General features: G+C 37.9%; 2 protein-coding genes across 4 annotated transcripts; both read left to right on the forward strand.

Moving 5' to 3' along the window:
- The first annotated feature begins 10,385 nt into the window (after positions 1 to 10,385).
- Positions 10,386 to 91,499, forward strand: LOC131873637 (uncharacterized). Of its 3 annotated transcripts, none has more exons than XM_059216641.1 (2): positions 10,386 to 11,102; positions 91,159 to 91,499. In XM_059216641.1, the coding sequence occupies exons 1-2, from the start codon at positions 10,577 to 10,579 to the stop codon at positions 91,482 to 91,484; spliced, it is 852 nt and encodes a 283-aa protein (XP_059072624.1). In that variant the 5' UTR covers positions 10,386 to 10,576; the 3' UTR covers positions 91,485 to 91,499. The 3 variants fall into 3 exon arrangements, with proteins under 3 accessions (XP_059072624.1, XP_059072625.1, XP_059072626.1); XM_059216642.1 differs by lacking the exon at positions 91,159 to 91,499 and adding an exon at positions 44,339 to 44,430 and having other exon boundaries at positions 10,398 to 11,102; XM_059216643.1 differs by lacking the exon at positions 91,159 to 91,499 and adding an exon at positions 36,962 to 37,782 and having other exon boundaries at positions 10,400 to 11,102.
- A 27,430-nt stretch (positions 91,500 to 118,929) lies between these two features.
- LOC131033870 (protein FATTY ACID EXPORT 2, chloroplastic) lies at positions 118,930 to 119,752 on the forward strand. Its single transcript, XM_057965165.2, has 2 exons — positions 118,930 to 119,085; positions 119,348 to 119,752. Exons 1-2 carry the CDS (start codon positions 118,962 to 118,964, stop codon positions 119,488 to 119,490), a joined length of 267 nt encoding a protein of 88 aa, XP_057821148.1. The 5' UTR covers positions 118,930 to 118,961; the 3' UTR covers positions 119,491 to 119,752.
- The last annotated feature ends 24,427 nt before the right edge of the window (positions 119,753 to 144,179 follow it).

The raw sequence follows: 144,179 nt of genomic DNA on the forward strand, positions 1-144,179 counted from the left end.
CCCAAATAGGGAAAAACCACAGTGAGCACCTGACCACAAAAATATATCCACTATGTATATCAGATTACAAAAAGAGCTCACTGCTCTGAACTTGCAAACCAAGGCTAACTGCTCATGGAGCAAGATAGAAAAGAGGACTTGCAAACCTGAAGCTAACTGCGATAGGGCAAGATACAAAAATGATATGAAAAGAAGGATCTCCTGATCATGAAGTTTTCCTTCAACTCTGCATCAAGTGATCAACATCAACACACACAACTTAGACCTCAACTGCCAACACTTTGTCGCAAATCTCTATCATAGTCTTAGCACAACTTGCATATTATTTGAACACAACTCTTCTTCATTTCTCTTCACCAAACCTCATTGACTATCTTCACATTGAATACATCTACACTCCACACCTCATCACACATTCCCACTCATGACTTAATCACATCGACATCCTTATATACAAGATAGATCATCAAAGCTTGAACCAGGTCGACATGAACCAAAATATAATTCCCAAACCAAAAACACACACACTAATCCACTCCAGTAGAAAGAGGGGACCAAAACACATCTTCCAAAGATCAATTCACTGATCTGCAATCAACAGAACATAACCAACATCGTATCCACACACTACACATCCATTTAAGTAATTAACGATCAAAACATACTCTCCAATGCAAAATAACTTAAATCTTGATCTCCACACACTACGGTGAGACCCATAACACATCAAACAATCTCCTACAAATCATCTCTAGACCTAAGGTTAGGTCTAACATAGAATATCATGACCAACAACGAACAATGCCACAACACCTGGAGAACACAAAGATATTTCCGAACCATAGAACTATCATATCCATGATACCAAAACTATATCCAACAAAGATAACCATAATAAACATCATCATCAACACTTTCTAGACCCGAACACTTCCAAAACAACCAATAGAACAACTGCAACATACACATATCAAGATAACTCTACAATATAGATATCCCAAACCAATACGGAACAACAAGTTTGACATCAGTGACAACCACAACAACACATACTTCCAACAAAGACTTCCTTTGATTTTGGTTTTGTAAGACTAAGGGTGGTTCCCCTAAGGTGTTGAATTGTACAAGAATTGAACAATTACATTGCTACAAACCATATCCACTACATAATGCATCCCTATACCAATGTTACAATTATATCTCTACATTGGTTTGAACATACAAGGTTATACATCTTTTTATGGCAAAAAAGAGCTCACTAGGTATATTTTTTTTTGAAATAGATATAATAACACATATTGTTGTTATGCACTTACATTTAAAAGTAGGGATAACTCATACACCACAATTGAAAGAAAGTGATTGTCATTGATTATTTTAAATGTGTTGGGTTGGTGAGAAATGGAGTTCATAGAAAATTAGTGTCATTCCAATAGGGCAACATAGTGATGAATCCATTCAAAAAATGCAAAGATTAAAACCTTAGTATGACACCTTAATGAAAATTTCATTGAAGAATATATCCCTTAGAATACATAAGCAAACACAGTTGTACACATACATTTAAAGAATTAACTAAATTTATAGAATGTTAGATGATTCTAGATAGTAATACATAGACATACATGCATATTTCCTTTATTGTTTTGTGAAAAGACACTATGAAAAAGATTTGTAGGGTTTTTATAGTCATTTGACTAACCAATTGATCACATATACATCAAAAAATGAATGCGACACCAATAAAGACACTCAATCAAGGTTCATTCAACACTTTAAACTTGTCCTTTGAGATTACAATATGTTCATTACATATTTGGGATAAATTCTGGTCATTAAAACATAATTATTTAGCTTTACCTTTATTGGAATTTAACTAAGTAGTTATCTAAAAGTATTTATTGGATAATATATTGGATTCTCTGTTTGGTGGATATATCCCGAGAAAGGAAAAGGTCTGGAGGCCATGGGAAGTCGTGAGGAAAATCAAAGGACAAGAGATCCCAATCCAGAGGACCGAAAGATTGTTGGTACTATGGTAAACCAGGTCATCTGAAGAAATTGTTGGTCTCGGAAGAATAAAGAAGGAGAAAAACAAGAAGGTAATAAGGAAGCAAATGTGGTAAGTAATAAATATGAAGAAGATGCTTTGATTCTTTCCCTAGATAATGTTGATGATTCATAGGTTTTAGATTCAGGGGCTTCATTTCATGCTACACCCCATAGAAGTTATTTTCTTGATTATGTCCAAGGGGATTTTGGGCTAGTTTATTTGGGAGATAATGAACCCTATTAGATTTTTGGAAAGGGAAGATTAAGATTAAGTTGCAGATTAGAAATCATTAGCTGCTATAAGAGGTAAGGCACATTCCAAGGCTAAGTAGGAATTTAATTTCAACAGGGCAACTAGGTGATGAAGGTTGCATAGTTACTTTTAATGATAAAAATTAGAAGGTTTCAAAGGGTTCCTTGATAGTAGAAAAAGGTGTGAAATTAGGCACCTTATATCTTTGTATTGGTCATATTGTTTCTTCTACTTTAGTTGTTGTAGAGAAAACCCAAACACATTCAGGAACAGTTGCTGTAGGTTCACAGGAAGAAACTAAAATAGTTGTTGTAGGTTTGAGACAACACTAGCACAATAGACGAGCATATGAGTGAAGAAGGTACGAAGGTATCTCATTCTAAAAAGGTTTTACCAGGTCCGAAATGCATTAATATGGATTTTTGTGAAAGTTGTGTGTATGTCAATCAAAAGAGAGTTAGTTTTCTTAAGGATGGGAAGTAAAAGAATGATAAAAAGTTGGAGCTTGTACATAAATATGTATGGGGACCAGCTCAGGTATCTTCTCTCAGTGGATCTCGGTATTATGTTACATTCATAGATGATGCAACTAGGAAGGTTTGGATTTAATTCCTTATGCAAAAATCTAATGTATTTGAAACATTTAAGAAATGGAGAATTTGGGTTGAAAATGAGACAGGTAAAAGATTAAAATGTCTCAGATCTGATAACGATGGTGAGTATTGCAACAAATAATTTGAGGATTATTGTTTCATTAATGAAATTCATAGGCAGAAAAAGGTTCCAAGAACTCCACAAGAAAATGGAGTGGCTGAGCGCATGAATAGGATAATAATGGAGCGTGAAAGGAGCATGAGATTGCATGTTGGGCTTCCTTTAAACATGTGGGAAGAGGCTGTCAATAATGTTGTATATTTAATTAATAGAGGTCCTTCAACTCCTTTGAGCTTTGGTATTCCAGAGGAAGCATAAACAAGTAAGAAGGTGAGTTATTCTTTTCTCAAAACCTTCAGATGTGAAGCATTTTCACATGTAGATCTGAAAATAGAACAAAACTGGATGCACAATCAAAAAAGTGTATTTTCATTGGATATGGCATTGATGAATTTGGTTATAGGCTTTGGGATGTTGAAAATTTGAAAATTGTGAGAAGCGGGGATGTTGTATTCAATGAGAAGGTGTTGTACATAGATCAATTGCAGCAACATGAGAATAAAGAAAAATATTTTTTTGTGTTGGATAATATTCCAGATAGTGATGTTCCAGTGGTTCCTCATGCTTCACAACAACAACTAGAAATACCACAAACTCCAGTGAATGTTAGACGATCAACAAGGCTAAGTAGACCTCCTGACAGGTTCTCTCCCTCTTTGTATTCTATTTTGTTAACAGATTCTGGTGGTGAACCAGAAGGATATGATGAAGCTATGTAGGTGGATACAAAGGTTCAGTGGGAGCTTGCCATGAAAGAAGAAATGGACTCCTTGCGTAAAAATAAGACTTGGGAATTATGTAAGTTGCTTGCAGCTAAAAAATCTTTATAAAACAAATGGGTTTATAGGTTGAAAGAGGAAGATGGAGGTAAGCACAAATTTAAAGCTAGGTTAGTTGTTAAAGGATTTACACACAAAAAAGGGCATTGATTTTGCTGAAATTTTTTCTTCAATTGTTAAGATTACTTCTATTCGTACTATTTTAAGTATTGTGGCTGCTGAAGATTTGCTTTTGGAATAGTTAAATGTGAAAATTGCCTTTCTCCATGGTGATTTGGAGGAGGAGATATATATGAAACAACCCCAAGGATTTGAGGTTAAAGGTAAGGAGAAATTGGTGTGCAAATTGCAAAAGAGTTTATATGGCTTGAAACAAGCACCTTGACATGGTACTTTAAATTTGATAGTTTTATGGCTGAGCAAGGCTACAAAGGGTGTAATTCTAACCATTGTGTTTATTTTAAGAGGTTGGATAATGAAAGCTACATTATTTTGTGGTTATATGTCAATGACATGCTTGTAGCGGGGTCTAACATGGATCACATTAGAGAGTTAAAATAACAACAAAATCATTTGCTATGAAGGATTTAGGGGCAACAAAACAAATCCTTGGTATGAAAATTTGCAGAGATAGGCAGAACAAAAAATTGACTCTATCTGAGGATGATTATGTTGAAAAGGTGTTGCAGAGATTCTATATGGAGAAAGCAAAAGCTGTCAGCACACCTTTGCCTAGTCATTTGTAATTACTAAGGAGATGTGTCCAAAGACACAAGAGGAGAAAGCCAAATTGTCCAAGGTACCATATGCTTCAGCTGTAGGAAGTCTAATGTACACTATGGTATGCACTAGACCATATATTGCACATGTTGTTGGAGTCGTAAGCAGGTATATGAGTAATCCCGGGATGGAGCATTGGAATGCAGTAAAATGGGTTCTCAGGTATTTGAGAGGTACATCCAATAAACATTTATGTTTTGGGGGCTTTAATACTGATTTAGCAAGTTATGTAGACTTAGATTTGGCAGGGGATATTGATACCAGGTAGAGTACTACAGGTTATGTCTTTATTGTCGATGGGACAACGGTGAGTTGGCTCTCCAGGTTGCAAAAAGTGGTTTCTTTATCCATCACAGAGGTAGAGTATGTAGCTACAACAGAGGCAAGCAACAAGATGATATGGCTGCAATATTTCATGGAAGAATTAGGCAAAAGATAGTCTAATAATTATTTGTTTACAGACAGCCAAAGTGCTATCCATCTTGCAAAGAATTATGCCTTGCATTCAAAGACAAAACACATACAGTTGAGGTATCACTTCATTCGGTCAATGTTGGATGATGGACAATTAAGGCTAGAAAAGATACATACAGATGAAAATCTAATGGATATGTTTACAAAGGTAGTGACAAGGGAGAAGCTTAGCTCCTCTTCAACTTTAGTTTATCTTAAATATCGAAAACAATAAAATAGAACAACAGAGTCTAGGGTGTTTCATTCCAGTGGGAGCTACAGGGCCACCGATGTTATGATCAGTCTCCAAGTGGGAGATTGTTGTTATATGGAGCCTAATCAGATTCAGAGGTTAAATTTTCCTTACTTCTATCAGTGCGATTTCCCCCCATATTTATCGACGGGGATTTGGGGGTGTGATGTTGAAAAAAGGTGAATGATGGAGATATCGAGAGGAAAGCTTTTCTTCCCTCTGAGGAGAAATAAAATTTTCACTTTGGATTTCTCTTCAAAACACATTTTCCACATTACATTGGAAGAGGGGAAAATAGACTAGATTCAACCTCTAGAAAATAGATTTAATTATGAGTGATTGTAAGTTAATCCCCTCTTCTGAGATTAAGATTTGAATTGAGTACTTATGATTAAACATAAAAGTGACAAAGATCTGATTATAACTTAAGATAGAAGCATAGGATGAAGCTGTGCACCTGGATCCGACAATAATTTATCGAAACAAAGTCGCCTTGCTAATTTGGGAAAAAGTTGCTCGCATCGTAGCGGGAATGTACATAGTCCTCCGAAAAATCCGCAAAACAAAAAGGGTTTTTCTACCTCTACAAATGGAGCCTGAATCTGAAAGTACAACTGCGCACCTACAACCTACATGTAGAAAAGACAGGGAAAGGTGTTGGGATTGGGGGTTTGCCTTCAGGTCAAACCCTCATTTTGGAATTAACTAAATGATGAAAGAAAGTACTTGCAAGTAAATATAAATGAAAGACTGAAATGTAAGTCACCTCAAGGGAGGTTGTAGATAGAATGTAGATATATTTTCTTGTGTGGAATTGAATGTTGGAATGAATCTCCTCTTGAATGGTTGACTCCTTGACTTGAATGCAACACCTAGCCTTGAACAAAAACTTGAGAATGCTCAATTCTGGAAAGGAATGCTTGAATGCTCTTTAATGTGTGATCTCATGTATCTGTGTTATGCCAAAATGGAAGGGAAAATGTGACTTATATACTTGTCAATTAGGGCTAATTGACTGATTTTCTGTCACAGGCCGACACTAGGGGAGTTTTCTCGCTCAATGTGCAACCTCCAAAGCACATTTGAAAAGGGTCCTACCCCAAAATGGGGTAGGAGACAAGGGCACCACACACTTTTCCTAGGAGGAGGACAGGGGCACCACACCCTTGTCCTAGGGGGGACAGGGGTGCCACGCCCCTAACCTGCCCTTTTTTGTAGGACATGATGTAATTCAGGCGGTGCAAAGGTCAAGCAAGATGCGGTTCTCTGGCATCAAGTAAGTCTTTGGTCTCCGATCAGGCTTAGGGATTCAAATCGCATGCGTGAGGACCCTAATGTGGTTGACAATTGCAAGGGTCGCAATTTCATGATACTATAGGGGGCAGCGTCCCTTGTGGGGTCTAGGGGAAGTGTAAGTCTTGATATAAAGGCACAAGTGTTATTTTTCTATTGGCTGACATGTTGTAACCCTAATTTTGTAATCGATAGAAGTCTTGATAAAAAGGCTAAGGGTTAGGGTTTTTTGTAGCATTTTGCAGCGGTATTGAGTTGCAAGGGGATAGTTGATTGTAATCAGTTTTGATTTACTGGATATATTGGACTCTCTATATGGTGGATGTTGCTCGAGATTGGGTGAACCACGTTAAATATTATCTCTTCGTTGTTATTATTTGTTTGTTTTTATTCCCGTGTTTAATATTTATTTGCATATAATTGATATTTTCTGCATGCAATTCCTAACACTTAGTTCCTCCCCAAATTGATTTTCCCATCTTTTGCAAAAATACAAAAAGAAGACCCGTATAATCCACTATAGGCTAGGTTGGAATGGGAGAACTGCATAGTTGCATAAAAATCCAAAATATCTATGGCCACAATAATTGCAATGGGTGTCCATACTTCCATGTTAGTTTTTTCATCATTTTGTACCTTAAATATACCTCAAATCACATCCTTATTTAGCTAGGTGAGCATTGGTGTGAAACCATGGTATTCCAGTGCCAATAGGTTTCAAATTTTGAGTTGAACTTGGAAACTAGAAACTGCAACATGTACTGTTGGGGGTCAAGTTCTGGAGGAACTTGGAGCTTTGGATACACCAAAAGATTTGTGAGTGTCAATGATTGACTAGGAACCTAAAACTTTGGTGGAGGATATGGTTCATAGTCCCTTAGAAAAATATGACATATTTATCTCTTCCTTATGTTTCCAATGTTAGAGGAATCATTAGCACTCGAAACAACTTCCCAAATGTCAGAGAGTTGTCACCCATCAAGAAATTTGTCAATAGGCTTCTTATAATTTTTTTTTCGATGTTTAGAACCATGTGGGGACATTAAAATATAGGAAATTTTACAAGTTTTAAAACCACCCTAAAGTTTTAACATTTAACATTTTCCTCCTTCTCTGCCTTTGTCTTTGTTTGCACATCATTGGTGAGGTGTCATGTTTCAAGAGGAATTTGGAACCACACTTGCATATAAGAGTCGATGTCAAGCCTCAAGAAGGTTTTGGTGGAAGATTGGGGAGGTGGGATAGAACAAGGAACTTGAATTGTAGAGTTCCAAATCCGAATCGTGGTGTGATGTCTACTAGGTGTTTTAGAGATTGGGAGTGGGAAGAGAACATGGAATGAGAATTGAAGGTTCCAAGTTCTAAGTGGATCTTTATGCCTGATTGTAATCATGGAGGTAGGAAGTAAGGAAGGAATAATTTGGAACTTTAGAATCCAGGTTGTAATTGAGACCCAACACTTGATAAGGTACCAAAGGTATGACCAAGTTAGAAAGTAGGAGATAAGATGAAAAATAGACTGGGGGCATGAAGTTCTACATCCCTGTTGGGACCTAAGGTGCTATAGGGAATAGATGTGAGAGGAGTTAGGGAGTGGAATGCAAGGTGTGGGGGAACTTTTGACTTAGAACCAAAGGTTCCAAGTTCTTGGTAGACTCCAAATTTTTGCAAGGGAATTGAAGAACATCAATTAAGGGTGAAGAGAAAGGAAGAAAGAGAACTTGGAGGAACCAAGAACTTAGTGATAATCTTGAAAATACCTAGTTGAAACCAAACTATGAAGCAATGACCATAAAGAACCCCTTTAACACAACTCACTAAGGAATACTATGCACATATATTGAAAAAATGTACTCTTATATAACATTTCAACACATGGGACCCAACGAGAGATTCTCATATTAGGTGTCAACCACTCAACATAGAGGTGTAATGAAGAAAAATGAGACACAACAAATTGGAGTGCCAACAGGTGGATCTACATCAAGCTTGTGATTGGTTCACCAAGGATCCCTTATTCTCCCTACAACATCCTAAATTGTACTCAACTAAATTTTTTATCCTCTCTTAGGCCTCACTTTGGCGTTCATCCTCTAAGGTCTGATTAAAGCACTGATTCTTCTCACACCAAGTATCAAACACAACTCTTCACTATCTTTTCTATCTCTCCAAGATCTTGGAGCCTTAATTTCTAGGACCATGGCACCCAACGCCATGGTCCTCTCAAAATGGCCCATTTTGGGGCATCATAACAATCACCTAATTTGGGCGGGCACCTAGATCTCATGTCGACATGTGTTAGAAATTCAATTTGTTTTTCGACCAACAAGTATAAGAGGAGGTCTACCCTTCTCATTTTAAACCTAACACTCATAATTCGAATTCATCATCAACTCAAGAGAGAAAAAATGAGATCCCATATTCAAGTTAGCAAGCAATCAATCTTCTATCAAGCATAGGAGCAAAAGTGAAGTCAAGATTAAAACATTGGAGATAACATTCATGTTCTATGTTTTATGAAGACTATCTACATGAAACCCTAATTCCTTGCGAAGACAAACAAAACTTCATTAAAGGTATACCATTAGCATTTCATTCATTTTCAACCTTTCCCTCAAAAGGAAAGTATTTCTTCATTTACATTTTCAATTCAATTTCATGGTTAATTCCAAAACATGGGTTTGACCTAAGGCAAACCCTTATCCCAACAATTTCCCCCTTTTCCTTGTGTGTAGGTATAGGTACAAAGTTGTTTTTCAAAGGATCGACAAGATTTGCAGAGTCAGACAGGTTCACCTTTTGACGGTAGAAAATTCAGAGGACCAAGGCGACCACCACCACGATCTCAAAAAATTAGGTCGAACTTTTGAGAATAGATCCGAACCATCCTCTTCTGCTCAAATCTAGGTTTATGGCTCTATATGGCAGTTGTAGCTTATTGTTTCTATCAAATTGCTTGAATAATTCACTATTTTACCCTGATCTTTACTAATTCAGAAATTCAATTCAATCTTAGGGAAGGAAGAGCCCCATTTAAGAGGCCTGGAATTTAATCAGAATCTTGATCTCTCAAGGTCAGATCTATCAAATTCCCATCCTCCCCTAATGTAATGGTAAATTAAGCAAAATTAGTGGTTTTATTACATTTCATGGTGAAACCCTAATTTTCACCCATTACACTCCCCATCCGTACTTCTCCCTTATCGAGGCCATACATCTTTACACTCAACTTGCATTGTCTTTGTGAGTGCAAGTCCCAAATTTTTCTACCACCTTCTTTGTCTCTAGAGGCACATGTATGGGGGAGGGTGTAATAGTTGAGATCATCAATAATTAAATATCGATGTACATGTTTTTATTATAATCATAGCTTATATATCTAGATTAATTTATAAATTGATTAAATATCACTCATCATTCTATGATAGTAGCACGTTGTGATATGAAGTGTACAAATCATTGTCTATTCCGATTAATAGTTAAAATCTTAAAAAAATCTATTTATCAAATAATAAAAGATCCAAATACATAAAGAAAAAGAGATTAGGTAGACACAATGTTACTTAAGAAAATCTAAAATACATAAAGAAAAAGAAATTAGAGAATGTTACCAAATAGTTAAAATTTAAAAATAATCTATTTATCAAATAATAAAAGATCCAAATACATAAAGAAAAAGAGATTAGGTAGGCACAATGTTGCTTAAGAAAATCCAAAATACATAGAGAGTATTACCAACTCCCATAAATTCGTTCGATACATCCATTCATTCAATCAAAATAATTTATCCCCAAAATAAAAATCTTCTTAATAACGAGTGCTTAAAAACCAGAATGCACCGTACATGTGGGCATAAGCAGATGCTGCGCTTTTCCGAAACTTGCCATGCAAAAGGGTAGCCCGACAAGTTGAGGTAAATAACAATTATATAAGCCCAGCTAAAGCCCTTTACTTACACAACCGGGCATATATGCGATACTGCAAGTTTTTTCTTTGACCATGGCGGCGCTCTCATTTGCTTCTACACTCTCTCACTCTTCCTATATCGATTCCCCGCAGCCTGCTTTTTCTGAGACCCATTCTTTTTCCAAACGGGTGCAAAATGCCACCAGATTCTCTCAATTTGCTCTCACTTGCTCGTCATGTGGTTTGGCATTAGTAAATAATCCGGGCTTGACGAGATCTTCAAGGGCTCAGAGCAACTGGACTCTCTGTAATCGATACCTCTTTTCATCTAATGATCGACAAGTTATCGCGTTCTCAACTCCAATAGCAGTAAGCGAGGGACAGGTAGAGGTAGCAGATACAGAGGATGCGGGGGCGAAATTAGATTTCACTGGAGGTGACGGTGAGGGAGGAGGAGGAGATAAATTTGGCGGCGGAGGAGGCGGAGGAGGAGGAGGAGGAGGAGGAGGAGGAGGAGGAGAGGGAGGAGAAGGAGAAGGAGGAGGAAAAGAAGAACGTAGACAGATGGCTTTGTCTATGTCTCAAAAACTTACTCTTGGCTATGCTTGCTTGGTTGGAGGTAAACATTTCTCCACCTCATTTTCAAAATTTAGATCTTCTTTCTTGAGCTAACGGACACATATTTAGTGAACAAGATGTTTGTGGATTTAGTTTGCATCAATGTTTTCAGTCTTGAACACACATGTAGGTAAGATTGATCTAAACTGCTCATAATGTAATTTAGGTTTGGTAAACGACCTATACATTGTTAATTACGCGGGTATCTTCAAAACAAAAATTATGTTGTTGTTTGCTTCTGATGTCCACTCAAATGGAATATTTACCTCGAGATCTTGGAAGCTCTGTAAATGGATTATTCTGGCTTGACTCGAGGTTCTCACATCAGAAGTTGAAACTCAAGGAGTACAAATTTTAAATCTTCATATAAGGTAAAGAAAAAGTTTCATATGCGGTCACCAGGCCGTGATCTAGAAAATGACCTTTACCTTTGCCTGCGCTGGTTAAGTTTGTCGATCTTTTTGTATGATGCCAGAAATTGTGACTGGTTCAAGTATGCAAAGTTTTAGGCATTCCCTTGGCACTCCTCATGACCTGTTCAGCGGTAAGTGTGAACAGAATTTCAGTAAAAAGCGAGTTACTAGATTGCGCAGGTACAGACCTAATTCTCTTGTTTGGTTGGATCAGCTGACTCAGTCGGAAAAATAAATCGAGCAGCAACCTAAGAACTTGCTCAGACAAATTGTATCACCACAAGTCTTGGAGATGCAGAGCTAGAACAACAAATTTGCCAGCGATGCATCAGAAATTAGTTGAGGCAAATTGTGGAAGTTATCATAGACTGCAATAATATGCACTCTCAATGCAAGAAAAGTAACTTCTAACAAGTCATCAAGTAGAATACTAAGAATCTTTTAGTTCGGTCCTCATAATAGACAAGGTAGCCAAGCCGTTTTTAAGGTCCCTTAAACCTTTTTGGTCTAGGAAGAGGTTGATAATTCCCTACTCATGTATTGAACTTGCAGAATTGTCCTCAATGCGCTGAAGAGGCAAGCCTATAATTCTTCATTGCAAAGATAAAACTGGGGGGCGTGAATAGTGTAGTTAGGTATTCTTTTCTCAATATTATTTAGAGAGGGGGATGATTTATCTTATAGAAGGCACAATTAAAGCTACAAAAGAAAAGAAAAGGTGCAAGAAGCTTAAGTGTGCTAGAAACTAGATCACCTTGTTTGATATCTGCAGTGATCGTAACCTTGTACAAATATGTATGTTCACCTGTAAAGAATTTGTAGCATTCATGCAAGTACATTTATTTTTGATAGGTGTCACTATAACTAAGAATGACACTCATTAAGTCTTCTAATAATGGAAGTGCTCAAATACTGGTTTTCATAGGTTTATTGGTTAGGATGGGACCATAAGACTCACCTTTACCAAAACTTTTTTTTATGTTAGTTTTTTTGGTATTGACTAAAAGTCTAGTCTTTTCATATGGACTCCTCTACATTGTAGGGACTTGCAAACCTATACAGGCATTCAAGGATCAATGGCATAACATTGTGCACATTGCTCTCTTTGTATGTATATCCACCATTTATGCATGTGTACTTATCATTCATATTTGACATCTTCAATTATATTCCATTCTGCAAACCTCTTAGATGCAAGGTGATGAGGTCACTCCATCATCAAGAACATCCTTTACCAAGGGTAACCTATGTTAAAGGATAGAATACAATCTAGCTAGCATTCTCATTTGTTATGATCTCCTAGGAAACGATGAAAAAATTATTCAATTAGTTAAAAAATGCAATCTTATGCCTCATTGCACTATCATGAGATGTAAAAGGATGGCATTTCTAGTATCTTGAAAGCTAGGCTGTCTATATTATATGATGAGGATCACTTGAAGCAAGATAAGCAACATTTAATGAAGATTTTCAAAAATTTTGGTTTCTTGATGAGAGAGTGCCCTAGCTTTCCAACAAGCAAAGAGGGATGCTTTTGCCCAATGGCAATCTAAAGAAATGAAACGTTGGCCTCTAGCAAGAATTTAGGGCACTAGGATATTGATATTGTTTTCCTTCTAGAAAACTTTGAAACATGCATGAATCCACAAAGAATGGTTTAGAGCCAAAGGCAAACATCGGGATCTACAACATTCCTTTTTTTGTGTGGGTAACATTGCATAGTGAAGATGGGGAGGTCAAACCAAATGAGGATTTAAAAAAAAAGCGTTGACAATCATTTTAAAAGGTGGAGAAATCAGCTTTAGTGGAACATTCAAAGCTCTTCCAACATGGCATGCATTAAAAAGGCTAGGATCATCGTGAAGGAAGTTATCGCTTAAAGCGTAGGTTTAGGAAGATCCAAGATATTGGAAATGACCCAAACAATTTAATTAGGGATGAAGAATTGAGCCTTAGTCACTATATACTATATCCAATTGAATCTATCTAGCAATATGGAATACAATATACTTCATTATTGTTGAATGGGGCTTCTAGCTTTGCTATGGCTTGATGATGCCTTTTGATTCACGTGGTAGCATGAATACTATGATTGACATCAACTTTAGATATGATATCTTAGTTGGTAACACCCTTCACCCTAGAAGATTTCCTTCTACCCTTTTTGGGAGGATGATAATGATTTAATTTTCTTGCCCATTATATTTTATATTGCAAGTGTAGGTCAAGCTATTATGCATTGGGGTTAAAAATTATATGTTTTGCTTCACCTTCTCCATATTTCTCATTGCTATCTATGCAGCTAGATACAAATCTCTTATGGTTGAGTATGACATGATAAAGTAGAGGGGCTTGTATATAATCATTTTCCCTTCTAGTTTAATGAGATTTTTTCATAGACGTCTCCTAGTTGAAGCTATCAATCAATGAGTTGGCATCATATCATTAGATAACTTGTTCATTCACGTGTTTAGTTAACCCACTCATATCCCTCGAGGTCAAAGATACAACTAACCTGCCTATAACCAATAGTGTTTGTCACATAAAATTGTTCATAATAAGTTGTGGCATAATATACTTGTAGAGAGGAGCTCTACATTTTGATTTGATGCACTTGAGGCATCAATAGAAACAATATATCCATTTCAACTTCAATGAGAAACACATATTTTACTTGGCTATTTGCTTGCTTTCTTTTTGGAATAGGATGGATGTGTGTCACTTTGACAGGTTTTCTTTGTATGGAGAATTGTTGGCAATCTTCTTTGCATTGCTCTTGGCTCTTAAAAACACATGGCATCATGGCGTGAGCACCACAAAAGTAAAAGAGGCGTGGTTACTTTTCTAAAAGTGTTGCATTATATGGGGCCACATGTCATTCAAGCGCAAAGTTTTGAATGTCCACAAGTGCGGGTACATCTAGAAGTTGCACCATTGGTTGAGGGCATAAAAGGTAGTTAGTAAGTGGGGTTAGGATGAAAGAGATAACAAAGAGCCATGTGTTAGCAACACGCTCCGAAGCGGAGGGATTTTTGACAACATAAAGAAGTTGCACCATTGGTCAAAAGTTTATTTTGTCTATAGTCTATTTCATGCCAACATCAAAGGGGAATAATTGCGAGTCACAACGGCGATTGATGCTACATGTTTGTGATTCCCATGCTAATATAGTAAATACCTCTAGTTAGCTTTTCATTTAGTCCAAGATCACTGCCATGATGGTCGATTGTCTTTCTCATAAATATGCTAGTAATGGATATAAAAGGGGTTAACATTTTCCTAAATGGTGGGTAATTTTTGATTCTAGCCAGCCTTAGTGGGTGCTTCTCGCGAAAGGATCTAAACATATGGCCTTATATATTTTGTTCTCCTTTATCAATGAAGAGTCCGTGGCATTCTATGTTCATGATTTCTGGAATCATTTGTTTTTGTCTGTTATAGATTCAGCTTGTGTAGTTCTTGACACTAATATATGAATCAAGACTTTTAAATCATACGATTTGCTCTTTTGGAAGTTTCTGATTACGTTATTGTTGCTTTTGATTATGCTATGCTTTCATAAAAGAGGGAATAACATTTTAAATCTTGGCGCATTGCCTTAGAGTTTAGCAATTGTTTATTTTTCCTTTTTTTAAAATCTCAAAAATAAAAGAAGAGCCGACTTCTATAAACCTTGAAGGTTATTATGTGACCTGCAATCCTAGGTTCATGAAATTTCCCATTGTCTTTGAATGTAAATTTGAATATCAATAAATTTTGGCATGCTTGGTGGGACCTAATTTTCTCCTTGGTTGGGAATTGGATTGTATGAACCAAGGGCTTGTTTTGAGATCATGCTCAACAAATAATCTGAATCTTTTGTTACCATCTTTGCTAATTGTTACCCAATAGAGAGCACCTGAACCTAGCAGAGTGCAAGCTCACATGGCCGCGCCAGACCCACCTAGAAATTTTGTAACATGGACTAGTGGCAGCCCACTTATTCCAACAGTGGCTCTATATATGTGGGATCTGAGCCCAACCAATCCATTGTAGGTACTCCCTAAATTTACTAGGGAGGATTTTAAAACTTTGGCTAAACATTTACAAGATGTAGCAAATGTTTGTACCGTTCATCATTTAACTGAACAAAATGTCACCCTATGCTTGCTTGCAACATCCCTTAAAGGCAAATCTCTTGATTGGTATCGGTCCATACGACTGATTTCTATTGCCACATGGGATCCATTAGGTGATGTCTTCTTCAATCGATTCCATGAGAAAGGAGATTGATCCTCACCCTTGCAACCACTGATTACGATCAAGAGAGCTTTGCAAGAAGCCATCACAAATTTCAACACAAGATTCCACAAGGCCTGGCAGAGGATTTCGACAATAGCTCAACCCCCCAGCAGGTATGGCGATTGTTTTCTATTTGAAAGCCTCTAATTCAAACATAGTTGTTATGATATAGTCGCTTGGCGGGCACATGTTTCCTGACGCATATGATTTGGCCATAAGGGCAGAGAATAATTTGAGACATTGGAAAGCATCCTCTAAGACCTCCTATTCTTGTTTTCCCTAAATTATCTATTCTGCCCTAGGAGGAAGCCCCCTAGCACTTCACAAGTTAGTGCCCCCATGTATGTCTACCTTGCTACTCAAGCAACAACTTCATCTTCATCATCTCTAGCCTCGGAGATGGATGACATGAAAAGTATCATGTAGATGTTTTCAAACGAAATTATCAACCTCAAAAGGCAACAAGCAATAGCTCCGAGACCCCCCATCAAGATTTTTGAGGATGCCTAATTATTAGCCCAATCACTATTAGGTGCCTCTAAGGCCGAATCATGCTCAACCATCCAACCCGATTGTTGTGGTTCCTACTGTGTTGGGATCCAAGAACACTGAGAGGGGGGGGTGAATCAGTGTTCTATTGGTAAGATAAGATTTTATGCTTTTATAACATACACATATAAACCGGTAAATGAAGAAACACATAACTTGAAGCAAATAAACCATCCACATGAATGAACACCATAACACATAGAATTTATACGTGGAAAACCTCAAAGAGGAAAAACCACGGTGGGATTTGTGACCCACAATATCAATTCATTGGCCATATGAAAGATATTACATAGAGAGGGGGCCTGCACATGCAGTAAGGCACACTGCCTAGAGCGCACTGCTCATCATAAAAGAGTCTCACTGACTACAAGCTTCTGCTGAAGTAAAACAATAATAATGAACTCACAAAATGCATCTGTAATGCCAAAAAGAGTTCCGGTTATAGCTCTAATCTGTACCGGTTCATAAACCCTGAACACTTCTACCCGTATCTCCTTTCCTCCAAGAATGCTTTACAAATCATCTACTGATCATTGCATGATTTAACATTCGCATACAAATGATCTACATACATATCCTTCGCATTACACAGTTCTATATTCTCCTATTCCATCCACATAATTTGTCATAATCCATAATCTATCATGTCATAATGACCTAACAAACTGACCTATATACCCTTTACAAACAATATGCCTTATGTCGGCTTACAATACAAAAGATATACAATGTCGGCCTTATACAATAATTACAAAATGATTTTACAAATAAAACTTCCTTGATGTCAGCTTCACTGAAGTGCTGGATGCCGGTGCCGATGCCGTTTGTAACCCTGGATACTCAATGCCGGTGACTGCCGGTGAATGCCTTCTAATGCCGATATATGACTTTTATGGAATCTTGTTGCCATCAATGACAACACATGAATCCAATGAGTGTCAATTGCCAACAATCTTCCCCTTTGGCATTGATGGCAACACTCATGTGAAAAATGGATTACCTGCCGGTTCAACTGAAATATGACACATGCTCCCCCTGAGCAATACACTCCTTTTGATATCCTTCGCATATTTTTCTGTCTGATATTTTTCACATATATACACTCCCCCTTTGGCATCAATGCCAAAGACCGGTGAAAGAATAGATTAGTTTACTGGAGCTTGACCAATTTCAAAATTTCTGGGTAAGCTTTGTCTAGCAACTGTAAGTATGTATCCCAGCTGGTTTTGAAAGTTTCAGATATGGATACTAGTCCACTCAGTAAGTGTGCAAGTGTTTCCTTGTCTGAGACTTCTGCCGGTGTGTGCTTAGCAAGCATATCCATACATTCTCTCTTATGTACACCAAGTGAATCCAATCTTGGACTCACCAATCCTCTGAGACTCCTTGCTCTCCGAATGATCTTTTCTCTTTCCTTTTCAAAAGCAAAACTTTGATTCTCCAAAGACAAAATTTGCCCATCAATGGATGTTGTAAGTGAGGTCAATCCATCAAAAGAATTAACAATGTTAGCAACCTTATCATGTAACTCCTTTAATCTGCTATCTACATTTGTTGTAAGAATTTCTATGTTACAACAGACTCTGTAGATATTAGTACATTGTTTCAAACAATTTTCAATAAGAATAAGTTTTTCTTCAATCTTCCTCTTCTTTGTTTCAATAATTTGGTCAAAAGCAACTCTCTTAGCCAAAGTAAATCTCTCAAATGCCTACCGGTCTGAAATCTGCTGCAATGATTGAAAATTGTTAGATATATGCTCAGTTAGTGTCTTAAGCTTGCCGGAAGGCCTTGCTTCATTCTCAATCATACAATTAGGAATTAGTTTGTGCAAAACTGTAATTGACTGTTCTATTATTCCTTTATCTGCAGATCCCTCCTTTAATAGCTTTTGAGCAGCTACCATCATTAATTCAGTGGGACTCATCATTAATTCAGTGGGACTCATCTCAGTTATTGATTTCTTCTCAACTTGAGAAGTGTCAATTGCCAGAATCTTTGCTGGGGAATCAACATCAACTGGCGGTATAGTCTCCTTTACCTTATCCTCCTTTGCACTAGTGGCTTCGCCACTTGGTGCAGTATCAATTACTGCCGGTGGAGTATTATCCACAATATGCTTTGAAATCCTTTCCCTCTGTCTCATGTTTTCTTGAAAAGTTTTGAAGTAGCCCTAAAGCTTTTCATCCCTGCCGGTACCAAGACCAGTGATTGCTTCCTTGATTTGCATACCTATCGGTATGTCATGAGCCCAACGCTTCTTCCCTAGACCAGGTAGCTCATTTATGAAGTATAGCATTAAACAAACAATGAGATTCCCAAACCTAAAAGTTCCTTTCTTAACACCCTTAATTTTGCCAAGATTCAACATAAGTTCACTTCTCAGCCATTCACACAAGTCATATTTTCCATCATTCCTTAGCATTTGGTGTGCAACATGGATGCAAGAACTGGCAACAGAGTTCAATCGACTAGATTGAGTTACCTTGTAACCGATTATCATGCTTGCAAACTTCACATCTGTGTCCTTGATGGTGCTGATCCTCATTGATCTTCCATCTTGGGTTTTGCTGGTGAGCTTCTCAACCTCGGTGTTGGAGATCTTCTTTCCAGGTTCTTGTTCGACTCTGGGTAAGCCGATGACTGCCTAAATAGCCTCCTTTGTGATCATGTAGGGCCGATCCAGCCAGATGAATTCGTTGTGAACCCTGCTCAGAACATATCTGATCACCTCATCTTTGAATTCCGGTATGTATAGGATACCGGTTAACCCTAGATCCTTGATGACTTTATATTCCGGTTTGATTGTTCCGGAGCTGCCCAATATCACAGATTGATACATGCCTTTGATCTCCTCTGTGCCTAGATCCTCCAAGGTGTAGTGAATATATGCCCTTACATCTTCTACATACATCACGCCATCGGGAACCCTAGAGAATGCTCCTGCAGAGTCTTCCTTCTTGGCTATCAGGGGAACTTCCTTGAAAACGGGTCTCAGTCTATCCTTGACTTCAACAATGGTGAGATTTGCAATGAAAGTAGGAGAAGATGATCCGGATGCCATTTCGAAGAAATACTTGAAAATGATCGCCAGTTGGAAGATTTGATTGCTTCTCAGATAATTGCTGGAAATCCTTTTAGAATGCCTTTGCTCGCTCTTAATCGCCTGAGATTCGCCTTTGCTTCGCTTTGGTTGCTTGAATGCTGGGTGAATGAAAATGAATCCACTTTCCCCTTTTATCAACGAGTAAACCCTAATCCTTCACTGTCATAAATGCTTAGCGATGTACCCTACCAGATGCCGGTTTCACAGTTCTATGTCGGGTAAACCTTCATCAATGATTAACACAACTCTCCAGATCTCTTCCAGATCTCTTTTAGATCTTCGGGGAATATGCAAGATTTGCAATGAATTTGCCAACCCCTAAGGCTTATGCCTCAGTTATCGGTTGAATTTCCTGCCGGTGGAGGAATGCTCTTTTCAACCGGTGGAGTTACCGGTGTAGTTGCATCTCCACTTGGTTCTTCAGATTTTCTAACCCATCTCTTGGTGTGATCTTGTTGTATATCATCTACCTTTTGCTTTCCTTTCTCATTTGCTTTGTCATTGCTAATCGGTTGAGTCTTGCTTCTGCAGTACTTAGCAATATGACCTATTTTGTTGCATGCATAACATGTAACATTGTTCTTTTGAATTGCTTTAACATATCCGGTGTCATTCGTTGACCTACATTGATTAGCCAAATGTCCAAACTTTCCACATGCATGACATTTAACATTCATTCTGCAGTCTTTTGACTTATGACCACATTTCTTGCAATTTGTGCATTGACCGAGAACATAATTATGGTTTTGATTTGCTCTATTTCTACATTGTTTAGCCATAGGCCCAAATTTATTACAAACAAAGCATCTACCATTGAATTTATAAGCATTAGATTGCCTTATCGGTTTCCTCTGTTCTGATGAGTTCTGCATACCAGTTGTCTGATCTTTATTTGCAGTATCGGAGCTTTCACCTTGTACAAATCCAAGTCCTCTGGAATCATCACTCTGCCTTTGTCTTTTCAATAAGTCATCCAATTGTGTAGCACTGATCCTAAACTTTTCTTTGTACTTACTTGCAGTAGTCAGATCATCTCTCAGAGTTTTTATTTGTCTTTCAAGTTCTTGTTCATTATTCCTGGATTGCACCAAACTAGTTTTCAACATATCATTCTCATGAGCCAATCTGTCACAGTCTTCAGAGATATAGCAATATTTTCTTCCTTCTTCTTTCTATCCTCAATATCTTTAGACATCCTCATAGTCAGGTCTTGCATTTCATTTTGCATGAGCATGTTTGCTTGACTAAGTTTCTGACAATGTTCCTTGAGTGTATTTTCATCATCCTGTTTTTGCAAAAGTTCTTTTCTCCTAGCTTGAGTTGATGATAACCTTTCCTGCAGGACAAGAATGAATTCATTTGCAGAGTTCAATTCATCTTGCAGTTTTAAGTTCTTCATCCTTTCAGCATCATAATCCTCGAGAGCCATCTCAAGTTGCTTTTCCATAGCCATGTTTAATGATTCCGGTTTCAGGATCTTCCTCAAGCTGTTAAACTTCTTCGGAGGTACCAGGCTCTGATACCAATTGGTGGGATCCAAGAACACTGAGAGGGGGGGGGTGGTGAATCAGTGTTCTGCTGGTAAGATAAGATTTTATGCTTTTATAACATACACATATAAACCGGTAAATGAAGAAACATATAACTTGAAGCAAATAAACCATCCACATGAATGAACAACATAACACACATAATTTATACGTGGAAAACCTCAAAGAGGAAAAACCATGGTGGGATTTGTGACCCAGAATATCAATTCACTGGCCATATGAAAGATATTACATAGAGAGGGGGTCTGCACATGCAGGAAGGCACATTGCCTAGAGCGCACTGCTTATCACAAAAGAGTCTCACTGACTACAAGCTTCTGCTGAAGTAAAACTGTAATAATGAACTCACAAAATGCATCTGTAATGCCAAAAAGAGTTCCAGTTATAGCTCTGCTCTGTACCGGTTCATAAACCCTGAACACTTCTACCGGTATCTCCTTTCCTCCAAGAATGCTTTACAAATCATCTACTGATCATTGCATGATATAACATTCACATACAAATGATCTACATACATATCCTTCATATTACACAGTTCTATATTCTCCTATTCCATCCACATAATCTGTCATAATCCATAATCTATCATGTCATAATGACCTAACAAACTGACCTATATACCCTTTACAAACAATATGCCTTATGTCGGCTTACAATACAAAAGATATACAATGTCGGCCTTATATAATAATTACAAAATGATTTTACAAATAAAACTTCCTTGATGTCGGCTTCACTGAAGTGCCGGTGCCGGTGCTGGTGTCGATTGTAACCCTGGATACTCAATGCCAGTGACTACCGGTGAATGCCTTCTAATGCCGGTATATGACTTCTATGGAATCTTGTTGCCATCGATGACAACATATGAATCCAATGAGTGTCAATTGTCAACACCTACACCTTTGCAAGTGGTTGTGCCTAGCCCTCATTTAGAGTACTTGGTCAAAATAACATGGTGTAGGAATCTAGTGCGTGGTGTTTCCTCGCAATGACATTCACATGCCTCGGGATTGCCCTAGGGGTAATGTGCAAATGAAAATAGTAGGGCAGCGAAGGCATTGGATGTCAATAGAAACAATGCTTCCCCAATATAGGTACTGGTCACCTGGGATAGACAATGCAGTCTTGGTAGCTCAAATGCAAGGAATGTCCTTGGAGCAAGAGGGGTAAATCACACTTGAACATGCGCTTTTATTTGGATCAAGGAAGAGAGAACGGTGTTTGTAAATGATGCTTCAACCTTAAAGATCCTGCAGGTGTAGTCTAATATTTCATCTAGTCATAGAGAAAGTTGTTGAAAATCTGAAGGTCATTTCTCAACCAAAGATCATATTTAAGAGGAATCTAGTGGGGCAAGCTATTTCCCCAGCGTTCTAGAGACAAAGTAGCGCAATAATAAATAAGGCAAAGAGTCTTGGGCTTCACCCTTGAGGGTCACTAAATGTGGTAAAATAATTGAAAAAAGCCCCTGCCAATGTTTCATTGTGGGATGTGTTATCCCAGAGCAAAAGACCCTTGTGAGATGCATTAGAAGAGGATGAGAAGCTAGTATTTGCAGTTCAAGTTGAGGATTCCAATCGGGTCAAGTCGAAGGAAACAATGAAAGCTTCCCAACCGTAGACAACGACCGCATTTATGAATTCAAAAGTAGAGGTTAGTAAAACTAAGCTAAATTCGTTTTATTTTATTCTTATAGTGGGCAAGAAATTGTTGCACAACTCCATGATAGACTTCAACACAAGCACCACTAATTCTCTTTATTTGAAATATGAACCTTTGGAAAAGGGGGTGATGCAATTAGATGGAAAGAGAGTTCAAACAATAGGAATCATCAAAGTACTCCCTTTGACTTTGTATTCTTGTCCCAACCTCACTGTGCTTCAAGAGGTTGTGGTCATAGACATTCCGCTTGTTTTTGGTCTGTGTCTATCTAGAGACTTCATTGCCAAAATTTGGGGTTATTTGTTCTTTGATTGGTCTCATTTGATCTTGAGGACAAAGTATGGGTTCAAGATGAAGTTATTGTCAGATGCTCTGCATAAAGAACATATAATAGATGAAGCAATGATGATTTTCGAAGTGACTCATGTCACTTTCACAAGGGAGGAAATGCTCAATGCCGAGATGATCAAAGATGAAATAGTAGCGGGCAATTGAATTGAAGAGGAAGAGGCTTTCCTATGTGAATACATGGAAAATGATCCTTATGGGGATTATCATTGCAATGGCTTGGCTACATATGTGATATATGAAGAGGACCCCATGATCCTAGAGATAACAAAACAAGCTAAAGAAGCAACCAAAATCCCAGGGGATGATTCATTTTTCTTGACCCATCATTTTGATGTTGCTAGATGTAAGACTAGTTTTGGAGCTGATATATGCCTCACATCTCTTGTAGGGTAAAAGATATTTAGAGCCTTTTGGTTCTATTTTAGCTGTACTAATAATGAAGTTGATTATGAAGCATTGGTGCATGGCCTTGCTGAAAATATTGGCGTCAAGTAGCTGAAAGAGTTCGTGGACTCTGAATTAGTCATCAAACAGATTAGGGGAATAGCAGCAGCAAAAAATGTTAGAATGAGGTCCTATTGTCATCATGTATGGGATTTGATTGAGGGGTTTGATGCTTTCAACATTCAGGTGGTCCCAAGGCCTCAAAATACTGAGGTAGATAGGATGGTGGTAATTGGTTCTCAATTTGACCCAACCACCGATCTATTGACCAACAAAAGTGTGGGCAAATTGATTATTAGGCCTTCCATCCAAGATAATGATCAAATTTGGCAAGTGTTCAAGAGTGATCTCACATTGCCTTGTTTTTGCAACATTCAAGAGAATTTGCAAACTTGAATCAACCTAAAATAGAGGAGGCTTATGGTGATCAGATAATACAGCTAAAGGCAAACAAGCTCCCTAAAGGAATCATTACTCTGGAAAACCTTTTTGATTCAAATGATGAAAACTAGATAAAAGGAAGTTTATGACCAATAAAGTGACTACTCCGAATCAAAGGTTGGTAATGGTAGGAAGCTCAAAGTGGGAAACAATGTTACTCAAGGTGAAAAGGACTGATTAATATCTCTTTGGAATAAATATGACAAGGTGATGGAGTGGAATCTCGAGGATTTAAAGGGATATAATCAAGATATCGTTCAACATACCATTTATCCGATTGAGGAATCAAAATCAGTTCGACAAAGGCAGAGATCGGTGAATTCAAAGATTCAATCTCTCATGGACCAAGAACCTGAAGAAATTGATTCATTCAAGATCATATATCCAATCAAGCATTCAACAAGGGTGTGTATCCTTACTAGGCAAGAAGAAAAATGGAGAGATTAGATTGTGTTTTGACTTTAGAGACTATAGGGCATATTTGAAGGATCATTATACCCTCCCTTCAATGGAACAAAGTCTTCAAATAGTAGGAGTAGAAAGGTTCTCTCTGCTCGATGGGTTCTTTGGTTACAACCAAGTTTGACTCAAACAAGAGGATCAACACGAAACTATTTTTACAACCAAGTGGGGGACGTTCACATACCCCAAGATGCCTTTTGCTGTCTTGAATTCGGGGGCTACATTGAAGCGCGCAATGGTAATCACGGGCTTAATTAATGAAATCATTCTCATTTATTTGGATGACCTTACTATTTTCTCTAAGACAAATGAAGAGCATTTTGACCATTTAGAGGTGGTCTTCCAAAGGTGCCAAGAATTTGGGTTGTCTCTAAATCCCAAGAAGTGTATATTTGGAGTGCTTCAAGGTAAATTGCTAGGGCATGTAGTGTGCAAAGGAGGGAATCTCTATAGACCATGACATGGTCAAAGAAATAAACAATTTGCTGTTGCTAGTCTATAAGAAAGCAATTCAAATTTTCTTAGTAAAGATTAATTTTGGAAGCAGATTCATATCAGATTTTGTAGGCATGCTCTGGCTGATTACATTGATGCTCAAGAAGGATTTGAATTTCAAGTGGACTTTTGAGGGCAAGGAGGCATTTGAGAAGATTAAAGTGGCAATTTCTTCAACCCTGATGTTAGTTAACCCTGACTTCTCACAAAGGACTTCATCATGTATTTATATGGAAGTTAGCATAGCATTGCCATTGTGCTAACATACAAGGTTGATGCAAAAAGTGACAAACACCCAATTGCTTTCTTTTGAAGAACCTTGCATGGGTATGAATTCAAATATAACTTTGTTGAGAAGTAGGCTTTTGTGATTGTAAAAGGATTGAATAAATTTAGGCACTTAGTGACTAGAAACATGATCATGATATACGTGACTCACTCGTGTGAGAGAGTACGTTGTGGAAGGAGAAATCATTGAGAAAAGGACAAATTGGATCACTAAAATCCTGGAATATGACATCGAGGTTAGGCCTACTAAAGTTATTAGAGGCAAAGGTCTTTGTGAGTATTTGGCACTGAATTAAGACCTCCTAATTGAAGCAAAAGATGTATCAAAAGTGATGCTAGAGAACCAAGGGGAAGTCTCAAACTCGTGGATAAGTGATTGGGTTCGCTTGATGGAAACAAGCTAGTATCTTGATTGACTCCCTGTTGACGTGTATTTTATACACCATCATACACAGAATAAAATACCAATAGGCATCTTATCCTCTCTTGAGAAAAAGCCTCTAACTGCTGAAGATTCGCATAAAGGATCAGTTAGGAAGACTCCAAGGTTTTGGTTAGTAGGGTCGCTACGTGTGGACAAGCTTCCAGCGGTATGATGTGATTTGCTGTTTCCTCCAAGGGGTCTTACGCATTCCGAAAGTTCAAGATTTTACTAAAACTAAAGAAACTTTCAAAAAATAACAAAAGAGTAGGGTTTGAAAGAGGTCTAATCTAATCTAACCCTAAGAATGACTTCGTGTAGACAAAACTTGGCAAGATTCAACCAACTTCAATTTTGCCATAAGATAACAACTCAATTGAAATTGATGCGATCTTCTAAGGTAACAAAATGATATTCAATGCATCAAAGATCAAAGACACTACCACGAAGGTACATATCCAAGATACAATAATGATTGAAGATTAAGGGACTCAAAGTATTCTCCAGTCGACCACGCAAGGCATTCCTACAATCAGCAAGAAGCTAGTGGTTTGGATTACGAATCTTACCAAAGATCAAGTCTCACACAATGTCCTTCAAATTAACACACTACTTTGATTGAGCATGATTCAAGTAAATTAAACAACCATGAAGATAACCATGAAAGTTGCAACAAAACACCATAACTTCAATATTCTATTGATTTCCAAGTCATCATATACAACAATTGCTTGAATTCCTCTCTTCAAAACTCAATCTTGCTACAAAATAAAATTGCTTCTAGCTCTAATCTCTCTAATACAATAAACTCTCTGATATCTAACTATTGACTATTACCAAATGAAATGCAAAATGGGGGTATAAATAGCATCCCCAGTTACAATGAAAGGTCCAGATCGAAAGTAGATCAACGGTCAAGATCATGACACCTAAACCCTAATTAGGGTTTGTTACAAATGGCCTCCTTTTTACTGAACAATATTAAATACATAGCCAAATATTAAATTTGGCACAAAAACCTAGGAGACATAAATCAATGACAAATAAGATGCCATGTCATCTATAACAACCTTTCATCTAGAACCTTATTCCCTTTCCAATGTTCTTTTTTGGCATATGCAATGAATCTTGTCACGATTCCTTCGATTTCTGCAATTGGAATCTCGGGAAGATTCTTCATACTCTCTTCCAAGTGGATGACCTGATCGAATGCATCTAGAAGAGCTGCGTCCCAAGTGGATTCAAGTTCCTTTGTTCTTTCAATCAGGAGCATAGTGGCAAACATTTGATCATATTGCTCATCTGTAACATTTGCGTCCTTGCAAAAGATGACCTTGATTCTATCCTCTAATTCCTACATATCCACATCTGTCTCGACCTCGATCCTTCTGCCAAGAATGGTACGAAGCCCTCAAATACTCTGTCATGGATCGGATTGATCACCTCCTCAACTTGGCCACATCTAACACTGATGTCCTCGAAGAAAACACTCTTCATATGGAGTAAGGTTGACCACTGAAACAAACTATGAGATTCTCCATCCAAGATCTTCTCTTGCGCTAAAACTTTCCTTGATGTGTGTCTAATTACCTTCAAGACAGGAATGATGACATCTTTGGTATGGGCAAATGCAGCTACTGTTATCATCAAATTGTGGATTATCTCAAGAACTTGGATAGCTTGATGAATAATCTTCATCATCCTTGTTACGAATTCTATGGCCACTGTATGAGATCTATCCATCCAATTACTTGTACGTTGAACCATATTCCTGAATCTTTCTGCCTCATTGATTGATTGAAGTGGAAGTGCTTGCACTGGTGATCTAGCTGGATCCTGACGTCCCAAAGGTTCAGTGATGTGACTGAAATATGTCCTCCATGCACCGACCTCTCTCTCAAGCTTTCTATTCTTCTCCATTTCTTCTCTAAGCTTGTCTTTTAATGCTTCAAATGAATCGGTAGCATCATCTAGTGTCTGCTCTGCTGTAGAGGGTCCTAGCTCAAATGTCTGTATATCATATTCCTCTGCTAGGATCTCACCTTCATATTTGCCTACTGCCGGTGTAGCTATCTGCAGTTTTCTGGATCCAGTCTCATCTCGAATCATCTTGGACATCTTGGCAGCCTTTCTCTTCTCTGTTACTTCGTGTGAACGTCCAACAAGGCTCTCTAAATCAATTGCATTGTCCTCGTCCTCTACTACGATCACCTTGGTTAATCTTTCCTTCAACCAATCTGGGATAATCGATCTTGTTTCTTGAACTTGAATCTCTTTGTGCACTATTTCTTCTTGTCTGGGAGGAGATGTCATTTCATTGTCTTCTTTATCTTCATCTAACTCATAGTCCTGGAGAGATCCATTTGGTGAACCATGCTGTGCCTGTCCTCCTTCCTGCCTGTCATTCTGTACCATAGAGTCCATGGAATCTTCCACTTGAATTGTTCTCTTCTCTGGTCTAGAAGATGTACCGGATGATCTATCTCTGTTAGCCTCTTGTTTCCTCTTGGAAGATTCTCCCTTTCCAGGTCTCTCTTTCCTCTTCGAACCTCTTGGATGGAGATTGCCCTCACTGGCACATCGAAGGTTACCTTCACCTGAATTTCTAGGATTAGGATTGCCTTCACTCACACTAGCTCCACCTTCGGCTGGTTTCTCTTCCAAAGTGAAAGTCATAGCTATGCCTTGTTCTCTCAACTTCTGATGTTGTATGTCAACCCATCTGCGAGTACAAGACAAGACTGGTGCCATCAAAGTATCTAGATCCATGACCTCGGGCTCATTCCAATCTAACCTTATTGTTTTGCTTTCTCGATCATAGGAAGACTGGATATGTCTGCCACTATCCTGAGCTTGGTCGGCCACTCTGTAAATCCTGCATTTCTTGATGAAATCCAAAGGCAATCTAGAATGCATTTTTCGTTTCACTTCAAGATCATCTAAGAGATTCATCATAAAATCTTCTATTTGGTACTCATGCCTAAACTTTTTGCCGACTGTCTCCTCTAAATGTCCATGTGGATCAAAGCTTTCCCTCAAAGCAAAAGATGAAAAAGAATACAAGGCTAACTCCTCCTCTGCGTCATCCATGGCTAAAGCATTAGGACATACCTCAACTGAGTTGCCCAAAATGATGGGTACTGGAACTCCATTCTGATGTCTGTGTCTGAATGCCTTCGCATATGCTGCCAACTGTCTTGTTACTTCAAGTAACACAATTCTGTCTGTCGGATATCTCGGCAACATGTATGGAGGTAAAGGACATCCATGCACTCTAATATAAGTGAACTTGGGAAACTGAATGAACCAAGCACCGTACCTCTTTATGAATTCCTGTGCATCCTGAGATAACCTGTTGTGAATTCCACCTTGCAACGTCCTTGTGATGTGCATCGTGAAGGTATCATTAACTAACTTATAGTTGCTCCCTGGCGGATGATGCAAGTAGGCATAGGAATCACAAGCTCTGACCTCGCCGGGTCCTCTTCCAATCACTCCTCTGTGAGGTAGTCCTGCGTATTCAACACTCCTGATCAAGGCATAGATGACGTATGAACTCATGTGGAAGGACTTAGTAGCCTTGAGTCTCCTCAACTGTACGTCTAAGCAATGGCTAATCATCCTAGCCCAATGTATGGTACCTTTTCCCTGAACAATCACCTGGATGAAGTAAAACATCCACTTCTCAAAATAGAAGGCATGAGGGGCTCCTGTAACTCGGTTGAGCATGGTAATCAAATCTCTGTACTCCTCCTGGAAATCAATCCTGTGCGGTGTGTTCGGGATCTTGCTTAGACGGGGACGGCTCTTGAGTAACCAGTTCTTATTGATTATGCTTAGACAAGCATCTGGATCATCTTCGTACATTGACCTGGCTCCTTCTATGCTCTTGTATATCATGTCCCTGTGTTCTGGAAGATGGAAAGCTTCACTTATAGCTTCCTCTGAAAGGTACGCCAAAGTGTTTCCCTCATTGGACACGATCGTTCTGGACTGTGGATCATAGTGACGAGCACACTCGATCATCAACTCATGGCACTGAACAGCTGGAGGAAAGCCGGCCGCCTTAATGATACCACTCTCGATTATTCTCCGGGCGACAGGTGATGGTTTGCCAATGTAAGGGACCTCTCGAAATTTCTTCGTGCTAAAGTTGCCTAAGTTAGTATCTCCAATGTTGCTCCACTTGGACACGATCTTAGTCTCCACTTCTTCGGTCTTCTGATCTTCTTTCATGAGAGCTGAACGACTGGTGGATGCTCCCGCCTTCGGGGTTGCCATACCTACACAACATTTCATAATGAGAAGCTAGATTTTGCAATAAATAACATAGATTAGAGAATATTTTAGGAAACTTCATGATAAGTCTTTGAGTTATCATTTCCTAAAATAAAACGATTGAGCTAGGAATTCAAAATTCAAAATTCAAAATTTAGACGATGACGATTAACGTTCAAAATTAAAGCAATAAAGCAAAAATCGCCATACCTCAATAGAGAGCTAACTCTAGAATGCAAAATGAATAAAATTCGCCTAGGCAAAATTGACGTTAGATAGCTTTGATGTGATCTTCAAATCAACGTTCCTCTTATCAACTTCGCCACCCTTCAAGTATTTGACGTGATCTCTAATGCATTTGACAAATTCGCCACCTTTGGTATGTCCTTGACGTGATCTCCTTTAAATGATCGATCCTTTGTCAATTCGCTCAAGCGAAAACCAAGTTCGCACCTCCTTGGATGATGTTTGCGCCTTCCTTTGGATATGAATTCGCACCCCCTAACTTGAAATGAAATTCGCACTTGAACTCAATTTCGCACTTCTCCCTTTGTCTTCCAAATCGCATGTGAAATGGCAAAAAATGATAATGTGAAAATGAAGATTTTCACCCTCCTTTTATAGCGCTTACCTCTCACCCCCATATAGGCCGACTTGGTAAATAATAAGGCAATTTAAACGATTTTTAAACAAATAACAAAGCCGACCTTTATATACCAAGCGCAATATTTAATTTTTATTAATAATTTTTCAATTAATTATTAAATGCCTTCATTTTTAATTAATAGACTTCGATTTTTACAAGGCAAAATAATAAAATAATACCAAGCGCAATATTTAAATGCCATTTAATTGAATTTTCAAAACATATCGAATTTTGGCATTTAAAATAAATTCAAAAATATTTGCTTTGGGCGCCAAAATTTGAAAATGAAATATACGTACCTCATCGCCCTGGTCCCTGACTGAGGGACAGGAGCAATCCATCAATTTGGTCTCGATCTTTGCACTTTTGACGTCCAAAGTCTTCATCTCCACGTTCAAATCGACATTTTAGCTGGGTCCTTCGAGTTTGATTGACTTGTTTGTGCGAAGGAATGTCTTTAAATGTGATATCGCCCTGGTCCCTTGGAGAGGGACAGGAGCGATCCTTGTCTTCTAGCTTGAAATTCATCGTTTTTGATTCTAACTCTTCGTTCATTGCCTTCCAAATGGCGTTTTAGACCCTTTGCAACTTGTTTTGTTATGATCTTCGAAGGATAATAGGTGTTTTGGCAAATATCGCCCTGGTCCCTTGGAGAGGGACAGGAGCGATCCTCATAATTTCTCCTTGACCTTTGTAAATTCGAGCCTCAATCATCTTTGTGAAGGACAAACAATGCTACTCTTTCATTCCATGCTCACTTCGCTTGAATTCCACAAGACATTTAAACGTTGGAAGGATCATCGCCCTTGTCCCTTGGAGAGGGACAGGAGCGATCTTGAAGCTCTAGCTAAAACGCATCATCCTTCAACCTTGGTTCCTTGTTCATTGCCTTTTAAAGGACGTCCTTGATCTTGCGTGAACTTGCCTTGACATGCATTTGAAGGAAAATGAAGGATCCTATGCAAATCGCTCTGGTCCCTTCCTGAGGGACAGGAGCGATATAGCCTCTTTGTTCAATTTGATGATCATTTAACGTTTAACCCTTTTGCATATCACCTTGTTATGATGCCTTAGACCTTGTGTGATCCGCAAAAACCTTGACCTCATGTGATTTTTGAGAGATTTAGCCAATATGAATAATATCGCTCTGGTCCCTTCCTGAGGGACAGGAGCGATCCTTGTGTCCTTGGTCAAATTTGCAAACTTTTGATCTTTGTTCTTCGTTCATTGCCTTCGAAATAGCGTCCTTGATATTGCCTATCCTTGCCTTGTCTTGGTTCTGACGGGACATGAGTGTTTTAGTAAAAATCGCTTTGGTCCTTGTCCAAAGGACAGGAGCGATATAGGCCTTTTGCACAAATTGGTAGCATTTTAACGTTCAACACCTTGGTATATGACCTTCGAAGGACGCCTTGAACCTTTTACGACCTTGTAAAGTCTTGACTTAACGTGATTTTTGCATGAATTGGCCAATATATTCAATATCGCTCTGGTCCCTTCCTGAGGGACAGGAGCGAACTGGGGGTCTTGATGTAATTCGTTCAATGTTGACGACCCTTGATGCTTTGTGCTTGATGGAGATGCCTTAAGACGTCCTTGCCACCTTGTTCTCCGTCTTAGAAAGTCTTGAATTTGGAGGAACGATAGTATAATCATTATATCGCCCTGGTCCCTTGGAGAGGGACAGGAGCGATCCTGGCTTTGTGGGCTTCATTTCACTTTATCATCTTCGAAAATTATCTTCAACGGATTCGTAATGTTCCATTCCATTCACCCATGCCTTGGGGTCCATTCAAATTGAGCAAGAAAATCATCTAAAGTAAAAATTGCTCTGGTCCCTCCCTGAGGGACAGGAGCGAACTTAGGTATTTAGGTCCCTTGTTGATGTTTGATAATCTTCAATTTGTCTTCAATGGGTTCAATTCATCTCCTTTCTTGCCTTCAAACTTATAACTTGCTTGATTTTCGTCTGGATTTTGCCTTATGAAGAACTTCGCTCTGGTCCCTGGGAGAGGGACGGGAGCTACAAAGAATTTCGCCCTGGTCCCTGACTGAGGGACAGGAGCGATTTTGGCATTCTGGGTCATTCTCCTTCATGTCGGCACTTCAAGTTATATTCATTTGATAAAACATATCTCCTTGGACCTCTTCAAATCATCAAGTTGTTAAAATCCTGCAAGTACAAGGCAAAATTTGATTTGTAGCTCCGGTCCTTCACTGAGGGACAGGAGCGATTTTCCTCCTATAGGCATTTCCGTGTTCGTGAAATTCTTCAATTTATATTCAACGGAAAGATCACACCCTTCCTCATCACTTCCAATTCGAAATTCATTTTGACTCTGCAGGGACAGTAAGATATTTGAAAACGAGCTCCGGTCCTTCACTGAGGGACAGGAGCGATTTTGCTCCTACAGGCCAAAATAACATGATTTCACAAGTTTAATCACTTCACAAGGCGAAAACAAATCATTCCCCATGCCCGGGATCAAAAATCAAAAAAGTCAAAATTTGGTCAAAATTACTCAATTGGACAAAAATTCACACTTCATCTTCAATACTTAGACAAATTTAAGCTCTGCACTCAAAATTATTCCAATTGAAAATAGACCACTTTGGCGAAATCATTGCATTCAAAATTGCATCCTACAAAAGGAAGCTCAAAAGCTCTCAAAACTGACTGGATTCTGGCCTGAAAAGACGGCAATTAAAACCCTAAGGCTTGACCCTAAATCCAGACAATTGACTGACTAACAAAACCCTAAAAGCGAAGCGAAAAGCGAGAGAAAAAGAGGGGGTCCCCATTTCAAATGGGGCGATGTGTGAAATGGTCACAACACTCCCTCAACATAAAATAAGATTTTACAAGTTATAGGCAACAAATTATTCTTTGGTGCAAGGAATCCTCTTCAAGAAATTTTTTAAATGCTATACTCAGATGTGTGGAGAAAGAGGAGGTTGACAAATTCCTTCATGAGTTGCACTATGGGACTTCGGGAGGCCATTTCTTTGCCAAAACTATTGGGATATTATTGGTTGACTCTCTTCTTAGATTGCCACAACCATTCTTTGTTGGTAAAAGGAAGAATGCCCCTTTGCCTCTTCATTCGATCACTGTTGATGAGCCATTTGTGCAATTGGGATTTGATTTCGGCGGGATGATAAATCCCTTCTCAAGTGTAGGCCATAAATGGATTCTTGTAGGAATTGACTATTTCATAAGATGGGTCGAAGCAGCTCCCTTAAAGGAAGCAACAAAGTGTGTAATCCTAAATTTTCTAGAGGAGATTGTTGCAAGGTTGTTCCTCTAAGAACCATCATATCCGATAATGTCAAAGCTTTTCTTGGCTTGAAGATATTAGAGTTCACTTTGAAAAGTGGCATCTTCCTAAAAATGTCATCAAATTATCACTCGTAAGGGTATGGGTTGGACAAATCCATGAACAAGAATTTGATCAAGTTGATCAAAAGAGTAGAGGCCAATCATTGGAGGGAATGGCACAAACACCTGAGGACAGCCTTGTGGGTAGACTGTGTCATACCGAAGCAGATGCTTAAAGACATCTCCCTATGAATTGGTGTATGGGAAGATCACCATGGTGCCAATTTCCATAGATCCCAGCTCTTTAGTTAATAGAGTCTGAAATTGAAGAGAACAGGGCAATGCAGGTTCAATTGGCTGAATTGTTGAATCTCCAATAGACAAGAGAACAACTACATGATGTGACAATAAATCACCAACAAATAGTGAAGAGACGGTTTGACAACAAGACTTCAGACCTGTTGTGACATTTTCACACATCGCCCCATTGCAAATGGGGACCCCTGTTTTTTGCTTTTTAGGGTTTGTTTTTAGGTCTTTTAGGGTTTTGTTAGTTAGCCTTTGCATTTTGAGTGCTGTCGGGGAGATCAATAGGATAGCAAGTCCGGCTTGAGTGATGTCCTGATCCTGAAATTTGGCTAAGTCTGAAAGTCTTGATCCTGAAATTTGGATAAGTCTGAATGTCCTGATCCTGAAATTTGACTAAGTCTGGAAACTGAAAAACCTCAAAAAACTAGATTTTGCAATATAACTCCTGGAGGTCTGAAATCACTCTCAAACATCCTGAAAGTATATATGGAATATAACTTAGAAGAAAGATAGAAGGAAAAGAAAGATAGAAGAAAGATAGAAGGAAATGTCACTTATACTTAAATGTTATATTCCATAAAAATTATCCTGATAGAGAGTTCAAAAAGTCAAATTTCGCTCCTGTCCTTCACTGAGGATCCAGAGCGAATTTCGCTACTATCCCTCTCCAAGGGACCAAGGCAAAGCGCTCCTGTCCCTCACCAAGGGTCCAGGGCGAAAAGGCTTATTTGAGTCATTCCTGACCTTGTTTGGTCAGATTGAAACATCAAAGGCATGGTGAAGGACGAAATGAGCATGATAGAGCATCCAGACTTGATCAAAGACAATGAAATGATGGAGTTTTTGTCTACAAAGGTAAAAGCGCTCCTGTCCCTCACCAAGGGACCAGAGCGATTTTCTTTATATACACATTTTTAGACCTTTTTTAGACTTGAACTCTTATTCATGGTGTGTAACAAGATGATATCTTCCTTAGCCAAGACATTTCATGGTGAAAAGTGAAGCATTTTGGCCTAGAAGACAAAATTCGCTCCTGTCCCTCACTGAAGGACTGGAGCTTGAGTTTCAAATTTACATTATCCTTGCAAGATTAAAATGATTTTGCGATTTGAAGAGGCCAAGGGAAGTGTGTTCTGTCCGTTGAATATAATTTGAGTGGGCCACAAAGGAGGGAATCAATCCAAAAGGCAACAATCGCTCCTGTACCTCACCAAAGAACCAGAGCGATTTTCTAACAAGGCAAGTCTCTTCAAAAGGTAAGGCAAGTTTCGTATTTGAAATGAATGAAAGAGGGCGTAATTGGTCCATTGAAGATAATTTCGAAGGATAGCAAAGCACAGATAAGTTCATGATTGCAAAATCGCTCCTGTCCTTCACTGGAGGACCAGGGCGAAAAACCTAAAAGGACTATCTCTTCTCTTCAAATTGGGACGAACCGAGGCCAAGGCACAAGTTTGGAATGACACTTGAAGTGCTTTGGGGTGAAATGGAGTTGCAAGGACCACAAACTTCGATGACAATTGGCTAAGGCGCTCCTGTCCCTCTCCAAGGGACCAGGGCAAAAACCCCACATATGCCTATTTGCCTAACATTTGAAAAGCTTTCAAGACTCAAGAGCGAATGGGGGATGATGTTTTATGCTTTGAAGGCAATTGGAGGTTGATGTGATCGAGAGTTTGCACAATGAACTAAAAGGCGCTCCTGTCCCTCTCCAAGGGACCAGGGCGATTTTTATAAAATCAACAATTTCCCTCCGAGATTATGCTAAGGCAAAGTTGAGCAAGATTGGAAAGGTCTTCTAAATCATGATGAACAAAGGTTTGACTCCAAAAACTTGTTGATCCTAGGCCAAATGCAAAAGGCGCTCCTGTCCCTCACTGAAGGACCAGGGCGAAAATCTCTAGAACATCAATTTTGCCTTGCAAAAATCGAGTTGAACATGCACTGAAGGGACGAAAGGGATCATTGCTAGCCCCACAACGTGAATTGGCAATTAAAAAATGAAGGATTGAGGACAAAAGTGAAAAGGCACTTCTGTCCCTCTCCAAGGGACCAGAGCAAGGTTATTTGCATTCTTTTTTTTACCATGCTTGGGCGTTAATATCCTCCAAATCGCATGAAATGCCAAAATCATCAACTTCGAAATATTTGAAAAAATTAATTAAATTGGCATTTAATAAATTAATTTTGGGCCTCAAAAAATCGAATTTCTATTATAAAGGCATTTAAAATTAATTTTTGTGAAATAAAAAATTAAAAGTTGAGCGCACAAGGCATTATTTTGTCTTTATTTATCAAGTCGGCCTTCTTCTTAGTGTTTTTTATATTTTATTTTTTGGCTTATTTTGTCAAGTCGGCCTATGGGAAATGAAATGGTGAGCGCTCTATATATTTGGGGTGTGTTTTTTCATTATCCAAATCATTCACTCATTATTTCAAAGTGCGATTTGGAGGGCAAAGAAGAAGTGCGAAAGCTGGCCTATTTGGAGCAAATTTTCCTCAAGTGTTGAAGACTTAAGGTGGTGGAGTTGATGCTTGTGAAGACTAAAGGAGGCGCATTTTGCTAAAGGGAGTCTTGATCTACATTTTGCCTAGCAAATTCACCCTTTTTTTTTGCATCATTTTTTAGATTTAATTCTCAAGTGGAGGTATGGCGAGATCATCCTAGTCCCAATGTTGAAATTTTGAATTTTGAACTTCAAGTTTTGAAAATTGCGTGGTTAATTAGGAAATGATAACTCAAGATTTATCATGAAGTTTCCTAATTAAAATCTTGAATCTTCCTTTTAAAGTTTAATTTTTAGATTTCAAGATATATTACTAATTGTGAAATGTTGTGTAGGTATCAAGATGGCGACTCCCAAGCTCAAAAGATCTACAAGTCGGTAGGTTCTCATCAAGGACGATCAAGCAAGGACAAGGGCGACCTCCTCCAGCCTAGCATCAACAAGGACGGCCTTCTTTGGACTAACGTCATCAAGGGCGACTTCTCCAATCCAGTATTCCAAGGCGAGGTACATCAATCATCCTGCACATCAAGGACACAAGAAGTTAGAACAAGGGTTCGTTGAAGAAGCAGATAGTTCCAGATGAATTTATTAAAGCTAGCTTCTCAACAACATCAAGTTGAATATCTACCAAGTTACAAGTGTCAGACGAGGTGGCATCCTAGTCATCACTTCTCCAGTCAGTGTGGTCCACCTCAGCATTTCCAGATTCAATGTACCTAACTCATGGAAGGTGGCACAAACTCCGATGTACCTACCCCAGCTATCCATTGGTGGAATTTTCTAGAGAGGACATGTGTCCAAGCAATACAATTTTATCATTGGTCAAGCATTAAATGTTATGTAATGGTTGTAACAAACCCTAATTAGGGTTTTCATTGTTGAATCTTGGCCATTGATCTCGAATTGATCTAAGCCATCAAATTGTATTGAGGGCACTATATAAGCCCTGGCATTTCATTTTGTAAAGGAGTTAGAATATAGTTGGAAGCAATTAGAAGACAGATAGAGAGTAGTTAGAAGGTGATTAGCTAGTTGATAGAATAGCAATTAGAGTAGAGTAGAGAGAGAAGGCAAAGATTGTTGCCAAGATGTTGTTGTAAAAGACTTGTAACTTCATTGAAGAAATGGTGAAATTTATGGGTCGATTTGACAATTTGCATGGTCTCTATACTTCTCGTATTTGATTTCATGTTATTAGATGAGTGGAAGAAATGTGCTTGATTGATGGTGGAATTCGTATATCCATACTACTAGCAGTTTGTTGATTGCAGACTTGCCTTGTGTAGTCAACTGGAATCATTCAGCTTAAGCTCAACTTCAATTGTCGCTTCTTTATTGATATTCATCAACCTGATGGTGTCTATGCCTGCAGTGATGATTTGAACATCATAAAGCTTTCCTTCGAAGATCGCACTAACCTTGTGGAGATGGTCCAGCGATGTCAAAACAAGACTTAGTTAGAATTTCATCAAAGATCATTCATTGCTCTTACATTCTTAGTGTTAGGATTAGATCCTTTCCTCGCCCTCGTCTTTTTTCCTTTTTTTTCAAATCTAAGCTAGTAAAATCCTGTGTTCCAGCAATATTCAAAGCAGATTAGAAGTTCAGTCATCAAATGTAAGTCCCCTTGTGATTCCGGCAAATCACATCATACCACAGAGAGCTTATCCACACGTAGAGACCCTACATACAAGAACCTTGAAGTCATCTCGATTGAACCTTTTCGCGACATCTTCAGCATTCAGAGGCTTTATTCAAGAGAGGATAAGGTACCCTTGGGTATTTTATTCTGTGTTTGATAGTGTACAAAATACACGTCAACAAGACCTTGGCTTTAAGGAAGGTGATCTGGTGTTAAAATGGGAGGAAAGAGCCACAAAGCTTGGGCAACATGCCAAATTTGACTCATTTTCAAGGGGTCCCTTTTTGATCATTAGTTGTTAAGCAACATAATGCTTATGAGTTGGCAAATGAGGGGAAGATTCTTGAAATCCCAGTGAATGGGATCTTTCTAAAACTTCTTAATTAATGCCAAAAGACTCGTTTGTACATAGTTAGTTTCCGCTTTTGCAAGTGTGCTTTCCCTCTTTTTTTAATAAGTGTGAGTAGCATGAGTAGGTGAATAATTTCATGGATGTGCCAAATGTTCGTGCTTTAGCACTCCTTTTGAAATCACAATAAGGATGAAAGACAATTCAACGGTTTCCCATGATGGGAATTAATAACCAAGGTCAAGTAAGTGGTACAATCACCATGACAAATCTGCTAAAACTTCATTAGAACAACTTTCTAAGCATTCATGTCAAGTCACTCATTAAGAGCACGAATGCCAAGGTTTGAAACATAAATTTGCACAGGTGGTTAGCCTTTCATAAACACACTTGGCATTGAGCAAGGATCATTTGAACATAGTTGAGAATTGCAGATTACTAGTGAAAAGCATTTTGTAAGTAGAGTGTAATTTGTGATTTCAGTCAAGATGTTGAAAGAGTTATAGTTCAGAGTGTGTTCGACACAAGCCGAGTCATGGATCTTGTAGAATCCACTTCTGCTAGTGAGCACCCGAGAAGACAAAGGACTGCTTCCATTTGAGTTCAAGAATAGCAAGTCTTACACTTTGCTTCCTACTCAAGCCAAGCCATAAGTTCCCAATGTTAGGGCTTTGACGAAAGGCTATTGTAGAGACTCCTCGTTAGTCCTCGATTATGCAGATTATATCTTTGACCCTAGGATGTTAAAGAATCCCAAGAATTTGAGAGAAGGGGCTCATGTGAGAATGCTGAACAAGGTTAAAGCTGGAGAATTTGAATCTTTTGGATATAGATTGTGGATCTTGACATTGGCTCAATACATGGTGCCCATAGTCCATCCATGCACGGAGTTGGTAGATGCCTATGTATGACGATATAATCCTAACAATAGGATTATTGTAGGGAGGCATATTCAAGTTGTGATTAATGCAAAGGCAGTATGGAAGATGCTGTAGATACCATATGACTCAATTGCATATTTTTTGTTCTTATGTTAAAATGCAGTAGTTGTGGCAAACTCGAAAGGATCAACTGATGTTTTTGAATTCACAGTTCTGTCTTGACCCTGGCAACACAAAGTTGCCTTCTCTACCCATCGCTCACTTCAACTTTACATAGGATGCGCAAGATGCATTCTCCATGTTGGCTTTTATTTTTGGGCTTGACCATGATACAAATGTTCATGACTTTCAATTGGTGGTGGTTTTCTACTTGAAGATAGTTGTGCCTCAACAGGCTTATAAGATGGATTTCGTAGGTCATTGTGGATAGGATGCACCACCAGTTGTTGAGCTTTGCTCATGAGGAAATTTTTTAGTTATCAATCTTTCCTGTTGCATCTTGTTGTGACGTTTTCAAACATCGCCCTATTGCAAATGGGGACCCCCACTTTTTTGCTTTCTAGGTTCTTGGTTTAGTTGTCTAGTAATGTCTTTAGCTATTAACCTTTTATTTGAGGAGGTGCAGTGCCTTAGGTTTGTCAGGAAGCGATCAAGTCCTGTCTCTTTCTCTAAGTTGGAATTGAGGTCAGTTTAGCCTTCAATGCCTTGGAAATGAACAATTTTTTATGATCATTTCATTTTATCATCAGCATCATGTGCCCTCAAAATCAGAGATGGAATATCGAGTCTAAGTATGAAAATGTCGAACAAAGTGAAATCCTTGAGGAGAAGCTAATCAATACATAAACAACGATGAATAAACCTTGTTAGTGAAGGAAAAGCCCTTGAGATGCATGAAGCATGTGAGTGAAGCGGCAAAATGTAAGAAATCAGGTCACTTCCAATGACCCCCTCAAACCCACGCCTTGCTTCATTGTCACTTCCATTGACACCCTAAATCTCCGACCTGCTCACAAGTCATTTCCAGTTGGATCTCACATCTCCGACCTGCATGAAACAACTTCCACTTCATGGCAAAATGTTCGATCTGCTGATTTATCATTTCCACTTAGCCTTGAAAACCTCTACCAGGATGAAAAGGTCCATATACTTGGTGAGATCAATGTTTATTGAAGTGAATACCTTAGAGTTTTGAGGGATAATGATGTTGGAGATTGGTGAAATCTGCTGGGAGTGGGTAGAAATGTCTTGGAGTTCATTGAGCAAGCACCCAAATTCCCGCCTAAGGTCATAAACATAATGTTTACGCTGCAAGAGATGAATGATTTCAATGTTCAAGCCAGCATATGATCAAATTGTGAAGAAATGAAAGGGGCTTAAGGGAGGAAGAAGTTATTGAGGGTGAAAACCACGATTCACTTGATGACCATTTCCACTCACCATCTAATTCCACAACCAAGGTGACCACTTCCACTTCATGGCAAAATCCCCGACCTCATTGCTATCACTTCCAGTGCATGTCCAAATCTCTGACCTGCTGAATGGTGACTTCCAGTTGGAGCTTAAATCCACGAACTTCCTTGCTGACTTCCAGTTGGACTTCAAATCCACGAACTTCCTTGGTGACTTACAGTGAGCATCCAAAACCCCGCCCAAAGACATGTAGATGATTTCTATGCTGGTAAGAGGGGAATGATTTCAAAGATCAAGCAAGTAGATGATCAAGCTGGTGAAAAGATGTGAATAAGTACAGAAGCTAATGTCCACTTCCACTTGGAGGTGAAAACCATGACATTTCATGCCCACTTCCAATTGGGGGTTAATGTCCCCACTTTGAAATATAGTGTAATAATAAATAATAATAATAAAATTAAAATACAAAAGAATAAAAATAAGGTTTAATTTAAAATATAAAAGAATATAATTAAATATAATTAATATTTGATTAAGTCAATGAATGGTCATTTGACATGAAATGAAAAGTTGCGACTCCCTCAAACATGAGATAAAAAAGGGAGAAGAGAACCTCATTTGAAAGGGGGAGGAGAGATGAAGCATTAATAGGAAGAATATAAGGAAGTGAATCTTTTAAAGAGGCAGCAACGATGAAGGGTTGTGACCCTTTCGAAGGGTGGTGATTGTGAAAGGTTGTGACCATTATGAAAAGGTATGACTCTCCCTCACATTGGAGGACATAAAGGGGAGAAGTTTTCATTTGATACGGACATCAAAGCATAGAAGGAGTTCTCATAAAGCAATCAGATCAGACCTGAACTACAATACTCTAATCTCTTGTGGGCAAAATATAAGGTGATTCAAATAGGGGACATTACAAATGGTATCAGAGCATGATTCTGGCAGGGGTATAAATAAGAAATTATTGGAGATAATTTTATCATGGATTCAATTGATTATCATTCCAATTAAAAAACAGATCTGAGCAAACTTAGTGAGCAGAAAAAGGCGAATTGTTGCAGATCAAAGAGCAGAATTAATGGCAATTTGTAGCAGACCTAAGATCAGAGTTAAGGATCCTTTGAGAGCAGATTTTTAAAGGTTTAATAAGAAAATTATTTCAGACTTTTTGAGCAGATTTAGCAGACATTATGAGTAAAACATCAAAGTTCATAAGCAGATTTTGAAGCAATTTATAGCAGACATTTCCAGATTTATGGGCAGATTTTTAGCGGATTTGTGAGCAGATTGTATTAGACCCTCGCGAGCAGAAATTTTTAAGTTTATTGAGCATATTTGAAGGTGTTTTGTTGCAGATCTTAAGGGTGAATATGCACAGACCTGTGTTGCATGGATGAAGGTATGACATTCCAAAAAGAGACATTCGTGACTTTCTAAACCAAGATGAGGACACAAGAGGGACAAGGGTTTTGAGATTAACCCTACATGGAAGGGTAATGAGAAGTGACAGTCCTATGACTGAGATAAGAAGCAAATTAGATTACCCCAAGGGATGGAACTGGTCATAGTTGGACATTCCTGCCTCTTGTGGGACAAGTGATGAATTGATTACCCCAAGGGATGGAACTGGTCATGGTTGGACGTTCCTGCCTCTTGTAGGTCAAGTGATGAATTGATTACCCCAAAGGATGGAACTGGTCATAGTTGGACATTTCTGCCTCTTGTGGGCCAAATTATAAATTGATTACCCCAAGAAATGGAACTGGTCATAGTTGGACGTTCTTGGCTCTTGTGGGCCAAGTGATGAATTGGTTAGCCCAAGGGATGGAACTAGTCATAGTTGGACATTCTTGCCTCTTGTGGGCCAAATTATGAATTGATTACCCCAAGGGATGGAATAGGTCATAGTTGGACGCTCTTGCCTCTTGTGGGCCAAGTGATGAATTGATCACCCCAAGGGATGGAACTAGTCATAGTTGGACGTTCCTGCCTCTTGTGGGACAAATTATGAATTGATTACCCCAAGGGATGGAACTGGTCACAGTTGGACGTTCCTGCCTCTTGTAGGCCATGTGATGAATTGATTACCCCAAGGGATGGAATTGATCATAGTTTGACATTCCTGCCTCTTGTGCGCCAAGTGATGAATTGATTACCCCAAGGGATGGAATTGGTCATAGTTGGACATTCTTGCCGCTTGTGGGATGTGAGGTGAATGGCCCTGATTTGGATGTGACATGCTCTTGAGCTTAGTTGGGTTGGGCAGTTTACTAGCACCCCTTCAAGTTCCTACCGAACTAAGCAATGATTGGTTATAGGTTAATTAGCTACTTATATTGTTTATTGTAATCTGCCTGTTCACTATATCTACATATATTCATGTGTATGCTCTGTGTTTTTATGTGTATGCTTTGTGTTTTTATGTGTATGCTTTGTGTTTGGTTCATACCTGATGTGTTTCCAGCTGTTTATTCCATGTGTGTTTCCAAAGCCATTTCATATTGGGAATCATTTTGAACACTCCATGATCATTGCTTGAGGACAAGCAATCTTGGGTGGAGTGGACTATAATGTCCCCACTTTGAAATATAATTTAATAATAAATAATAACAATAAAATTAAAATACAAAAGAATAAAAATAAAAATCAATTTAAAATATGAAAGAATATAATTAAATATAATTAATATCTGATTAAGTTAATGAATGGTCAAAAGATGTGAAATGAAAAGTTGTGACTCCCTCAATCATGAGATATAAAAGGGAGAAGAGAACCTCATTTGAAAGGGGGAGGAGAGATGAAGCATTAATGGGAAGAAGATAATGAAATGACTCTTTCAAAGGGGCAGCAATGATGAAGGGTTGTGACCCTTTCGAAGGGTGGTAATTGTGACAGGTTGTGACCATTATGAAAAGGTATGACTCTCCCTCACATTGGAGGACATAAAGGGGAGAAGTTTTCATTTGATACGGACATCGAAGCATAGCAGGAGTTCTCATAAAGCAATCAGATCAGACCTGAACTACAATACTCTAATCTCTTGCGGCCAAAATATATGGTGATTCAAATAGGGGACATTACAGGGGTGAAATCTTTGACACTTTATGGTCACTGTCAGTGCCTTATCAAACTCCGACCTGCTATATGTCACTGTCAGTGACATACAAAAACCACAAACTTCTTGCTGTGGCTTCCAGCAGGCTACCAAATCCACGCTCGAGCAGAATATTGAAAAATCAGACCTTGAAACAATTCAAATCAGAAACTCAAATCAGAATCAGGCCTTAAAACATTTCAAAATCAGACATGAGGTTGGAAATCAGCACTTCATTAGGAAAACATATCAGGTTAGAGAACTCAGAAAATGTACGAAATCTATATATACCATATGTGTTTGATGTTGTCTTGATTGTTGTTGCAGGTGATCAAATGAAGGACTGGCTGCCAGTGACATCAAGGTCTGATGCAAGAATCAAGCACATGGAAAAAACATATTGATGGATGTAAGACAAGGAACATTGTAACCTTGCGAGAGAGAGGTGCCATGACCTCAAGCAAGGCAGGGAAGATCAATTACCAATGCAAGGAAAAAGGACGAAGTAATATCCGGTCACATGAAGAAGTGAAGGATTGCTCAAGCACATCAAGGTATTTGCTATGACAGGAGTGGCGAGGCTAAGGAGAGAGATTCAAGGTATGCAAGAACTCAGCAACAAACGATGAGGATCAGCTCCGAGATGACAACAAGTCTAAAGCAAATGAAAAGTAGGAATGAAGGAACTCGAAGAGTGCAAGGAGGATGAATGAGCATGATGATTTAATCAATTAATTCCTAAATTTGGGAAGGCTGACTTAATCAAGAGATATTGCTCAATCACACCACTTTGTGATGAGTTACAAGGTGTGCAGCTAGCTGAGGTGGTGCCCAGTCATCAACAACTCACCTTCTCACATCATTCTAATTCAAGGCGTCTAGATTCTATGCCCCCGCCTCATCCAACGAGGCAGATAACTGTCACATGTGGGCACAAAGTGCGATGTACCTACCCTCATCATTCATTGGTCAATCATTCAAAGAAGAACACGTGTCCCATTTATTGTAATTTTATCATTGGTCAAACATTAAATGCTATGTAATGGGTGTAACTTAAACTAACCCTAATTAGTGTTTTCATCTTTTGATCTCGGCCATTGATTGTGAATGAATCTGAGCCACTCATTGTAAAGAGCTATATATATAAGGCTCAATTTTCTCATTTGTAAAGGTTAATAGTTCAACAATAGTTAATAGTCAATATTTAGATAGCAGCTAGAGTAGAGTAGGAGAAAAGGAGATTGTTGTCAAGACTTCGTTGCAAGAAGCATGTTAATTTCAATTTCATTGAAGATATGGTGAACTTCATGTGTTGATTCAACATTTTGCATGGTCTCTACTTTCCATTTATTTTCATGTTGGTTAGATGGATGGAAGCTATTATGGATGATTAATGGTGAAGTATTTATGTTCATACTATTAGTATTTCATTGATTGTGAAGTATCTTGCCTAGTCAACTGAACTCATTTAGTCAAGCTTAACTTCGATTTCTACTTCTTCATTGATATGCATTGTATTGATGGTGTCTATGCCGTTGGTAGTAATTTGAATATCATTTTGCTACCCTTAGAAGATCACACTAAACTTTGTGGAGTTGTTGCTTTGCATGGCAAAGAAAAGTCTAGCTGAATTCCACTAAATCATTTACAGTCTCCTAGATTCCTAGAATTAGACTAGCTTCCTAAACCCTATCTCTTTTGTCTTTTGTTTAAAGTCAAGTAAAATTCCACGTTCTAGCAAAATTCAAGCATTTAGGTTCAACGTAAGTCCCCCTTGTGATTCCAGCAAATCACATCACAATGATTGAGTCTATCCATGTATATAAAGTCAAGCCTTGACTATCGGAACCTTGGAGTCATCCCATTTGATCACGCAATTTAGCACTTGGGAGGATTTTGTTCAAGAGAGGATAAGATACTTAGTATTTTATTTTGTGTTTGAAGGTGTCATAAAAAACACATCAACACATTTGATGTTATATCAAAATTCCCAATTTTTTCAGCTACATATGCATTTAGCTATGGTGGATGATTCTTTGGATCGACAAAAGCTTATACCAGTATCTGCATGGACCCATCTACTCTCTGTGACCTTTGATTATTATGAATTTTTTGAGAAGTTCTTGGCCCCAACTTTAAGTGATTTGAGTCTTGAAGATATCACCTTCAGAATAAGTAATAGGCAGAGGGGTTGGATGCTAAATTCTAAGGTCCCCTATGATTGGTTCTTCGGGACCCATTTCACTATGATCCTCGTCGGTTTCAAGGAGGAGCCTTTTAGACTCTCGAGGCTATTGACAAATAGGGTTCTTGCAATTGAAATGGCTCAACAACTAGATGTCATTGATTCAAAATTTGGAGTGGGCTGAAAGAAAAAGGCCATCTACAGCCTTTGTCTTTCAATGGAGGCATCTTGGTGATTAAGAGGTCAGTTGAGCATTTGTTCTCTTTGAAGCTAGTTGAGTTGCAATTGGATTTGATTAATGATCAATGGAACTATGATCTTGATGGTTTCATGGCTAGCCTCAAGCTTGTAATAGTGTTTGTGCATGAGATCGGGCGATACTTTGAGGCCTAATGATCACTAGTTGTTGATTTGCTAAATGTCTATATAGAGTTAGCACAAGTACCATTGGAGCCCATCCACCCATGGGAGGCTTTCTATAAGCTAATTTTGAAGTTTGATCCCTTAAGAATGAAGACCCGAGGTCTCAGAGCACAACTCGTGAAATCGGAATGGAGTATGGAAAAAAGAGAAGCCTATTGGAAATATAGGCAAGAAATTTATGAAATGGAGAACTTTGGGGAAATCGCCACTTATGAGCAATGGGAGGCACTATGGGATGAAGCGCATGAGCCACTTGCTTCGCCCTACAATGTTAATAAAATCCATAAAGAAATGGTGGCAGAAGAACCGAAGCAAGAAAAAGGAGAACATGAGGCTCTAAAGGATGTAGAGATTGAAGAAGTCTATGATATATCTTGGCTTTGGAATTGGCTGCCCCCACTATATCCCATGGTGCAACAAGAACAACAAGTTGGGATATTATCAACAATGGGGTGTGTGGAGATAGTCCTTGTAGCTTCTTTCCCAAAACCAAAATGGAAGAGGAGAAAATTGCAATTTGTAGCATTGAGAGAGGAAGAAGAGGAAGAAGAAACACCCGTGATGGTGCAATCCACATAGCCATTGCCAACAACGGGACAACAGGTAAGTATCTCTCCCACTTTTCTTTCTACGCAATCTTTCATTCTTGCTCCCATTCTTTCGCCTATATCTTCACTTCATCCCTTTTGTTCCCCTTAGCCTGCCACCCCTCCACCTTCTTTCTCTTTCTCGCTCATTGCCTAGTTGCTTTCTCAACCTCCTCGCCATCTACCCTCTTTCTCACCATCTACTTTAATGTTCCAACCAACAATGGTCGTGAGAATTGAGTCCAACAACAAGTAATTTTATGGTTTGCTGCAAGGCTTCCCTTTCATGAGAGGAATCATTCAATCACTCATGGAGTTCCACCAGCAGATTGAAACAACAAAGAGAGTCTGCAAGGTTTGTTTGTAAAAACAGAGAAAGAAAGAAGGAAGGTCTCTTGATGTACCTCGTATGCGGTCCCTCTATGACACAACACAACATTCCTTGATGATCACACATGTTCTCCTCATTTTTGTAAATAAAAAATGAGGGCAACCCCTTTGAATTTTTGTTAAAATTCATCCTTTAGAATTTCTTCGCATGTTTTCCAAGGTTGAAATCTATCTCAAATTTTGCCTATTTTAAGTGTGTGCTTTTTCTTTGGTTCGCCTTGGTTAGTTTTTAATTGTTTTAAGCTTTCATATTGCATCCTTAGTGCAAAATCGGGTTTTCAAGGTCATAGTGCAAGTTGGGGGACTTTTTAACCACATTGCAAGTAGAACCTAAACACTTGTAATCGAGTCTTTAAGACCCTACTACAAGTGGATTGGGACTTTTTAAGCATAAGTCACTTATAATCGGGTTTCTTACTACCAATTACAAGTTATACCATAAAGTTGAAAGTGTAAGTTTTGAGACACTTGTAATCAGGGGAAAATGACCTGATTTCAAGTGCTAATTGGGCGCTCAAACAAATATCGTTCTCCTTTATACTTGCATCAAGCTGCAGATAGCCTGATTTTCTTTCCTCTTGGTTTGCGTTTTTGAAGGGATTCAATAAATGCGTTAAGTCTTTGAATCCAACGGAGTAGTTTTCCTCTAAATTACCTATTAAGTTCCTCACAAGGGTTTTAAAATCTCATTCAAGATCACATTGGCGTTTTAGTTGCCTCTCTCAAGGGTTTCCTTTGACATGTATTTCGTTTTCTTTTTCTCTTCTCTTTCTTTTATCGTTTTGATCATGCTTTAAGCAAGGTGTATCAAAGAGAAGGTCGCTCTTATTCATTCCCGTGCTTTCATGGTTTTCATATATGTATGTGTTGTTTTGTAAGCTTGCAACTTGTGTATTCGGGTTTTGGCGTCTCTCATGCCTTACATTTTCGTTCCATATCATATTGCCCATTGCATCTTACAAAATTGCGCCGCTCCTATATGCATCACGTGCTTTCAAATATTAATCTTCCCTTGGTACTTGCAATCGGGTTTTGCCAAGCTTGTAACAAGTCAAACATCTGATGTACTTTTAAGTCTTCCTAATCCGGTTTTCTTTTGAACCAATTGCAAGCCTTTCACCACTTCAAGTTGGGCCGATGCAAGTATGAGTTTGCACTTTGTGTCGGTTTTGGTGGGTTCATTTGCAATCGGGTCTATAAGATCCGATTGCACATTTACCTCTTTAAAAAATTCACTTTGACACTTGTAGTCGGGTTTGTATAAATCGACTACAAGTGTTCTTGGTTCTTGGTGTAAGTTGCATGGATGTAAGTTCATTTGCAAGAAAATAGTTTCCCAAATCGCCTGTGTAAAACCGGGTCCTATTACTAGAAGTGCAAGTCATAGTATGCAAACATACTTGCAGTCGGGTCTTGAAGACCCGACTACAAGTATGCCTTTGCATTTTATTCTTCCCCATAAAAGCATAAAATCGTTTCTCATGAGGATGATTGCAAGTTATGTTTACAAGCTTTTGTAACTTTCACTTGCAGTCAGGTCTTGTAGACCCGACTACAAGTATATGTTGCCTTTCAAAGTCGGATTTGTAGTGTGTTACTGCAAGTTTTATAGCTTCAAGTAAAAACACATTATTTCCCTTTTTTGCTCGCTTGCAATCAGGCTCCCAAGACCCGACTGCAAGTGCCAAAATAGTCATTTCCCCTTAGTTTGGTGCTCTCATTTCACTTGCAGTTATATTCCTTCATGCCACGATGCTTTCCAAAATGCTTTGCACTCATGCTTTAGTTGTAATCAGGTCCCAAACCTTCCATTTCAAAGTTTTCCATATTCCAAATTTTCAGTTTTGCACTTGCAGTTGGGTCTTGGAGACCTGACTACAAGTGCAAAAAGTAAAACGTTTTCACTTGTAAACACCTTCATGAGATCCGATTTTCCTCCCATCACTGTCCAAGCTCATCTATAAAGCATTGTTGAGTCGGTTTTATGTTAAAATCCTTCCCAAGTTCTTGTGTGAGCATTGGTTTTCAAAGCTTGAAGGCTATGGAATCACTAGTTGCAGCAGAAGATGTTCTTACCCTTTTGAGTTTTCATCACAGTATTGCAGATTCTTGTTCAATGTCGAGAGAGCCATCTTCACCACCAAATAAGAAGATGAAATACAATTATGACAAGTACCAGAATGAGGTTGCTCCCACACAGGTGGTCTCTCTTATTGATGAGATCCGATATACAAATACAAAGATCGGACATGTTGACATGATCGAGTTTTTGGAAACAACGGAGTGTTCACCAACACATGGGATGTAGCTGCTCCTGAACAATCATATCCATCTAGTGTCTTCATTTCCAGTGGCTGCCTTAGAACCCGAGTTTGTTCTCGCATGTGTTGTTCACTTTGATCGAGAAATGAGAACAATCAGAGATGAGAATGGAAATGTAATTATAAGGCTGGATCCAGAAACAATAGACAAAATCTTTAAAGTCCCTGCATCTCCTATATATGCTGACATAACCATGAAGAGTGCCTTAGATCATTATAATCAGAGGAGATCAAATTGTATCAAGCACATTAATGCTAAGTGGCTGAAAACTCCTCGGACCTGCTTCTCGAGATGGCCTAAGTTGTATAAATGTGACTTCATTGAAGAAGTGGGAGATATGATCAGGCTTCTTAGCAGGATCATGAGTTTGAAGCATTCTAATGTATTTGAGATATGGATGTACAAGTACATCGTGGTCATGAGGAAGGGACAATCCCACATCTTCTGGGGTGAGATTATCTGTGACAACTTGTGTGAGCAGTTGTCACAAGTTCTCGGCACTCTCACTTTCTATATGAATTCTTACTTGATTTATATTGCAGCGTCACTCAGATAGTTTCCTGGTCTCTCTACCAAGGGTGATAGATCTCTAGTATTGGTATGGAAATATTATGATTAGTTGACTTTGAGACCTAGTAGGCTTCATTATAGAAGAGTGCAGGATGCATTCTTTGGTCTCTTCATGTGTCTCTTTGATAAGACACTCAAAAACAAAAGGGTTTCTGAAATTGCATGGAGGAAAGTGAATGAGTATGGATGTTTGTTCTTGCAGTTCCCAACCTTCACATATATGAGGGTTGGATGTTTCGAGGGACAGCCATACATGTTACCTCATTATCCTACAGATAAAGTTCTCCTGATGGAATTGGCAAGACAGTTGATGGCAGTTCATGTAGTACAACTTGCCAATCATAAACTCGGTATAAACATTTCCTCACATAATCCACTGCAGATTGGCCGATATTCTTTGAATACCTCAGCGAGGGCTAGGGCAATGGAGACAAAACTCCAGGAAATCAAGTTGAGGAAGTTTATATATAGCTAGAAAAGATTTTGACTACCGAGGCATGAGGGACAAGATCAAAAGGGCCTTCACCCATGTCCATTGTCTAGAAGACATTTGGGTTGATCTCCACACTGAAGAAGAAATCAAGAGAATGGACTATAGTAGGTTGACTCTGGAGCAGATTGTGGATCTTGATTTAACTAGAATTCCAGAGGGCATGTTAGATGATGGAAAGATCCTCGATCCTGAGTATATCGAGCAAAGAGTTGCAAAAGCTCCTCTTTCTTCTCCACAATATTCGAAGAAGGAATGTGACTCTATCATTTGATAGATTTCAGCCCATCCTTGCAAACACAAATGCTTGGTTAAAGGATAATAGGGTTAAGACTATCAAGATCAAAGTTGAAAATGAAAGTGATTTGGTTGGGCCTGCTGGGTGAAGATCCGAAGTCAGGATCAAATCTAAGGAAGGTGCCTCTTCTTTCGGCACAAGGATCAAGCTGCGAGTTAGCGGAGCCTTGGTTATCCCTCCACCAAAAGTGTCATTTAAAGGGGCGGAAAAACTAGAAGTACAGATTCATGTCATTAAAGATGTTGACAATGATACTCGTGAGGAGAACACTATAGGATCACCTCCTTCAGTTGGCTCAGATTCTCCTCATACAACAATCCCACCACTGTCATTGGATGTTCCTATGTCACCAATTGACACAGATGTGGAGGATTCATTTTCTATCATATATGTGAACCTTGTGGAACCAAGTACATCTGCTGGTGTTAACACAAGATTATCTGCTGAAATGTCTCATGGCAATCTTGAGAATGTTTTTGAGATAAATCCCTCTTATGTGGCCATGTCCAGTGTTTCCTTTCCCGAGGTTGATACTTTTGCTTTGAACTTTGAAAAGTTCATGACATAGGCAAGTAGTGAGTTACCACATGAGCGGAGAATTGTTGTTGTTCAAACAGAAACTTCTCGAGTCACAACTATGGTATAGGTAGCACTTGTTCCTTCAGAAGCCACAGTTGCTGTCTCAAATATGAGCTCATTAGAACTACCCCCTTGGCTGAGTTTGATTACACCAAAGAGGAAGAAGTAGGAGATTTCTCTTGATATCTTTGGTTTTTTGGCAAGGTGCAAAACTTAAGCCCAGAGCCGCAAAGAAAGCAAAGACAGTTTCACGGGCGGTGGTGGATAAGAATAAGACAAAGTATGTAGAAGTAGCAGAGCCACTAGTTGAAAAGCCACTCGAAGAGATGCGGGTGTCAGATTACAAGCTCACCAGGATAGCACTTGGTAAGCAGACGCATACAGGTGTCATGCATGATGCCACGAATTCAGTAGCCCTCTTGGACCAGAATTATGATGAATTACTAGTGAAGAAGAATGAGCTTAAAGAGAAGAATTCACAACTCATTACGGTAATTCAGAAGATAACAAATTCTTCAGAGCAGGTTGACCCATTGACTTCTTCTACTTGTGAGGAATCCATTAAACAGTTGGAAAAGGTTGCTCAGAAAGCCAAAGCAGTTGATACCCGGGTTGATCAGTTGATTGATCGAAGTACCCAAGTAGTGAAGAAGGCGTTGCATGTTTTGAGCAGCATTAGAGCAGCAAGAACCAAATTGAATGAGATTTTGGAAGTTTTTTAGCAAAGTCTTAGCTCAATTGAAGAAGGTTTGAAGATCTGGCATCGAATGGATCAAATTAAGTTAGAGGTACTGTGCAACAATATGATTATATCTGACAGAAAACAGTACATAGAATTTGATGAACTTCTGACAAACAAATTGTTGGTTGTTAAAGAACTCATCAAATATTTTCAGGTAACACTTGAGATGAGTGGCGAGGTTGAACAAGACATACTTTCTAATTTTGATAAAATGTCTTGTAAGATTCTAAATTCAGATGGAGAGTTGCTTGCAACATATGAGGTACTTGTAGAGATGGTTTCAAGACTCTGCAAGGAACTAGAAGCAAAACAGTTTATTGTGGATTCAATCTATAGATTTGTGAGTTGTCAGGTATTTTATGGTAAAATGCAAGCTGTTCTTGAAGAACATAAAGAAGCAACAGTGAGGTATTATGATGTGATTATCAAGACTATTGTAGTTTCCAAGAATGCTTTAGGGCCCGATCTAGATAAATTGCAAAGATCAATCAGCAGTTTCCAGTCTTTCATGGTTAGGAATGAAAAGGAATAAAGAACATCTCAGGACACTTAGTTTTTATTTTATGCATTTTGCTTTTGACAAGTTACATGTAAAGATGATTTTTGTGATTGCAAGTGTATCTTTCACTTGCACTTTTGTAAAATGTAATTACATGTTGAGCAATTACAACTTGAGTTAGATTAGGACTGTAGTTGGAATAAGTTATGTCATGGTGGTTGAGAGAATCTCAAGTTGGTTAGGATCGTCGCACCTTTTTCTCTCTCCTATATATACTTGAGGGAGTCTATTGTATTTCTTATCTTTTTGCAAGCAAGTAAATTTTGTAGGATTTTATACTCAGAAAGACTTGGAGCTTCATAGTTGTAAATTGTCATTTTCTGAGTAATATAAAGAAGTGTAAGATTTCAGACTTTGTGTTGAAATCTTGCTTAGCTCCCACCATGTTCTTGTGTCATTGAGGGATATATATTTGTGCTTAAGATTGTAGAAGGCTGTTGGAAAGAGCTTCACCCCAAATAATTGCAGGCTTTGTGTTGTAGATATCAAAGGTGAAATTAGTTTTAGTTCGAATTTTGAAGTTGTGAAGTATTGCAAGACTTTGTGCTTGTGATAATTTTCATTTTAGTCTTAGAAGCACATTATATTTGCAAACTTTGTGCTGCTGTACCTTGCACTTGTTCTTGAAGATTATTGTTATAAAAGGGTAGTTAGGATTTCAGATATTCAAGACTTTGCGCTTGATATTGTTTTGTTGTCCCGAAGGAGGTGACGAAAGTCTTTGTGCTTTCAGGTTACTTCATTTCCTCACTCATTTTGCTTTATAAGTTGCTGCTGTTTTTATTTCCAATTGCTATTACTTTTCTGTGAAGAGAAAAGAATATAGTTTTTCTTGAAAGAAGAAGAAAGACTGTTGTCTCACCCATATTAGATTAGTTTAGTTTGTAGATAGAGGGAGCCTTCCCTAAATTAGGAGAGTATCATACTGTGGCTGAAACCATAATTTTGCACATCCCCTAGATGTACAAAATTTTCAACCAACAACACACATGACTTTGATCGTCGTCAAACCCTAGGAACAAATGAGGCTGGAGGATTATTCTATTGATGTTGTTGGTCTAAATCTAGCTTAGGCTAGGCCCTAAGATAAGGCCAAGCTCATGAAAGAGACCTGAAAGTTTGTGAGCACAAACTTACTCAAAGCAAGCAAAAAGCTTGAAAAGAAAGAGCAGGAGTTGGCACTCGTCAAGGGTACCATTGATCAACTAAAAATTGAGAATAAAGCTAAGGATGTAGAGATTTGTTGATTGATGGCAGATGTCGAAGGATGAGTAACGAAATAAATGTTCAGGTAGAACAAAGTCAAAGGATGAAGCTGCAAACAGAATTGGTTGACACTCCAGCCTTGGTTGACTCATTGAAACAAGAAAAGGTCACCATAGAGAGTTGTTTTAAAGAGAGAATAGAGGATCTTACTCAAGTTCACAAAAGTCTCTTTGATTCTATGAGCTCCCAATAACAGTTTTAGCAAGAGGTCTAAGCTAGAGATCAACAAATTGCGTAGTTGAAAGTGGAAATGACTCAACACTTGCAAGATTTTGCCATTCTCCCCTTCATTCAAGAATTGTATGTTTCTTTTTGGGAGTGCATCAAAGAGGTGGCTTCACAATTGAAGCCAATGCTCAAATTCATTTTGGAGTCGTAGTCTTAAGTGTTGAAGCGAGTGCCATTGTGGAACAAACTCTCTCTTTTGTGGCATTGAAGTTTGCTGATTCATAATTGCTAGTGGAGAAACTATACAGTGCTTTGGAGGAGACTCTCCAATCAGCGGGCATGGAGAATAGAAGACAAGTAGCTGCGAAGGTAAATGAATTCTTGAGCTACAGTAAGGCTGCGTTGAATTGATTACTACTATTGCATTCTTTAAACAAAAAGGGCATTATGGTGTAAACGAACAACCCTTGTTTTATAGTAAATATGGTTTTGGGTTGGTCTTCTTTGTTCATATACATGTGTCATCAGTGGTCACAAATAATGGGACAAAACAAACACATTTTTTCTACAAATTTTCCCTAAAATAAGGCTGCATTGAAGTGTAAAGCAATTTCAAATGCCTTAGAATAGGTTGTCAAAGAAATGAAGGGACACATTGAGCAACCAGTCCAGTCAAGAATCCCCTCTCTGTTTCTTGTTGACAATACAATTCTCTCTAAGAGTCAGATACGAGAGTTGCTGGAAAAAACAAGCAAGGGACCAAATTTCTTTTCAAAGTTTCAGTCAATCGCCAAGTGTCTCAGAGGTGAAGGCGATTCTTCAATTGCTTGCTCAACTTGAGTTCCAGATGCAGTCAGTGATCCGAAGCTTACATAATTTTTCATTCAAAGCGATCATTGATTTGGATAGTCTTTGAGATTCTAAAGAAGAAAGCACAACCCTCTGAAATAGAGTGTGCATCCTTGTAGCTTACCAATTAGAAGCTTTGAAGTTTAAGTTGCCTTGCCTCATTTTTGTAAATTTTTGTCATTTTGATTTGTGAACTAGAGATTTTGGGTTCCCATTTTGCATGTGAAGATTTCTTGAGAGCCACTAGAACTGTAGAGAGGAGCTTTACATTTTGATGCACTTGAGGCATCAATAGAAACAATATTTCCATTTCTTTGTTTTAAGCGGAGCCTTGTTTCGAACACAACTTCAATGAGAAACGCATATTTTATTTGGCTAAGTGCTCACTTTCTTTATGGAATGGGATGGGATGTGTGCCACTTTGGCGCATTTTCTCTATATGAAGAATTGTTGGCAATCTTCTTTGCAACGCTTTTGGCTCACATAAACACCTGGCTCATGGCATGAACTCCACAAAGTAAAAGAGGCACAATTACTTTTCTAAAAGCATTGCATTATATGGGGCCACATGTCATTCAAATGTGAAGTTTTGAAGGTTTGCAAGTGTGTGTACATCTAGAAGTTGTGCCATTGGTCTAGGGCATAAAAGGTAGTCAACAAGTGAGGTCATGGTAGAAGAGATAATGAAGAGCTATGTGTCAATAGCACGATCCTTTGGATGTACGGATTTTGGACAACATAAAGAAGCTATGCCATTGGTTGAAAGTTTATTTTGATCATCGTTCGCTTCATGCCAATATCAAAGGGGAATAACTGTGAGTTACAACAACGATTGGTACTGCATGTTTGCGATTCTCGTGTGAATACAGTAAAGACCTCCAGTTAGCTTTTCATTTGGCCCAAGATGACTGCCATGATGGCTAACTGTCTTTCTCATAAATTTGCTTGTAATGGATGTAAAAGGGTTTAGCATTTTTCTAAATAGTGCATAACATTTGATTCTAGTGAGCCTTAGATGGTGCTTTTTGTGAAAGGATTTGAATATTATACTTTGTGCCCATATGGTCTTATGTATTTTGTTCTCCTTTTATCAATGAAGAGTATATGGCTTTTTGTGCTCATGATTTCTAGAATCATTTGTTCTTGTCTGTTATAGATTCGGCTTGTGTAGTTTCTCGCACTAATATATGAATCAAGACTTGTAAATCAAGCGATTTTCTCTTTTAGAAGTTTTTGATTATGTTATTGTTGCTTTCAATTATGCTATGCTTTCATAAGAGAGGGAATAACATTTTAAATCTCGGTGTGTCGCCTTAGAGTTTAATAGTTGTTTATTTTTCCTTTTCTTAAAATCCCAAAAACAAAAGAAGAGTTGGCTTTTGTAAAACCTGGAGGTTATTTTGTGAACCGCAGTCCCACGTTCATGAAATTTCCCATTGTTGGTCTTTGAATGTAAATTTGAACAACAACAATACTTTTGTATTGCAATTGTATGATGATCACAATCTATACTTTTATTATAGCTTTTTGTGTACTAGCATAGTTTTTCAATATTTTGCTCCCTATTCATATACAGTTCAGTTAGGTTTTGATTATCTTTATTCATCAATTGACACTATGCTTTCCTTTTACTTGAGACATTATAATTTTTGACAATTTAGAGCATTGTACCTTGGATAATCTTGGGATTCCTATCATATTTTAATTTGTTGGTGGGGATAAATCATTCTCAATCTATGTTACGTCAAGTTGGAATGGGGACAAGAGGATGCATTTCTAGGATGAATTTCTTGGGATGCCATTTTTTAGAGGGCGACTATTAAAAAGTAAGGAAAGTTTAAAAATATAGAAAATTTTAAATATTCATATGATATCATTGATAAAGCATTCATCATATACATTATTGAACCTTAATAAGTAAGTATAGAATTGAATTGAGATTTTAGATTTCATATGAACACAAATTAATAAAAAAATTCATTACTTTCATTATCAATGTGCATATATATTAGTCATTAATAATTGGCATCTATATACATTAAATTGAATGTGCTTACCACTTGGAACAATCAAATGTTTGTTCATTCATATTCAAGTAGTTGCTTTATAATAGCATATCTATGTTCAACTAAGTTGCGAGGATGGGGATGAGGGCTATTTTCTAGGTAGAAGGAGATGACTATCAAAAAAATAAAAAAATTACAAATATCAAATATTCATATGATAACATTGATTGGGCATTCATCATATACATTATAGAACCTTATTATATATCATTAGAGCTGAATTGAGATTTAACATGGGAGTCAATACCCAAATTAACAAATGTCAAGATTTCTTTGCTTTCATTGTTGATGTACATACATATTATATAAAAATTACAACAAAATGCCCGAAGCATGTGGTCAACTATTTGTGTAAAAAAATGTTGCTTGTCCATCCAACATGGCCCAAAATGGTTTATTATATTTTTCTCTTTACAACTAGACTGGGGTTTTGGGGGTGGTGGTCCCTAGTTGGGTCAAGGGCCAGTATCTCTCATGAGGTCTAGGGGTACTGCTTGTAGCGTGCTCCCTATCACAATATAGGGTTGGGTCAGGGATAGAACCCTTACTGCCAAGCCCAAGTCAAAGCCTTTGAGACTACATAGACCTTCGAGGTGCATGCCATTTTTTATAGGGGGCAATTAGCTGTCCTTGGGACATCCTAGGGATTTTTCCTAAAATTTCTGCAAACTAGGGATGGTTGAGGAACGCTTTCAACTATCTTGTGTTCCCGAAATCTTCCCTTAAGGGGATGTGGTTATAAAATGTAGGCGTCACATCCCCAAGATTCATGGTATTCAATGCAAAACATGACCCTAATACATTGTGATTTCTTTATAAGGATTTCATGAAAGAATCATAAAACATGCAATGAAATTCATGCTTCTCATGGGCTTTTATTGTGCATTTGAATGTTTAACCACTGCGATAATTCAATCTACTTGAACATGCTTGTGATTTGTAATACAAGGTTTTATAGATTCTTTTTTATTAGCTACAAAGCATAGGCATAAACTTCCACATTTTGGTTGTTTTGTTAGCCAATATCGTTTTACCATGCCATCCTTGTAGCCTAGAACAATTCAAGGTAGTAGTTTGCACAACAACCTTTTTTCAATGTGTGCTTCTTTTTGTAAGAATTAATATGACATGGAAAATGACATTATAAAATCAACTTTAATTATGGGCTGAGAAAATGATTGAGCATGCACATTTTAAGGCAACACATGCCCATGAGCATAAATATGTATTTTTGGTTGAATAGTGAGGAATCTAAAAGGATCCTTGCTTGATAATAAAAGTAGTTTATGGAAAAATGGTCATAATGATCAATCGGAAAGCACTAGAATGGACAAACAACCTAGTTGACCAAAAACCACCAAGCAAAAATACAACACTAGTTGAGAACAAACTAGCAAGATCTCCACCACCAAGTTGCTCAAAGACATCCTAGCCACCAATACCACTAGTAGGTTTCATTACCCAACCATCCAAGTTGATAGCTGCCACTTTTTCTCTACCATCTTGACCATCCATATAAGCATCATCTATATAGGTAATTTAAGGGCTGGGAATTTTACCCCATGAAACACTTCCAATAGCTTTTTGCCCTCAATAGTTTGCCTATCACCCATGTGAGTGGGTGACCATTAATTTATCTACCATTGTACACAAATCTAGGCTGAAAGACTTAAGGACCTTAAATTCCTTGTACACAATCAAAATTTGCTTCCTCGGCAGACTCACATCCCTATTGAGATCAGGGCTTTCATTCCTTTTGACTTCGTTGACAAGTCCTCCAAATCCTCATTAGCTCGCTTCCATGGTAGCAAATGTTGGCATTGTGTTGTCATTGATGTCAACTGGTATGGGATGACTACCGGTAGAAGGGATGTATATGCAACACTGTTATGAAGGAGTACAGAATGTGATATCTGGGATATCACCTTGTGTTGCAGAACACCGGCAAGGCAAGAAAGAGTGTCATTCAAAAGAATGATCACTGAGATCACCGGTACACACAAGTTAGTGCCTGATCTGTGTAGATGAGATGAATAGGATACCAGTACAGTGTTTCACCGGTAAGTGTTGGTTGAAAATTTTGTACACTTGAGGAAATATACAAAATTGTGGTTTCAACCACAACACACGAGTAAAAACTCTCCTAATTAAGGGAAGGCACCCCTATCTAACTAAAACTGAAATAAAAACAGGATGGTACAACGGTCTTCCTTCTTTCTTCAAGCAAGACAATATCCTTTTCTCTTCACAGAAAATGATAGCGATTGAATATGAACAGCAGTAACTACTTTCAAGTGAAATGAGAGAAAGGAAATGAAGTTTCCTGAAAGCGCAAAGACTTCCGTCACTTCCTTCGGGACGAGACAGCAATATCGAGCTCAAAGACTTGACTATTGGAAGTCCTATCTACCCTTTGCTATACTAAATTTTACAACGAATAAAAGATAACAGCTCAAAGACTGGAATAATCTATTCTTTCAAGACAAGAACTAATGCAAGTTCAAGGACTTGCTGCTATTTCTTATCAAACAGTAATTTTTCCTCAAGAATAGACGCAAGCTCAAAGACTTGCTGCTCCTTCTAGAGGTTTTCCTATTTTAATTAATCTTCTCTACTTGCAGCTCAAAGACTTCAAATCAGATTGGACTAAGCCCCTTTAGAAACACTTTGCATAGAAGAAATAAAAAGATTCAAACTCAAACATATAGCTCAAAGACTCAAAACTTGAGTAATCCTTCTTTATTATTCTTCAAAACCTTTAATTCACATACATAAGCTCAAAGACTTCTTTTTGTAAATTTGGCAGAGTTTTTGCTTGCTTTCCAAAAGATAAATATTACAATAGACCCCTCCAGTATTTATAGAAGAGGAGCCTTAAGAAAAAGGTGGGAGGATCCTAATGTAATATCCCACTAATTTTTTTTTTTTTTTTTAGGCCAATAACAATTCATCCAGAACAAATAACCCGTTAAGGTTAGAGGAATAAACCAAAACAACTGAAAGGGAACCCTTCCACCTTTTGTTCACCGAGAGCCCAGACTGGGAGGGTGAGAGCATACGGTGTTCCGGGGATCGTCAGCAACAATAATCAAACTGAAAATTACAATGCATGGGCGGCAAGCCAGCCCCTTCTGCTTATCTAGCAGGATAGAAACCAAACTCTTGGCGGTAAACCGACCAAGGGGAAATCACAAGGAATTGAAGTACAATCACTCTATTGCGTATTTCAGCGGGAGGACATTATATTAAACAATCACTCTACCGCATATTTCAGCGGGAGGACATTACATTAAACAATCACTCTACCGCATATTTCAGCGGGAGGACCATAGCATTGAACTTATCACTCGACCACTTATTCAGCGGGAGGATTGATTACAAAAAAACTGAATTACAAAACTTAGAAGGCGGCAAGCTAGCCTCTTCCACTTATGCAGTGGGGATTACAAATGAAAGCAGAAAGAAGGGATGATCAGTACTACTGAAACAACCTTACAATATAGAGATGAGATGAGAAGATTAATTGCAGATTTCTACAACAAGATTGTAATTTTCTGTTACACTGATCTGCAGGCTGAAAGTATAGTTTCAGCAGCCTATGGAAACATCAAAACACTCATAACTCATTCATTTTCTACCCGAATCACATGAAATCAATCCCAATCTCCCAATACAACTCTAACAATAACATCCCAACCAAATTACCACTCAAACAACCCAATATTCATTTGGCACACATCCCAAGGTAATTGCAAAAACCAACGCCATACCTTGGAAGTTCGATTTTGTCTATTAAAAACAATGCTCAATCAAAAGAGCTAGAAACTCACACATTGTATCGCCATGGCATGGAAGGAAGAATGAGCTGGTACCCAGATGAATGGAGTCGCCTGGTTGAGAGGTATGAGCAAATTTCACTTTCAGCAGTCCCGTGACCAGCAACCAGAAACAATCAAATCCGACATCAATCACTCCATAATCTGCAACTCAATAACCAATCTGCAATGGGAACACAAGGGCACAACTAGGTACTATATTGGAAGCACGAAACTGAGACTCAGTTAGGAAGCCAACTTCGAAGCTCAGATTTTCAGTAGCCAAACCGGCAACATAACTGTTAAGATATAGCCCTCATGAATCTAACTAATGGTAAATCGGTTATTATCTGGAGAGTGATATATTAACAGAGCATACAATTTGGAAATTAAACATAAACAAACTAATTGTTATGAACGGTTGCCTCCGTAGGGACATGTCCATATGTGGCAACTGCCACGTATGGACATGTCCCTACGTAGGAAATCTTTCCTCTTGTATTTAAACCGGATTCAATGATGGAGACGATCAATAACTCACGGCAATCAGTCTTCCAGAATCGCTGTCATTATTCTTCGATCCATATTTCACATGATGGTATTAGAGCCAGCATATTAAGAGAATAAATTAGACAGCCATATTACTCATAAGCATTTATCGGAAGTAAATAACAAATCAACGCAGAGGCTATATACGCAGAGGATATATCCGACTAAGAAAATATTCAAAATGTCAAGTAATATGAGAGTGGAAGATAGACTCGAAGGAGCCTCCAACTTCGTTTCCTGGAAGATACGAATCATTGCCATTCTTTAAGAACTAGAATTAGAGTCTTACATAGAAGAAAATCTAGACATGCCAAATGATGAACCAGAGAAATCTACCTGGAAAAGGCGTAATAATAAAGCAAAGAAAATAATTATTGACTCAGTCAAAGATCATATTCTTCCATCTATAGCTAGACTGCCTAAAGCATATGAAGTATTTAAAACCATTAAAAATTCATATGAAGTTAACAATGCGAGCAGAATGTTAACCTTGAAACAACAACTTTTAAACATAAAGATGAATAAAGATGATACAATATCTACATACTTTTCAAGGATATCTGAAGTAAAAGACCAATTACAAACTATTGGAAATGAGGTAGATGATCAAGAAATCTCTCTCATAGCCCTAAGAGGATTACCAATTTCATAGGAATCCTACATTCAATGTATTAGCAGAACACCCCCCTTACCCAAATTTGAACAACTTAAGAATGAGTGCATTCAAGAGGAATCTCGACTAATCTCAAGAGGATTAGGGACAAATAAAGAAGGAGAAATCGAAGCACTTAATACAAATACCTTCAACAAAAAGAAAAAGTTCTCCAAACGGAAGAGAGGAAATAAAAACCATCAGAAAAGAGATATGTCTAAAATTCAGTGTTACAAATGCGACAAATATGGGCACACTCTCAGGAATTGTCCAGAAAGGAAGAAAACACAAGCTAGTCAAGCCGAAGTCAAAGGAGAAAACTCACTTTTCTTCTTAGCCCTATCAAGCGAAATAAATACAAATAAAAACACTTGGATCGTAGATAGTGGAGCATCAAGGCATATAACTGGATTCAGAAATCAGTTTGAAACACTTAACGGGCACTCAAGTGAAGAGGTTACTATTGGAGATAACTCCACATATCCTGTGAAAGGAATTAGGACCTGTACTATCAAACTAAGAAATGGAGTATCTCTACAATTAAAGGATGTTCTGTTTGTACCTGGAATAAAAAGAAATCTAGTCTCAATCTCAGGCCTAGCTGATCAAGGATATCGGGTTACCTTCAATGAAGATAAAGTTCTACTCTGGCCTAAAAATACAAATATCAAAAATGCCATAACAGTAGGTTCAAGAGATGGTAGCCTATACAAACTATGCAGTGATCAAAAGGAAGCACTAAATCTTGAAGTTTCAAATAATAATGAATTATGGCACAAAAGATTAGGACACCTAAGATATAGTGCTCTATCCAACATAAAGAAGATTACTTCAGGACTGCCCCAACTAAAATCTGAACACACAGGCATTTGCAAAGGATGTGCCTTGGGAAAGAATGTGAAAGTTTCTTTTCCCTCAAGCGAGCACAAATCAAAAGTTATTTTAAAAGTTATAACTAATTCACTTAGACCTATGTGGTCCCATGTCAACACCATCCCTAACTGGATCCTTATACTACATAATCTTTGTTGACGACTACTCTCGAAAAACATGGATATATTTTCTAAAGTGCAAAGACTCAAATGAAGTACTATCTAAGTTCAAAGAATTCAAGGCACTAGTAGAAAACCAGTCAGGGAAGAAAATTAAGGTGTTAAGATCCGACAATGGGGGAGAATATACATCTGACAACTTCAAAGACTTTTGTAATTCTGTTGGGATTAAGAGGGAGTATACTGTACCATATAATCCACAACAGAATGGAGTAGCAGAAAGAAAGAACAGAACCATAATTGAAGTAGCAAAAGCCATGATGCATGACCAAAACTTACACACTTCATTCTGGGCAGAAGCTTCAAATACAACAGTCTACATTCAAAACAGATGTCCGCACTCAGTTCTAGAAAACATAACTCCTGAAGAAGCTTTTATAGGGAACAAACCAGACTTAAGTCATTTAAGGATATTTGGCTCTCCCGTATATATACATGTTCCTAAAGAAAAGAGGACAAAACTAGAACCATCCAGAAAAAGAGGTATCTTCATTGGCTATAGTGAAAATACTAAAGGATATCGCATTTACATTCCAGGGAAAAAATCTGTTGAGATAAGTAGAGATGTAAAGTTTGAAGAAAACACTACACTCAAAGAACCTGAGGATGATAACATTACTAAAGAAGAAGAAGATCACATAACTGAGATTGAGAGGGAGAATATCATAGAAAATTCGAAACCTTCAGACACTGAGAGGGAGGACATCATAAGAGCTTTTGAACCTCTTGTTGATGAAAATATTGAAACACTCAATAACAAGAAAAGACCTCTATGGGCAAGGAAAATGATTGAAGAGAATAATGTAGAATCAAATGAAATTTCCAAAGAAAATAAGAGAACAAGAACTCTAAAATGTTATGTTGCACTTCTAACCGAACTCACAAATTCTGAACCAACAAATGTCAGAGAAGCCTTATCAAAACAGGCTTGGAAAGATGCTATGGTTGAAGAATATCAATCTATACTAAAGAATGATGTTTGGGATATAGTACCTAGACCAAAAGACAAATCAGTTTTCTCATCCAAGTGGTTATTCAAGATCAAATATGCATCTGATGGCAGCATTGAAAAACATAAAGCTCACTTTGTGGCCAGGGGATTCTCTCAGAAAGCAGGAATTGATTATGAAGAGACATTTGCCCCAGTTGCTCGGTATACGTCAGTAAGAACAATCATTGCAATTGCAGCATCCAAAGGATGGAAAATTCACCAAGTGGACGTAAAAACTGCCTTCCTAAATGGTTCAATTGAAGAAGAAGTATATATAGAACAACCAGAAGGATTCACCATACGTGATAAAAATTGCTATGTTTGTAAACTAAAGAAAGCTCTCTATGGGTTAAAACAAGCACCTAGGGCCTGGTATGCAAGGATAGACAACTACCTCTCCAAACTAGGGTACTCCAAGAACCTAGCAGATCCCAACATCTACTTCAAGGCTTCAAATGGCAATATGATTATATTGGTCCTTTATGTGGATGATCTTTTGATAACAGGAGAGGATAATCTCATTGAGAAATGTAAGCAAGGTCTAGCAGCAGAATTCGATATGAAGGATCTAGGGCTTCTACATTATTTTCTGGGATTAGAAGTATGGCAAAAGAAAAACTACATCTTCCTAAATCAAGGAAAGTACACCACAGATATTCTAACTAGATTTGGGATGATGGAGTGTAAGCCATTAGCTACACAAATGGAAACTAATTTGCACAAGCTGAAAATTGAGGCAAAAGATTCAGAACCTACAGATCCCACACTCTACAGACAAATCGTCGGTTCACTCATGTATTTGGTAAATACTCGTCCTAATATCTGCTATGCTATAAATGTATTAAGTCACTTCATGTGTGAACCTAAGAAGATACATCTAATGGCTGTTAAACACATTCGAAGATATTTACGAGGCACAATCGGACTTGGCTTAAAGTATGAAAATGTTGAGATTCAACTTGAAGGATATTCTGATTCTGATTGGGCTGGAAGTACCACTGACCATAAAAGTACTATAGGGTGTTGCTTCAGTCTTGGTTTTGCTATGATATCTTGGTTTAGCAAAAAACAGTTAGCAGTTGCACAAAGCTCCACTGAAGCAGAATATATGGCAGCCTCCATGGGAGCTCGTGAAGCGGTATGGCTAAGAAAGTTATTATTTGGATTATTTGGAAAAACTCTGAATTCAAAAATAATTCACTGTGATAATCAAAGCTGTATCAAGCTCTCAGTAAATCCAGTTTTTCACAATCGATCCAAACATATTGAGATCCCTTATCACTACATAAGAGATATGGTAGATCGAAACGTCATAAAACTAGTGTACATCAGTACTGAAGAACAAAATGCTGATATCTTCACCAAGCCACTTGCAAGATTGAAGATAGAATACTTCAGAAGTAAACTTGGTATGACTAGATTATAATTGAGATTATTAGGATGAAATTCCTACCATGTGTAATTTGTTCATGAATAAATAAATAAAATGTATATTGCAATACTCTAATTGTGTTCAAGAAGATGACGATCTTCTTATTTTTAAGGTTACTATTTCAAGGTGACGATCTTGACAATAGTTGACCAAGTGTCAAGATTGACTACATTAAGTTGTTGTCCCGGACTGTGCCGGATATCTTGATCCTAAAGTATGTGATCATCTCATGATTGACTTCTTAAGTGATTGTCCCGGACTGAGACGGATATCATGATATTGAGTTTATTGTCATGACAAGACTATATTAAATGTTGTCCCGAATTGTGTCGGAAGTCATGACAGAATATGCTCCCAAGAAAATTACTTAGATCCACTCCTGCTAAGAGGGAGTGTTAAGATATAGCCCTCATGAATCTAACTAATGGTAAATCGGTTATTATCTGGAGAGTGATATATTAACAAAGCATATAGTTTGGAAATTAAACATAAACAAACTAATTGTTATGAATGGTTGCCTCGGTAGGGACATGTCCATACGTGGCAGTTGTATGGACATGTCCCTACGTAGGCAACCTTTCCTCTTGTATTTAAACCGGATTCAATGATGGAGACGATCAATAACTCACGACAATCAGTCTTCTAGAATCATTGTCATTATTCTTCGATCCATATTTCACAACAATAACGATGCAATTTTCAAAGATGATCCAAAAAGAGAACCCAAGGCTCTTATTTATAACTTCTTGCTCCACCAAATTCAAATGCAAATGCACACAAATTCGCCCAAATTACATGTCCTCCAATGCACCCAACACATTTGAATTTAATTAAACATGTCCCTTCAAAATGGCGTCCACTTATTTCCAATTCCCTAGGCAAAGTTCGAACTTTTGCTAGGCGAACAACTTGCAATATCAAAACAATATGAACATGACATGTTTAATCATTCTCAGCGCCGCCTGACTAAGGGAAATAATGATATTAGTAGCATATATTTATCCTTTTCCCTAAGTCACCCAAAACACGATTAATCAGTAATAAAATAATTAAATATCAAACCTTAGGATAAGGAATTAATATTTAATTAAATAACTTATAACTCCAATACTGATTAATACCAAAATCAAGGATGAAGCTATGCGATGAAGACCACTGAATTGTGCTGAGTCAGAGCCCTGTCCGAGACTGCTAAAAATAGAAATGCTCAATACAACCACTTACTAAAAATAGTAAGTCAAGAAATACTGCTCCGAAAAACATAATCTTCGCACCCAGAGAAAGAGCTTGGAAAGCTCAGTAGAACTGCATCAACCAAACAGCCAAACCCTAACTTACTAAAAATAGTAAGTTCTGACTTCACCAAAGAAACAAATGCATGTTATGCATGCCCCCCTGGAGTTCATGGAAAACCCAGAAGGAAACCATAAGCAGAACTGAAGAATTCCCTCCTGACAAACCCTAGAAAGCTTGTGCAGAACTCCACAAAAGTTGGAAACCCTAATTCTCCTTTCCAATTAGCCTACAAGTCTCCGGAATAGGCCAATGGACCACTGAATGCACATCACTGAGAAGGGGACATTACAATCCGCCCTTCCCAAAATTGCTTATCCTCAAGCAATGCCATCATAACTCCCGAAAATTTTAAACTGATCCGCACCAAAGCAAGTACGATCCCAGGGTCCCATGCTTGTCTCAAGAAGAACCCACCATGTCGATGTTGCACCACTCTGATCACATCAAGGAAAACATCACGCTCAAACTGCACTAACCTCCCTTGTAACTCCAAAATGTTACCATTCATGACACTCAAACTGGAAAACCTTGAAGGACTGAAATCAATATCATGCAGCATCTCATGCCCATAAAGCTCTGAGTAATCAATATCAATAATGCCACTGTCTATCACAAGCCTTGGCAATAGGAAATAAACCCTACTGAACTCACGATCAAACTCCACAACATATCTTCCCAAGGTGTCAAGCAGAGCCATGACTGTAAATGTGACTTCTCCAAATCTCCCTGCAAAGATGAAAACAATCCTTTGCAAGAGCTCAACAACGTCATCCCCATAACTCCGCATGAATCTACTAGGCCTCAATTGAATTATTCTGATACAACCACAGAGACTTCTGAAATCTCTTATAGTTCCCACTCCAAGCACCTCAGAATGATGAACCATAGAAAGCAAATGCTCGCTGTCCCCATCATAAGTAGAAGAGAGGGCATAAGAATAACCACTAGTTAAAGCTTGAACACTTCCCATATACAGATACTGATAGCCCCAACTCGCCATACCTCTCATCTGAGACCATAAACCAATTCTGCCAAGAGACTGTGAAGTCTGAAAAAGAGTACACCAACAACCCACCAAATCTGAAATGATTGTCTTGAGATCCGATTTTAGAAAAATCAGCTTCCAAGAAGATGAACAGCTGCTGCAACATAAGAAATCATCATCCAAAACAACACATATGCTCACATTTAGGGTTGGAAATATCCTCTCTAGTGACTCCAACTCCACATAGAACCATCCTTTGCTCATAATTTCTTCCCAATCCACTAGTTGATGAGCAAAAGGAACCATCAAATGGCTGGTAAAGAATGGAACAACACCATTAAGACTGAAAATTTGTTCCTTATCCCTCCAAAGGTCCTTTCCACATGTAACAAGCTCGATCAGACCAGGTTGACGATCTCGAGCTTGGATTCCCAACTGAAGGTGATTTTCAATACACTGAAAAGAAAACTCAACACATCCCCAAGTACTAGTGAGGACCAAGTGCATACTTAAGAAATTGGTGTCTTCTCTAGTGAACCCTTGAAGCTTAACCATGAAAGCTTTAACAACTTTGGAGTATGGAGCAAATGTTGTCCTCAAATCCAACTCCCAAAATGGACTAGTATGAGCCTTATTATTATTCAACCCAAGAAATGGGTTATCAAGCATGCAATCACCATGTTCTGGTCCTTTCTCCCCTACTTCATGAGTAACAAATCTGAAATCTTCACTCCTTGCTGCTGCGATGAAACCTTGGATGACTTCTAAACTGTGTTTAGACAACATCTTGATGCCAAAGATGTTGAAACCATCCATCACAAAGAGAGGGTTTTCAAGAACTTGGAAGCCATCCCTTTCTTCTTGTTGACTTCCATCTTGCTGATCCGAATCTGCATATGCAACCTTTGTTTTTCTTGTGAAGTTCTCAAGATCAAACTCCTCTTGAAGGCTATCAAGTTCACCAATAACTTGCTTGATTTCTTCAGCTCTTTGTGCATTCTCTTGCTCCTTGAGAAGTTTGAAATCAGCAAACTGATCTTCTAACTCCATTAGAGCCAATTGAGTATTTCCTAACATGTCCTTTGTTGACTCAAGCTCAAGAGTAAGCTCTTCAACTTTCCTCTCTTCCCCTTGGAATGCACTAGTGGTCTTCCTTGCAAGTTCAAAGGCATAATCTCGATCTTTAATCAAGTGTATGTAATCTGATTTCAATATTTCCAAAGAGTCTTTGATAAGTTGCAGATTAGGGAGAGTAACTTCATCCTTAACCCCTTTCTGTCTCTCATCCATTTGAGCCTTCCAATAGAGTTCTTCAATCAAACTATGTGTGTGATCAAATTGGGATAGAGCTTGCATTTCTTTTTCAACAGACACCTTGAATTGACCATCCCACTCATAAGAATGCAGAGATGGTGTACTGTTCATATGCAACAAGAAAAAATTAGAACTTTGTTTCTTGCAAACACGGCCCCTATAGCTGCTCCAAGACTCTCGTCTAACTCCACCAACTAGCTGCAATTGCTCAATATGATGAAGAGGATCAGATTCTACTAAATCTTCAACTTTTTGCTTACTACCAACTTCATCAATAGGTGAATCAGATTTGCATTTTAAAACCTCTTTAAACTTTCCAGCATCAAAACCGATATGGTCCTCTAACTTTACAACACAATCTGCTTTTTGAGCTTCATCAGGATCAAAGGGAAATTCATCCCACACAAGTTCCTTGTCATCGCTAGGTGCCATCATACCCGGATCCCAAGTGCTAAAGGGCTGATTACTGTGTTTAGTTAAAAAGTGCTCACCATAGCTCCATGTATCATCCAACTTAGATGTTGAATCTTCTCTTAATTTCCACACATTGCTATTTTCACCAAGAGCAATGCTAGAACCAAGTAATGTTCCATCTTCCCACTCAAACAGTGCATTGTCATATGTTTTCACTGTACCCATCTCAAACAATGGGTTATCAACAATCTGAAAAGTATTTCCTTTGTCCAACTTAGACCAATAATCCTGCTGTCCTAAATCTGAAAATTCCAATTTAGGACATTGCTCAAAGACTTTCAGAATTTGGTCAAGCTCATTTTTCAAACTATGAGTCTCAACACCATTGTTCTGAAATGCAATTTCTGATTGGTCCTCTAAATCTGCCCCTTGAATGTCATCATTTTGGCATATTTTAAACTCATAAAATAGGACAGCCTCTTGTTCATTAGGAACTTCATCATTAGCTGCAATGTTTTCAGCTTCATAACATGAATCTCCATTCAACAATCTGTTAACCTTTTCCTCTTGTTCAACATCTTCAATTTTCATCTGCTCTTCCTCTAAAAGCACATGAGTGCATTCAACATTGTCTCTAGCTCCATAAGAAACATTAAGAGATTCATCACGCACAACCTCAAATATTGTTTTTTCTTCTTCTCGAATGACAACCTCATCAATGGTAGGTGCATGCATCACCAAAGAGTCTTCATGGAGCAGTGTCTCAAAGTTAGGTGTCAAAACACCAACTCCATCATTTGTCTTTTTATTAAAGATATTGTTTTTCAGACTCTTCCTTATGTTTGGAATTTGCAAGAACCTTTACAAACCCCATTTTAACATCTGGATCCTTCATCAAATTAATCAATCCCTGCATTAATTCACAAATAGACTTATCTATAGTAGACATTCTTCTAAACTCTGATATGCAACCAACAAACCACGACCCAATAGGATGGAAGGAAGAACTTATGATTTGATCAACCGAACACACAAGCTGGCAGGAAAACCAGCTCTGATACCACTGTAATATCCCACTAATTTTTTTTTGTTTTTTAGGCCAATAACAATTCATCCACAACAAATAACCCGTTAAGGTTAGAGGAATAAACCAAAACAACTGAAAGGGAACCCTTCCACCTTTTGTTTACCGAGAGCCCAGACTGGGAGGGTGAGAGCATACGGTGTTCCGGGGATCGTCAGCAACAATAATCAAACTGAAAATTACAATGCATGGGCGGCAAGCTAGCCCCTTCTGCTTATCCAGCAGGATAGAAACCAAACTCTTGGCGGTAAACCGACCAAGGGGAAATCACAAGGAATTGAAGTACAATCACTCTACCGCGTATTTCAGCGGGAGGACATTACATTAAACAATCACTCTACTGCATATTTCAGCGGGAGGACATTACATTAAACAATCACTCTATCGCATATTTCAGCAGGAGGACCATAGCATTGAACTTATCACTCGACCACTTATTCAGCGGGAGGATTGATTACAAAAAAACTGAATTACAAAACTTAGAAGGCAGCAAGCTAGCCTCTTCCACTTATGCAGTGGGGATTACAAATGAAAGCAGAAAAAAGGGATGATCAGTACTACTTAAACAACCTTACAATATAGAGATGAGATGAGAAGATTAATTGCAGATTTCTACAACAAGACTGTAATTTTCTGTTACATTGATCTGCAGGCTGAAAGTACAGTTTCAGCAGCCTATGGAAACATCAAAACACTCATAACTCATTCATTTTCTACCCGAATCACATGAAATCAATCCCAATCTCCCAATACAACTCTAACAATAACATCCCAACCAAATTACCACTCAAACAATCCAATATTCATTTGGCACACATCCCAAGGTAATTGCAAAAACCAACGCCATACCTTGGAAGTTCGATTTTGTCTATTAAAAACAATGCTCAATCAAAAGAGCTAGAAACTCACACATTGTATCGCCGTGGCATGGAAGGAAGAATGAGCTGGTACCCAGATGAATGGAGTCGCCTGGTTGAGAGGTATGAGCAAATTTCACTTTCAGCAGTCCCGTGACCAGCAACCAGAAACAATCAAATCCAACATCAATCACTCCATAATCTGCAATCCAATAACCAATCTGCAATGGGAACACAAGGGCACAACTAGGTACTATATTGCAAGCACGAAACTGAGACTCAGCTAGGAAGCCAACTTCGAAGCTTAGACATGTCCTCTAATGCACCCAACACATTTGAATTTAATTAAACATGTCCCTTCAAAATGGCGTCCACTTATTTCCAACTCCCTAGGCAAAGTTCGAACTTTTGCTAGGCGAACAACTTGCAATATTAAAGCAATATGAACATGACATGTTTAATCATTGTCAACGCCGCCTGACTAGGGGAAATAATGATATTAGTAGCATATATTTATCCTTTTCCCTAAGTCACCCAAAACACGATTAATCAGTAATAAAATAATTAAATATCAAACCTTAGGATAAGGAATTAATATTTAATTAAATAACTTATAACTCCAATATTGATTAATACCAAAATCAAGGATGAAGCTATGCGATGAAGACCATTGAATTGTGTTGAGTCAGAACCCTGTCTGAGACTGCTAAAAATAGAAATGCTCAACACAACCACTTACTAAAAATAGTAAGTCAAGAAATACTGCTCCGAAAAACATAATCTTCGCACTCAGAGAAAGAGCTTGGAAAGCTCAGTAGAACTGCATCAACCAAACAGCCAAACCCTAACTTACTAAAAATAGTAAGTTCTGACTTCACCAAAGAAATAGATGCATGTTATGCATGCCACCCTGGAGTTCGTGGAAAACCCAGAAGGAAACCATAAGCAAAACTGAAGAATTCCCTCCTGACAAACCCTAAAAAGCTCGTGCAGAACTCCACAAAAGTTGGAAACCCTAATTCTCCTTTCCAATTAGCCTACAGGTCTCCGGAATAGGCCAATGGACCACTGAATGCACATCACTGAGAAGGGGACATTACACCTAACTAACTTGAGAGATTCTCTCAACCACCAAGACTCATTCCATAACTAACTGAGACTTCATTAACTAACTAAGAGTTACTCCAACTAACTAAGACTTATTCCAACTACAGTCCTAATTAGACACAACTTGTAGTTGCCTTAAATGTAATTACAAAAGTGCAAGTAATGTGTAACTTGCTTTTTACAAAAAATACTTTTACATGTAACTTGTCAAAACTAAATTACAATTAAAGATTTCAAAAGAGGGAAAATTCAACTAAGTGTTGAAAAACACTTAAGTTGTATTTTGTGAAGACACAAATCCTTGAAATTTTTGGATGCTCGCTTGTAGTTCATCGGGATTCGGTTCATGGGTGTTCTTGGCAATAACCATAGTCTTCACAATAGTGTCGTGACAGCGGAGGAGTGCAGAATTGTTTTTATCCAGGATAGACTGGATTTCATGCAGAAAGGCTTGGTGTTTCATCAATGCTTGAATTGAAGTTGCCGAGAATTGTTCGCTTCTCCATTCATTATGAATCCTCATCTGTAAATCAGCAAGAACTTCTTCTTCTGGAATTAGCTCTCCATCATGACTTACTATGTTGCAAGAGGCCCTTTCACAATGTGAGACAATATCTCGGAAATCTTCACCCCGAAATCTCTTTGCATCACCGATCTCCTGAATGAGGGATTTAAGAACAAGGGTCTTGTTTTCCAGGAGTTCTTCAAATTCCAAGTACATGACCCTAGAAGAGATGATGGCATGCTCCTGCAAAATACTCAGCTGTTGTTGGGGCATGGTACGCCAGATTGTCAGACTTTTCTCAACACTTTCCAGATTATTTTTGAAAGTGTTAGAAGTCTGATCTAGTTTCTCCTCAATGGTCTCTAGCTTAGACACTATTTGAAAAATGTCTTTCATTACTTGTACACATTGATCATGAAGTTGATCAACCCAGGAATCCAGTGCTTGTACCTTTTGAACAGTCCTTTCCACTCCACGAATCGATTCTTGGGAACCAGAAGAACCTATGGAGTTACTCCCTTCAGCAGCAGGTTTTGTGATTTTATGAATGGCTGCCATAAGTTGTCGATTTTCCTTTTCTAGCTTGTCTTTCTTTGCTAGAAGCTCATCACACCTTTGCACCAGTGAAGCAACAGAAAACTGAGCATCATGTTTAATGACCTCATACGTTTGCTTGCCCAACTCTATCCTTGTAACCTTATAATCACCAGCTGACATTTCATCAAGTGGCTTATCTGCAATAGGTTCCACAATTTCAGCTACTTTCATCTTGTTACTATCAACAGTTACTCTGGAGATAGTCTTGGCCTTCTTAGCAACTTTAGATCTGGACTGTTTCAGTTGCTGATAGTCAAAGGCATCAGGTGAGATTTCTTGCTTCTTCCTTTTCGGGGTGAAAGAACTAAGCCATGGAGGCAAAGTCATCAACTCCCCCCCAGTCACAGCTGTAGGCAAAGGAGAAGCAGTTTCTGTTTGAATCACCGTGGTCATCTTGGGAGGAATATCTGTTTGGACAGCGACCACGGTTTGCTCAGTTACCAATGGGCATGAAGATTGCCTCATGAATTCTTCAAAACCAGAAGTGGAAGTATCAATTTCTGATAACTGAATGCAAGTAGGAATATTCTCAGGAACTTTCAACACACTCTCTTGTTGATGATCAGGAGATGGCTCGTATGCTGAAATGGGAACTGCATTCTGAGGAGACTCATCCACAAGCAAATTAGGAGGAGAAAGAGGCGTCTCAGTGGAAACTGGAGGAATGACCTCATGAGGCGAGTCTGAAACTGGAGACTTAGGAGCATCATCAGATTGCTGCCCCTCTTTTGGATTATCCAGATCAATCAGCTGAACATGGAATCGTGATTTTTCCTTCCCACGAACAGTCGTCTCCTCAGGAGGAAGCACTACTGCACGACTGACTCGTAACTTGATCCTTGTGCCTGAAGATGAAGCACCCTCCTTGTTGTCAATCTGAATCTCAGATTTCCGTCCAAGAGGCCCCGTAGAATCATCTTCTTTACCAACCTTGATTTTTATAAGTCTAACAACATTACCTTTCAGCCATGCGTTGGTGTTCGCCAAGATAGGCTGAAATCTGTCAAGGATGGATATGCACTCGTTGTGTGACCATTGGATCAAAGGAAGTGGAGCTTCCTCAACCCTCCGTGAAGTGTATTCAGGATCAAGTATATGCCCGTCATCAATCATCCCTTGTGGGATATCCACCAAGTTCAAATCGACAATTTGCTCAACAGTGAGCCTGCAGTAATCCATCTTGAGGACTTCGGCTTCTGTGCGAAGATCTGCCCAGATGTCTTCAATGCGATGAACATGCACAAAGGATTTCTTGATCTTCTCCTTCATACCCCTATAATCAAAATCAGCTCTAGATTTAAACCTTTTAAGCTTGATTTCCTGCAATTCAGTCTCCATGGCCTTAGCCTTCACAGATGTGACAAGGGAGTACCGGCCAATTTTCAATGGGTTTGTGGTAGAGATCTCCATTCCAACCTTGTGCTTAGCAGACTGAAAAGTGTGGCCAGCCATGATCTGTCTTCCCAATTCCATAAGAATGATCTTATCAGTTGGGTATTTGGGAAGCATGTATGGCTGACCATCATAGCATCGGATCCTTATATAGGTAAAGGTGGGAAACTGCAGAAACAAACATCCATACTCGCACACCTTGTCCCATGCCTCATCTGATACTCTCTTGTTCCTAAAATTTCTGTCAAACTGACACATGAAATATCCAAAGAATGTATCTTGGACTCTTCTGAAATGCAGTCTGCTGGGTCTCAACGACAACTGGTCATAATAGTCCCAAACTGGTATAAGTGAGCGATCACCCTTGGTAGAAAGACTTGGAAAGTGTCTAAGTGACGCTGCCAAATATACCAAATATGAATTCATGAAGAAGGTCATGGTGGTAGGAACTGCTGCAAGTTGTTCGCACAAGGCATTGTTGATGACTTCCCCCCATTAAATGTGATGTGACTGCCCTATGAACACGATAAACTGGTACATCCATGGCTCAAAGACATTGGAATGCTCAAGGCCCATCATCCTGCTGAGAAGGGTTATGGTGTCTCCAATCTCCCATTTGAAATCGCAGCAGTACAACTTCGCCCACCTTGAGAAGGAGGCTCATGGCTCTTGTATCCACCTGTTGATGTGTCACTTGCAATCTTTTTCCCTCTTCACATAGTACTCCGCTGCACTTTCTTTGGAGATTTCCATATAAACAAGTGCAGGAGGTATTTCGGAGACCTTCTCGATTGTATCTGCATCGAGACGGATTATAGCTTCGCCATCATCATTTTTGATGACTCTCGACTCTTTGTCAAAATTATGGGCGCATGCAAGAACGAACTTAGGTTCTAGGGCTGCCACTAGGAAGGAAGATGCATGATGGATATGGCTATTCAACAACCGCTGCAAGTTATTATCCTGTGGATCTTCTACCTTGTTGACGAATTTTGCCATATCAACGTGCTCTATCTTTGTGTCTCTGATGCGATCCAAAGGAGAAGAAACCTGGGAAGGTGCAACCTCATTCTGATATTTGTCATATTTGTATTTCATTTTCTTTGGAGTTGGAGATACAAGTACACTTGTAAATTCGAAAATGGAGAAATGGACGAAAAATGAGATTTTGACTTGCGGAAAATGACGGAAATGGAAAGTACGGATATGGCGAACATGGATGGATAGAAATGGGAAAATCCGGGAAAGTCATTTTCATGAAAATGGGAAGAATTCTTCAACATGTAATCCGGTTTTCAAAACCCGAATTTGCAAGGGAGGGGTATTTCACACTTTTCGACTTTGGATTTCAACAAAAAATGGTTAAATTCCTTAACCGTAGGGGAAGAACAAGAATTTCCAGCGAACTTGTAATTGGGATTAAAAATCCCGAATACAAGTAAAGAGGGAAAATTTAGGGAAGAACAATGCAATTCAAAAATTGCATACCAAGGGAAGAATTCTCTCACAAAAACCGATTTTTGGGGGAAGAACAATACATGCTAAAAAAGCGACTAAGAAAGAAAAATAAGAAAACAAGAAAATAATAAAATAAAGGAAAGGAAAGAAGCCATACCTTTCTTGAAAATGCAAAATGCTTCTCCAATAATGCAACAATCCTTGGAATGAAGAAGCAAAATCAATCAATAAACCCAAACCGTAATGCACAAACCCTTGCCACGTTTTTGAAAAACGTCTTTAGCAGAAAATCGTGGCACAAAATGCAAACTTGGAGGCACAAGAAGAGGTCAAATCTTCCTCAAACCCCAACGCCTTAGCATGGAAAGCAAAAACAATTTATCTTGTTAAAGATTCGTGGCATTAAAAGCCTTCCAATTTGCAGCCAAAGGAATCACGTGGAAAAAAAACGTGGCCATGATTTGCATCTCCAATGGCATCATTAAATAGCTCAACAATCCTCCTAAACTCCACGCCTAGATGAGAAAGGGCAAAACGATTTAGGAGAGTGAAGTTTGTTGAAGATTTAATCCCTCAAAAAGTGGCATTTATGAACAACGTGGTTGCTGATTTAGGGCGAAAAACCAGTCAATGCAACCTCCAAATGTCACGAAAGGTGTCCAAGAATGCATGAAAATAGGATGCAAACCAAAACGCCTCCTTCGTCCAACAATCTCTCCAGAAAATTTGCCTTGAAATGGTCAAAAATCGTTTTTTCTTGCATTTCGGGTTTTTTGGAACAAAAGACAAGTTCGATTTTGCATAAGGGTATGAAAATCAGGTTTTTGGGAGAGAATAACAAGTTTTAATTTCACTTTTTCCACTTACAAGGCAAAATCGGGATTTTTTAGACAAATAGCAAGTTTAAAAATTCACTTTTTCACTTACCAAGCCAAAATCGGGATTTTTTGGACAAATGACAAGTTTAAAAATTGTCAAAAATGCACTTGCAAGGCAAAATCAGGTTTTTTGGAGAAGAATACAAGTTTTAATTACTTGTAAAAGGGAAATAAAATCCCTACAACAAGTTAGAAATACTTGCACATATGTAATGGGGATTTAAAATCCCTATTACATGTGAAAACCATTAAAGTAGGGGTTTTTAGACCAAACTGCAAGTTTACTTGTAATTGAGCCAAAAAATCCCTATTTTAACTAAAAAAGACCAAAAACAACAATAAAAAAAATAAAAACAGTAAAGGGGAAATTTAAAACAAATTACAAGTAACATCTTTTAAATAAAAGTGCACATGTAATAAGTCAAAAATTCCCCTACAAAGACCAAAACAATGAATATCATTAAAACTTGCAGTTTAAAGAAAATTCTCCACCTGCAGTCGGGGTTTTAAAACCCGAAATTGAAGGAAGGACATAGCAAACGAACCCAGAATTTGACGAAATTCGAAAAGTAGTTCGAGGATGGACTGAAGATTAAGCCAGTCCAAGGCTTAGTCGAAATTCTACCTCGAGAAGCGTGCCACAGAGTAATTTTTGTTTTCATTTGTTCACAAAAATTTCATGTAGTGGTCCTTCATTTTTGGAAACAAAAATGAGGACAACAGTAAGGAAAGGATGTCAACTGGTAAGTGATGTGTTGACATAGAGTAGTCAGATCAACCAAGTGAGTGGTTGACAACTGACAAGATGATGACCAGTGCACAAGCAGGATGGGCAAGGTGCTTGAGAGGTTGTTTGTGATGAAGAGACGAAATGCTACCAAAATCACATCAACATAGGAGGAGAAGGATGAACAGGTCATCAGTATGCTGTGAGGATGCAGAACAACAAGACTCCCACCGGATGAAGATGCAGTCACCATATGAAGAGATGATTGACAGTGAATGTGCCCACACCGGATCACGTGTCTGTTTGAAGATGTGCTGCACAAACAGGGAACCACATGAGTGTATTGCAAGATGTAGATAACATAGGTGTCACCCCATCGGTAAGTGAAACTTATCTTCTAGTATGCATAGTATGCATCATAGTTCCATGAGATGAGGCAAAGGCAAGTGTTTGAAGGCTCACACTGGATCTACCGGTGAATCAAAAGAATGCCTTGAGTGCATGAAATTAGGGATATGCACTGGACTGTTTGAGAAGGCATGTTAAGATGCCGGTATAGATGAAGAGTGATGAGTTTGTTACTTTTACAAACCGGTTGAGACATGGTCAGAGCTGATTAGGGAGTAGGCAAGGCTGAACAAATGCAGTCAGAGGAGAAGGGCCTGACTAAAGATGAAGTTTGCTGAAGGTTGATGACATGGTGTCATCAAGAGGGTTTTACCGGTATGAATGTTCACCGGTAATATGGACAAGGTGCAGATGCAGATGACTCCCCATCTGATGAAGTTGTACATAAGGCAGGTTAGCAAGTGTGCTGACTGATTGAGCAGTCCACCAGAAGAGAAGCAAAGTGCAAGGTACATGTCAGACTGGCTTGAGGGTTTAACCGACAGGGTTAGTAAACTGGTAGAGAAGAGGAACCGGTAGAGTGTTTGGTCGGTGAATCTATCTGGACCGACATGATGATCCAAGCTAGCAGTTGGTCGACATGGATGCCACATGGAGTCAAGGTGGCGGACCTGCATTCGGATGAAGAAGGAATGTACACTGACGGGGTAGTTGCAGAGTTGGTCGACATTAATGGAAGATCCCACAAATCACGGGACGTGTTTCAGAGGTTTGTGGCTCGAGGTCTGGAGGACAACTTGGAGCCAGCTAAAAGTGATTGAGGAGATCGAGGTAGATGAAGGAAACAACAAGACCGATCTTGGTGGTTGACCAAGAAATCAGCCGATAAGGGAAAAAGCAGATCGCCAGAGATAGAAGGCGCGTTAATGGCGGAGGTTTACAGTTGGCTGTCAAAGAGATCAGATCGAGCAAGATTTGATTGGATTTGGTTTGCCTCGAAGGTGATGAGGAAACCCTAACCTCCTAGATTTTGAATTGGCTTTTGGCGAGAAAACCAGGCTATAAATATGTAGGCCAAAGACATAGTTCAGTGCTGCTGAAGAGAAGAATATTGTGCTACTGCGAAGTGTATTACTTCTACATTTGAGAGCAAATCAACCAAGTGCTCAATGCGTATCTGAGAAGAGAGTAAGAGTGAGGGAGACATGGTTGAAGTGTTCAACCGATAGAAGAGCAGAACCGATAGTGTCCATACCGGCAGAGCAGAGGTGAAGGAAGCTGCAGAGTAGGCAGACATAGAACCGACAGAGTGTAGTACCGGTGAAGAGCAAAGCAGTGAGGAGGAGATTCAGTAAGAGCAGAACATAAGAGAGGTGAACCGGTAGATTTTACAAGCAAGCAAAGCAGCAGATGAGAGCAGCAAAAGAGTGAGTCGGTGTAACTGAGAAGGTATCTCACCGACAGAGTAAGGTAAATGAAATGGTTAAAAGATTCACTTGTAAGAAGACAACTACTTTTGAAATTGAAGTTTTCTTTGTGAACATTGAGTTGTAGCTCCTTTGGGTTGTAGCCCATAAACAAGTAAGGGGTTGGTGCTCCTTGGGTTGGTGCCCTAAATCAGGGGTTGGTGCCCTAAACATTGTAACAGAGTTTTCATTGTGAGGTTGGATTGGATCAGTAGACTCCAACAACATTGCTCACCGAGTTTTTTTCCATCTTGGGTTTTTCTCGTACATACTGGTGTTATGTGATGCCCTTTATGTGTGTTTGCATTTGTGTTGGTTTCTCCACTAATCGGTAAGTCTGCATTGTGATAGATCCCATAACCGGTATACACATTTAGGTTGTTAAAGGGAAAAGATTGAGAACCACTGATTCACCCCCCTCTCAGTGGTACATTGTGTCTAACAACAAATTGGGAAGGAAGAAAGAGTCGCAAGAGCCACGTCTAAAGCTCCTATGAGTGAATAACCACCGGCTACTTCACAATGAAATCTTCCTTGATAGAAGCCTTTGGTTGAGTTGGGCCAACTTCCCCTAAACCAAATGGCAACAACGCCCCCTTCACAAAAAAACCCCTCATAAAATTGATTAATTTTAATGTATATATACTTATTTTTAGAATTTGTTTTGAAAAATAGGTTAAAGTCAAAACTTAATTTAGGATTGCAAGAATCCCTTCTTTTTACAACTCAAAGAATAGACATAACATGAATACATTAATTCCAAGAAGCCCTAGGTTTTGTGTACAATATTTTGTGCAGAAAAGCTCTTCATAAGGATGGAGCAATGTTTGACTTGTGCATGAGTTGAGGAGTTGAAAAGAATGCAATCAGCTTGTTTGAAAAAAAGATAGAACCAAAATTGATTGTAGCCAAGTCTGGGTAGTGGAAGAGAGTTGAGGTACATATGAGGAACCCTACCTCTTTAATAGGAATCTTCGGGCTTCAAAGAGTGGCTCCAACAAACCATACTAGTCAACAAAAAATCTAATATGAGCAAGCTGCAATCCACAACTGCCAAGAAGCTGAATATTGAGCCTTAAAAGATTAGTTAAACCATAAAATCTGAAGGATGGATTGTGCGACACCCAAAACACCTTGCCATAAATAGAAACATCTCAACACAAAAACTGAGCCACTATGTGTGAAGAGGGTCACATCACATAATCATAAAATGACACACTTCCAACTTAAACACAAGCCACTAGCTTTGTGTACCATCAAGAGTTAAGAATTACCATACCAAATACAGCTTGAGATTTCGCTCCTGTCCCTCAGGAAGGGACCAGAGCGATTTTTGTTGTAGATGATTTTCTCGCCAAATTTCAACCGATCTCAAGGCATGAATGAATGAAAGGGGGCATTGCGAATCCGTTGAATATAATTTTCGAAGGTGATGAAGTGAAATGAGGCCCACAAGAGCAAAATCGCTCCTGTCCCTCTCCAAGGGACCAGGGCGAGGTACCTTGTAGCTCTCGTCCCTCTCCCAGGGACCAGAGCGATTTCCTTCATTAGACAGAATCCAGGCAAATGTCAAGACAAGTGTACGTTCAAAAGCAAGGAAGAACATGAGATGGACGCATTGTTGACGTGTATTTTGTACACAATCATACACAGAATAAAATACCTAAAGGCATCTTATCCTCTCTTGAGAAAATAGTCTCTAACTGCTGAAGATTCGCGTAAAGGATCAGTTAGGTAGACTCCAAGGTTCTTTTAGTGGGGTCTCCACGTGTGGACAAGCTCCAGTGGTATGATGTGATTTGCTGGAATCACAAGGGGACTTACATTGAACTTCCGATCTGCTTTGCTGGACACAGGCTCTTACTAACTTGGATTTGAAAAATAGAAAAAGGATAAGGGCGAAGAGAGGATCTAATCCTAATACTAAGAATGTAGGAGCAATGATTGGATTTTTGATGAAACTTTAACTAGGTCTTGTTTTGACATCAATGGAACATCTACACAAGACTAGTGCGATCTTCTAAGGGGAGCTTTATGATGTTCAAATCATCACCGCAGGCATAGATACCATCCAAGTTGATGCATATCAATGAAGAGGCGACAATTTGAAATTGAGCTTAGGCTGAATGATCCAGTTGACTACGCAAGGCAAGTCTGCAATCAACAAACTGCTAGTAGTATGGATGTACGAATTCCACCATCAATCAATCACATTTCTTCCATTCATCTAATCATCTACCATCTAAGATTGAAGACTCAACAAGAAACCATGCAAATTGCAAGAAAAACGACATATTTCACCATTACTTCAATGAAAATGGAGTTTGTTTACAATCAATGGCAACAATTTCTTGCCTTGTCCTCCTATTCTACTCTAATTGCTATTCTATCAACTATATTCTAACTCTTCCAACTATTTACAACTCTCTCTCATCCTCCTTTACAAATGAAATGTTTGGGCTTATATAGTGCCCACAATACAATTTGATGGCTTAGATCAATTCAAGATCAATGGCCAAGATTTTACAATGAAAACCCTAATTAGGGTTTGTTACAACCATTACATAACATTTAATGTTTGACCAATGATAAAATTGTATTGCTTGGACACATGTCCCTTCTAGAAAAATCGACCAATGGACCGCCAGGGTAGGTACATCGGAGTTTGTGCCACCTTCCATGAGTTAAGTACATTGAATCTGGTCATGCTGAGGTGGAACACACTGACTGGAGAAATGATGACTAGGACGCCACCTCATCTGACACTTGTAACTTGGTAGGTATTCATCTTGATGTTGTTGAGAAACTTGCTTTAATTAATTCCTCTGGATCTATTTTGCTTCTTCAACGAGCCCTTGTTCTAACTCCTTGCGTCCTTGATGTGCAGGAAGATGATGTACCTCGCCTTGGAACGCTGGATTGCCCTTGATGATGTTAGTCCAAAGAAGGTCGTCCATGTCCTGGCTTAACCTCACCTTGCTTTGATCTTGAAGGAATATGAGTGCTCTTGATAGGATCGCCCTGGTCCTTGTCCAAAGGACAGGAGCGATGTGAGCTTTTTACCTTGATTAGCAATGTTTGGACGTTCAAAACTCTTGTATGTTATCTTCAAACGATGCCTTAGACCTTGCATTACCTTATGAAATCTTGTTCTTACGTAAATCTTGCACAAAATGACCAATGCATCTAACATCGCCCTGGTCCCTTGGAGAGGGACAGGAGCGATCTATGTCCTAGGATGCGAATTTCATCATTGTGACGACCTTTTAATGTTTGTGCTTGCTAAAGACGCCTTGAAATGTCCCTCGCCACCTTGTCTTGACTTGGATCGACCTTGAACTTGCATAGGAAGTAACATCACCATTGTATCGCCCTGGTCCCTTGGAGAGGGACAGGAGCGATCCTCCTTTTGTAGCCTTTATCTCACTTTGTCAGGTTCCAAGTCTATATTCAACGGATTCGTCTTTCTTCACTCCATTCGTTCATGCCTTGACATTGTTTGTAACTTTGCAAGAAAATCAATTATATCAAAAATCGCTCTGGTCCCTTCCTGAGGGACAGGAGCGAACTAGACATTTAGGACCTTTGTGGACGTCCAAAAAATCTTCATTTTGTATTCAATGCGTCCATCTCATGTTCTTCCTTGCTTTTGAACGTACACTTGTCTTGACATTTGCCTGGATTCTGTCTAATGAAGGAAATCGCTCTGGTCCCTGGGAGAGGGACGAGAGCTACAAGGTACCTCGCCCTGGTCCCTTGGAGAGGGACAGGAGCGATTTTGCTCTTGTGGGCCTCATTTCACTTCATCACCTTCGAAAATTATATTCAACGGATTCGCAATGCCCCCTTTCATTCATTCATGCCTTGAGATCGGTTGAAATTTGGCGAGAAAATCATCTACAACAAAAATCGCTCTGGTCCCTTCCTGAGGGACAGGAGCGAACTTAAGCATTTTGGTCCTTTGTTGACGTTTGATAATCTTCAATTTGTCTTCAACGGGTTCGATTGACCTCCTTTCTTGCCTTCGAACATAAAATTTGCTTGATCTTTGCCTAGATCGTACCTTATGAAGAATTTCGCTCTGGTCCTTCAGTGAGGGACAGGAGCGAATTTGACCCTCTAGGCAAAACTTCATCATCTCATTGTTTTTGATCAAGTCTGGATGCTCTATCATGCTCATTTCGTCCTTCACCATGCCTTTGATGTCTCGATTCGTCCAAACAAGGTCAGGAATGGCCTAACTAAGCATTTTCGCTCTGGTCCCTTGGTGAGGGACACGAGCGATTCGCCTTGGTCCCTTGGAGAGGGACAGGAGCGCTTTTCGCTCTGGACCCTTGGAGAAGGACACGAGCGAAATTTGACTTTTCGCACTCTCGATCAGGACAATTTTAATGGAATATAACATTTAAGTATAAGTGACATTTCCTTCTATGTTTCTTCTTTCTTATACTTTAAGTTATATTCCATTTATACTTTCAGGATGTTTGAGAGTGGTTTCAGACCTCCAGGAGTTATATTGCAAAATCTAGTTTTTGGAGGTTTTTTCAGTTTCCAGACTTAGCCAAATTTCAGGATCAGGACCTCACTCAAGCCGGACTTGCTTATCCATGTGATCTCCCTGACAACGCTTCAAGTTATATTTATTTGATAAAATGTACCTCTTTGGACCTTTTCACATCATCGAGACGTTAAAATCTTGCAAGGACAAAGCAAAATTGGATTTGTAGCTCCGGTCCTTCACTGAGGGACAAGAGCGATTTTGCTCCTGGAGGCATTTCTGTGTTCATGAAAATCTTCAATTTATATTCAATGGAAAGATCTCGCCTTTCTCCATCACTTCCAATTCGTAATTCATCTTGACCCTGCAGGAATAGTAAAATATTTGAAAACGAGCTCCCGTCCTTCACTGAGGGACAGGAGCGATTTTGCTCCTACAGGCCAAAATAACATGATTTTACTCATTTTAACACTTCACAAGGCGAAAACAAATCATTAGAGATGCCTAGGATCAAAAATCAAAAATGTCAAAATTTGGTCAAAAATATTCAATTGGACAAAAATTCACATTTCATCTTCAACACTTAGGCAAATTTAAGCTCTGCATCAACATTCCAATTGAAAATTAGACCATTCTGGCGAATTCATTGCATTCAAAATTTGCATTCTAGAAAAGGAAAATCAAAAAGCTCCCAAAACCGACTGGATTTTGGCCTGAAAAGATGGTAATTAAAACCCTAAGGCTTGACCCTAAATCCAGACAACTAACAAACTAACAAAACCCTAAAAAAAGCAAAGCGAAAACGAACAAAACGAGCAAAAAACATGGGTCCCCATTTGCAATGGGGCGATGTGTGAAAACGTCACAACAAGAGGGTCACATCACATAATCATAAAATGACACACTTCCAACTTAAACACAAGCCACTAGCTTTGTGTACCATCAAGAGTTAAGAATTACCATACCAAATACAGCCTGAGATAGGCTATGAAATAACAATTGCCAACATATAGTAATAGGGAAAAGGCCACCCACAACAATTATGGGGCTTAAAATCTAACAAATCCCGGCCAATAATTAATGTGCTAATTGAAGAGGGCCAAGAAAGGATCCTAGTTAATACATGCATTAGCAAGAAAGTTGCCATTGAGATGGATTCTCAAAAACAATGAGAAACAATATCATAAAATGACACACTTTCAACTTAAATACAAGCTACCATCTTTGTGCACTAATTGAGAATTAAGAGTCAACATACCAAATACAGCCTAAGAAAGGCTATAGAATTACAATTGCCTATATGTAGCAACAAGGAAAAGGCCACCCACAACAATTATGGGGCTTAAAATCTAACAATTTGTCCAATCCCGGCCAAGAATCAATGGGCTTATTGAAAAGGACTGATACAGGATCCTAATCAACACGTGTTGGCAAGAAAGTTTGCCATTGAGTTGGATTTTCAAAATTAGTGAGAATGTTTGTTTTCATCAAATGATTTGCTCAAAGTTAACACCCATTCCAAGAAAAGACAATTCCTCTAGTTTGATTTAAAAACCATTGTGAAGGCCTTGGATCACACTCAAGGAGTGGAGTCTCCTTCCACCACTAATCTTCTATATCCAAGAGAAGAGGCTAAAACGACAATTAACACAATTACTTCCCATTCCACCTCATTGTTAGACTTGTTACCTAGGAAGAAAGTGCCACCACTAATGAAGTAACCCCTTGAATTATGAGTCAACTCTCCAGCCCTAGCTGATCCAGAGTTACTTGGGGATGCACCATCAAAATTAAGTTTGAGAAAACCTTTGAAATATTTCGTCCGAGCTGTATTTTTGTGTACTAACTGATTATTGCATACCTCTCTAATGGGGGCATAAAATATATCCTTTGTGTGTTGAATAAAGTAGCAAAAATCCCTGACAAAAAGCAGGCTATGATAAATTTGAGAAGGTGAAAAACAAAGGTTTAGTGTATAAAGGGAGTTTGTTGTTTGTTTGAGAGTGCAAATGCTCAGTCTTGGATTCATTTGAAGTGGAAGTGCTCATTATTAGTTGGAAGAGAATTGAGAGTTATAGAATATTTGATATTTTCTTGTTAATCCTTTCCTTTGTTAAGATTAGTATATTCAACAATACAAATTAATTTTTTATGAGGTCCAAGTATTTTAAAGTATAAAATCACTTGTAGCTTTTACTTCCAAACGAAATATTAAATAGATCAAGTTGTTATAGAAATATGACCTCCAATCAACAATGGCGCTTATGCACATCCAAGGGTGCTAGAATCAAATTTCCATGAACAAAATGATAAATCTTCATCATGTTTGCAGAGAATAATACAAATGAGATATCATTTATTTAGGTTATTTTAAAATCGTTTGCATTGGCTTTATAAAAGCCTTTTCCCATCGATCACCTTACAACTACCTTATGGGAAATTCCCACACACAAGAAATCTAAACTACAAACTACCACACCTGATAACTTACTACAAACTAATGCGTTCTGTTTAATTAGTAACTCTACTATATATACTATAGATGAAGTATCTAATCCCAACACACCTGATAACTTACTACAAACTAATGTGTTTTGTTTTATTAGTAACTCTACTAAATATACTATAGATGAATTATCTAATCTCAACATTCACCCCTTCTTTCACATCAGTCTGAGCAAAGGAATGCTGCACTGGGTCTAAACACAACAGTCTTATAATAAAAATCTGATGGGAGCAGCTCCATGAAAATTGTTGAACTCACCCAGAACACACAGAACTGATTTCATTAGTGTATATCTTGACTGTACAACAATACCTCCAAATCCTCTGTACCACATAAAAGAACAAATTCTAATCTCCATGCAAAATCAGGGAGAAATCTTTTCTAAGTGTCCACTCTGTTGTCAGTGTCAAAATCTCTCCTTCAGTGCTAAAACTGAACGAATCTCTCCTCCAGTGTATGGCAAGAACAAAACAAATAAATGTAAATACAGTAGCCACCTCTCTTCCAGTGCTTACCCTATCCACAAATACTGCCAAGGAACAAAACCAATAAATGTAGATGCACCAACCACACCTTTTCTAGTGATACACTATCCCCAAATACTGTGAAGAACAGCCCAACCTCCCTTGCTCAAAGAAGGGACACAAATGTATGGTACTTCTGAAACAATCTACCATCTTGGAGCAAGAAGCTAGCGTGAGATGTAAAAGATTTCCTCCAATGCCATATGTCCTCCACCCTCTTTTTTCACCACATTAAATTTTATCTGCTAAATGTAGCTTTAGAATTTCCATATATCACTAAGATCACTAGCAGTAAAATAGGCTTAGTATGACAATCAAGGTGTTCAGGATTGCTTGCAATGATAATAACTATTTGCAAGGTGTTGGTGGTTTTTAACAATATCTCTAATAATAAATGTTGACACAGAATAAGGACAAGGAGCTTTAAACATGAAACCCTAATAATACAAACTTCATCACTAAACCAACCCTTGTACAACATGCATTTGGTAACAAAAGAAAATGCCGTTAAAAATATTGTTTTGCTTCACCTTTCATTGCCTTGAGTTTTTTTGGGCATATTCTTGCTCCTACATACTTCTTTACTTTCCTTTTTGGCATCAAAAGAAATATTTTATGCCTAAAAACTACTTCAAGCTGGAAATTTTGCAAATGAATATTATTTGTTGTTTATAACTAGGGAGGCAGATTCCAACATTGGAATCTGCTTGAGGGCTGGGCCCTTTCTCACGCCACACTTAAAAGATTGAGTGTTCCCTTCAAATAGGGCCGACCCTATAAAAGAACACGCCACACATTAGATGAAATAAAACATAAAATGGCGCCAAGTTTAAATTAAACCAAGCTGACTTAATAAAGGTCAAGCATCATATAAGTAAAGTACTTTTGGCAAGCATCAATTATAATCTTCATTCGTTCAACCCTCAAGTGCATTAGCTCTGCAATCTAGTGCGAAATCTGATTGGAGAAGTAGGCGAATTCATCTATCTGCTGCAAGTTAATTCTATGCAAATACATTTGCACCTTGAAGGCGAATTCCATCCAAATGATGCAAAAGCTAGGCCATCAAGATGCAGATCTGAAGATGACATTTCCATTGATTTGAACAACAAAGAAGTACTGTTTAGCCTAGGTGTTTTCATCAAGCTACCTAAGAGATAAGTATTGTAATCAAAATATTGAATATAATCCATAATCAGGTTTGAGGATCTTTTTTGGCTGGGTTTTTCCTCCTAGGAGGTTTTCCTAGGGTAATGGTGTCTTGTTTCATTTTGCTTATCTTCTATGTTTGTTTCTAAGTCTGAAAATCATTAATTCTAACTGCAAACAATCTAATTTAATAGTTAAATTCTGATTTCTCAGTCTTCCATTAATCTGAAAGTATAAAATTCAACATGGTATCAGAGCTCTAGGTTATATATTAACTAATATATTTCAGTAGTCTTTTATTTCCAGTTTGCTGTTTCATTTTCAGTCAGGACAATGACAGGGCTGAAAGTTGAAGATAGGCTCGAAGGGGCACTTAACTTTGCTGCCTGGAAGGTTTGCATCCTACTTGCTCTTGAGAAAGATGATCTCCTTCAGTTTGTGCAAGACAAAGAGCTGACTGCGCCCACAGATCAAGAAGAATTAAAGCAATTCAAAAGGAATGCCCTCAAAGCCAGAAAACTCATCATTGACTCAGTTAGAGATCACCTTGTCACCTCCATCTCCAAGTTCACTACAGCTAGAGAGATATTCAAACATCTAGAAGGTATTTATGAGATCAATAACCTCAGTAGAGCAATTGTATTAAGGCAACAATTACTTCATATTAAAATGGCAAAGGAAGATTCAGTTATGTCTTACTTCATGAAGATCTCAGAACTAAAGGATCAACTAGGCACAATTGGACATGACATAGAAGACAAGGATATTGTCATGATATCATTAAATGGTCTTCCAGACTCATGGGATTCCTTCATTCAATCCATAAGTGGGAGATCTGAATTCCCAACCTTTGATCGTCTTCGAAACGATTGCCTTCATGAGGAATCTCGCCTTGCCACAAGAAGAAAACTCAAGAGTCCTCAAGTGGATGATCAACATATGTTTGCAACCCAATGCAAGAAAGGTGATAATTGGAAGAAGAATAATCCCAAGAGGAATAGAGATTTCAGACCACCTAGTTCTCAATATTCTTGGAAGAAGCCAAGAGATCTATCTCGTGTTCGATGTTTCAGATGTGACAAATTTCGTCACTATGCTAAAGAATGTCAGAATGAACCCACGCAAAGAGAAGCCAACCTAAATGAAGTCTCAGAACAAAATGAAGACTTCTTATTCATCTCTGCCTTGTCAAGCAACATACCCACAGATAGTAACACATGGCTGATTGACAGTGGTGCTTCCAGACACATCACAAGCTATCGTGAACATCTTTCAGACTTAGTAGAAAATGATACCAGTCTACATGTGATAATTGGTGACGATGCTCGATATTCGGTAAGAGGTTTTGGCACTACTTCTTTAAATTTAGACTCTGGTATTTCACTTCACCTTAGTGATATCTTATTTGTTCCTGGAATTAAAAGAAACTTAATTTCTATTTCCGCTCTAGAAGATAAAGGTTATCAAGTAGCATTTTCTGAGGGTAAAGTACTTGCTTGGCCTAAGAAATCTAGTTTTAAATCTGCTCGTGTTATTGGAAATAGATATGATAGTTTGTATAAGCTTTCCACTTACCCTATTCAAGCCCTCATTAATGAGACCCTTGAATCCTGTGAGCTATGGCATAGAAGGCTTGGACACTTACACTTTCAAGCTCTTCCCTCTCTTGGAAAGATAGTTAAAGGTATGCTTAAACTAAGTAAATTTCATGATGATTCATCTAAAGGTTGTGCTATGGGTAAAAATGTTAAAAGTCTTTTCCATAAAAGTGAAAGTAGAGCTAAAGAAAAACTAGAATTTGTTCATTCAGATTTATGTGGCCCTATGTCTATAGCATCTCCTAGTGGATTTCTTTATTATGTAATATTCATAGATGATTTCTCGAGGAAAACTTGGATCTATTTCTTAAAGTCTAAAGAATCTGATGAAGTCTTAAGTAGATTTAAAGAGTTGAAGGCATTGGTTGAAAACATTTTTGGTAAAAGAATTAAATGCTTAAGATCTGACAAGAGGTGAGTATACCTCTGACAGTTTTCATCACTTTTGTGTTGAGACAGGAATTAAGAAGGAGTTTTGTGTTCCCTACAATCCCCAACAAAATGGTGTTGTTGAAAGAAAGAATAGAACTATTGTTGAGACTGTAAAGGCTATGATTCATGACCAAGATTTGCAGACATTTCTATGGGCTGAGGTTTCTAGAACAGCAATATATATTCAGAATAGATGTCCCCACCGCGTTCTAAAGAATATGATGCCTGAAGAAGCTTTCATAGGATCCAAACCTGACATCAACCACTTAAGAATTTTGAAAGTCCTGTATATGTCCATGTGCCCAAAGAAAAGCAAACCAAGCTGGAGCCTTCCAGAAAGAAAGGAATGCTAGTTGGATACAGTGAATCCTCCAAAGTCTTCAGGATCTATATTCCAGGTCAAAGGTATGTTGAGGTAAGTAGGGATGTTACCTTTGAAGAAGATATTGCTTTTAAGAAATCAAAATGTTCTCCCTTTGTTGATGAAATTATTGGTAATCAAGATATGAATGTTGATACTAACCTTGAGATTCAGAGGGAGCCTGTTGAGCCTCCACCTCAAGAAGAGCATAATGATCCACTTGAGCCCATGGATCCCACTGATATACCTAGTGACATTGTTGTTAGCAAAAAGAGGCCACTTTGGGTGAGAAACACCATTCAAGAAGTTGAAAGATTTGCAGCTTCCAGTGGCACCTTCAGAGAAAGCAAGAGACCTCAAGTATTCTCCAACTATGTTGCATTGATGAGCAATCTCATTGAGTCTGAGCTATGCAATGTTGAAGAAGCCTTGAACCATCATGCTTGGAAGCTAGCTATGTATGAAGAATATCAGTCAATAATCAAGAATGATGTTTGGGACATAGTGCCTAGACCCAAAGGTAAATCAGTTGTTTCCTCTAAATGGTTATTTAAAATTAAACATAATGCTGATGGTAGTATTGAAAAATATAAAGCTAGATTTGTAGCTCGTGGTCTTCCTCAAAAGGAAGGCATAGATTATGAAGAATCATTTGCTCCTGTTGCTAGATATACTTTTGTTAGAACTAAAATAGCTATTGCTACAGGTTGGAAGCTACATCAAATGGATGTTAAGACTGCTTTCCTTAATGGTGTCATTGAGGAAGAAGTCTATATTGAACAACCTGAGGGTTATGAGAGTCATGAAAGAGATACTCATGTGTGCAGATTGAAGAAAGCTCTCTATGGCCTCAAACAAGCCCCTCGTGCTTGGTATGAAAGAATTGATAAATACTTGTTAAGTTTAGGGTTTTGTAAGAATGATGCTGATTCTAACATTTACTTCAAAGTATCTAATGATGAGATGCTAATTCTGGTTCTATATGTGAATGATTTATTTCTTAGCGGCAAAGATGAGCTTATTATTAGATGTAAGAAAAAATTAGCTTCAGAATTTGAAATGAAGGACTTAGGTCTAATGCATTATTTTCTAGGTCTAGAAGTATGGCAAAGGTCTAACGAAATTTTTCTCTAACAAGTATACTATTGATATTCTAAAAAGATTTAGAATGATGGATTGTGAACCTATGTCTACTCCTATGGAATCTAACTTATTGAGTGTTTCTACAGCTAACTCTGATTTTGCAGATGCGTCTGAGTATAGGCAGTTGATTGGATCCTTGATGTATCTAGTTAACACTAGACCAGATATATGCTATGCAGTGAATGCTCTCAGTCAGTTCATGAGCTTGCCTAAACATGTTCATATTGTTGCAGCAAAGCACATCCTGAGATACTTACGAGGCACAGTTGGTTATGGGCTGAAGTATCTAGTTAACACTCCAATAACCCTAGAAGGTTACTCAGATACAGATTGGGCAGGAAGTGTCAAGGACAGGAAAAACACTTCAAGCATTTGTTTCAACTTAGGATCCGCAGTGATCTCTTGGGCTTGCAGAAAACAGTCCTCAGTAGCACTGAGTACTGCTGAAGCTGAGTACATTGCAGCAAGTGTTGCTTCTAGAGAAGCAGTGTGGCTTTGTAAGCTTCTTGCTGGGTTGTTTGGACAACTTTGGGAACCTACAGTTATTCATTGTGATAATCAAAGTTGTATAAAGATGTCTGTCAATCCGGTGTTTCATGACAGGTCAAAACATGTGGAGACTCATTATCACTTCATTCGAGATATGGTGCAAAGAGGCGCTATTCAACTGAAGTATGTCAGTACTAATGATCAGATTGCAGATATTCTTACCAAGCCTTTGTCCAAAGTGAAGTTTGTGTACTTTAGAGACAGACTTGGTATTGTGGAAAATGAAACTTTGATTGAGAGGGAGTCTCAACCTCAGTGATACATTGTGTTGTATCAACCACCCTCTGCGGGCAATGCAAGGTGGTATTGTAATTTTCTCAAGTTCTCTGGGAGAAGAATAAATGTTACCATCCTCTGCGGGCAATGTAAGATGGTAGAAAAGTTCCTCTCCACCCTCTGCGGGCAATGTAAGATGGTAGAAAAGTTCCTCTCCACCCTCTGCGGGCAATGTAAGGTGGATCCATTCTATGCTTGTGTGCGAGATGGAAGATTATACTATGTAGTTCCACTCTATGCTTGTGTGCAAGATGGAAGGCTACAACATTCTGATTATGTAATCCATTCCTTGCTTGTGTGCAAGATGAAAGATTAAGATATTCTGATTATGTAATTGTTTCCTCCCTAGTTAAGAGGGAGTGTTGTTTATAACTAGGGAGGCGGATTCCAATTGCCAATGGCAACATTGGAATCCTCTTTAGGGCTGGGCCCTTTCTCACGCCACACTTAAAAGATTGTGTGTTCCCTTCAAATAGGGCTAACCCTATAAAAGAACTCACCACACATTAGATGAAATAAAACATAAAATGGCGCCAAGTTTAAATTAAACCAAGCCGACTTAATAAAGGTCAAGCATCATATAAGTAAAGTACTTTTGGCAAGCATCAAATATAATCTTCATTCGTTCAACCCTCAAGCGCATTAGCTCAGCAATCTAGTGTGAAATCTGATTGGAGAAGTAGGCTAATTCATTTATTTGCTGCAAGTTAATTCTGTGCAAATACATCTGCACCTTGAAGGTGAATTCCATCCAAATGATGCAAAAGCTAGGTCATCAAGATGCAGATTTGAAGATGACATTTCCATTGATTTGAACAGCAAAGAAGTGCTGTTTACCCTAGGTGTTTTCATCAAGCTACCTAAAAGATAAGTATTGTAATCAGAATATTGAATATAATCCATAATCAGATCTGAGGATCTTTTCTGGCTGGGTTTTTTCTCCTAGGAGGTTTTCCCAGGGTAATGGTGTCTTGTTTCATTTTGCTTATCTTCTATGTTTGTTTCTAAGTCTGAAAATCATTAATTCTAATTGCAAACAATCTAATTTAATAGTTAAATTCTGATTTCTCAGTCTTCCATTAATCTGAAAGTATAAAACTGAACAATTGGCACAGGGAATACTGTTAAACTTCCATGCTTGGTGCCTCAAATTCTTATGCCTATTGCTCTTCCTATTCCCTGATGTGGCATGTGTAGAAGAAGAAGAAATAATAAAAACCTTATTGCTGTCCTTAATCTTGTGGGCCGTATAATTCTGGTAAAAATTAACAAAATTTTGAACACTCCTTGTTGTTGTCAACTGCACATATTGTTGGGAATGAGAAATGATTGCTATACATTGTCTCCCAAGCAACATCTATTTAGAAGATCACATGTTAGAACACCAACAACCCAGCTGTAGTTAAATCACGTTCCACATTGAATCCTCAGCAATTTACCATTCATACTTAATATAATGATCAATGCAAACAACACTTTCAATGACAAATGTCAGTTCTCTCCTTCAGACAAGACAACAACTAAAAGGGGAAAAATTGCAATGTCCAAATATTGCAACTTTACTACACGATCTCCAAGATATCTCAAACCATACTCCACTGTGCCCATCAAATATCTGAGCGCATGTTTTGCTGGTACGCAATGCTCTTACCTTTGTTCTACAAAATACTCAAGGTGTTGACTACAAAACATATATTTGGTCTAATGTTGACCAAATACATTAAGGAACTTATCAACTACTTGTACAACATGGGATCAACCAACTTTGAATTTGAAGCTATCACCTTCTTTAGATTAGTGATCATAGGTGTGGCTACAAGTTTCCGATCCTCCATTTAGAATTGCTTTCGAATCTCAATTGCATTCTTAGCCTACCCAAGGAAGATCTCCCTTATAGTACATCATGCCACTTTGTACCTAAATCTGCTTTGCACCCTGCAAGGGCTTCTCTATGCTTGTAATAAACAAGTCATCTACATATATCACCAAAATAAGTAGATTGGTCCCAACAATTATATAATGTAGATTATGATTTGCTTCACTTTTGGTGAAGCCCATACTTTGCAGATATTCATTTGTCTTGGAATACCAAACTCTTGGTGCCTATTTGAGTCCATATAAGGCTTTGTTAAGCCTGCAAACATTGGATTGCATCATTTACCTCAAAGCCCTAAGGTTGCTTTATATGCACTTCTTTTTCAATGATATCATTAAGAAAGGTTGTCTTAACATCCATTTGATGTATCTTCCATCCCATAAATGAAACTAAAGACAATTGCTTTAATGGACCTCTCGCCACAAACCTTGCTTTGCACTTCTCAATGCTGCCATGCAACATGCTTGATTTTTTTGGAGCCACTTGGAACTTACAATTGATTTTCCTTTCGGTTTTGGCACTATGCCCCATATATCATTTGTAATGATGGATGCGTATTCCTCCACCATGGTATCTCACCAAGCCTACTTATCTACTACTTCCTCAAAGTTGGAATCCTCTAAATCTATGATGCTACACATTAATGAAATGTAATTTGGAAACTTCTTTAAAGGTCTATTCTCCTTGAAAATGCTCCTAGGAACCTCAACTTGCTCCTAAGCACCCCTTAATGTTTGTGTGAACAATTGAGGTCCCCTAACAAAAGTATAGGGGTTGGGTTTCTTTTAAAGATTGTTGTTCAGAATTAGAAACAATTTGTATCTCTGGAGACACAACCTTTGGAGCTTCCTGCTTATGGCACTTCTTGGATGCATAATCTTCCTTAAACTTCACATACCTATTGATCACCACCTTTCTTTGCTCTAGAATATAGATCCTATAGGCCTTTGCAGTCTCACAAATAAACCCTTTGTGCTAGAAGGTTCCAACTTGGTCCTCTTCTCTATAGGTTTATGAATATAATCCGGACAACCAAAGATGTGGAAGCATTCACTTTTGGCTTAATACTAATGAATGCCTCCTTTGGTGCCTTGTCCTTCAAGACCCTATGAAGACACTTGTTTTGGATGTAGACTTTTATGTCACCTACTTTTTCCCAAACAAACATTGGTAAGTCTTGGTCATGAATCATGGCCTTTGTAGGCCCTATATTGGATTGCTTTTTTCGTTTTACTAGCCCATTCTGTTGTGGGTTGTACAAAACAATTCTCTCTCTCTCTCTCTCTCTCTCTCTCTCTCTATTGACCCCTATTGTAATGTCCCCTTTTTGTGCTTTTTGTGAATGCCCTAATTTTTGCCCTAAAATTGCAATTCCAAGTAAAACAAGAAATGGAACAACAGAGTTAGCGATATCATTTACCAACTTAAATTGTCAAACAAGATGGATCTTGGTTGAGACTGTGCAAACACGTTAGTTAATCATTGAATCCATAAAATAAATCTTCCTTGCTATAAACATTATCTTAATCAAAGCATAGATCTTTCCTACTAGGGTTAGGAACATTAACTCAATCATAATATATATCTAATTCATTAACGGAATTCAATTATAGGAGAGTTAGGATAAGGAGGCATGATAGAGTGCATGAAACGATCCTCTACCCTAGGCCCAAGAGCAGATATACCATCCCTCTTGGCCTCACGTGGCCCTTTGCCATCCATATGAGGGGGTGTACCTAGTGAGAAATCCTATAGCTGTCCCCCCTCTTCTTGCCACCCTTATTCTCCTCACTAAGATTGGGGTTTCTTAATCCAATAGTCAACCATGGTAGAGGTTTGGGGGAAACTACAGTAGGGTGTCCGGAAGATCCTTCTCTTCTAAGCCCAATTGCAGGGTGCTCCTTGCACCCCCTTGGCCTCATGGCACTATCAGTCACCACCATGAGGTGGTGTGCTTAGAAGAGGACCTCATAACTGTTTCCCCTCCTTGTATTCCCTTACTATCCCTATCATGGTTGTTTGCAGCATTTTAACAAGCATATGCAGAACACACATTATTGTCTGTATTCCATATAATATAATATCATTAGATTGAATTCATATTACTCAATGTGAGTAGTTATACCTAGAATTACATCACGTCGCCTACTAGAAGAATTACTATTTCATACCAAATCGCTGGTGTGATGCTCAAGGTCTGTAAGCTTGAATCTGACTATCTTATATCAGATCTGTTCTTGTTCAATGCTTGATCAATTGTTTTCCCTGATGCTTCAATGCCCTTCCTCCAATGAAGTTCTCTTTTATATCTCCCTTTTTGTGTAGGAAGTCACACCCTTCGACCAGTAATACCCCTTTAAGGGTTACACCCCCTCATGCTGCTTAATCGACAATTATTAATTATTTTCCATTGCTACCCCTTGTTTACAAGTTAGTCGGCCATAATTATAATCGCTGCCTTGTTTATTTTTAATTGCTGCCTTATTGAAATATACTAATCACTGCTCTTTATGCTAACCAAGCCAGATCTCTGCCTTATTATATTATTTTGAAATTTTCTGCTATTTCTAATTCTTTTTCTTGGTTCGATACTCCTATTGCATACCAATTACTTGTTAATATTCAAGTCTGCTGTAAATGACCTGATCTGATCTCCTTAATATAAAAATCACATTGAGACTTCCTTATTCCAATATTTGGTCCCTTATGGATACTTTCAATGAATAACATTCCCTCCTATTTATATCTTCATGATAGGAGATACACAACCTTTCATTAAGTCCATTTCCTTGCTAGGGTTGGCCCTTATTCAATTAAGAATTTCTTTTCAGCCAAGAACAGTTCCCTTTCTTTTTATTATTATTTGTTTTCTTTAGCCCTAGGCCGGCCCTCTTGCATTCATTTATGCTTAAATCACCTATATCTGTGATTGCTATTAATTTGGCCCTAGTCTCAGGTGGGGTATGACACCTACCTCCTTTTCGAAACCCTTGAACTCCTTGAAGGTATACTCACTATCATTGTCTGATCTTGAAACCTTGATTTTCTTTTGTGTATGATTTTCAACTAGAGCTTTCGATGCTTGAAACCTGCTAAAGCTCTCATCCTTAATCTGGAAAAAGCAGATCTAAGTCTTGCTAGAGAAGCCATCAATAAAGGAAACATGATACATGCTTTTAAAATTGATGCTATTGACATTGGTCAACAACCATCCAAATGCATTAAGTTTAATTTTTTTTAGATCTATGTTCATTGCTTGGGAATGCAGCCTTGATATACTTGTGAAGCGTGCATCCTCTACATACTCCTTTTTGATCAATGCTGAAATTTGGAAGACTTGTGATGATCTCCCTCAAAATAGGCAACACTTTGTGATGTAGATGCTCCATCCTTTTGTGCCATAACTTGCACAAATTGTTATCATTACGAACTAGAGCTAGAGTGGGGTCACCCTATAACTTGTATAGAGTTCCTTCTCTAACCCCTATTACATGTGCAATATCTAGGTTAGATTCTGTTGACCTGATAAAGACTCAGTGGTTCTTGAATTCAACTACATAGCTATTATCCTCCACAATTGAAATTGAAAGCAAATTCTTATTGAGACTAGGAACTGTAGAGTGGGAAAAGTGAATTTCTATAGAAGAATAACTATCCTTTGAGAGCTTAGATTCCTACAATACATTTAGATATACCAAAGGTAATCACAACCTTCAAGTTTAACCAATTAATTTCAAGTTGTAGTTTAACCAAGGAGATCTTGTGAGTTTCTATTTATATCTTTAACACAGCAGAATTAAATTGTAAGTTCTCCAGAAACCAAACAAACAAGTGACATGGGCTTTCTGGATAGTTGGCCAAGCTCTCCATCCTGGATGTTTGCATGGTGAGTCATCCCGTATGGACAAAAATTTAGACTGTTGCAAAAAAAGCTTGTACGAACCTTGCTGGAGTTCCAAGGATAGAAAGTACTGGGATGCAATAAAACATAATATATTAACTACTAGGTATTAAGAGGAAACTTGAATAAGGAAATGAGAAAGGAAAGGAGAGATATCACCTTAAGATTGGGAAATATTTTGAAGGCTTCTTCAATGTGAGCTCCCTTCAAGCTTGCACACAAAAGACCGAAGAGAAATGTTGGGGTGGCTGTAAAGGGGCTTGTTGTAGTCAAACCTTCACTTTGGTGTTTCCATCTCTACAAAGTACAAACAACCAAGACGGATTGGAATATAAAAGACATGCAAAGAGACACTAGAGAGAACAATGTGCTACGGAATAGAAGACAATGTAATGTATTTTAAGAAAGCTTCAAAGATGCAAGTTATTGATTTCCCATTAAAGGAAGGCAAACTGTCTAGAGGTATTGTCTTCTCACAAGTGGCCTCAAGAAAGGAAGAGAAATCCCCAAACCTTCAATGTTCATACGAATATGGCAATGAGAGCTTCAAGAGGGCAATAAGCTACTGTGTGTAAGAGAGAAAATCAAGAATGCTGAAGAAATTGAGAGAATTGGAATGAATGAATGAATGAATGGATTTAAAATAGAGGTTTTTAGTTCAATATAGCAGTTTTGGATTCATCTTCGACACCCGGGTAGGTTTATAGAGGCATTACACTGCCAAGATGCAGGGGGTGTAATGCTCTAACGGTTAGTCTAATCACAGATTTTGCGGGACACTAGCATGTTGCGTAGTGCATTCATCTGGGAGAAATCGGACTAAGGGGCTGGGAAGCAGCCTTGTTTTATTGGACAAGAGCATATTTAATTAAATTAATGGTTATAGTGGGCAATTTCCTTTTACTAATCTAAAGGGGAGGTTTATGTGATGTGAAATTGAAGGGTATGCAATTTACGATGTTACAGGAACAAGCAAAACATTGTCAAAAATCTGAATGGTTACTTGTTTGTAATAATATTTGCAATGATCACCAAGCTCAACCGAAACTCCAGAGTTATTTTCGTTTAAACTGGCAAAACACTATTGGGTTGATGTCATATTTCTAGATGCCCCATTTTCTACGTACCAAGCATCACTTGGAATTGTGTTGGTAGAAAGATAAGATTGAGAAATCCTTAGTCAAACTTAGCAGCAAACTTGTTCGTCTAAATTTCTATTGAGGCTGCCACTTTTTTGTTGTTGTTGCTCCCTATGGTCCTCCTTGTTTAGACACTAAGATGCATAATGATCAGATTTATGACAAATGAAACACTTTATTTTATTCAAGTCCTTCAAATGAAACACTTTATTTTATTCAAGTCCTTCCTTGGCTTTGATGACGAATCCTTATCCTTTCCCTGACCCTTGCTAGGTCCTTTTCCTTTTCTTTTCTTTGTCTGTCGAAAGAGGGCTAAACTATTGCCACCCTCCTTATTGGCTTTTGACTCCATTTGACTTTTCTCCTACATAGTGTCATCCCATTGTCTTTTGATAGAAGGAAGATTCTCTTATTCACAAACAATTTGAACAAATGTTTTCTAGGAAGATGAGAAACCAGTCAATGACAAGTTCATTAGCTCTGCATTTTAATCTTCTCCCCAATTGTTGCAAGTTGGTTACAAAGCTGTGTGGCATTCATCAGGTAATTGGTAACTAAATCTAATATGGTCACCTTTGTGGATCTGAGTTTGTTTCACAATATCATCTTCTTGTTTATGTTCTCACTCTGGTGTAGACTAACTAGAGCATCAAACATCTCCTTGGTTGTTTTCTTTTTAGGTAAATGAGGAATTAAATGATCCTTTACAACATCCATGATCATTCGCTTGGCCTTTACCTCTTTCTTTTTTATGAACTGCCTACTGTTGAGAATCTACAAGTGGAAGCACCTCATCTTTTACAATATCCCATAGATCATTCACCTTGACTTTCCAAGGTAGGAAATCTAATCTACTTTCCAATCTATCCTCAAATGTGAGGCTAGTTGATGCCACTTAGAAAACAAATATATTATTTCTTTCTTTTAGGAATTGCAGGCTATCTCTTCTAAAAATCATACCATTTTTTTAAAGAAAGAATAGTGTAGGGTTTTGGTGTACTGCAAATTTATTTTTGATAAATCATGGAATTTTAAAAATTTTTGCGCCCGTTGGTTCTCAAATCAACAGATTGGAAAAGTTCTAAGGTAATGCCAACTCCTATCTTCAAACTCTCCAATTGATTTGGCCAACTAATAGAGTGAACCTTTCAAGGTTGCTAACTCCCTCACTTCAGGCTCTGTAGGACCTAGGCGGGTGTACCTACTCACCAACTGATCTTTTTACTTGGTGCTTTTTATAGCAGATTTCACACTGTATCTTGTATTTCTAATTTATCTCAAAGTGGCATATATCTTTGGGATAAATTATCTTGTTATTCTGGTTACTCTAATTTTTTCTTATTTCTTCTTTCTTTAATTTGATTACTTCTTATTCCTACTCTTTACCTCTATCTCCCACTTACATGAAATTGAAATTGAAAAGTCAATAATGATTGAATTGAAATTATATATAATAGACCAGTGCCTTATTTCTTTTGGGCAATAGAGTCATTCACTTGTAAACCCTATGTATAACTCTGGAAGACAATTTTTAAATCCTCCCTTGGATGGATGTATCAGTTACCCAACCTCCAATGCTATATAACTATATGATATTCTTCATAGTTAGTTTAATTGAATTTAACTTTCCTTTTGAAAGACAAATTAAACAAGACACAATAGGCAAAACGATTCTCAGATGTATCTTGATGATCCAACCATGCAACATCACATAATCTCTTCACACAGAGGTTTAGAGTAGCAATTTTCAACCATAGATGATAATAATAGAGAACTGATTTGAAAATGAAAGAATACACAACACATTTGCAAATAAGATAATTGGCTTTGTATTGCTTGAAAATATGTATTACATCTTGTTTGTATTGTAAAATCTCTATATTCCTAATTCTAATTCCTCCCCCATATCTACATTTTTTAACCACTTATATATGTGGTTGAATGGGCACCATACCCCTTTTGCGGTGAAAAGTCACCATTTTACATTAAAATTAACAAAACCCTTTGAAATTAATATATAAACTAGTTAGTCAATAACCTTGCTTTAAGCTATCTTTCGGGTTTTCTTTTGGTCGGCAGCCTTAAACTTCAGTTACGAATCTGAAAATTTGTGTGGTGGTAGGAAACATCCACTTCTAAAATGGGTCTTCATCTGATTTTATATTTGCATACGTTTTCATTCCCAGTCGACATCTTCTTTCATGCAGGTCGAAATAACAGGCTTTTCAGCCTTCTTACGGTCTTCTGTATGGTCTACAACCAAAAACACATTGTACAGACCTAATATTTTTACTGGAGCTTGGAAACTTGATTTTCTGAATTGGGTATTTCTTATATTTTCATGTTTCATTCATTTTAAGTCTCTGTTCATATCATCTTTTCTACAGATCAAAAACACTAGTCTTTCATGGGGTCCATTGGAATTAATTTATTCATATCCTCCTTTACTCTAGGTGCTCAAATCATTCATCGTCCATTATGTGTCATTTCCATGAAGTGAACACCATTTTTAATAGTAGAGTGCTTGAAATTATTTGGAAATTTCAAGCCCCAATAGTGGCTCTGTCTGGGGATGTATGGCCTTTGTGGGCATAGCAAGAATTCATATCTCTAGTGGAGTAGACCAAGTGCCTTATTCATTAACCTGATTTGGTGGCCTCAAGCCCCAAAAGTGAAAATCTTTTTTTCCCTCTATCAAATACTTGATTTTGGTCATGTAGCAACATTATATTTTCAAAAACATCATGATCATTCATGTTGGTACTATCCCAATCAGCCATGCCATTTATTGTTTCTAAAACATTTCCCAATTCTTGATGCGATAGTGATGCTATAGTGTGTTCATTTGGTGCAGGTGATTCTATCTTAATATGAAATTTATTACTTGAAAATATTTCTTCCTCATCATATAAAGGATTTGGGAATACATGAAAATCCTTTTCACACATACCATGGCAATAGGGAATATTATTTTCTTCTATCACTTCATCACATAAGGGGTTTGAAAATATTTGAAAGCCATTTTCAAATTCACATACCTCTTCTTTATCAATTGTATCATCATGGTACTCAGGTATGGATTCACTTTCCTCATGATTGGTACAATATTCTTCATCAATATTAGCAACAATTTTTTCGGGTTCTGACCCCCAATTGTGAATATCATTGATTGTTTCCTCATCGAACGGGCCTTCCAAAGGGATAAGTGATTCTCCTATATATTCATCTTTATTTGTATCTCTTATGTTGATGTTACTCTTTTCATGCACATTTTATCTCCATAGCAATCAAACATGCTAATTGTAAACTATCAGATCTGCATTCCCTCATGAGTAATTCCGCAAGTGTAGATATATTAGGCCTTATATCATTAGGTATTTGCAAATAAGTTGTCATCATCCTACCCATTAATCCTTTTATAGATTCACCTTCCTTTCTCCTTATGTTGAGGAATGCATTAACATGTGCCAAGGGATCAATATAATGATCTGTTTGAATCTGATTATGGAATGTACGACATTGTGGAGAATGGACTGATGGATTGATGACAGATACATTTTCTTCAATGATGCCATAGAATTCCTCTACAAACCACCATTCAAGTGCCTCCCATGATGAGATGCTTTGCGGGGACAACAACCTAAAAATATGCTCTGCAACATCTTCCAAAGTCATTATGAACAATTTCATGTTCATTTCCTCCACACAAATCTGAAGATTTTCAATAAGCCAGTAGAATGCTTTCAGGTGCTGAATTGCTAATTCACTTTCCTATCCATGGAACCTCAGCATATGATCTGGGCATTCAGGGACATTACTGAAATCTAATGGATTGAATTTTTCAAGAATATATTTTTCCTTTTGTGATTGTGGTTGCCATTGTTGATGTGCATATTGTATCGCTGAACATAAAGCTTCATAAGAATATGGATATTGATACATTTTGGATTGATATTGTTTCAACTACTAATTTTTTCTTCATTAATTATACACAGAGTCGCCACCTCTTTCACAGATGACAAAATTCTTTTCTTTCTTTTGAGTTCTTTCCCACAACAGAGTTCTTTCTTTGTTTGTTCTCCCTAGCAGAGTTGCCAATCTGTTGTCAACAAATTGGAAAAGCTCTAAGGTAATGCCAACTCCTATCTTCAAACTCTCCAATTGATTTGGCGAACTAATAGAGTGAACCTTTCAAGGTTGCTAACTCCCTCATTTCAGGCTTTGCAAGACCTAGGCGGGTGTACCTACTCACCAACTGATCTTCTTACTTGGTGCTTTTTATAGCAGATTTCACACTGTATCTTGTATTTCTAATTTATCTCAAAGTGGCATGTATCTTTGGGATAAATTATCTTGTCATTCTGGTTATTCTAACTTTTTCTTAATTTTTCTTTCTCTAATTTGATTACTTCTTATTCCTAGTCTTTACCTCTATCTCCCACTTACATGAAACTGAAATTGAAAAGTAAACAATGATTGAATTAAAATTATATATAATAGACCAGTGCCTTATTTATTTTGGGCAATAGAGTCATTCACTTGCAAACCCTATGTATAACTTTGGAAAACAATTTTTAAATCCTCCCTTGGATGGATCTATCATTTACCCAATCTCCAATGCTATATAACTATATTATATTCTTCTAGTTAGTTAAATTGAATTTAACTTTCCTTTTGAAAGACAAATTAAACAAGTCACAACAGGCAAAACGATTCTTAGATGTATCATGATGCTCCAACCATGCAACATCACATAATTTCTTCACATAGAGGTTTAGAGCAACAATTATCAACCATAGATAATAATAACAGAGAACTGATTTGAAAATGAAAGAATACACAACAAATTTGCAAATAAGACAATTGACTTTGTATTGCTTGAAAATATGTATTACATCTTGTCTGTATTGTAAAATCTCTATATTCCTAATTCTAATTCCTCCCCCCATATTTACATTTTTTAACCACTTATATATGTGGTTGATTGGGCACCATACCCCTTTTTTTTTGGTGAAAAGTCACCATTTTACATTAAATTAACAAAACCCTTTGAAATTATAATATAAATTAGTTAGTCAATAACCTTGCTTTAAGCTATCTTTTGGGTTTTCTTTTGGTCGGCAACCTTTTACTTCAGTTACGAATCTGAAAATTTGTGTGGTGGTAGGAAACATCCACTTCTAAAATGGGTCTTCATCTGATTTTATATTTGCATACGTTTTCATTCCTAGTTGACATCTTCTTTCATGCAGGTCGAAATAACAGGTTTTTCAGCCTTCTTATAGTCTACAGCCAAAAACACATTAAGATCTAATATTTTTACTAGAGCTTGGAAACTTGATTTTCTGAAATGGGTATTTCTTATATTTTCATGTTTCATTCATTTTAATTATCTGTTCATATCATCTTTTCTACAGATAAAAAACACTAGTCTTTCATGGGGTCTATTGGAATTAATTTATTTATATCCTCCTTTACTCTAGGTGCTCGAATTATTTATCTGTTACTGAAATTTTCATTATATTTAAAATTCAATGGAAAATTTTAGTACCTAGGCAAAGATTACAGTCACATAATTGAAATCTTTCAATTGTTATTTAATGCATTATATTTTATACAGTTGAAATGATTATGAGAAGTAATCTTTAGAGCAAAAGAAAAGATTACGAGAAGTAATCTACAAATAAATTTTCTCTTACACAAGATCGTGAGAGTAATCCTTACTTTCCTATGCAAAGGAGAAAACTTGATTAAATAAAGCAAATGCATAGATATGATAAGAAAGGAACGAGCCATTGCCTGGGGGTATATGGCTAGTGTAAGTCTGCTCTCGAAGTCGTAGGTCTGCAATTTTGAAATCCATTCTCCTCGAGTCTCTTCCTGGTCCTGAAAAAAGTCAAAAGGTGAAGTGGGTTAGATCAAAAGATCTAAGCAATGACTAAATGCTTACTAATCTTACCTATACATTTGCATCATTTAATCAAGCCCCTTGACAGAAAAATAAACATCTTGGAAGACAAAGAATAAAAGATGGTCTTCATTGCCTAGAGAATTATTGTTTTCTAACTGTTTGTTTAATGTGCAGAGACAGGTAAAGAATTGCAAAAATTCAGAGGGTTTATTATGAGTGGGGTTAAATGAGGCTCTGTTGACGTGTATTTTGTACACTATCAAACACAGAATAAAATACCCAAGGGTACCTTATCCTCTCTTGAATAAAGCCTCTGATTGCTGAAGATATCGCGAAAAAGGATCAATCAGGATGACTCCAAGGTTCTTGTATGTAGGGTCTCTACGTGTGGATAAGCTCTCTGTGGTATGATGTGATTTGCTGGAATCACAAGGGGACTTACATTCGATGATTGAACGTCTGATCTACTTTGAATATTGCTGGAACATAGGCTCTTACTGGCTTTGACTTGAAAAAAAGAAAAAAAGATGAGGGCGAAGAGGGGATCTAATCCTAATACTAAGAATGTAGGAGCAATGATTGATCTTTGATGAAACTCTAACTAGGTCTTGTTTTGACATCGCAGGACCATCTCCACAAGGCTAGTGCGATCTTCGAAGGGAAGCTTTATGATGTTCAAATCATCACTGCAGGCATAGACACCATCAGATTGATGCATATCAATGAAGAAGCGACAATTGAAGTTAAGCTTAAGCTGAATGATTCCAGTTGACTACGCAAGGCAAGTCTGCAATCAACAAACTGCTAGTAGTATGGATATACGAATTTCACCATCAATCAAGCACATTTCTTCCATTCATCTAATAACATGAAATCAAACATGAGAAGTATAAAGACCATGCAAATTGTCGAATCGACCCATAAATTTCACCATTTCTTCAATGAAGTTACAAGTCTTTTACAACAACATCTTGGCAACAATCTTTGCCTTCTCTCTCTACTCTACTCTAATTACTATTCTATCAACTAGCTAACTACTCTCTATTTGTCTTCTAACCGCTTTCAACTCCTTCCTAACTGCCTTTACAAATGAAATGACAGGGCTTATATAGTGCCCTCAATACAATATGATGGCTTTGATCAATTCAAGATCAATGGCCAAGATTTTACAATGAAAACCCTAATTAGGGTTTGTTACAACCATTACATAACATTTAATGCTCGACCAATGAAATAATTGTATTGCTTGGACACATGTCCTCTCTAGGAAATTCCACCAATGGATAGCTGGGGTAGGTACATCGGAGTTTGTGCCACCTTCCACGAGTTAGATACATTGAGTCTGGACGTGCTGAGGTGGACCACACTGACTGGAGAAGTGATGACTAGGATGCCACCTTGTCTGACACTTGTAACTTGGTAAATATTCAACATGATGTTGTTGAGAAGCTAGCTTTAATTAATTCTTCTGGAACTATCTGCTTCTTCAACGAACCCTTTGCTTTGACTTCTTGTGTCCTTGATTTGCAGGATGATGATGTACCTCGCCTTGAAACGCTGGATTGGAGGAGGCCGCCCTTGTCCTTGCTTGATCGTCCTTGAGGAGACCGTCCTTGATCTGGCTTGATTTTTCTTGAGGAGAACCTTCCGACTTGCAGATCCTTCGAGCTTGGAGTCGCCATCTTGATACCTACACAACATTTCAAAATTAGTAATATATTTTGCAACGTGGAAATATAGACTAGAAAGAGGATTTAAGTTTTAAATTAGGAAACCTCATGATAAATCTTTGATTTATCATTTCCTAAATTTACTAAGCCACTTGAGATTGAAAATTGAAAATTCAAAATTGAGACTAGGAGAATCTCGCCATACCTCCACTTGGGAATTAACTCTAAGAAAAGATGCAAAATTAAGCAAGTTGGCTAGGCAAAATGTGGATCAAAGTCTTCAAAATGTGCTTCTTCTATCAACTTCACCACTTCTAGCCTTCAACGTCTTGAGGAAAATTCGCTCCACCTCTAGCCTTCAACTCGTACTCCTTCTTGGACCAGATTTCGCACTCCTTTATTGCTCCTTCAAAATCGCACTTGGACAAATGATTGAAAGATGGATTAACATGCTCAACACACCCCTCTTATATAGGCGCTCATCTTGATAATTGCCCCTAGGCCGACTTGGAAAATAGGCCCAAAAAACAAATAAAATTTAATAAAAGAGGGGGCCGACCTTGCAAAATAATACCACAAGCGCTCCCTTTTTTTAAAATTTAATTTAATAATAATTACTTAAATGCCTTTATAATTAAAAACTTTGATTTTTTAAAGGCTTTAAATTAATTATTGAAAGTCCACGCGCTATTTTTTTAAATACCAATTTAATTAAATCTTTCACATTTTTATCGAATTTGGCATTTTAATGTAATTCGAAAATATTGGCGCCTAAGCATGGGAGGAATAAGGGACACTAACCACATCGCTCTGGTCCCTGGGAGAGGGACAGGAGCGCTCCTTCATTTTGGCCTTGTTTTTCTTGTTTTTCACGTTCAGAGTCTTGTCTTAGACGTCCAAAATAGCATTTTAATTTGGGAATCTTGAGCTTAATTCGTCCCTTTTGTGGAAGGAGTGTGCTTTAAAGTACTTTCGCCCTGGTCCCTTGGTGAGGGACAAGAGCGAACTTGCCTTTTTCCTTGGGTCTTTGTCTCTTTAATCACCAATTTATATCGCAAGGCAAGTAACAATGTTATCCATTCATTCCATGCATACTTTACTCGTCCTTTACAATGCAAATTTGATATTTGAGTGAATATCGCCCTGGTCCCTTGGTGAGGGACAGGATCGAACCTTTGTTCCTTGTACTCATCCTTGTTTATATCAACTTGCAACTGTCTTTACGGTGTAAAATGATGTTCCTTACTCCCTTTTGAACACTTGAAATGTGAGTGGCAACTTAAACTTGGACACACTTGAACATTTCGCTCTGGTCCCTTGGTGAGGGACAGGAGCGAATTTGGGCATTTCCATCACCTTTGCGGTCTTTGACACTTTACTTTCTCTCCGAGGCGTTCCAAACAACATTGCCCCTTTTGTGTCTTAGCTTGGAGTGATTTAAGCTTGGAGGGAATATTAAATAACCTTGAGTTCGCCCTGGTCCCTGGCTGAGGGACAGGAGCGAACTTTCACTTGTAGGCTCAATCATGCTTTGCTAACTTTTAAAACCATCTTCAATGGATCCGCTATGCTCCCCTTCACTCATCCTTGACATGTAATTTGCTTCATCTTGGCGAGAGATTTGTCTAAGGAAGAAATCGCTCTGGTCCCTGGGAGAGGGACAGGAGCGCCTAGGACAATATGGGCTTCACTTGGCATTTTTACAATCTTCAAATTATCTTCAACGGACTCGTTACGCCTCCTTTGCTTGCCTCAAACTTAACACTTACTTGATTTTCGCCCAAAACCTGTCTTATAAGGAAAATCGCTCTAATCCCTGAGAGAGGGACGGGAGCTATCACTTAAATTCGCCCTGGTCCCTGGCAGAGGGACAGGAGCGATTTTGCTTCTAGGGTCAATTTTCCTCATGATTGCGCTTTCAAGTTATATTCAACTGATAAAATGTATCTCCTTTGATCTTCTCAATTCGCGAAATTGTTCAAATCTTTCAAGGACAAGGCAATTTTGGATTTCAAGCTCCGGTCCTTCAGTGAGGGACAGGAGCGATTTTTGTCCTCCAGGCCCAAATGCTTCACTTTTCACCATGAAATGTCTTTGCTAGGGAAGATATCATCCTGCTTCATGCTATGAATAAAAGTTAATGTCCAAAAAAAGGTCTAAAATTGTGCGTATAAAGAAAATCGCTCTGGTCCTTCAGTGAGGGACAGGAGCGAATTTGACCTTCTAGGCAAAAACTTCATCATTTCATTGCTTTTGATCAAGTCTGGATGCTCCATCATGCTCATTTTGCCCTTCACCATGCCTTTGATGTCTCAATTCGTCCAAACAAGGTCAGGAATGGCTCAAATAAGTATTATCGCCCTGGTCCCTTGGTGAGGGACAGGAGCGCTTCGCCTTGGTCCTCCTGGGAGGGATAGGAGTGAAATTCGCTCTGGATCCTCAGTGAAGGACAGGAGTGAAATTTGACTTTTCGAACTCTCTATCAGGATAACTTTTATGGAATATAACGTTTAAGTTATATTGCAAAATCTAGTTTTTTGAGGTTTTTCAGTTTCCAGACTTAGTCAAATTTCAGGATCAGGACATTCCAGACTTAGCCAAATTTCAGGATCAGAACGTTCAGACTTAGCCAAATTTTCAGGACATTCCAGACTTAGCCAAATTTCAGGGTCAAGACATTCAGACTTAGCCAAATTTTTAGGATCAAGACATCACTCAAGCCGGACTTGCTTATCCATGTGATCACCTGGGCGACACTCAAAATGCAAAGGCTAACTAACAAAACCCTAAAAGACCAAAAAACAAACCCTAAAAAACAAAAAAAGCAAGGGTCCCCATTTGCAATGGGGCGATGTGTGAAAACGTCACAACAGGCTCCCACAAGGGTTGAGCTCAGCTCATAAAAACTATGTGATTGTTCAGAGGGTACTCGCAGGTATACACAGGAAGCACAAGTCACTGAATGGGCAGCCATGAAGATGCAGGCAGAACTAGAGGGAAATTAAGAAGGAAATTAAAATTTTTGCAGAATTTCATTTTCAAAAGAGAACAGGAAATAACACAGAGGGTTTTGTATAAAATGCAGAGGTTTCTTCCTTTGAAACTGAAGATAAGATCTTACAAAGAGACAAGGCATTTTTCCTTTAAGACTAAAATGCAAGCTGTTCAAAAACCCCAAAATTCCTTTTAAAGAACAGGAAATGAATTCTCAGAAAAAACTTTTTTGAAAAATGCAGAATTTTCTTCTATCGGATTCAGCAAGGAAAAACCCCAATTTTTCTTTTCGAAATGCAGAGAACCGAGAATATGGATTTACAGAATTCTTTTCAGAACAGTGGAGAAATAATAGAAAACCATTTACATTTTGTGCTATGAAGATTTGTGTACATTTCATGCGGAAATAACAGAGAGGATTTCGTTTAAAAATGCAAGGAAAAAACCACGAATTTAGTATGAAAAGCAAAGATACAAAGAGATTTGCAGAATGAAAAACCTAGAAAAGTGCAGAAAGAACGGACAATAAAACCATCAGCGTTTTTGTTCCTTTTTTTAAATTTGCAAACAATGTTTCTTGTGCGAAATGTTTTAGAGGGTTCTTTTTCAAATTCTAAAAATGCAAGCAAAGCTGGTAGGTAAATGTACATTCGCTGATTTTCAAAGCAAAAGCGAAGTTCAGAGATTTCTTTTTCTAAAAAATGCAAATGAAATATCAGCACTAGAGCTCGTGCCAAACAGAATGTCAAGTTCGCAGTTCGAAGGATGCAATAAAAATACCTCATTTTCTGCCAAAATGGGTGATGCCGCGGTTTTAAGAAAAACCCCTATGTTTTCCAACGCAAAAGCAGACCAGTCAAGTCGTGGATAGCTGCCAGTAAAGGATGAATCAACGCAGTTCCCAGTTTTCATCTTCAGCCAAACCCTAACAGCTCGGCATTCTTCTTCATTGAAGTTTCCAAAATGCAAAATGAGGATCATTTTAGGGTTCTCATCGCTTTATTCTTTCTTTATCTCTCTTTTCCCATTTTAATGGGATTGCATTTTAAGATGGTTAATACATAGTGGTCGAGTTGTAAACTCCCACTTATGTGTTATTAAACTTTGCCAAGCCATGGGGAGGCTTAAAACTTTTTTATAAAGTAAAAAAAGATGTATGTAAATTAAATATTTATTAACTACATAAATGTTGTAAAAAATGGCTATTTTCCAAAACAACATTTATATAATTAATAAATATCTAATTAATTATTTTTGCACATATTAATTTCCTAGCTATATTATTAAAAGGAAATTAAAATTTCTTGCATCTTTTAGCTCCAAGGTTCAAATACCTTTCTTCCATATACACAAGACAATGTAAAATGAATATTTAATTGGGTGGATTATAAATCCAATTAATATTTATTATAATTGTGTTTTAAAAATCATTTCCAATATGTACATAGAAGGAAAATATTGAACCTTTGATAGGTGAAGTTGTCACATGAATTTGGGGGCGAATTTGGGCTTAGAATGCAGTTATTCATGAGTTTGGGCCAGTCTATTTGCAGTTAGAACCTGATTTTAAGTATTTCATGGGTCAACTTTCAGTTGACCAAGTGTTTACACCTGATTTCACACAAATATGCAAAGTTTGAAGCCTTTTTGTGGGGGTTCCTTTCCCTACTCGGATTTCAAGATATTTTTGATTTGAAGATCACTCATGGAGACTTTCAGTTGAGCACTAGTCATCTCTTCCTTGCCTTTGGAAGGCTTTTTGCATAAAGGAAGAAAGTTTTTCAGTTTCAGGGGGTTCTAGATTTTTTTCTCAAGCCTAGCTGAGTTATTGTATCTTGTAACTCATTTTGCAGTTTTGACAGAAGATTTGAATAAAAATATCAGTTCATGCCTTATCATTTTCTGAGTTATTTTTCATTGTGTGATTGAGAGCAACTTTCATTTTTGTGTTATTTGTGAAATAACCTTTCTTGAATTTTTCTGTCTCATGCATGAATCACAGGTTATGCATTGTAGTTTATCAAAAAATTGTTTGTGAAAGTCATTTCCTTTCAAGTTTTTGAGCAACAACCCTTTGTATGAAACACTTTTTGTGATATGAATTCAGAGGTGTCATATGTGTAGAATAGGTGCATTTAAAAGAGTTTTTCTGTTATCTTTCAGATAATTTGGTGTATCACCTTGTTTATGTTGTAGCATTTCTTTCATCCTTATTTTCTTATTCCCTCTCCCTTTTCCTCAAAAGTTTTCTTAAGGTCTTGTTAGAGTAGATGATCCATCAATATCGGGAACCGGCCTAATCCGGAGGTCCAATCATAATAATAGTTTACCCACAGACTCGTGATTGTTCCCATTTTAACCAAAAGTGCTAGGTTTTAATAGCTTAGTTTTTGGGTGCACTTTTGGGCCTTAACATTATCATTCATTATGTCATTTCCATGAAGTGAACACCATTTTTAATAGTAGAGTGCTTGAAATTATTTGGAATTTCAAGCCCCAACAATGCCTAAACATTTTTGTCATAATTGCAAAGGTTTTAAAGCCGTTTTTCAGCAGATCGTGACTAGGGTTTTCAAGATCTGCAGCTAGGGCAAATTGTACAAGGAAAAAAGAAAAAAAACTTTTTGAGTATTTTATTATTCTAGATCTAGGAGTTTTGTGAAAGAAAAAATAATATTTGTTTTTTAAATAGCATCATCTAGCTCCAAATTTGAGGATTTTTTGGAAGGTGTATTAAATTCTTACCTTGGATAGTTAGAGTGACCTTGTTGTTGCAAGAGAATGATCTCTGATGGAAATATTGTCATTGATGTCAAAGATGCAAAAAGACTATCATCAATGTCAAAGGTAATGGTTAAGGAATTGGATAGCTGTGATTTATATGAAGAAGACATCTACATGAAACCATTAATAATCAGAATTGAAGGCATCTCCATGATCAAATTAGTGATAGTATTGAAGATGAACTTCATATACAAGATGAGGGTATACGGTGATCAATGCAGAGATCTGTTTAACAGTGAACCACTAAGCAACAAATTGATATATATTGTCTCAGCAAGACATAACTACAGGCAAAAGGAACTGACATAACTTGAAAGAAGACAAGATCTTCAGAGATATGTTTGATAAATCAAACGATCTGTTTGAAAGAGGGAGTTATGTAGACAACTGAACAATCATTGTGACGACATGAATTCATTCACACAAAGTATATAGTGTCGATACAAAACTTCAGATGCTCTAATTGTATTCTCCAGTAATCATATGACTGACAAAAGTAAAGAACGACACTATGTGTAGCAATCATACTGGCAGCTACGGGTATGTCCAACATAGCCCAATACTATGGTGACTTATATATCATAACAGTCGTAACAAAACATGAAGAACGTCTACTTGGTCTGGTAGCGATTATGTATAATATGTAATGATGATACATTGAAAGCAGTGCAGCGATAACAATTATAAACAGCGACTATTCAGATAATATTGGAGAACAAGCTCGATAAAGTGTGGAATGATGCGATCATTCTGGATACTTCATTAATCTGGTTGACTCGCTGAAGATAACTCAAGGCACCAAATGATTAAGAGTGTAGCGATAATTGAAGATGAATTAATACGGCAGCTGTTATAATGAATCAAGACACAGAGCGATCAGAAAGAACAAACAGTCATAATGATTATAAACTGCAATAAGATATATTCATATCGGGTTTATAGATATACAACAGTGACTCTCCAAATAATACCGTCAGCTTGTTTAAGAGCAGCGATTCCATGATGAACAAAGGCAATGATGGTTTATTTATGATTTAATAAACATAGATTATGTATAAGGCAGTAATATTATAAAAATTGCAGCAGCGATAAGTATATGTTTGAAGGCAGTGTTGACATAGCAATGACTACATATTTGTATGTAGCAATTCATCAAGTTACAGATATGTGATGAGCAGCAATGATATGTGTATAGCCTATGTACATATTAAAACAATAATCAGAAATTAAATTGACAGCGATCTTCATCCATCTCTTTATTATCGGCAATTTCATGAAGAAATACGGGAGTCTTTGACCAGTGATCAAAGTATAAAACTTTGATATATGACAGCGACTACATTATAAATGGAAGACGACGACTAAAATAAAGGTGGAAAATTCATCACAAGCAGCGACTTCGTATTCTATGGGTGCGAAATGTTCTTAGTGCTACAAGAAAGAAATACTACTCTATCTTGGATCAACTCTTTATGAGAAAGAAAGACAGCGCTTATGTTTAGAAAAGCCACTTAATTCTCACGTCTAATGAAACGATGAAGTTTAATTAAGAATTAGTGAAACAAATAAAACAAATCATTGCGATCATATTCAAGTTTTATAAACACTTGTAAAAGACAGCACTTTTATAAAAGGCAAAATGTCTCATCTAAGAGACACGTATGAACAGGTCTAAAAGACACGTATGATACAGGTGTTGAGAAAAGTTAGAAAAAGAGAAAACAACGACTCTATTATGAAGAGACATATGACTTGGATTAAAGGTAGCATTGAAATGTTATATTAGTAAGGAACTTAATAAAGGCTTCGATTAATATTAGTTAAGGAAAATATCATTTCATGAAAAGATTGTGTCTCCCCATTCAAACAGATCCATCATTCTGTTTGAAGACAGGAATATATAAATGAAGATGAAGTAAGCGATGTGTAGTTGAATGAAAGGTGAGTTCTCTGTGAAAAAGTATTCTACGTGAACTATGAAAATGTATCGATGCTGGTAGAATAAGCATAAGGAATATACAAGTGTATGCTGTGAAGACAATTATGTTTATCAATACATAAGAGGTGCTGGGTGTATGCAGAGATTATAATAAAATACGTGGAGAATAATAATTCTGAAATAATTTTCAGACTGCAAAGAGTAGAGATATGTGAAATACATTTAAAGTGTGTGAAAAGTGTATGGAGTGAGGAATAATTGGAAATAATATGTATGTAAGGTGTGTGCGAAGTATGATATGTATATGCTGAAGAAAATTCAGAAGTATGAGAGAATAATTCCGAGATTATAATTAGACGTGTACTGTGTGGTGTGTTATTCTGAAAATATAATCAGACCCAAGTATTGTTGGGTGTAAAGAGAAAAAGAAAACTGTGTGTAAGCATTGAAGACTACCATCATATACACCAAAGAGATCGATGAGAATTGCAAAGGATTTATAGAAGAAGTCTGTAATGAAGTTTACAGCAGATTTACTTTCATGGTCAGAATTTGTGCAAAAATATAGTGTGTATGTTGTGCAGCAGTTACAAGAAAGATTTTAATGAAGATTTTGAAGAAGAATTATGGCAGATTTATGAAAAGATCATAACAGATTTGTGGAAGATAATATAATAGTTTTATGAAGAAGAATATATGCTTGTGAGGAAAGAATATATGCAAAAGATTAAACTGTCCATCATCAGTTGAGATAGCAACATTGTCAAGATGGGAATTCAGATTTATATGAAGTGGGTTGGTGCTCAGTAATTCAGATTTGGGAGTTGGTGCTTCTAGTGGGTTGGTGCTCACAAACAGAGTTAGGGGTTGGTGCCTCTAGTAGGTTGGTGCCTACGAACATTGTAAAAGAAGTTTTATATAAAAGCATTTATTGCCGTGGTTTTCTCCCGTAAGGGTTTCCACGTATATATCTTGTGTATTACTTGTGTTCATATTAGTTAAATCACATATGAATGTTGGTATGCAATGAATATGTTAATGAGATAAGCTATATAATTGTGATTGAAGTTGAAAGAGTTTAAATTGGTAAAATTTGTTGTATTACTGATTCACCCCCCCCTCTCAAATAACCTTGTGCTCTTCAATCTCTAGGATACCTCAAAAGATGAGGTGCTTCTAGCTATAGATTCCTAGTTGGCAACTCATAAAAAAAAGAGCAAAAGGCCAAGTGGATGATTGTGTGTGTAGTTTAAGGATCATTTAATTCCTCATTTATCTAAAAATAAAACAACTAAGGAGATGTTTGATGCTATGACCAGTTTTTGAACTACAATTAGGTTCTTTTTAGTTTTTAATGATGTCTTGTTTGTTCCTAGTCTCAAGAAGAATTTTCTTTTAGTGCTAGTTCTGGAAGATAAGGGCTATGTAGTAGAATTAAAAAATCAGCAAGTCCTTTTCAGGCCAAAAGAATCTAGTCTGGATACTACACAAGTACAGGGGTTAGAGAAGGGAATCTATATGGGTTATCGGGTGAACCACTTCTAGCTCTAGTTCATAACAACAACAATTTGTGTGAGTTATGGCACAAGAGGATAGGGCTTCTACATCACAAAGTATTGCCTATTCTGAGGGAGATAGTCATAGGTCTTCCAGATTTTAGCATTGATCAGCAAGGAGTATGTATAGAATGCACACTTAGCAAATATGCTGAGGCTGCTTTCCCAAGTAGTGAGCATAGATCTATGGAAATTGTAAACTTAGTGCATTTGGATGTTTGTAGACTGATTTTAGTAGCATCAATTTTAGGAAGCATGAATTACGTTTCCTTTATTGATGACTCACATGTGAGTTTCTTTTCTACTATGGGAGGTACACTGGCCTTGGATGTTATGTGAGTTACTAGTGCTTTGACTTCTTTTAGGCTATCCTACGATGGCCTTTTAGATTTTTGACTGTGGATACTTCCTTGTGAGCATTATCTTTGATAGTGACAGTGATCAATGATGGCTCAGACAACTCCATTTCATATGTAGATGGGGATATTCAATGAGATTTCAATCGAGCCCCTTACTGACACATGCTTTTGGGGCTCTTGTTTGCCCTTCATTGCTCTTTGTTAGTGGCACACTGCTTTATTTTATCTTGTGCACTTTAATGATTTTGATTCTGAGGTTCTTTATTCCTAGAACTTTCTTTTTTCAACTGCCGTGACTCTAGTCCATTGACCTACTTTTGGTCATTTGTGGACATTAATATAATTTCTTTCTTTCTCATTTGATCAATCACTATGCAATCGTTTTCTGATGTACAGTGCTATTTAGCTGACCACCGTTACAAGTACATTGACAAATGGTCAGTTTCAGTACAACAGTATGTCATATGTCTCTGTACTACTGAATCAAGCAGCCTGCACGGGCAAGGTGGTTTCATACTAATTATCATACCATATGACCGTTCTTCTAATTGAGCATTAATTCATTTTTGCTTTATGTTTCCTCTTTCAAATGCATTACAAATCAAGAGATATTGGAAATTGACAAAATTATTATAATTCATTGAAGTAAAAAATTAAAATCAATTTTATGCACTCCATTGTTTTTTAAGATAATTGGAAAAGAGCACACTTATTGGAAAAGAACACACTTTTTGATGAACATGTTATTTGTTTTGGGCATTACATATTAAAGATTAGTCTGGTACAGGAAAATTTTCTCCCATTCGTCTAATTCACATCACCAAGAGTTTATAATTTTTGGAATAGTTGTCCGTAAGGCATCCAAGTTAGAGTTAGTAGGAGTATCAAAGACAGATGCCTCCAAGAGCAGGAGTAAGCAATGGAGAGCAAAGTTTTTGATCTCCAACATTTTTCATTATGTGAGTCAAACTGAACAGCTTAAAAGTGTGACACCTCTAGCCATTCTACTGCTTTTCAAAACTTAAATCACCTCAATGGCTTATTTGTTTGTAGAAACTAATAACTTAGGTGATAAATGGAGAAAGAAAAATCTTGTAAGAAGAAAATATTTGTCTTTATGTTTGGGCTCTGGCTTTCTTAGTGGCTAGAGAGATCATCATCCAATTCAATCAATTAAAGTTCATTAACTTGTGAAAACAATCACATGCTTGTAAGTTGCTTTGGCAAACACAACAGAGGAAGCAGACAATTTTGAGATGCTCTTGCCATTAACATGTTTTCTTCAATTGATCAAACATGTACCTTAGGGTAAAATCTATTATTGATTTTCTAAATGGAAGCTTCTCTTTATTGATGTACAGTGGGTGGACTTATGGGCTATGTAAAAAGTGGGAGCTCTAAATCCCTTATATCAGGAGGATTGTCAGCATTGGTGCTTTACTTTGTGCATACTCAACTTCCTACAAACCCAGTATTAGCATCGTCAGTTGGGCTTGGTAAGTGTTGCCATGGTACCTCTTTGTTTTGGCTTGATGCTTTTGTTGAATTTTATCTTGGACATTGTCATCCTTATACACCCACACACAATTTGACATTAATATTGCTTTTACACAGACATGCTTGTCTGAATGAGATTTTATAGGGATTTAATAGTGTTTGTCATTTTTGGCTGGGAGTTGCTATATCGGTCAGTGTAAGGAGATTGATAAGTTCTCCAGAAAGTTCCTCTTTGAGACTAAGACAAGTGTTTCATTTCAGGGATCTCAGCTGCTCTTTTGTTTGTAATGGGGTCACGTTTTAAGAAATCTGGGAAGATTTTTCCTGCAGGTGTAGTATCTTTGGTCTCTTTGATCATGACTGGTGGTTACGCTCATGGCATTCTACGCAGTTCCCATGCATAGGGTAGTTACAGAGACTTAAAGATCGAATGTTGCTTTTGTTGATTGTTTAATCATAAATCACTCTATATTTTGTCTCTTGTATATTTGGATCCCCCAAATTCTTGGTTAAGTCATTCTTTGGAACTTTACATGCAGTAAACTAGAGGCCAAACGTATGGCAGTTAGTCAAAATGGTTGCAGTCATCAATACTTTGCTGGCCATTTAAACTGTCGTTGTTCATCGTATATTGTCTCTTAATAAATCATTGGTTTTGATGTCTAATGTCTTGACTGTTCTTAGGTTGCTTCTTGATGTATCCACAATGGTGCGTGTAATTTTCTTTCTTATTTCAGGTTGAGAGTAGAATTTAAAATTTTTTACGTTCCCCTGTTTTACAATTTTATTCTGCTGAATTGCTATCAGTTTTAGGTTGCTTCTTGATGTATCCACAATGGTGCGTTTAATTTTCTTTCTTATTTCAGGTTGAGAGTAGAATTTAAATTTTTTTACGTTCCCCTGTTTTACAATTTTATTCTGCTGAATTGCTATCAGTTTTATTTATTTATTCTCAATTATCACATGTTCTGAGTAGTATGCTGGCCAACTTGTGTATTAAGCAGTCTTAAGATACCTGCATATTGGGCAGCTCATGGGTTAAAAGCAGTTACTTGGAGATATGGGTACAAGGTTATAGGTGTAGACATCATTTTAAAACAGAATACACCGAAATGCATTTTGAAGATATATATAAGAAAGTTATGGCTATGTTACATAGACATGCTCATGGAAAGATATATAAATAAAGTTATGGCTATGTTATATAAAGGTGTTCATTAGAAGATACAGGCATAGTTAATGGAACCCCACTCCTAAACTAGAGTTAACTAGTGACTGGTAAAATCATGACATGTTATTTTTACCATAAATGGATGTGAAATGCATTCCAAAATGGGAGTCATCCATTGTATTATACACCTGTTGATTCCTCAAGGTATTTTTTCGATCGAAAACTAGCCTTTCCTCAAATCAGGCAAAACTATTTTGTACCAAAGTTCGGAAGCATTGTTTCCAACTTATGGGGATTTGTGGTTCATTGCGATATTATATGACCATTTCATAAGATTCACCCAGAACTTTGAACCCGAACTCAAGTGCTGGGATATGCCACAACTAGGGAGTTGGGTGCTGTAGTTTATGTTGGTCCCTTTGAGGCTCCGTATTGAAATTGTTGTTGTCATATTTAGAACCTGAATACTTCTCTTGAGCTCATCCATTTGAAAGTGGGCTTCGATATATTTTGCGAAAATGCCACCCCCCTCGCCCACTCTGCCCTCTTTAAATATTGACGTTTTCCACTACATTTTACCCAGGACAAATATTAAACAGTAATGAAAACCTAATATTATTGGAATTATATGTTTACAATCAAAATAAATATAAATAAATATGATACTTAGCTTGAAATCTGATGATGTAAATGTGTCGTGACAGATGCTGAAACTGAGTCAAGAAGGTGCTGGAGCCTCGAGATTTAGGGGTCTCGAGGCTCCAACCAAAAGGGAGAAAGCAAGGCAAACAAGGAACTCAAGATCCCGAGGTTCCCCAAACAAAATGAAGAAAAAGACCTCGGGGTTTTGGGATCCCGGAGTTTTGGGTTCTCAAAAGCCCAAGAGCTAACAAAACTCAAATACCCGGAACACGAAGTTCCAAAGCTAGAGACAACAAAACAAGAACTGGAAACTCGGGATCCTAGGGTTCTGAAGCTTAAAACTCCAAAACTTAGGAACCCGAAATTTCGAAACAAAACTAAAGAACAAGGGAAACAAGGAAAAACAACAGAAGAAAAGGACAAAAATGGGGGACCCACATTTTACTAAGTAGAAATGGAGGGGGGGGAGCGAGTATACAGGGCATAACACCTACAACAATCCTGGAAGCAAAGAAGCTATTATTGTAGATCCAAGTAGACATCCAACAACTTCAATTGGCAAAAACTCAATGGAACAATAATTTTGAAAACCTAAAGGAGATATACAAAGATATTCTTCCAACGCCACAAAATTGACTCGATCAATGTTTTGAAAAGGTGGATGATGTTGGCAATAATTTGATGAACAATCAAACACAGTCCAAGAGATCCTACCACATCTTACCAAAAGGAACCCGCAAAGCATAATATTGGAAAGATAGCATTTAGGATACATATAATATATATGAGTTGAGCCATATCCCATCCCTTGAATATAAGTATATTGAAAGATATAAATGACATAAGAGAGATGTATGTATAAGGATATAAGATATATGTAGAAGATCAGAGGATATATGAATATATGAGAAGATCTAGAAGAGTATAGAGGAAGATATGATGTATATGATGCACTGAAATGATGTAAATAATACAAATATTTCTAAGTTCTATATATGATATGTTATGTGATGTCTTTATATTTTGTTAAGTAGATTAATCTCCTATCTAATCCTTGTTCGCTTGGTATGACTAAGTCCGAGGTATAAACTACAACACTCAAAAAAGTACTTGGGGCTCAAAACTTCAATCTATGTTCCCAGATTTCTTGCTAACAACTGCCTAGGCTAGAGGGAAAGTTTTGGAGTCAAAACATATGTCCTTACACATTCGTAGGAGGCAAATCAAAGGATGGGACGTTTGGAATGAACAATCATTTTTGGGTGCCAAATTTGATGCATAAGACCTTACAACTCTATAACTTAAGCTCCTTAAATGTGGAAAATGGGTAGAACTGTAGACCATAGAGTTATACTACAAGTACAAGAACCCAAGAAAGAACAAGATGGAGCACACAAAGGTTGTTCACATGGACAAAGGTGCTATCATATTAGAGGCAAAGAGGAGCATGGAAATGTGATAATTAGTAATCTTGTTTTAAAGATGATGCATACTTCACCTCTTTTCTTAGTGGAGTTTTTCCCCACAAAAGTTTCTCCACGTGAATCCTACGTCATGTGATGGTTTTATGTTGTTGATTTGTGTCTCTTTGCTACTATCTTATGGTGATTTTATTTATTTATTTATTTATTACTATTATAAACCCACATAAGGTGGTGGTGTTAAACATGTTGGCTAGTTTTTAGCATCATAAAAAAGATAATCATGATAATTCCACATTAAGGCTAATTTTATATCTTGTATTAGATTTTTCATATTGTAATAGTATAAGCTTGGTATCTACTGTGTGAGTGTAAATAAATTGAATGCAAAATGAATATAAATGCAAAAAAGGAACACACACACACACACACACACACACACATATTGTGTATGTGTGTTCCATTAAGTTAACAAATACCATCACTTTTCTAATAGAATGCTATAAATAGTCTAAAAATTAGTTTGAATAAAAGATATCCACAAGCATGTGTGTGCAGCGTCGTAAATTGTCACCAAGTCAATTCATAACTCATGTTTGTGCCCCTGCTTTAGCATGTCCCCTCATCTCCTATCTAGGTCCACTTTCTGCCCAATCTCTAGTTCCGATGCCATTTACACCCACTAATGAACTTCCTAGAGGGGTGTCCTCCCTAGGGCTTAATTATGGTCCCTTTCTAAGAAGGACCAAGGTGCCCACGCCCCGGTCCCTCTTAGTTGGGGCCAATTTTGAAATGGGGGCAAGGGTCCTATCTCTCCAACGAGAATTCAATTTTGTGGCTCCGCATAACCATTGGAGTTCGGCCTAATCGTAAATGACCTAGGTACCCCTATATAAAGACATTTGATCAACCTAATTTCATCTATTGAATTCAATCAAGCAATCATTTTTTTGCATCCATGAAGCGTTTATCATCAAGCATTTTTAGAGATCTTCAAAGTTGCATATTCTTCATTCAACCATTGTGGAGCAAAATTACATCATTCATACACAAGCATGTGTGTGATACTAGGGTTTTGTCATGTTAATGTCATTTCATACAACACGTGATTACATTCAAGAAGCAAAGCATTATCGTTATCAACTATTGCAGATTTGAGGTATACCTTTCTATTATTTATTTCAATATTTGCGTTATTTCATTCAAGGTTATTCCTAAACCAAAGTTGGACTTAGGCAAACCCCTATTCCCAACAGGTAGGAAACAGATACATAGATAATTTCCAGGATCAACATTATTTGTAGAGACAAACATGTTCCCTTTTGGACGACGGAAAGTTTGGTGGACTAGAGCGACCGACAATTCAAGTCAACCTTTTGGGAACATATCCCAACATTCATATATTGCTCAAATCCATATTCGTGACTCCGTTTGACAACTATAAGTCATTGTTTATGCATAATTGCTTCAATTTACACACATTTACCTTAATTTCAGCATTCTCAAAAAATTCAAATCAAATCAACTTAAGGGAAAGAAGAGCCTCATCAAAAGGACCTGGAATTGGATTAGAGTCTAGATCTATTAGGTTTAGATCTGTCAAATTCCTATCTTCCCCTAATGTAACTGGTCCCTAAGCAAAATTAGCGATTTTATTACAATATATATTGCGTCTGGCTATTTACATGTGTGCATAAATACACACACATATTTACTAAATATCCCCATATATATAAACACATACATATGTGTATGTATGCATATGTAGATACATGTATATTAAATCTGATATGTATATATGCATGCACATATATGTATGTGTACATACCCATATATGTGTTTATGTGTTCACTCTTATAGTATATAAAAGAGCCCATATAAACACATAGTATATGTACGGGTGTGAATTTATGTGGATATTACGTGTGTGCATACATATACATACATATGCATGTGTGTATGCTTATATATAATAAGTATATATGTTTACATTATCTAGACATATAAAGTAGCTGCTTCAGCTTTAGCCACTAGAATTTTTGATATTACCATTTGTCTGTATATATATACACATATGTATGTGCGTATATGTATATATACATAAATATACAAATTTATTATGCTTTTTACAAAGAAATAAAAAACAATCTTTTTAAATAGTCACTTTAGATCTCTACTTGATCACAAAGTTAACACAATGAATTAGTGATGCGATAAAATTGAGTTCAAATCCATGTTAAAGGGATTAGTTTTGTTAATAAGAAGGTTTATAACATTATTCCTTAAATTGATTATGATCTTCGAAGGATCACCCTCAACTTTGCAAAGCTTAATGTTTAAAAGAATTGTTCCTGGTCTTGTCGATTGGTCTAGTATGCATGTATTTTGAGCATAAAGCATTACTTAATCATTTAGCCTAACTCTATAAACCAGGGTTGAAAAATCTCATAAAAATGGTTGGATGAAGAATATGCAACCTTGATGATCTCTAAAAATGCTTGATGATAAACGCTTCATGGATGCAAAAAAATGATTGCTTGATTGAATTCAATAGATGAAATTAGGTTGATCAAATCCCAGTAGTCCATGAAGGAGAATCACGAGGTTTGGGTTAGTAGAAGCTACTACATTTCCTCGGGTAGTTCAATCTCTTGAGTTGATTGTAGCAATTGTGCAATAATACAACAAAGAAAACCAGAAAGTGCATGGACACGAAGGGGAATGTTATTGTGGATCTTTCATTTGACATGCTGGCCTTAACCTTTAAAATTCCACAATATGAGCAAGTATTACAGACCACCAAGGAAGAAGCTATAAAGGAATTTAATAAGGATGTAGGAAAGAAGGAGGACCATATCAATGATACATGGTTCAAGGAACCAAGAAAAACAGGTTTGAAAGCAACATATAACATTCAAAGGATAGATTTCATGAATGCTCCTTGTGACTTGATCATCATGCTATGTAGAACTTTTGGAAAAAAAGATTCCAAGAATTATCGTGTGTGTATGTATCATTATATATTCACTATTTTTAAAGGGGAGAATTATTTTTATTGGGCACAAATAATTTATGATAACACGCATGAACAAATTTGCAATGTGATTGAAACAAAAAAATTCTTTGACTTCATATGTGGTATGGACGGTAGGAAGGAGTGGTGTATACCTAGGTATGAACACTTGGGGCAAATTGGGGGAAGATGTTAATGACAAGAGAGTATGGGAATATTACACCCAATTGCCCTTCCGTGTGGCCAAAGATCATTTCAAAAGGACCAATGATGCTTTCATATTTGTTGTCATATGCATATTAATTGGTGATGTTGTATACCGACTGTCTCCCGAGGCCATGAAGTTAGTAGAGACTTGGGGAACTTGGTTCATTTAGAACCAAAGGTCTACATACCTCAAGTTAAGTGGATTTTTGGGCAATCCTTTCCTCCTTCCCGCTATTGTAGCAACAAGATCATCTTTCTTGAATTTTTTAGGCAGATTGTATATGTGTAGGCTTTGCTGACGCAAAAGCATAAAACTAGGGTAAATTTTATGTATGCTCTCAAGCATTATGTGTGCGATAACTTGCATACTGCCAAAACAACGGTTCATGAGCTTCATTATTTAAATATTAAGGAGTCTGATTATGCTCAGGAGTATTACGAGCCATTTAACAAGTTGAAGTGCATGATGCCAGTTACTTACAAAGGACATAAACCTACCTTAGAAGACTTTTGGGCCGGATTGCAGGATAGCTTGGATGCAAGAAAGAAAAGGTATTGTAGATTAAGTGCTCATCAAATGAGAACTTTTGAGGTAGAAACCAATATATCGAAGGATTTTAAGGATGAAGGGATTGTCCTAGACCCACTCTACGAAGAGCACAAGGTAGACGAAAGACCTCTTTCTCCTATAAGGTGGTCAGAGCCCGAAAAAGTAAAAATTGATGATGTCTTTGAGGAGGTAGTCAAAAGGAGTAGAACGTGGATAGGGCTTAGACTTCAAGGACGTATCTCAAAAGAAAAACAGAAAAATAAAGCTACTGGCAATCCACAATCAAAAGCTACTCAAGAGTACGTGAGGTATAGAGAAGAGGTAATTCCAGGAAGCGTACTCCATTTGAAGAAGAGACTCCCATGTCTACAAGTGAACTAAAGAAGCAGTTGGATGCAAAAATGAAAGAATCTGAATCTTTTAAGGCAACATCTGAGCAAGGAGTAACTATTGAGTTACCTGCTACCCAACAAGCTTCAATTGCTCCAGTTTTACCTGCTATTGGTACCACCCCAGGGGAAGGAACATCACAAGACCTAGGTAAGGAACAAGCTGCCACATCTTATCAAACCCCTATAATTATAACTAAGCCAACTCATGGACAAGTAACCATCCATAATTTTGATTATGATTCTGAGGAAGATAATGAACCTATCTCATTAATAACCCACAAGAAAAAGGAAACCTCTATGCAAAGATAAGCTACTTCAAGGTAAGGCCAAGAGGAACCAATATTGGTGCAAGTGTCTATGGATGATCAATGAATTCAACCACTTACTGATGAACAAGAGAACCAAACTATCAAACTTATGCAACAACAAGAAAATATGGAAGTTTAAGATGAAGATGAGCGTATGGTCCTTATACCACAGGATCAGGAGGTGCTTCTAAGGAAATTTGAGGAAAGTCGGAGAAAACAACAAGATGAGGCAAGCAAGGAAGCTTTTGAACAGGAAATAGGAGAAAAATTAGAAGAGCTTGCTAAGGAACAACAATAACATGAACAACCCAGTGTGTCACCTTCATTACAATCACAAGAACAACAACAACAATCTAGTCAAAAAGATTCACAACCACCACCACATTAGGAGGATTGTAAGGAGCATCAACAAGAGGAACACCATGATAGAAATGAGGAATACGAGGAAGGAGAGAAAGAACTAGAGCAAGAGCCCACAACCCATGCAATAACAACTCAAATTAACCCACAAGGTGAACAACACGATTCAAACATGCCTTGGTGGTTAAGGGCGAAAAAGAAGATTCAAGCATGCCTCAGTGGTTAAGTTTTAATTTTGAGAAAAAGAGAAAGGTTGTTTTACCAAGCATGACTCTACAAGATGTAGTCATGGAGTCACCAAGAAGGGCTAAGAAAGCAAAACTATTCATCATTTGAGTAGAAGTGAGTTTGGGGAACTCATGGCCAACATAGCAACCCTAGTATCAACAAAAGAGGGTCAAGAACATGTTTCTTCTAGTTATCAAATCTCCTAGGTAAATTTTGGTAAATAGACTAAATGGGGAGAAGTAGCTACTTTGGATTCCGCCACTCCCACCATTAAAACGATGGAAAAGGAGTACAGGTCAAAGCAAGAGGATAAGGCTCAATTGGAACAATATAAACAGTTACTCATGGAGCTATCATGATTATTGGGCTCAAGGTCTGCAGGTACTCAACCTTCTTCTCCAACACCCCCACAACAAGAAGTAAAATCTTTATATGCAATGAGAAAGAAAGCAACCACTGTTGATACTTGGGCTGAAGATTAGTTAAGAAAGGTGAAAATGTTCTTACAAGATACTATGGAGATATATGAGGATGCTCACCTTCTGGAAAATGGATTAATATTTCTTCCAATTCAATGGGAAACCAAGTCTGGTCAATTCACAAAACAAGTTAAAGTGCTAAAGAAGATTAAAAATTTGTGAGAAGATGTAATTAAGAGAGAAGACCTGTTACGCAGTGAAGACTTTAGTGTCTTACAGCGCTGCATTGATATGTTGGAATTCAAGAGAGATATTCTTGATTTGTGTAGAGACAAGGTGTTGGAAGGGCACTCATCTCTCTTTGAGTTATTGAAAGAATATGAAAAGTATGTAGTCAAGGTATTGGGTAAACATGGACCAACAACTATTCAATAGGGTTCACTTAATCCAGAAGAAGCGCTCAAGTTTTGGGGAACATATATTCTAGAGAACTTCTCTTCAAAGGCCAAATTTGATGCTAGTATAATGGAGAGGTACATGTACCTCATTTTGCAATCTTCTCAGGCAACACAAGTGGTGGACAATTTGGTAGATAAAATGGATGAACTAAGAGAGGACCTTAGAGTTTCCAAATTTTGGATTCAACATATTCTATTTCCTCCTCAAGCTTCCATTGAGTGTTACTTGGAAAACTACCAGAACTACAAGAAGAACAAGCAGTAAGCAGGCAAACCACTTCAAGTGCACCTCCAGTTACAACAAATTATGAAAAGCAATTGCAACAAAATATTCAACTGGATAGCAAGTTCAAAAAACAATGTGTTCAACATGTAGACCTCCTCGCACGACCACTACAATCAAGTCTCAGTCATAAAGTTTTGTATACATGAGTTAACTTAGGTGAAGGGGTGGTTACTTGTTAGTCAAGCTGCAATTCCCCCATTTTGTAACTAGGTCCTAGGCATAAGTTATTCCAGATTTGCAAGTTGGAAGGCCTATAAATGTAATAAACTAAGTCATTTGAAGGGTCCAAAAATTGAAGATTGGAGGCCATTAGTTAGAACATTTCTTTTTTACTTTTCAAGTTTGAAGTATTTGTTTATTGTTGAACATTCATAGTATCAGTGCATGTTGATATATCTTTCCAAAATTAATGCAAGTTGTGTCATGGATCGCCTGTTTCATGATTTGTATCATCTGAACTTTTTCAATCAATTTAACATCTTTCATTCTAGATAACACAATTACTTTAAGCGATGTTGTTTCATGAATCACATTATGCATATTAATGATACATGATGATTAAATAGTGTTGCAAGGATTACTTTTTGAATTCATGTTCAAAATTCATCTCTCTACATGTGAAATCGTAGACTTCGTATGTGGGTTGAAAGTTTCATATGATGCTATCTAGTATGTCATTGATAATATTGAGTCATGTGAAGTACTTGTTTCATGATATACAAAGCTTGCTTAGCTGACTATGTTTGCTTTTCTCTTGCAACCTTTTCTTTTGCACTTTGTTTATGTGACATAGGAAGTTCACTCTGCTACCAGCATACCACCTTGACCAAACAAGTCACGTGAATCGTGAGATGTCCTTGCATAGTCGTGACCCAATGAAAGAGACCTTTGGAAGCTAGGAATTTCTGAATCCCTATTTTTCTTCAAGAGAGGCACTGCTTTGTAGTGCTTGCATGTTAGGTGTGTTAAAAGGCCCATCAATAGAAACTGGCGTTAGAAGGAGGGCCACCAAGAAGAGAATCTAAAATCATTGAAGACTTTCCCAGTATGTTGTAACATGGTGCTTCCAAGGAACGATCTTTTTCTGGTATTACATCTAGATTTGGGTTTCAACGACGAGCAAGAGGACATCATTTCTGAATTATATACCCTTGCGTAGAGAAGAGAAGTTATGCTGATTGGATGCGCATGTGTTTCATTCTCCAAGGAGAAGAGTGAAAGGCTGAACACATTGAGAATGTTCTTCGAAGAGAACTTGTTGCGCAAAGAAATCAAGCACCTCAGGCGCCCCCTCCACAACCTCAATAGGATTGAAAGGGTTCAAATTGGAGTGCATATCCTCCTCACTAGAAAGGTTCCAAAGAATCCTTAGAAGTGCATCCAATCCAGTACTTAGAAGTGCATCCAATCCAGTAGGTTTCATAGAGTTAGGACCTGCTAGTAAGAAGAAGAAAAGCAAGGAGAAGGGAGAACCATAAACTCTCTATCCCAACCAATTCATACCCACTAAGAAACCGAGGTCATCGCAAGTCCACAACCTGTTGTTGCCCCCTTTGTTGTACCTAAGTTCCACCACCACCACCCCCTATAGCTTTCTTGAATTAAGCCTAGTCTCCTTTGGGAAATATCCTTGGAGGAATCCACGACTTGCCTAAAAAACCAAACAAGTTTTGTGTAAAATTGGGTTTGGAGGACCCAGAACTTTAGAAGAGCACATTGAAGCTTTCAAGGATGATTTAGTGCGTAATAGTGTCCAACATGAGGAAGTAGCATGTCAATTATTTCCCTACTCGCTAGGATAAAATGGGTATAATTGGTATCTCGCAATGCCTGCTAACTCCATAACCAATTGGAATACACTAGAGGAAGCCTTCATTTCACAATTTAAAGTGTATGTAAACCCTACTACCCTCTATCATCAGTTCGATTCACAAAGGAAACTACCTAATGAACCCTTGACCATCTCCAATACTAAGTTCCAAAGAGCTTACAAGAGGCTGAAGTACTCATACTGGATCAATCATGATGTAGCCATTGAAGCATATTTTCGTGCTATTGACCCATGGATTGCCATGTTCATCAAACATACTGTCCAACAACAAGATAGGAATACATTGGCTAAGGTGTATGCTTTAGCCTTGAAGATGAATGAGGAGTTAAATAAAATCCCAGGAGGAATTGGTCATAGCCTCCCTTTGGGCCTCACTTATAGGCCCTACGACTAATTGTTTGGGCCCAATCCATCAACAACACTAGGAGCTCCCACAATGAATCCAATCCCCTTATATGGACCACTACAACAGGCGTGCGAACCAACAACCCACTATGCATACTTTGCCATGGTACAACACCCGACAGACACAAGTGAATGACCAAGCTTATGACATGACTTATCAGCAAGGGATAAGTGTTGGTGTAATTATTTATTCATGTTGGATGTTATTACACCTTACTTAAGTTTACTTAGAATAATGCATTTCATAGTAGTTTGGGTATGAGACACTTGGGTGTTTGTGCCACATTGGGATAGTGTGTGTAGGAGAATTCCACCTTTTATGGTGTGTTCTTGTTACTACTCTATCATATCCACTTATTGTGGAGTGATAATTCCACCTTCAGTGAGTGATCCACCTCATGTGGAATATTTTATTGTTTCTCCTACCTACCACCTATTTCCTACCTACCCTTGTTTCTTATTGAGCCACATGTCATGTTTGTGTGCTCACATATCCATATAGCCTTGCCTATAAATGCAGGCTCTTATTCATTGTATGAACAACTATTTTTTTATCTATTGATGAGAATACATTTTATTTTTGTCCTATATTTTGTCTCTCTATTGTACTTTTCATTGAGCTCTTGATCTTGACAAAATCTCACATGGTATCAGAGCCAATAGAGCATCATTGATTCGTTTTTGAGAGGCATTATTGCGGCGTCGAGAGGTAGATCTGAGGAGCAACATCTTTTGGAGGTGTCCTAGACCAGATCCAACCTCGCCATTGAGTCCGGGTGGCCGTTTCCATGAATTTTGACTATAAATTCGCCTATATCGAGTGAAAGTCAATTTTGGGGCTTGGAGGAAAAAATCAGCATATTACATTGTACGATTCGGATTTTCGACTATATATATATATAAATAAATTTTTTTTGCGAATTTTTTTTCAAATTCCATAATTATTGATTTTCGTAGTTTTTAATAAATATTTGAAAAGTTTTTAAAAATCAAAATAATTTTTTTTTTTTTTTCGGGGGGTCCGCAGACGACCCTGCCCCTTTGTACCCTACACCTGTGTGCTTTTGCAAGGCCGTATGTCCCTTTGCTTCCGGCGACCACGATCGCTCCCCGCCGCTGCCCTCCAGCCGGCTTGTACCTCACCGCCGCTGTCTGCGGCTCCGTGCATCCTCCCGCTCGGTAGCTCTCCTCCCAATCTTCATGCTCTGCTCTCCCGATCGAGTTCTCCCCGCCGGATCTCCTCCCGGCCACCCTCCAGGTCTTCTCCTGTTCGTTGCTGCACCATCTACCGAGCACTGGTCCTTCCGCCGTCGGTCTAAGTACCGACCGCTGTGCAAGTTCACCCGTCGCCTTGCAGGTTCTCCGACCGCTGCCATTGCAAGCTACTGGCGCCGCCCGTCTGCTGCAACTCCAACAACTCTCGACCTCCTGGCTCCCGACCAGCTCGTTCGAGACTTCTGCTGCCACTTCCCTTCGCCACATCACCTCAGCGGCCACATCAACACACACGTAGGTTCCACTGTCAGAAGTACAGTGTGCCCTGTCAACAGACAGATCAGCTTGACACCTGTTCGCCACATCAACACTATACGGATCCCGGTCACTGCCACATCATCATAGTATAGACAACCAAACAAAATTGCTGATGTTATCACAGGCAGGGAGGCGAAGTTTTGGTGATGGCCATACGATCGTCAAATTTAACCTTGTGTTTTGCGGACGTCATCATTTTCAAAAATTTATTGACCCCCTCCTGTTGAGCTTTTCAATTTTGCAGTTCAACTTTGGAAGGCCATATCTTGCTCATTTTTGCTCCTTTTTTGGTTCAATTTTTTTTGAAATGCATTAATTTTTCATTTAATTTCTCGTGGTGGAATTATTTTTTGATTTTGATGGATAAATTTTTTAGAAATCACAGTTTTTGGTGACTGTACCTATCTAATCCTCGTTTTTGTAACTTCTGAGACTCCATTCGGGCTCATACGAACTCCTTTTTAGGTGCCTTTTTTTTTAAAGTGCATATTTTTTTGTCTACTCTCATAATATGATATCAGTTTGCAATGATTTTGGGTAGAAATTGTACTTTCAACATATGGTTTTTTTGGCCAATTTGGCACTTGTATTGCATAGATCTATCTTTCTGGTCTTTTGACTTGTAGTTCTCAGCCTATTGGGGAAGTTCTAATACAAAATTAGAAGTCCACCTTGCCATTGTTTGCAAGTGGCCTATTGTACACAGACTACAATTAAATTGCCAAAATCATCATTTTTTTTTTTTTTTTTTTGGGTGGGGGGTGGTTACTCCTAAGTTTCCTCTCTTAACTCCTCATAATTATGCTACTTGGAAAATTGATGCATGAAGTAAACTTATGGAAAAAGGACTAACTCATTATATTGATGAAACTATTGTTGCTCCTGCTGATCCTAAGGCTGATCTTGTTGGTCACTTGGATTGGCTCACTAAAAATATCATGGCAATTGGTACCTTAAGAAAGTATGTATCAAAGGATCTCATTTTTCATATTGAGAAATGTACTTTAATCAAGGATGCTTGGGAAAAATTTCAAGACTTGTATGGTCAAGTTGATGAGATTAGAGGATATCGGATTGATAGTGATCTCACCATGTTAGATCCCAAGAACTTTGATACTATACAAGATTATGTCACTAAGACAAAATAGTTGAGGGCACAACTCAAAGATTGTGGCTTTGATGAAAATGATACTCAATTGATCTTCAACTTGATGGGCAAGCTTCCACAAGAATATGCAACATTTGTTTCTATTTTCCAAACCCATAAGATGACAATGGGTTCAAGCTACACAATGCCTACATTTGATGCTTTTGCCGATATGTTGATGATGGAACAAACTAAGTTGATAAGCATGGGAATTCTTAAGGATTTTAAGTCTCAAGCATTAGTGGCAAATCAAGGGAACAAAGGAAATCAAGGAAAGGACAACTCAAACAAGAAGAAATGGCAATCAAAGCCTAAGGACAAAGCATCACCTTCTCCACAACAAGGAGATTCAACCTCTTTCAAGAGGGACAATCCACCTAAGAGGGAGAGACCTACTTGTACCTATTGTAAAAAGTTTGGTGATGGGGAGCGTCGTTGCCATTCTAAGAAGATTGATGAGCTCCCACACATCCTCAAAAAGCACAACATTGATTTGCCTAATGCCTACAAGAAGGATGATTCATCAACTTTCACTTCCACACATTGAAAAGGGAAAGGGCAAGCATTCATGGCTTCTACAAGAGGGAAGACTCACTCTCTTGGGACAAGACAAGGAAAAGCTCTTTGTGCTACTACAAGTCATGATTTAGGGAGATGGCTTCTAGATTCAGGGGCTTCTCATCATATGACATCTTCGCAATCTATGTTCTCTACATTTGAGCCTTGCACCATGCCGCAGATTTTGATGGGCAATCATACATACATGGATGTGATTGGGAAAGGATCTATTGACATTGATGATAACTCCTTCAATGATGTGTTGTGTGTACCCCATTTGACAAACAATCTCCTTTCCATCTATCAAATCACACATGGAGCAACTACGAGAATTGTGGAGTTTACACTTGAGTCAGTTTTCATTAGAGACCTGGAGACTAGAGCTATCATTGTGACTAGGGTGGCTGATCATACATCTCAGTTATACTCCTTTTCAGATTTTGTTGATGAGGATGATTTCACATATGATGATTCTACACATGATGATCACACTTATTGTGATGATTCAGATTTTGAGGAGAACTTTGGGTACTTGAACTTGGGGATTCTCACATGTGACCTCATTCTTGAGCCTTGTGTTTCATCTCCTCATATTTATATCACATCACCTATTGCACCTGATGATGCAGATAGTGCGAGAATTTTGCCTTCTTGTGATTCAGTGCAGCAAGATATATCTTGTCTTCTAGCTTCAGTTTCATGGGATAACTACTTGACAGACATTGCAGGTTTGTTTGTGGAATCCTACATTGCAGATTTGGGAGACATCATTGATGATATTCATCTTCTCTTTGATGAAGATGATCCTTCTTCGATTGTTACGAGGGAACACTCTGACCCTCTTGTTCATTTTTTACATGATCATTCTTTCGAGGTTGACATGATTGTGGATACTTATGTACAATAGTTGGAGGAGGTCTCTTTATGTTTTGAGGAGACATGTAAGTCTTTGGATATTGTTCTACTTTCATCTCCACTAGATCTTGGAGTACCTTTTTCAGCAGTGTGGAGCAGTTTACCACCTTTGGAGGGGGTATCTTTCAGCATTGACATGGGGACACTTGAGCAGTTTTCAGAGACTTAATTCATCACGAGTTTTTTTCACACATCTTCCCTTCATGATTGGGGAGACTTCATGGATACGCCTTTGGTTTTGTTTCTTCCTAAGGGGAGGAACGTTGTTCGATGTTCATGGAGTAGTTTCTTCATACATCATCGAACTTCTATCATTGATGCAGATTTTACATTGAGGGGGGTTTCATGGTCTCTTCTTCTCTCTTATTCATCATTGAGAGCATTGTGTGCTTTCATCATCTCTCTTTTGGGGGGGAGTTTTTTCCCATGTGCTTTTTCTCTCTTTCTTCGCTTTATGGGAGATTGCATTGCATTTGTACATGGGTACCTAACATGGCCTCGTAGCCGAGACCCATCTTGCATTGCTTAGTCACATTGTAGACTTAAGTGCATTCCCCTAAGTTGCACTTAAGGGGGGGGTGTTGGAGTAATTATTTATTCATGTTGGATATTATTACACCTTACTTAAGTTTACTTAGAATAGTGCAATTCAGAGTAGTTTGGGTATGAGACACTTGGGTGTTTGTGCCACATTGGGATAGTGCGTGTAGCAGAATTCCACCTTTTATGGTGTGATCTTGTTACTACTCTATCATATCCACTTATCATGGAGTGATAATTCCACCTTCGGCGGGTGATCCACCTCATGTGGAACATTTTATTGTTTCTCCTACCTACCACACCTATTTCCTACCTACCCTTGTTTCTTATTGAGCCACATGTCATGTTTGTGTGCTCACATATGCATATAGCCTTGCCTATATATGCAGGCTCTTATTCATTGTATGAACAACTATTTTTTTTTATCTATTGATGAGAATACAATTTATTCTTGTCCTATATTTTGTCTCTCTATTGTACTTTTCATTGAGCTCTTGATCTTGGCAAAATCTCACAATAAGTAATGCAGTTTTGGCTAACCAAATACTTGGAGCTTCTTCAGTGGACCAAACCAATAATCTTTTAGCTAAAGTAGAGGCTTTGAAGAAGATGATATCTCAAGTCACCATGGAATTGGGGCAGCTTAAAGTGAATCCCCCATTAGGGAAAAATCAATCTCAGTTCTACAACAACCAGAGGACCTACCAAAACCAAGGCCAAAATCAAAGATACAATTAAAAGCCTTTCAACCGACCATGGAATAGCGACCCAAATTACAACGAAGTGCCTCATGACCATCTAGATGTGTGTGACAACTCTAACCAAGTTGAGAATGTGAACTTAGTTGATATGAACCTGATGAACAATAGGTGTAGACTCCACGACACTGCATGAAAGTTTGAAGTGGATTGCACCTAAATGGAAAAAGGTCATAAGGATAACTCAAGTTGATGCACAACCTAAGGGGCAAGGTGACATCACTAAGCCCAAAAATGTCAACAATGTTATGTTAGTAGATACCTTTCTCTTCCGAGAGGAGGGAGAAGCTGAGCGATAACCACCAGTGTATGACGCTCAAGTTTTTCAAAATTCCAGGAACACTTATAACCCGAGGAGTCAAGATAAAGCATCTCTAATGACTCCAACACCTCCTAAAGATGGACAGGTACCTATGGATCCCAATGCAAGCAATAATCCTCGACCTCCTCAAGGCCCTCAAGTGTCACGCGCCAAGACAAGCCAAAATAGAGAGTTTGTTAACAAGCGTCCTTATGCTGTCACTAGAGAGATGGAGAACACTACTATTACTATGTCATTGATGGATGACCTATTGTATTGCCCAAAGTAGAAGGAGGCACTCCTCAAGAAGCTTGATTAGTTGGAATCTCAAGCCAGTGAAGTCAAGATGGCTATGATTGAAGATGCCAATACTGTCTTTCACCTCGATAAAACATAGAACTACTATTTGTACTCAACATCAAGATTTTTGGTAAGAACCTGCAAAAATTCTTAGTGGATTCAGGGGCTTCCGGCAATATCATGCCCCATTCAATATGTCAAAAATTGGGATTGAACCCCATTGGCACCAATAGTAAGGTTATACAATTGGACATGATTGAAGTCAATATGATTGGGGAATTGAAAGACGTATACATACAATTAATTGTTGATCCGTGGATCTGTCGGTATATAGAAATCTAGGTGGTTGACATTTACAGAGTTTATGGTATGTTGTTAAGAAAGGATTGGTCTAAAACATTGGGAGGCCACTTTTCCATGTGCTTCACGTATCTGTGGCTCGCATGGAAGGGTGCAAGTAATCAGAGTAGGATTGATAGTGAGCCAAGGCTCAAGAAGATGATTACTATTAATGGTGCAAATAATGAAGTGGCCTACCTCGAAGTTAGCCCAAGAGTATATAAGTTTAATGAATTTTTGACTCTCACACCAACATCTGCTGCATAACATCTTCAGGTAAATGAATCAAAATAGCTAACCAGGGCTAAGAAGTTCACTGTTAGGATGCGACAAGGGATGTAAATCTTAAGAGATAATCTTTGTCGTGAAGATCTACTATTGTCAAGGTGGTGCAAGATACACCATCAAGAACATTAAGAGGTGTCTTGTATTACTTGCAGGAATGAAATTACCAAGCTCATGGGACTTGACATAGATGGGGATACCGATTACGATACTAATTTTGAAGAGTAGGGAGTAGTAATCGATTCAAATGAATAAATTCCTCATGAAAAGATTAGTGATGCTAAAGATGATGATCATGTCCATGTGATAGAAAATTTAGCACCAATTGGGGAGCCCATTACCCCTCCTCTGATTGAGGATTCACCAACGGTCCAAGGTCAAGAGATCAATGTACCAGAATCTCCCGTACCTGCAATGCCCAAAACAAAGAAGGAAAACCAAAAGAGTGATGTATGGTTGCTGAAATTTGATGGATCCAAATCTAAACAGGGTAGTGGAGTGGGGGTAGAGTTGACTAATCCAAAGGGTAAAGAATTCCTAGCCTCCTACCGATTTCAATTCTCTTGCAGAAACAATGTTGCAAAATACGCTGCCTTGATTAGAGGGTTGTTGTTATCTCTTAAAAAGGATGTCAAGTTATTAAAAGTGCAAGGAGATTTAGAGCTCGCCGTTAAACAAATAAGGAGCCAATACACCATTCATGACAAGAGGCTGGCAACCTATAGGAACTAAGTTTGGAGTCTTATTGAAGACTTTGATGCATTCAACATTTAGCTAGTGCTCCGAATCAAGAATTCTATACCAGATGCACTAGTCATAGCAGCAAGTACCCTAGAACTAGTCAATGAATCCTCGTTGAAGAGATTCTCAGTTGAACTAGTTCCCACTCCAGTAGTACTTGATAACATCATGCACTTCCAATTTTTTGAAGACTATAGACATGTCCTTGTTTTCTTAGCAAACTCAAGTGCTTTTGAGGATCAAACCATTGACAAAGATGACATAGAGGATTCAAATGGAAGGGAAGAAGACGAGGATATTCTAAATCTTCCTACCAATGTCATCCCAAAGGGTATGGTAACTTTGGAGTGACTTTTTGATTCTGACCCAAGAAGGAAAGAAAAATTAACCATTGATTTAGAAGTAGGGAAATATGAACCAGTCAATATTGGTTAGGAAGGTCAGGAGAAGATTGTGTTCATTGGTAAAGTCTGTACCCTAGCCAGAAAGGAAAAGATTATAAATATTTTGAAGGAATATATTGATGTTATAGATTGGGGATAGGAGGATCTAAAGATCTTTGACACTTCATTTACTACCCACACCATAGTTGAGGCCTAATACAAATCCATTTAGACAAAAGCAACGCCCAATGAATCCTCTCATAGAGCCCTTGATATTCAAAGAGATCCAAAAGTTACTGACTGCTAAGATCATCTTTCCCGTTTGTCACTCAACATGGGTGGCTAACTTGGTTCCAGTCAAGAAGAAGAATAACGAGGTCAAATTGTGCGTGGATTTCCGCAGCTTAAACAATACATCTGAAAATGATAATTACCCATTACCATCTCTTGATGAGGTACTGCAGATAGTGAATGGGTCGCAAATGATGTCCTTTCTTGATGTGTATTCTGGATATAACCAAGTGCTAGTCAATTATGAAGACCAGATGAAGGCAAAATTCACCACCAAGTGGGGCATCTTTGCGTATCGATGAATGTCATTCAATTTAATAAATCTCAGAGCCACCTTTCAAAGAGCGATGGATATATCTTTCAAGGAGTTGATTGGGAAGTGTATTATAATATATATGAATGACCTTACCATATTTTACAAGAAGCGCGAGATCATCCAAACTATTTACTCAAGGTCTTTGAAAGGTGTCGAAAGTTTGGGATTTCCCTCAATCCCAAGAAATATATATTTGGTGTTTGTGAAGGAAAACTGTTAGGTCATGTGATATATGAGAGAGGAATATCCATTGATTTGGATAGAGTGGAAGCATTGTTGAAATTACAAATGCCTTGCAGTAAGAAAGAGATGTGGTCTTTCTTCAGAAAGATCAATTTTGTCAGAAAGTTTATAACTAGGTTTGATGAAATTGTCAAACCCCTCAACGAGATGACAAAGAAGTAGGCCAAGATTGAATGGAGTCCAGAAGCTAGGGAAGCTTTTAATCAAATCAACCAGTCAATTGCTGAGGTGCACGTTTTGACCAACCCCGATTACACTTTGCCATTTTATATTTACTCTTTTGCTTCACTACACTCATGAGAGATGGTGCTTGCACAAAGGAAAGATGGCAATGAGAAGTCAATCACCTTCATGAGTTTTCCATTCAAGAACGTGGAAGAAATGTATTCTACTTTAGAAAAACAAGCATTCACCCTAGTAAGAGTAGTCAAGAAATTCAAGCACTATATCGTCCGAAGTAAAGTATATGCCATTGTTCCTGATCAAGTAGTGAAGACAATATTAATGCAGAGTGAGCTTGATGAACACCAGGAAAAATGGATGTTCATTCTATAGGGATTTGATTTAGAAATGCAGCCTATGAAGTTGGTGAGAGGGCAAGGATTGTATCAAACTCTAGCATCAAATGATCCATATATACAATGCCAACGATACATAATTAATTCATTTACTAAAGACCCATGGTATTGTAACCTGGTTTACATTTTATTGAACAATAAATGCCTTGAGGGATTGAATGCCGCACAGAGGAGAGCTTTGAGAATCAAAAGCGCAAATTGCATGATCATGGATTCAATGCTCTACCACAAAAATTATGAAGGCATTTATCTTAGGTGTTTGGATTGTCATCAAGCTCAGAAGATGATAAAAGAGTTTCATGGAAAATATGGCATTGGCCATGGTTTGACTGATGCTACAATGCATCAAATTCTTAAAGCTAGGTATTATTGGCCCACTATATTCAAGGATGTGCATCAACATCTTAGACACTACCATACTTGCCAGGCAACTGCCACCAAGGAGAGAAATCCAGCCATGCCTTTACAACCGGTGTATGAAGTTAGACCTTTTGCCCAATGGGTGTTGGATTTTGTTGGATTTATCAATCCTAGTTCATCTGTTGGACATAGATTCATCCTGGCTGCCATCGACTACTGTACCAAATGGACAAAGGCACATGCTTGTAAGAATTCTATGGCAGGAATGGTTATTAAATTACTTGAAGATAACATAGTCACTAGGTTTGGAATGCCTTTCACTTTGGTATGTGACAATGACCCCACCTTTACTTCAACACAATTGATGCAATGGTTTTATGAATTTAAAGTTGTTCTTAAATTTCCTTCCAATTACTATCCACAAGGGAATGGGGTAGTTGAATCTGCAAATAAGAATTTACTCGATGTTCATCAAGAAATTGTTGGAAAAGAATCATAGGGATTGGCATAATCAATTGAAATATGCTTTTTGGACTGACAAGACCCAAGTAAAAGATGCCCTAGGAACATCCCCTTATTACCTAGTGTATGTTCAAAATCTTGTTTTTCTTGTCAATTTGCAGATCCCGGTACTTCAACTTATGAAAGACTTAGAGATTGAGGATCAAGTCAAGGTTCGCATCCTCAGTCTTTTGAAATTAGATGAGCAAAGTACCAATATATTGCAACATTTTCCTAAACATTAGGTCGTAGTTAAGCGTTGGTTTGATAAAAGAGATAGAGTGAAAGCCTTTAGGATCTCTGACTTAGTCCTGTTATGGGATAAGGCCAGAGAGAAGAAGGGTGATCACCATAAATCTGAGAGGTTGTGGCAGCTAGGTCCTTATTAGATCGCTAAAATTCTAGGAGAAAAAACTTTTAGGCTAAGTTCCTTGACTGGAGAACCTGTACCATTGCCTATAAATGGTTAGTTTCTCAAGCACTATTTTGGATAAATTCAGATGGATTTAATCTATTATATTATAGTAATTTAGTTTTCTTTTCTTTGTTTTTGTTTAGTCTTTCCTTCTTCTTTCACTATTTTGTTCTGTTGTGTTTTGTCGGGGAATCATTTTGCTAAGTTGGGGATGATAGGAAGAGTATTCTTTGCATATGAAAGGAAAATTTTCAGGAGTCTTTGCTCTTAGCTTTTTATAACCTCATTATCTATTATTGGCTTCAAAATTGTTGTCTACATTCATCTAAGATGGAGTATAACGATTTAATTATGGTTGAAGTTTTGGGAATCTAAAAGGTAGTGACTCACTTGAAGGACTTAGCATCATTCACACACTATAAGTACATCATGAAACTTTGAAGATGACAAAGAAATTTGTGCCCAAGTGAAAAATATGAAATCAGAAAATTTCTCGTTGTCCATCATGGTCCCCAACCCGGTTCAAAGCTTAAATGCTTAAAAGTTGTGAAAGATCAAAATAAAAGCTCAGTTGATAAAAAAAAGAAGAAGAAAAAGAAATGAAGATTATCGTAGAATAAAAGAGAATTCTTAACTTCATATCTCAATTTACTTGGGTGTTTCAAGTATCTCCATTGGGACTATAGACGCTTGGTTGGCAGTGGAGCAATATTTGATGGGATAAGAGGTAACTCTATAAGGACCATAGATGTCCGACTGACAACAGAGCTATGCCCATGAAAACATTGCACCAAATAACAGATCGATTTAACTCATGTAGCTTGGACACAAATTTATTGGTTTATCTTTAAGGTAAAAAAGATGGGCTAATTAATCAAAGAAAACACTTATGAGTTGTTCAGGTACAATTCTGAACTTGTTGTTTGTCTTTTTCTTGATTACAACAGTCCTTTTATAAGTTGTTTTAAATGACAATAGCCATGAAGGTTAAGTTATGAATAAATTCTGAAGTTCTAAAATGTCTAGAGTCATTTTTCCTAAAGAGTCGCCATTTGTTCTGCCCTGCATACTTGCCCCCCCATTTCTACTTAGTAAAATGTGGGTCCCTCTTTTTTGTCCTTTTTTTCGGAATTTCGGGTTTCCGGGTTTTGGAGTTTTAAGCTTAAAATTCTTGAGCCCTCGGGTTTCAAGTTCTTGCTCTGTTGTTTTGTTTTGTTGTCTCTGGCTTCAAAATTTTAGGTTTTGTTAGCTCTTGGGATTTTGAGAACCCGAAACTTTGGGAGCTCAAAACCCTGAGGTCTTTTGCTTTGTTTTGTTTGGGGAACCTCCGAATCCTAGAACCCCAGGATCCCGATTTCCTTGTTTGTCTTGTTTTGTCCCTTTTGGTTGGAGCCTTAAGACCTCGGAATCCCGGGATCCCAAGATCTTTGTGTTGTGTTTGTTGGAGCCCTAGAGTCCCAGAATACCAGGGTCTTGGGTTCTCTTTGTTTTGTTTGTTGGTTTTGGAGTTTCGAAACCTTAGGTTTTCGAAGTGTATGATGAATTCTAGTCATGTATGGTTGGAACTTTGAGATCCCAAAACCTCTAAGTGTTGCATTGTGCCTCAATTTCTATTATCAATGAGAAGTATAAATCCCCATTGTTAGCTCATTTCACTCGTTTGTGCATCTTGATTACTTGCGAGCTCCCAACATTTGGCAATTTCGGCAACCTTGTGGTCGCGCTTCTCCATGCTCTCAGTTTTTCTCTCGTGTCGAGGTAGGGTTTTGTTGTGCCCTCCTTTTAGTTCATGTTTGTTTCACTTTGTTTTTTCTTAGTTTAGGGTTTCTTTGTTTCTTGTTGCTTTAGGTTTTCAAATAAGTTAGTTTTCTAACACATTGGACTATTCGTACCAATTTTCATGCCCTAGGTTTTCTCGGATTTATTGTTTTTTTGGAGGTTTGAGATCCCAAAACTTCGACCCCCTTTGAGTGATTTTTTTGCTCCATATCTTTGGGATTGTGGAATTCCAAAATCTTAACCTTCAAAGTTGCCTTCTTTTCAATACTTCAGAATCTCGGGTCTCCGAGATTCCAAAGTAGCCTTGAGTTGTGAACTTTCACACTTAGGAACCTCGGGTTCTTGGGATCCTAAAGAACATTCGAGCTTGTCTTTTCATGACTTCAGAATTTCAGGATCCTGGAGTTCCAAAATCCATACCTGCCCAAGCTTTAAAACTCCGAGTCCCCGGGATTCCGAAGTATGACTTTTAAGATGGCTACTTTCCAAGGTCCCAGTTGTTTTGATTTATAGAGTTTGGGATCCGAACTCCCGAGATCCCAGATCAAAGACCTAGCTGTTGTGGAAAGCCCCTTTTGAATGCAAAATTCTGGAACCCTGAGATCCTGAGGTTCACTGTTTGATAAGAGATGAATTGCATGTTAATTGGGCTGATCAATGAGTTTTCGTGCAGGTTAAGGAGTTCATATGGAAGCAGTAGATGCTCCTGGAAGCTCAAGGAAGAATACAAGGAGTGAGATAAGGCCGGAGAAGGTTCCTATCATGATGAAGTACCAGTATCAAGGTCAAATTCAAGCTTCCAAATTTGAAGATAAGGTAAAATGGATTACAAATACAGAGATTGGCCAAATTGATTTGGAGGCAATTAAGAGAGAGGTAAATGCACCAAATCCCAGTAGTTCATGGAGGAGAATCATGAGGTCTGGGTTAGTAGAAGCTACTGTATTTCCTTATGTAGTTCAATCTTCTTACTTGATTTTAGCAATTGCACAACACTGCAACAAAGAAACCAAGAAGTGCATGGACACAAAAGGGAATGTTATTGTGGATCTTTCATTTGATATGCTAGTCTTAACCTTTGGAATTCCACAATATGAGTAAGTATTACAGACCATCAAG

Source organism: Cryptomeria japonica, chromosome 2 (genome assembly GCF_030272615.1).
Source record: "Cryptomeria japonica chromosome 2, Sugi_1.0, whole genome shotgun sequence".
NCBI classification, from domain to species: domain Eukaryota; kingdom Viridiplantae; phylum Streptophyta; class Pinopsida; order Cupressales; family Cupressaceae; genus Cryptomeria; species Cryptomeria japonica.

What these genes read in the sequence shown, in the direction of transcription:
- LOC131873637 (XM_059216641.1), top strand. Translation starts at nt 10,577, where the DNA reads ATGGCGGCGCTCTCATTTGCTTCTACACTCTCTCACTCTTCCTATATC. An exon ending in CTATGCTTGCTTGGTTGGAG is followed by an intron (nt 11,103 to 91,158) that starts GTAAACATTTCT and finishes GTGTTGAGACAG; the next exon opens with GAATTAAGAAGGAGTTTTGT.
- LOC131033870 (XM_057965165.2), top strand. Translation starts at nt 118,962, where the DNA reads ATGGGCTATGTAAAAAGTGGGAGCTCTAAATCCCTTATATCAGGAGGA. An exon ending in AGCATCGTCAGTTGGGCTTG is followed by an intron (nt 119,086 to 119,347) that starts GTAAGTGTTGCC and finishes GTTTCATTTCAG; the next exon opens with GGATCTCAGCTGCTCTTTTG.